Consider the following 105,245-nt stretch of genomic DNA (forward strand, 5'->3'; position numbering starts at 1 on the left):
CATTTAGTTGGAATCTCAATTTCTGTTTAAATCAGAATCAAACTCAGAATCAGAAATAGTTTACTAGTACCCAGGGGTATTAATAAACGTGGGTGTTACAGTTGCTCCAACACACAATGTAGTATAATCAAGAGTAAAAGATAGAAATGTGAAGATGAAATAGGAATAGGAAATGATTTGTTTCAGAACATCTCGAGTCTTGACTGTTTTTAAGTCAAATCTCAATTGGTGAGAAGAGAATGTGGTCAAAAATTGTGAAGACTTTTTAGATGCCCCTGAATCTTTAAAAGCATCAGGGGCGGATCTAAAGGGGTGACATAGGGTGGCAAGTGCCACCCTAAAACACAGCCTTGACACCCCTGTTACCACCCCAGTTGGAAGGATTTAATTCAAAGAAAAGTTAGGCCTCATCTGACACTTATGTGATTTACCGACTGCAGTGAATAAGTGATGGGAAGTTTGGCTCTTTTCAGAGAGCTGGCTCTTTTGACTCGGCTCCAAAAGAACATATCCACAGAATAGAACCAGAACCCGAACCAAACTCAAGCAAAGAGAACCAGAACCAAAACTCAAGCAAACAGAACCAGAACCAGAACCAAACTCAAGCAAACAGAACCAGAACCAAACTCAAGCAAACAGAACCAGAACCAAACTCAAGCAAACAGAACAAGAACCAAACTCAAGCAAACGGAACAAGAACCAACTCAAGCAAACCAAACCAGAACCAAACTCAAGCAAACAGAACCAGAACCAACTCAAGCAAACAGAACCACGGTTAGGGTTATGGTTAGCGTTAGGATTAGGGTTATGATCAGGGTTAGGGTTAGGTTTAAAGTTGGGGTTAGGGTTGGAGAAAAAAACAGCGATGAAGAGATGGAAGAGGAATGTCAGAGAGACAAGAAGGCAACATACATATTCCAGACAGTGAGAGGGAAAAGACAGTGCCAGAGTCATCACAAATGATTTGCAGTTGAGCTGGTCCACAGGGTATAAAAGTTACAACTAAATAAGAACCAAAAATGACATAATTTAACAGTCTGATCTTTAAACACATAGCAAACCAATAACAGCCAGTGTTTCCCCTACCTATACTGCTCATTACATTATATCTGAACATTTAAGGAAAAACAGTTAAAGTCTTGTGTTTTATTTATATATCTTATACTTCAAACAGTTTTTACCCATATCACATATGTTTTGGCATTTCTTAAAACTGAATTGTCTGTTAACTAGATTTTTAGGGAGGGGGGGGGGGGTTGTCCTGTTGAGGGGGTGGGGCGCCCCCCTATCAAAGCAGCAATACACCCTCATTTTATGTGTGGACAAATCAACTCAAAAAGACATCCAGAAAACAGAACAATCATTGTAAAAAAAAATATCAAGCTTTGACCAAAGTATATGTTTTAAAATTAATTCAGCACATAGATGTCTGCCATGTTGCCACCACTCAAAAATGTACTGCCCCCCTCTTGCCACCCCATAAATATTTTTCTAGACCCACCCCTGAAAAGCATCAACCGGCCTAAAAATTACATCAGTGTTTTCCAAAGTAGGTACAGTTCTGGGTATCATTTAGTCCGTCCTTTTTGTTACATGAGCAAACAGACATCAGCAGACAAGTTTCCATTTACAGATTAGAATGACTACAAACTTCAATTTCCATGTAAAACAAAAATAGCTGACATAAAAAAACAGTTCATGGAATCAAAGTTTATTTGTATTCTAATCTGTGATGACGCCTCTGAATAATCCACAAAGGCCGAGAAAAACTGTCAGTGCAGTAGGTCAGCTTATCCTCCAACAGTTACATAATAATTCATGGTGTTGTTTTTATTGTGCACTGTGTTGATTTTGATGAAAATATAAGAAACAGACTATTTTTCTTTACTTGTCATTTCTTCTTATTTTTTGTGTCACGGGCAGTGACCATGACTCAAACATGGTGTTCAATGACGGCACACTGAATAAGTTTGGTAAGATATTACATTTTTACTCCCACTGAACTTCAGCAGCTTAAAGGTTTCAGAGCTGCTTTAAAATACTAAAGATAGAAGAATCTATTCAGGGTCCACCATCTCAGCGCTCTGCATTGTTTGGCTGCATTAGATTTTTAGGAAAACAAGCTGCACTTTGAGTAAATCTGTTACATAATGGTGTTCAGATGACCAGTACGCATCACACACCGGCAGCTTCCGGCAGTTCCCAGAAAGGATGAGAGATAGAGGAAAGCTTTGGCAACACCTATGGGTGGATTAGAAGATTACACTGATTTCAGGGGAGAATATTCTTTCAATACCTGCTTCCTAGCAACTGGGAGAGCAGTTTTCCATGTTGTATTTTTTCTTGAGGTTTAAAGCAGAAACAGGAAACAATGAGGCATGTTTTTTTAAACTGATAAATGATGGACATTCATTATCACCTTAAATAACTGTTAAAGTTAAAAATAAACCTGTTAAAAACTTAACAAAAATGCCTCCCAAAGAGGTTAGAATAATACATGCATTATGTGAATATGATATAGTACATTTTAAAATGATATCATATAATTAGAAGAAAAGCAAGCTTGGAACCTAATGATGTGAGAAGGATTTTAAAAATACAGCCTGCATTGATGTGTGTTCTCATGCTCACTTTTTTTAGTGTGTGCATGTCATACATGTGACAGGTCTACATGCATGATACATTACCTGGGCAGCAGGAGCTGTTGTTGCTCATTAATCATAGAGTTTGTGTTTTATTCCAGCCGACTTCATTCACACGTGTGAGCTGTACGTGGAGAGTTGGACGAAAGTATCCTCCAACTTTCTTTCCTTTTTCCAAAAATAAAACCAGAGATTTGTCATTGATATCATTTTTTGTCTAGAATGCCTCTGAATGGGCCACAAATCATTTTTATGACTCCCAGCCTTGAAACCAGAGTTTCCAAAGAGCACTTGAAGGCAGCACTGCAGTGTCAGTGATTGTCTTATTGATGGCCCGAGCTATAACAAGTTCTCTGAGGAGGAGGCATCTGGTTCATTGTTTGGGCCAGACGGTGCAGCTCGTCAGGGGAATTCTCCTCTACGGCGCGGGCCTGCCCGAGCTACAGATGGCTGATCTCACAGTAAATGATTCAGAAAATGATAATATGGCTTCAAACGAGGACGAGGTCATCTCCTTCTGCTAATGGAATGTCTTTCTTAGTTAGAGTCTGGACAGAGCACTTGTTGGATGTCTTTTTCGCACTGGAGCTTTGTCTCAGGGGAAAGGTGGGGGATTGTTTTAATCCACTGCAACACTCCTGATCCTCTCATTTGAATAGTAAGCAGATCAATTAGAGGTTTCATTTAGATGCAAGCAAAACATAAGCTTTCCCCGACATGAATTTGGGGTGTAAATGTGACTGTTAATTATCTTACATAACCAGAGACTGCCTCACTGCCAGAAGCCGAGCAGGCCGATTCCCTTGTGAAATGACAGTTTTAAGTTGTCAACTCAGGCCCTGAAGCAGACGCTAAAACCTTCTCCTGTTTCCCGATGTCAACACTCTATAAACCAGAAATGTGCAAGTCCAAACCTATAAGTAGCTAAAGGACTGTAAGCCAAGACCTACTGTAATATTCAACAATTATCAGTCTGTCAGCTGAATGCAGAAATGTCAGAGCGACTCAGGAGCTGCTCAATCAAACAGCTGTGAAACAGACATTAATAGACGTGAACGTTTGAGAGTGACTCACACTTTGTCGAGTAGATCGTCATTCAAATAAACCTTATTAAATCAAGTTTGAAATGTTCTTGGCATGAGTGCTCTGTTTACACTCGCACAGTTTCTGACCCATTTCTGAGAGTGAGTGTTTTTCTTTCATTAAAGATCCAATGAATCAAAGATAAAGTCTCTCTCTCTCCTCTGACATGGACATCAGTGCACAAGATCTCAGTCCCCGCCACATCATCTGCTTCGCTCTGTTCCATGCACAAAGATTAAGAACAGTCTGACGGGGCAAAGGAGAAGCAAAGAGACATGGAGTGATGGTGAGAGACAGATTTGTGGAGACATGAATGGCTTGCAGGTGTTTTTCCTCTTTTAAAAGAAGAGATGGATTGAGTGGGAGATGTGGAGCTGTGACTTTCCCCCCACGCTGTCATTATGTTTTATGGCAGAAGAAGTGTTTGTGAAATCGAAGCGAGGCGCTGTAAGGATGGGCCATGTGAGAAAGGGTTTTACACCGTGAGTACAGGCAGCAGGAGAGCTGTCTGAGCACATGTCCGCTCACAACCAACACGTCTAAAAGTGGAGTGTGAGAGGAAGAGGGAGCGCGCTGTTCAAGTAGTGCTCAAGGAAAACAAACAGGAGTGAGTGCAGGGTGAGCAGAGGTGAAGGAGTCAGATGAAGAAAAGGGCATACAGAGGCTGCACTTTTTCTGTGCAAAGACAAGGCTTCATGAACAAATGCACAGAAGTAAATTTGCAAAAAAGATTTTAATCGGCATTGTTTTAATCATTCTTGGATCAATTTACAGTTTTTTTCTTATCATTCTCGTCAAAGGTAAACACTTCTCTTGTGGTTGTCTTCAACATCGGTAAATGCTTTTCGCCCAACGTCCCAAAACCCCGTAACGTAAACTAACATTACAGAAGAGCACATTCTCTCCGACACACTTGCATATTCAGATCCTACAAACGACTCCTTAACGGGTACGAAATTTCTAAATGCCACATACTTGAAAAAGCGCGGACAAACACATTCTTCATACATACGCACGCAAATGTGCACACATGTTTTTATTTTTCCTCTTGCACGCTTCCACACACACACACACACACAAACACACACACACACACACACACACACTCACACACACACTCACTCACACACACGCAAAAAGCAGGCAGATAAAGCCTCACACTCATACCATTTGTGCACAAGCACACACATTCCATAACCGGCATGTATTATAAATGTACATTACAATGCACACTCCTTTGTTTTGCAAGTGCAGCACTGGAGGAATGCTGCCCTTCCTTTTCACATCTCTGTCTGTGCATCACAGTTGGTTTATGACATGCTCCTCAGCAACATAATCTTGTTAGCAGTATCTGTTACATGAGAGTAGGGTTACTGAGTGTACATCCCTACTGATTAGTCATAACCTATAACCCTCTCCTCTTATTGTCAGGCTGAATCACGTCGACCTATTTATCTACACAAGCAAAACGCTGCAGTAAAAATTCCACTGTTTTAAAAAAAACAATAAAAAATTGGCACATAGCTTATAGAGCAAAGGCCTACAAATGCACACTAATAAATTAGGTAGATAAATAATATATTTTAATGTTAAAATAAATACATTTGAAAAGTAAATAAATTAAAAAAGCACAACATTGTAATTTTGATTAATGCCAGCCTACGTTGTCCTTTATAACAATATAAAAAAGTGAACTTGTCTTAAGTTGCACATTCACACGTGTTGTTTTTTTTTTGTCTTTGTTGTGTTTTTTTTTCTTTCATTTTTGTAACAAAATGGCGGCAGCGTTTCATCGAGTCTCAAAGCACAAGTTCTCATCAGGCACCTGCCGCACTCTGGCGACTGTATGGGGTCATTTCCATGGTGATGGTGACTGCAGTAATGGGCATCAGCGCTGATTGGCTGGGCACCTCTGAAGTGGAAAAGGACTTGACAGGGTTGTCTGGGATTAAAAGGGAACTTGCTGCTGTGAGAGTTTTTTTTTTGAAAAATTGCAAATGAGTGGTGTTCTGAATGACTGCTGCAAGGAGAAAGGTTTGACATCCCCGGAAACTTGCGCCAAGTGCTGAAGGTAAATGCATTGGAACAAAAAAACACACATCTACCATGTCTAAGTGCCGTCAAATTACTAGTCCGGGGTCTGTATTTTTTTCAGGTTGTTAAAGAGTGAAGGCAGGAAATGCAGACAAAGGACTAGTTCTAAGAGGGCACTCGCTATCTTCTAAGAAACGCAGGCTTTGCAGCCGTACCTATCACAAAGCCAGGGGTATTTTTGATGTCTGGAGAAAATGGATTCTTAAAAGGCCCGTGGATATCCTCAAAAAAAAGTATCTCCCTTTCTTAAGAAACACCTCAGGCTCTTATTACCAGAAGCTCACTCACACCAGCGTGAAAACATTCCTCAATGTCCGGGGAAACAGCAGCAGTTCTCAGAACTGACTGATTACATAAATATCCTGTATATTCCAGGTAAGATCAGTACAGTCCCACGCTCTACCTTCCTCTTTACTACACCTAAGTTAAGTTTTATCCATCTGTGTTTACTTTGTCTGTGGTCCAAGGCCTTCAAATCCTCTGTAAAGTCCATGTTTTTACCTTCTTTATATTTCCAGAACTCTTAATCTTTCCTCGGTTGCTTTGATATCCATGCTACAATAAGAACAAGCGTACTCTACATCCAACTCATTACAAGTCCACAGGCATGATAGCAGCACAGAAGTCCGATTCTGGGTTGGGGTTCTGCCTGAAATGCTGTGGTTCTCACATGATTATGGTCCAACAACACATGGGAGTGTCAAAATACACTGGTGTGAAGATGACAGCAAAAAGGCCTCTCCTTTTTAATAGTCCAGTTAGAAGTTCAAGGATGGTTTTTTTTCTGTGTTGTCTGGATTTGGGTTCTGCTTCACCCCGGCTAAATCCTCGTCTATGTTTCCGTCCAATTTCACTTTAACAACTTGGTGGATTACAAAGCCCTTTGGACAAGGCGGTCCAGCTATGCATGAAGCGTCACTCCCAGAGACAGTTTGCTAGGACAAAAGCACGGCCGACACGAGCAGCATCCCCACGGTTAGAAGAAGGCGGTCACGTGATGGGCTGCTGCCGCTGACACTTTTCTCCAGTTTGGGAACTTCAGGGTTAAATTCATCTGGAGAGGAAGACACAGACAGAGAGAAAGAGAAAGTGAGAAAAAGAGAGGAGTGTGAAAGAGCGACGGAGATAGCGTGTGTGGCAGACAGAAGGAAATGAACCATTACCACATTATTAATTCATCTATCTAAAAGTAATGTGTGATGCATGCAAATTGTGCTTTAACATATGCAGAGAAAGAGACATGATGCAATTATCAACAAACCACCAATTATCATCAGCACGGCTACATATGGCCGTTCCCCCCACGGGATGGAAAATTAAAAACACTTTTGTTTCTGATCTGTTCTCTCCTCTTTTCACACTAATGATGTTTTTATCCTAGAGGGATTTCAATCAAACCAAATTACTATGGCCTCGCCATTGATTAGACACAACAGAACATTAGCTGGAGGGGACAGAGAGAAAAAGCTGGGAGAACACATTTTGTAATACTCAGTAAAAAGTGGATTACACTGAGTCATTATGCTCTGTCTCCTCGTAATGCTTCCTATTAAATCAAGAGGGTTATTATGTGCCAAAATAAGGCAAAAAAAAAGAACAACAACAGAGTAATCTTGCTTATACAGTCAACACTACTTTGAGAAAAACCTGGGTTAGCTGCATTTAGATGTTGGAAAAACCTATTACATCTATCAAGTAATCTACCTAAGTGCAACAAAGAGCTGCAGCATCAGACATAAAAGAAAGATACGGCTGAAAAGAAGGACAGATAAGAAGCCTTCAGAGGTCACTGTGATGTTGTATCATTAGGAAATTATTTAGGTTTAAGAGCCCCAAATTACACCCAAAAGAAGATAGCTACTTGTTTGGATAAAAGAAGGGATGCATCCGGATGAAAAGCTGCACCAAAAGACTGCAGAAATCTTTGCTTTTTTCCATTACTTTACTTAGTTATGCTGCAAGTGTAAAAAAGTTCTCCTGACATATCGTCTTCCATCAATCAAACTGTCTTTCAACAAAAAAATGCATCATTCCAGTCTTCAAAATGCTGTTTCACTGTCATGTGAGAGCCTTGTCTCGGGTTGGCTGAATATAAAACATGCAGTAATCTGCTACGAGTAAAAACACGGAGGTGATGAGATGATAACACTCGGAGACAACAAGTACATGACAGCTGATATCTGATGAATGTCTGGAATTTTGTTTGTGCTGTCTGAACCATCCGACCACTCTAGTTTGTCCTGGTTGTGGTTTGATGCTTGTCCACGTCAGAGTTGTTCTTTAGGAACAAGCGTCTGTCTGTGACACAACGCACACACGACGCCAACGTTCACACCTGTGTGCACTGAGATGAACCCCAACAGAAGAACAGACAGGAGAAGCAGACGGGTGAATATAAAACAGTGTCGCCTCAGGTATAGGACCTTACGGTTGTAGCCGGGGCCTTCTCACCATCAGGTTTGTCTCTCTAAAAGTGTCTATCAAGAGTTTCCAGATGTAGAAAGTACAATCAGAGAGCAGAAGAAGTGAGCTGTACCTTACTTTTATAAAATAAAGAACAAGCAGTAGAATTTTCACATGTAGACTGGTTTAGTTCACGAGATCTCACTCTTGTTTGTGTGTGCTAGCTGCTTTGACAATCACTAAGCTGCACAATATGCACCTCTTCAAAACCCTTGCTATTTAGAGAGGCCGCCCTTGGAAGATAAATGTGGGGGACGTCTGACGCCTCGGGCCATAACAAGTTATCAAAGGTCCACAGTAGGACACCTAACATCACAGCGCAATTGTGGGATACAGCAATCAATTTCCCAGCACACAATCTGGTTCAGTCTCGTCTGTATGGGGTATAACAACAGACGAGCATGCAGGGCAGCTCTCCTGTCCGCATTATACCCCCCAAGGCATTTACAGTGAGATAAGAAACATTGGCTCTAGACTCTCAATGAGTGGGAAAAGGTTGTCTGCTCTGATAAATCCTCCAGCCGAGTCCACCGCAGCCAAGGCTGACTCGCAGTGATGCGTACAGAACACGAGGCGATGGACCCATCATGTATGGTTACAACTGTATAACTCACTGGAAAGGGGGGGGTTGTTAAAGTGTGGAGGGGAGTCAAATAACATACACTGGTTCTATTAATGCATATAGATCAATACCCTAATTCCAATGCATGCTCCAACATTGATCACCTTCATTACAGAGGGAGAGAGTACAATGACAACGACTGTCCCAAAACTGAAAAATGAGACAAGCAGCTAAAAAGCACTTTTGTGTTTGTGTGCTTGAAGCTAGCCAGTGTAAGGAGTCGGTCTTAGCACAGGGGGGCTACTAGCTCAGTTTGAGACCTCAGCATCACAACCCAAATCTTAGTATGTGTGCCTATTTAGAACGATCTGGTGTCATGCTCATCCATGCCTTATTCTGCTTATCCTGAGCTTACATATCGAGAGACAGAATAACAATAAGGATGACATCTTTTTCCACAGCTGTCTTGCTACATCCATGACAAGGGCAGCAGCAAAAAAAATGTGCAACAAGCCTGGCTGAGATTAATACAGCTTTAATGCACTTTAATTCCTATTAGTCCCCAGCTTTCTTATTGATCTTCTGGCATTGTAAGATGCTTGATTCTGATTGGTCAAAACCCCCTGACAACAGTTATTAACTTTCACTAACATGAGCAACGCCAGAGGCAAACTAGACACACGTCATGTCAAATCAATCCGTGGAAAAGTGTTCTGGCACATTTTGCTTCTGCTTGTTTGACATCATAGTTTGTAAGGTAAGGTAAAACTGTTAGTGTCTGTTAGCATCATATTGGAGACCAATGTGGCTAAAACAATAGTTTCAGTTAGCATGTTAATTTGGCAGACTTAACATGGATATTTACATATTGGTTCCTGTCCAGTCACAGTTTGCGACAAAGAAACTTGAATTATGAGTGGTGGTGATGATAGCAGCAGTGTTAAAAGTTGTGACATTTGCCTCATTTATTTGTAAAGGTGTGTCAACCGCAGAGCTCAGAGAAGAAGGAGAGCTGAAAAAAGGACATTTTAATGTAAAATCGACTGCAACAGGCAGATAGGAATTTATTGACATGGAACCGTGCCCTCTTTGTTTTGCTTCGCGTCACGGTTTTGTCTCACCCTGTTTGGGTCTTATTTCCCCTAACCACCTGCTAACCATATATAATAATAATAATAATAATAATAATAATAATAATAATAATAATAATAATAATAATAATAATAATAATAATAATAATAAATATTAAAAAGAAGAAGAATAAAATATTGTATTGAAAAGTAAATAAATCTCAAAGTGCTAAAAGACACATCATTAAAACAGCAAAGGTTGGTATGTCGTGACATGCCTTACTGTCCCTGGTAACAAAGTATCATGCAAACAGGACCTGTATGAAACATAGACTGTATAAATAAAGGACGTAGTATCTGTGACGTCACCCATCTGTTCCTGAGAGCTGTTTTGAAGCCAATCAACGGCGGCAGCCATATTGGAAAAGAGGTGGAGTTTGAGCCTCCTAGCCAACAGCTATGTGTTCCCGTCCGGGAGTCAAGTCAGTCATGTCCTTATTTGGGCGAAAAACTCGTAATCTTAATATCTTCTGAACTGTCACGTTAGAAAAAAAATCACCCCCCGTTCAGTGTATGCCGATAGAGAAATTAGCAACGTAGACCCAAGCCGTTTTTTGACGCAGCCTGTAAACATGATTATTAATGCTGCAAAGATCATCTTTTTTGAATTGGTGTGTATGTGGTTTCTGGTGTTTTTGCAGCCAGCCTCAAGCGGATTCTCGATGAACTGCAGTTTATAACACTTCCGCATGGGCTTCATAGTTTGAGACCGGAGGTTGATGCTTGGTATGAAACAAAGAAAGCAATGAAACTGGAACTCCTAAAAGTGTAATTGCCTTAACATTAACTTGGGATCACTGAAAATAAGTGAGCAATCAAAATGATCCTTTTTAAAAAACAAAGATAAACACTATATTTCATAGGTCAAGCACTTTGAATCTGTCTCCTATCTCTGAGTCATGGTTTCAGACCACACTGATGTAGCAGTGCATCACTTATTAAAAGTCGAGCTACATGTCTGTGTTAAAGTCACACACAGAACAGTTATCAGTCCCAAGTGTAGGCCCACTCCTTTCTGAACCATAGCTTTTACTATTCTTCTCATCACTGAGACTACAGACAGACATCCTGGATGAATGGGTTTGGTTTGATTGGTGCAACACAAGCATATTTAATATACATATATTATAATCTGCACATAATATGCTAATCAGACCTGTTAAATCAAGGCTGCCAGTGCCAACCGTTGCCTCCGAAAATGATGTGTTTATGATTGTATTTTCTGGTCCAACACCTTATTTATGTCTCAGCCTTTAGCCCCCTACTTCTGCTGCAGATGCTCAATAGAAGAAGAAGGAGTGAGGGGAAGTATGTCACAGATGGAAGAATGCACAGAAGCTTTGCTGCAGGAAGCTATACGGTTATGATTAATTCAAGCAATAAGCAGCAAGACTGATGCTGAATTCTTAAAGCAAGTTTGTGGCAAGAGACCCATTTGCTATAAAACCCTCTGCCATGACGGATCTCTGCTATTCATAATGCATATTAAAGTTGATAGCAGCTACAAGCAGAGCAGAGGTGTGCTTCAAAGGGTTTTAATGTAAAAAAGTCCTTCCTCAAAAAAGGGCAAATCAAGTCAGTGCACACTCAGAGGGTATTTACAGTCTATCATAATCATGTGTTGTACTCCGTTAAGGTCTCTGTCTTTGACTCAGCAGTATTTTTCCTCGGTCTTCTTTCACTCTTGAACAAAGATGCCTCTGGCATTTTATTTTGAAAGGGAACCATCCATTGTCTGATAACATCATTACTGTGATTGCCTCAAAAACATTCTGCATCAAATCCATTCAAACTCAAATTTCAAATCTGTCACAGTTAATGGCTTTCAGTAGTAAGCTACAGTTTGTATTTTAATTTACAGACAGTAGATTGAAGGATGTGGTTATTGCAGTGTTAGCTTAAAGGGAACAGCCATGTGGCGACAAATTGCTCTCTCTGATATACATTTTTGTTTTTCATTTAAATCCCTCTCTGCAATGAGTTCTTTTCTGTAGTACACATATCCTTTCACACATTTTGTATAGCCCACTCTTGTCTGGTACATCTTCTTCTCTGATTAACCACCTGTGTTTCTGTATGTATCCATCCATCCCTCTCTTTCTTCATCTCTTTCTTTAATACTTTTGTACTTTCTACTGCATCTTTATGTAATGTGCCATCCCATTACTTTTGATTTGGTGCAATATGTGAGGGTTAGTGAACAGGTGGTCATGTGAAATAGAATCCTGACAGGTTGAGACAGTGACGCGAAGCAGAGGCTACAAACTAAAGATACAAACAAGTTGTCGTTATTATTTTTGCAGCTAAAATAATTACCCCTCAGCTTTGATGGCTGAATCTAAAGTTTTGCGTTCACTAAGTAAATTGAGATCAATATCAAAATTGTCCCCCCTGTTGACTAATGCAGTTGGAAACTAGCATTTTTATCACAGTGTCAATAGGAAGAGGTGAAATCAAACTATATAAAAGTGTAGGGCTCCTTTCTGTGGATTGATCTGATATATCTTTGACCAATCCGAAGCAAATATTTAACAAGTAGTTCAGGCCAGGTAACAAATAAATAATAATAAGAAAAAATAGGGCTTTTATAGCATTTTTCTAGATACCCTTTTAATTATGTACAGAACAGATAAAGGTATATTATGTAGAAGGACAGATCAGAGGTCGGGAGGAAGTAGAGCTATTGTGTTGTAGGCTTTTTTGAAGAGGTAGGTAAAAGTGAGTCAGAGTTGCGGATGTTTGGAGGGAGAGTTCCAGAGAGTCGGGGCAGCAATGGCAAAGGCTCTTTCCCCCAAGGTGCAGTGCTTGGTCTTAGTGATGGGGGACAGGAGTTTGGCATCTGGCGATCTCAGGGGATGAGTTGGGGAGTGCTGTTTTAGGAGGTCTGTCAGGTATGAGAGGGCTAGGTTATTGAGGGATCTTGAAGTGGATTCAGTGCTGTATGGGGAGCCAGTGAAGGTGCTGAAGGATGGGTTTTATTGATTTCATTATAATTCTAGAATAAATATTCTTTATCAGTCTTCTCTGTGTGTCTTTACGAGAATTTGGATTTTCTATATCAATTTAAGAACTGCCTTTAGTTTCTGTGCTCTACATTTTTCTGTAAGTGCGTCAGGCAGACTTGCATCTGGTCTCATCTTGCTTCTCAATGAGTCTTTGTTTGTCTTGGTGGTACTCTTTGATATAGGTAATGGCCCAGTCTCGGTTCAGATGGTCTTAACTACAGCACAGGTTGCAGCCTGGGTCTTGTCCTTGTTGTTTATATTACATAATGGACTCACCAAGGTAATAAATGAGAGTTAGACACTTCCTAATGGGGCGACACGCTCACACAAGATGACGAGGCAGGTTGTGAACAAGCCTTATTTTCTGCCTTGCAAGGAATGTGGCTGAATTATGGATTTGCATAAAATAAAACCTGAATAAACATCTTACTGCTCATGTTTCTTGCCTTGTCTGTCACCATGGCTCAGTATTTCAGCAATTACCTTGTTGGAAACAGTCTTGCTTTTCCCCATAGAGATGGTTGAAACAGCAGGTTGGAACAGACCAGAATTATCCTTAAGACACCGAGTTAAATAAGGAAAATGTGACGTAGGAGCAGAGCTAATAATAATGGAACAAGGTTGACAGCAAGTCCAAACATATGTGGAGCGAGAGGCAGAGATTTGTTGATGCCGAGCCAGTCTGTGGGCCGGTCTGGTCCTCAGGGTGAGTCAGGGAGTGGGTGTCCAGCGGTCAGATGTGCCATCAGGGCTATGGGTTTGTTTTAAAGTGTGTGCGTGTGTTTGTGTGCATAAATCTGTGTGTCCTGATTTTGTTATCGCTCCAAATGTATTCAGTAAAATGCATCACAACGCTTGAGGCTATGATTTTTTATGATTCCCTGCCAGTTTGTGTTTTTTATATTAAATTGCACGTAAGCTTGAGCCGGAGTTACTGCTGAGCAATTCGCCCACCACTGAGCTTTCCTTTCTTCCTCTGCCCCCTTTTTCTGCCCCCACTCTGGTTTTATCTCTTTCTCTGCCTGCTCTCTCTCTCCCTCTGTCCCTCTTTCTGCTGCTGCATCTCTCTTTCTCTGCCTCCTGTCTGCCTTTATCTCTCTGACTTTCTCTCTCTCTCCAGCCTTCCTCTCTCCATCTCTCTGAAGGTACTCGATGCTGACGGCTGAAGAGCTCTCTTCGCTCTGTCTCTTCTGGTCTCAGTTTCCATCTTGGGCAGGTCACACTCTCTTAGCCCCTCGTCACAGACTGCCCACATCTCCCAGACACACAAGCATGCTAAATGATTCCCCGGAAAGAGGCTTTTTGTTTGAGATGAGGATGGAGAGAAAAAAAGAGAGAGGGTTTATGTAAGCACTCAGCTGCACAATTGAGTCGCTCGCTGACATGCTTTCTCCTTAGGTAAACACGAACCTTTCATTCCTTACAAGACCTCAGCTGACCTTGTGAAATTTTCCACAGAGTGAAAGGGAAGATTTCACCCATTTGTGCGTGTTTGAGTGCCAGTGTGTGTTTAAAGCAGGGGCACATTTAAGGGTAATACGTTTTGATGTAGTTTTGATGTGCAGAGATTGCATGTAGTGCTTCAAAAAGATCAAAATTTTGGTACACATTTTGTCACTGCTTCATTCTCCTAAAAACTGAGTGTTATGAGCCAACACAGACACTAAGACAAACTGTAAAATTATAAACCAATCTTCCAATTGTTCACACTAAGTATAGACCAAAGACTACCTTCTTGTTTGACATCTGGCAAGCTTTTTTTGTGTAGCTTAAAGCTGGGGTTGGTAATCAGATTTAGATACACTTTTTGTTATACTGGTTAAAATGATCTTTATGTCTCGATGGCAATCAATACATAATGTGTTCTTAATAAAGAGCGAAAAAGCTGCTATCTACTGCTGAGTGAGACATGAGTTGACGTAGTGCAAAACACAAACGATGTGCTGAGACAACAGCAGACAAAATCTTGCTATCTCCTCTCATTTACTTCTTTTATGAACTTTACTTCTTACTATGAACTAATGAAGGAGAAAACCCTTTTAAAAAGTGGCATTGATGGCCTAGTCTTCCTCACTATGTCTCAAGCATGCTTTGGGCAGTGAGGCAACCACTTGTTTCTTCGAGTGCCATCTTCTGGGTAAAATAATGCAACACAATGAAACACCTCTCTGCATTTTATTCTGGTGGATTGGTCGCACAAGTGTAAAGGACACAGCTCACTTCTTAGGGGACAAAAAAGGCAATAAATTGCATCTTTAACACCAGATTTTAACACTAAATAACAATCCTGCTGGGAAACACGAGGCCAGGTGCTGCTTGAGTTCCAAAGACTGAGTTAGAGAGCTGTCATGAGTGAATTAATGTCACTAAGGAAACATTTAATTTCATAATGACACAGACAAATGAACTGCATAATGAGGTCAGTATCTGGGCCAATATCATTTCAGCATATTGTCTGTGTGCTTTTATAACTTTGGTGTTTCTAAATGTATCATAACTGATGGATAAGACCGTTAAAACTTTCAAAATAAGACACATGTTGAATGACACTGGAATTATCCTACATAGCTGAATAATAGTTGAGTGAAGAGTATTCATTTTATTAACATCAATCCATTGAAAAGTGTAAATACTCTATATAATGTGTGTCACTGTTCTTGAATTGAGTTGTATTGTTTATGGTCTTCCCCAAATTGCACATTCTGAGCAGCAGGAAATAAAGGTTTTACTCATCAACCAGGTTTAGCCCGGGGATTTCCTTTTGCTAACCATAGTTTAAGAAAAACTAACAAATGGTCGGTTCTATTCCACAAAGATTGGTACACAAATCAAGCTTTGCAGCGGCAGCCAAATATTGACCAACATCTGGCAACTGGCTGCTGTTCTCTGTCAGCAGCAGCTCAGCGTCACTCACCGATGTTGTGTATTTTCAGGTTTGGCCTGACTGTGTAGTCGGGAGGAGTCTGACTGGAGTCATCATCTGCCTGGGAAACTGAGAAACAACACGTAAACACACAAAGAGAGAAGGGCGGAAAGGAGAGGGAGGCATAGAGAGCAGAGGAGAGGAACAAAGAGGGAGAGACAAGGAGAAATAACAGTCCATTAAACAGAGGAGAGGGAGTAAAATGTGCAATTTAGCAACCACAAAATTGTTTATAGATATTGCAAAACATGGGCCGAAAAAATTCCCTAAACATACCCCCAAATTTTGAAACTTTAACTTAATTTTACCGTCTTTATATTTTATTGAAAATCCTAACTGGACCAAGCAGCAACGCCCGACATTGAAGCCAATGCTGAAGTGCAAAAAACTGCAGTTCTTTGAGTGTCCACTTGGGGCTGGTTTCAAAAGAATTGACTGTATAACACAAGGACTGGTCTTAGTGACATTACCCATTGGTTTCTTAAGAGGCATTTTGAAGCCTAATAATAGCGGACGCCATATTGGAAATGCTCAACCTGAAAACAGAGGTGTAGTTGAGGCGGGCTTTCGGCCAAGTGGTAAAAAAGATACATCATGTTCACCTGTCAGTCAACTCAGCACCTTCCCTTACTATGCAAATCTCTTTATCGGAATATTTTCAGTATGAGTGTATATAACATTTACAGTGTGTGAGTAAAATCATAAAACCAGCACTTTGGACCAAAATCATTTAATGAGCCAGTCTGTAAACATGTATCGTTTGCTCTTTAAATGAGCCTTTGAACATGGGACCCGTAGGGACCTTTGCTTTTGCAGCCATCCTCAAGTGGATGCTCAAGAGATGCTGCAGTTTTTTCACACTTCCACATTGGCTTCATTTTTCATCACCAGACGTTGCCACTTGTGCAAAAGCCAAAGAGGCTCCATTAGATCCTATGCTACGATGCCCACAGCAGAAATTAACATGTTAATAGCTTGTTAAAATATCGGCTTTAACCTGTATGGCAAACTTTCCTTTTGTGTTAGCATTAGGGAATACAAATTCTGCATACATTTGCACAATCAGAGGCCTGGCTACGCTGAATGAAAGGTGGGCACATTGTAGCTGTTAGAGCCAGGAGGCTACAGACCCGCCTTAACTCCCTCTCTTTACTCATTTGTAGACTGATCAACGGTTAGGCTGAGCTAGCATTTCAAATATGGTGACTGACATTTTTTAGCTTCATAATGGCTCTGTCTGAATTCAGAGGCTGCACCCACTAAAGGATCTAGCCTCTTTAGTCTGCGCAGACTGCTCAGGCTGAACTGAGACAGTCTGGTCTGCGGTGGATTTCCCTTCCATCAGCTGCACCAGTGTCAAATAGCGCCACCCCTGTCGCCTAGAAAAAGGTAGCTAGCTGGCTAACTAGCAAACAAAGTTAGCATCATGCAACTTAACTACAATCATTCTAAAGATAACTTGAGTTTGAAAGCCTCTGCTTTTGTAATGTTAGTACAGCTCTTGATTGACTTGAAACCAAACATCATCTATCAGTTTAATATGTTGCTGATTGAGATTCTGCTCTCTGGTTTGAATTGGCATGCAAAGAATCACAGGATTTGTTGAGCCAAGCAAATGCAACTGATTCATCCTCAGCACATAGGGATAAGTAGGAGACATTTGTCGGCCACTTCTGAAGGAGCCCTTGAAATGGTACAGCCTTCAACGCACCGCTGTGACGCAATTGGTTTTTCGAAGGATGCAGCCCTTGAATTGGGATTCAGCTATTGCCTCTTCATAAAACCAAGGGTGAAAATACGATTACTACTTCCTGGTTTTATGCTGTCTATAAACTGGAATCATTGAAATGCTGCACAAACTTAGTAAAAATAGTGTTTTGTGCTGAATGTGATGTCTGCATCATTCAAGTTACTTGAATTGGTTTGTTCACCTCCTCTCCGTTCTTTCATGTGTTTTCATTCTCTGTTGTAAATATGTTCAAGCCTGAGCTTCCAGTAACTCGTTACTTCGATAAAATCTGCAGTAGGTCACAATATGAGAATAATGTAAAGAAATAGAAAGGATGGGAGATGCTGGACTCAGGATTCAGACGTTCCTCTGGTGATTAAAGACATTTGGAACCAGTGGACAGAAATCAGTTTTTCATTTTCCCCTCGTCTAGACGTAGAATTACATCCAGCCTGCAGAGCTAAATTACCAACAAATGAGAGACGTGTGGGTTTGTGGATGTGCATTTTTGTCTGCATGTTCTGCTTTTTTTTCCACTCAGTATGTGTCTGTGTAATTTAGTGATTCTGATGTACAGTAGTGAGGATGCAAAGGGAAAGCAAGGAGCAATCAATTTTCAGACGTAAAGCATTCTGCATGAATATTCACATCTCTGTCTTTTCTTCAGGTCTTATAATCTAAGGTGGGCGACACACACAGAGAAGATGAAAACGGTGCGGAGGCGGCGGGAGTCAACAGCTCTCTGATAGCAAGCTGTTAAAATGACCTTGCTGGGTAAAGGTTGAGGATTGTAAACGGACGAAATGCACCAATGCACACATGCCCATTCATCCACACACTCTCAAACACACACACACACACTCGCACATACAGGTTAAAAAGATTTATAGCTGACATACAACCATGTGCGCAAACACACACATGGTCAAACTCCTGCATCTGGGAGCAAACGCTGGCATGGTGGACACATCAATAGATTAGGCGTGACACCGGGACGGGGTGGGGGGGGTGTTAAGGTGATGTGTACACAGGGGCTGACACTGGCCTGAGTGTGGGATGTATTAGTGCTGACAAGGTTAGAGGAGAGAGAGAGAGGGGGGAGGCTTTCAGCACTGGGCTGCCTGATCAAAGGCCTGCAGGGGAGAGAGCAGGGTAAAAATAACACACACACACTACACGAAGCAGCAGGCATCAGAAGAGAGCCAGGGAGAGAGAGAAGAAGAAGAGAGAGAGACAGTGGGGGAGAAAGGGATAGAAAGTGACAGAGAGAGCGAGAGAGGGCTGGATCCTGCAGTTTTTTCTTGTCTCATATCTTTTTGTACAGCTTCACAAGAGCACGTCACTCACACAGAGAGATTGAACATTACTGTAATAGCACTGAGACAGAGAATAACATGAAGGAGCTGCTTCTAGGGAAAAGACGCCATCATCAAAATCTCGCCAAGACGGCACGCTGGCAGAAAAGCCTCTTCTCTGAGACGAGACTGTCAGATCTTAGTGTTTCTGCTTCTCTGTCTGCGTCTCTCTGTCTCTTTACTTGTGTGTTTGGGTGATACAAAGGGATGTGAGCGGGGAGGAAAGTGTAGATGAAGTGACACAGAAAGATAAAGATGAGTGGGAGAGAGTCGTCAGGTCTCACCGGTGGAGCAGCAGACGTAGACTCGCAGTCTCAGGCAGCTGTGGCCGTGGTGGTGGGTGGGCGTGGCTGAAACAGAGAGCAAACACACACACACAATATGTCAACCTTATGCCCTCTGCAGGCCACAACACCCTCAGCAATGTGAGCAACCGCCTGTCCTCGCCTGAACTTCCAGTATCTATTAGCAACACCCACTCGCTGTCAATACGAGTGGGTGACAGCAGCCTTGGAGATATTCAAATATTGGATGTGAAGCTTCCTCGGGCTGTTTACTGGCCATACTCACAGATATAGTAGTACTCCTGGCCCACATTGAACTCGTAGCCCAGCGAGAAGGCGCTGTAACGCTGGAACTTTTCAGAGAACTTGATGGGAGCGTGCGGTGCGTGGGGCCGATTGCACTCCCAGCGTTTGAAGCCCAGCTGAGGGTCGCAGGTGCGGTAGCCACGGTAGCTGACCATGTAGAGGATGTACTGCTCTGCCACGGTGCGCTCTAGTGTTCCCCGCTGGCTGATGTTGTAGTGTGGGCAGTAGATGTCCAGGTAGTCGTTGACGCTGACCTGCACCGTGAAGCCCTCCCTCCGCAACCTGGATTTTAAACACAGACAGAGAGAGACGAGGAGAGAGAATAAAGAAGAAAAGAGAAAGGGATGTTAGTGAGGCTGCAGAACAGATTGTTTTCTTTCTCTGTTAAAAGCAGTAGTTTGACATTTTCAGCGTGAGGTTGCCAAACAACCAGACATCAGAAATTACTTCCTCCAGACAAGAAGCTTCGCATATAGCCTGAAATAAAACAGAAGCTTTCATTTGACGATGTGGCAAACAAACAAACAGGATGTTGCATATTAATGTGTTCCAGAGCAGGATGAAGATGGATTTTTGTATTGTGGACAGAGATCTTCCCATCTGTATCAAGTCTATATATCAGAGTAGGCTGATCATCTTCTGGCTTTGGATTTATATTGAACGAAATATGAAGAGTAGAGACATGCATCCTCTAATGTAACATCTGGAAACAGAACTAATGAGTACCTTTCTGAAAATGAACAAATTCTGTAACCATTAATCTTTGTAAATTACTTTTTTTGGGGTATTTTATGATTTTCAATTACAAATATCATACAAAACCAGAAAAAAAAATATCCTCTGAAAAATATTCTGCCTATTAATGATAACAAATTCAACAAACAGAGAAGCAGCAAAAAATCACATCTGATGAGACAATAAATGTGGAAGCCGTTAAAGCTCCTATGGGGGCTTAGGGATTGAGACAACTTTGGCGCCCTCCTGTGGCCAAAGTAGTACCTCTTATCTCTTTGCTGATTTCATCCAGCAAATGTGTAACAATAAATCCCACCTGGCTTTACTCTGATAGTTATTTTACTCATCAATAATGTTTCCATGGAGAATGTAGGCTGTTTTGTTGTCAGGCAGTTATCTTCATCACCTGACACCTACCCCCTGACAGCGGTTTCAGTAATTAAAGTGGATTAGGTTTGGACCAGCTGCTCTAGGCTTACACAGCCGGGGGAACTGACACGCTGGGATCCTCTCTCTCTGCCTATCACTTACTTTTAGTCTTCCTGTCCCATAAAAGTTCCTAACCATAGACCTTTCTGGAGTCCCTGAGCTCCCTTGTCTCGTAAGTTCCTCTGGATCGCTGCTGTAGACGGCCCGCTGCTGTGGACGTTCTAGACTCCAGCTGCTACAACTACTACTATCCGTCTCACCACTTTCATCTCTCTCTATTCCTCTTTCCTACCCCAACACAGTCTCAGCAGATGTCTGTCTTACATGAGTCTGGTTCTGCTTGAGGTTTCTGCCTGTTAAAGGAAGTTTATCCTTGCTGCTGTAACTTGATAAATGCTGCAAAGTGCTGTGCTCAGACTGAGTCCTGTCTGTGAGAGGGACTGGACCTTATCCTGTCTTGATGTTGGGTCTTTGTTGATAATATAACATAGGGTACGGTCTAGACCTGCTCTGTTTGTGAAGAGTCTTCAGTAACATTTGGTGTGATTTGGCGCTATATAAATACAGATTGATTAAATGATCGATAACTATAAATAGTTCATGTGTATACTGATGACCTTGTTTGCTTTTGTGGATCAAGAAGATGCATTAATATTAATTCCAGTCTGCATCAAAACATGTTAAAAACTCCTTATAGGAGCTTTAAACTAGATACAGGACAGTTCTACAGAAATGTATCTGCTAATTCTAGCATTATAAAAGTAACACAGACAAGGCCAGAGAACACTCCCTCAGTGTGCATTGACACCATCTGTTCTCCAAGAGAGAAACCACTACACCTTCCTCGCCCCTCTGCATAGAAAAAAAAAAGGGCACACACATTTTCTCGCTAAATGCCCCGTGGTGAGTGCTGAGGACGCTGCTGAGAATGATAATCTGCACTCCTGTCTCTCCCCCTGAGCCAGCTATGGGCCGGGTCACTGAGGCGGAAGGAGTTCCTGTCAGGGGCGATGTATTGCTCAGGCCACGAGGGAACCGGCTTCCACGTGGTGCATATGATGGCAACCCACGCTGATGGACGAGGTAGTTAGGAAGGCCACTTTCAAGTTGTGTGTTTTCTGTGTGACATACAGTAACCCTTCAGCTGATGTACTGGACTACTGAGGCACTGATGTGGTTTGATTTCTTCTTCGGCTTTCATGCTGTGATGGTAGCTGTTTATAATACTAAGTATACTTATTATGTTAATGACACAATCTGTAATTAGACAAAGTAGGAGTGATTAGACGGGCTCCTGCAGGTGAGCTGATGAGATGGGAATTGTTCTTGGCTGCAGTGACGTGCAGCCAACCTGAGCTGTAATAACCTGTGTGCACAACTAGGGGGAGCTACTGCACCTTAAAAAACACAAACCTCTCTCTCTCTTTCCTCTGCTTCTGCTCCTTTTTTTCTCCTTGCTGTCTCCTCTTTCTTGCACATTTTCTGCTACACACACTCTCATCCATCCCTCACTGTGTATACATCGTGCATACACACACACACACAGATTTAGACACGCTCACACAAACATGGGCACACATGCATACGTTACTAGGTTAGGCCTCCAGAGAGATTATTATTCAATTACAAAATGTGGATCAGAAATGTCACAGCACCTCTCTCCCTCTCTTCTCTTTCTCTTCCTTTTTCTGTCTCGCCATCTTCTTTCCCTGCTCCTTTTTCTGTATCCTCTCCTCCCTTTTCATCTCCCACCCCCTTCTCCTCGTTTACACACCCACGCTCAGGCAGATGAATATCAATTCTCTTTACCGGTGTTTCTTTTTGGGCCATCAATCTTATCTGTGCTTTTCTCTCCTCGCCGCTCAGATGTGAGATGACAGACTTTTGTCTCGCAGTGTTGCAGAAAGAGACAACACAGCTCTGCTTCAAAGGGACTATATTTAGAGAAGGGGGGGTGAGGCGTAGGAGGTGGAGGGAGGAAGTGAGGGAGGGTAGGGAAGTTTGAGATTTGGGGGAGAGGTACAATGGATGTGGGATGGAGAGAATGGTAAGTAGATAGAGCTAAGATGAAAGGAGGAGGAAGAGGCTGTGCTGAATATGAAAACACGCGATGAGGAGAATCCCGGACGCGAGCGGCGTGTAAAAAGTGGGAGAGTGATGCAGTCATTGAGAAATAGGTGAGAGGATGTCTGCGTGCAAGAGGAGCTGGATGTAAGGAAGCGAGAGCAGGAGGAAGAGACTGTGTGTGTCTGTGTTTGAGCACTCAATAGTATTTTGGGATAAAAGGCTGCTGGGTACTAGTGACACAGTGCTGATAAAAATGAGTGATGCACCTGCTGTTATTGTTTCTGCTGGAGAGACAGAAAATAAAACGTTTGAGGCCGCTGGAATGGACCAGCACAACTTGTTTCTTGTAACAAAGTGGAGGATGAAGCTATAGCTGGAAGGATTCATTCCATTAATAAAAATGTTGGTGGATGAAAGTATTGATCATTGAGTCTTTGCGATGTTAGAAGTAGTAAAATATGAGCATCAAAATATCACAGAGCTGATTGTGAAGATTGCTAGGTTTGTTTTCTCCATTCAAAGCAATACGTGTTGATCTAAAGCTTTTTAATTAAAAGAAGAAGAAGCAAATGCTAAAATTAAAGCAGGACATAAATACCATTAACCACTTATTTAACCCTTTAATGTACCCTAAAGCAGTGTTTTTCAACTGGTGGGTCGCAACTCAAAAGTGGGTCGCGGACCCGTTTTGAGTGGGTCGCGAGCCTTCAGGTGGGAAGCAAATTGTTAATAAAAATTTCTGTGCTTTTATTTTGAAGGTTTGTTTTTTTTGCAGAGTGCCGTCAAGTCACACTTCAGAACAGTAGGTGGCGATAATGCCCTGTAATGCTAAGTGACACTGTTCATTTCACAGTACAGAAAAAGACAATCAAAGTACGTTTTTTTTTAATGGGAAATAAGCATGGCTAAACACAATAACGACAGCGACTACATTAAATATGGGTTTTCTTATATTGATAACTAAGGAGGACAGAAACCTCAGTGTGTTGTGTGCACCGAGGTGTTGGCAAGTGAAAGCCGTCAAAATTAAAGCAGCATTTAGAAACAAAACACTCTTCTCTAAGAGATAAACCTGTCGAGTGTTTTTGAAGACGACTGCAAGATTTGAGGACATCACAAAAATGTCTTACTCCTTTGTGCTCGAAGCAAGAACAGGCACTCCTCGCATCTTTCCAGGTGGCACATTGCATTGCGAAGTAAAAGAAGCCCCACAGCATCGCAGAGGACCTTATCTTACTGGCAGCCATGGACATGGCCAGATAGATGTTGGACCAATCCGCAGTGGATAAAGTGAAAACTATACCTCATTATTTGAAAAGTGTTTCTTGTTTTTGGTCGCGGCCAGACCAGTTGAGAACCACTGCCCTAAAGAGTCCCTGAAGTCATATTGTTGCACCGTAGTGGATGCAGAAGTAATAATGGTTTCACTTGCTATCTATTTCTCATTAAGAATGGTATCGTCAATTTTACAGTATCGCAAGACAAAACGTTTTTATGAAACGAGCTCTTCTGACAGAAAGTGTAGTTTTGTTTCAGGCGCAGTGAAGCAGAGCGGAGGGAAGTGGGAACTACAGAGACCATCCTCCCATGTGCGCCTATCATCCTTTGCGCTCTGTTCACTGTCTCTGATCTAGTACTGTGAAACTGGGCAAGATGATTTGGAAATTGTGGAAGCATTTCGGATTCTCCGTGACAAGAAATGAGACAGAAGAAGAGGTGATGGACAAACAAAAAAACAATATGCAGACACAGCCAGACTACGGAGACATTACGCGCTGAGTCATATGAGAAACCACATGGCAAATTCCCCCCCCCCATGAAGATTCAAGACGATGTGAGGGAAAAAACCCATGACAGGCCAAAAGACTCTGAAGGAAGTGTTTACAGCCTCACTTCCCAATAACAGATCGCTAAATGTATGGCTAAATGTGGCCAAAGACATATGGACCTACGGACAGATTCTCTGGTTGAAAACAAAGAAATCAAAAAGGTTAGTGAACACGCTGGAGCCAGAGTATGAATTCACATCACAATACTTTAGTGAAACACTATTGCAGCTCTATATGAAGAGACAAAGGCTCAAGTTACACAAAGCTTCAAGCTAGCAGAGAGCATCTCACGCAGCACTCGAGAGCATCTCACGTTGCAATCGAGAGCATCTCACGAAAACTGTTAGTAATATAATTTTATGAGCATTACACTGGGATTCAAAGCATAGGCGCCCTTTGCTGGGCAGAGTTGAGGGATATGCCAATTGTTGCGTTGATTTATAATAAGCTCTGCTAGATGAGGCTTCATGTTAATTCCTGCAGGACACGAAAGTGATACACCCCAGCTGTAATCAGCTTACAAGCAGCTGAATGGATCATTGTTTCCAATCACTCACAAACCAATCACAACCAATCCTAACAACAAGGTGCTTCATTTAAACATGTCTTCCCCTCTTACTGATCTTGGCTGCACCACTGCTGCTCACACACTGCTGCCTCCTCCATTCTAGTCTAAAAGCTGTGTTTTTACCCTTGCGGTGGGTTTTGCAATGTGCTCCCTGGAAAGCTATCGCCAGCTGTTTAGCTAACCCAGGAAGCATTTTAAAAAGCCAAGCCACTGGCGGCAAACATAACTGTGTTTCCATTGTGCAATAGAATCTAAGAGAGACTGTTTCTGGCTGAAAACAGGTTAAATTAGTTGTTTTTCTGGTGAAAGAGCTCTTAAGCCATGTGGTGTGTTTGCGAGAAGCTGTGAATTTAATACCAAACACTTTGGAAATGATGTGGATTTGCTGTAGAGTAATTGCAGCTCACCATGTCAAGGTTTAGCTTAATCATACCTACAGCATTAACCTCTGTGGTGTAGAAAGCTATCCCACAGTTAGCTTAATTATTCTTTCAGGTGAATTTCAGAGACCTGACATGCTTGACTGTTATCAGAGTAAAGGTGTCGCCGAAAGCAAATGTTTATGCCTCATTTATCACACTTGGAAAGAGAGAGAGTACACAACTGCTTCCTAAATGACTTACTGTATCTGATGGACACAAGTTTGTAACCTAAGCTCACAAGAAGATTATCATTTGCAAATTATCAATGGTCACCTTTGAGGGACTAGCGATGTGTCCATTGCCCCTGACATGAAATGGCCACCCCACAGTCCTAGACCATGATTGGCTGGTTGCCTTATCAGAGGGGGGGCTTATGTTAAATTAGCTTTTGGGGTTTGTTAAAACAAGCTGCTGCAAGTTGTCTTTGCATTTCAATGCAGAACATTACATTTTGTTTATACTTCAAGATGTTATTATTGACAATTTACTTTTTCTTATAGGTTCTTATATTACTATTTTTGTAATATAATGTATGTTACTTTTTAAGGTAACACACAGGAAAGTAATATCTTGTCCTGACATTCACGTAAGAAGATGAGTTTCATACTTGACCAAGCGGCAACCTCCGGTCTAAAAACATGAATCCAATGTGGAAGTGTTAAAAACTGCAGTTCATCAAGGACCGCTTGAGGCTGGCTCTGGAAGTACCGGAAGTCATATACACATGAATGGGAAAAAGCTGATCTTTACAGCAGAAATAAACATGTTTACAGCCTGGTACAAAAGACGAGTGTAGTCTGGATAGCTCATTTCTTGATCGGCTCCCACTGTGAGGGGGGTGATTTTTTTCTAACATGGCAATTTCGAAGATATTGAGATTACAAGTCTTCCAATGAGAGGCACAGCTGACTGCAGGAACTCTGTAGCTGTTGGCTAGGAGGCTCAAACTCCGCCTCTTCACGTCACACTGGCTCCACAGCAGCAATATGGCCGCCGCCGCCGATTGGCCTCAAAACAACTCTTCAGAAACAGATGGGTGACTCCACAGATACTACGTACATATTCTATACGGTCTAGGTACATGACACATCGTGAGTGACTCAAGTGCCCAAGTTTGGGGGCATGCCCAGATAATAAAAGTCTGGACACACCCCTTTTTGGAGTGCCCTCTATTGCTTCTTCTATATTTGATTCTAATCATAATGATGAATGATAAATACAATCCAGTTTACAAATGTACAAAAAGAAAAAAGAAAAAGTTAATAATCAAAAAACAGGCAGTAAAATAAAATAATAAAAGATATGTAAGGTTAAGACTAGAGATTACCATGGCTTCTTCAAACGATGAGCGAAATAGCCCAAAATATCACCCCTCAATATAACATTAAAATATCCTTTCTTTAACCTAGAAACCAACATTTTCTTCATTTACTATCACAAAAGACAAAATATGCAGCAAATGATTGTGTCAAAAAGCTACAAATGTCTGCAACATTCTGCTTGACAAACATCTGAAGAAGTTAATTGTTAATCAGAATAGTTTACTTTTCTTTTGCCCGACAACATAATTATTTGTTGAAGAAGCCACACAGCAGAAGAACCATTTATTTCTAACTGTAAAGTCAGCAAGAAGACTGAGGAGAAGAAACAAAGAGGAGGAAAATGGTTGTGGAGGAAGATGAGAAGGTGCAGCAGAGGAAGAAAAACAGAGGAGACTAAAAGGGTGGAGTAAGAGGAGGCTGGGTAAGAGCAGTCCCTCTAGGTGCTGGCTGTTATATAAGCAGAATACTTAGTGGCACAAGACAGAAAGGTTGCAGGGCAGAGAAGAAGGGAAAGAGGGGGGAGAGGAGAAACAGAGAAGGAGGAAGAAGAAGGGGGTGAGGGGAGATTTAATAACTTAGGGGGGTGGGAGGAAGGGGGAGGTTTGGAAGGAAATGCACTGAATGATGACAACAAAGAAAAAATGGCACGGAGAGGAGAGGGTCGAGGTCCAGACAGAGACATAGTGCTCCCCGGGGAGGTACATATATGTGGTAAATGTGCATAAAAAAAGACTGATGGATCTCATTCTCTCTTCTTTTTCTGCAGCTCTCTCTCCAACTCTCATCCTCTCTTTCTGCTGTGCATTGTCTCTGAGCTGGTTTTGCTGTCTCATCATCATTTTCCCTATGAGTGGGAGTGCGCGGCTAGTTAGTAAAGGTTGCACAAGCTGGTGAAGACTGCCAGGGGAGAGGGAGAGAGAAAGAGAGAGAAAGAGAGAGAGGGAAAGAACAAGCGAGCAAGACGGAGACAAAGATAGCAGCGCTGCACCTTTCACATCTGCGCTAAAAAGAGTCTTTGGAGAATACTGCCCGTATCAATAAATAAATACAGCGAGCTAGTGCTGGAGCTAACAACACTTAAAAACAGAGTGGACAGAAACAGAGCAACAGAAAATCTATCCTTCATGTAGTGCAGAAATAAGCATCAGAACGAATAATGTGAAAGTACTAAAATAAAGAGAAATATGGAACACAATCCAGATATGTTATTCCACATGAGTAATGTCAATCAGTTTTCCTTTACTTCACAGAGCGTAAAACTCAAACAAATCCACGTTCTCTGTCATTTTTCTGGATAATAATTCTGCCAGGTTGGATCAAAGTGAACGCAGAAGCATGAGCACAGCTGCCTTTCAAGGAAAATAACACCAGTGCAATTGTATTTGTTTTTATATTCTACTGACATGAATGGATATGAAAAGTCTAAACCCACGAGGTGCTCTGAAGTTAGAGTTGTTTGTTCTGGTGCAGGTTCGCCCTACTTTACTGCTACAGGCTTCGAATGTTTTCAAAAATCCTTTAGAAACAGCTGGAAGGGACAAGTTGTTGCTTTTGACAAACGTAGTCCAAATTTTTCTGTAGCAGAAGACAGTAATGGCCTCCAACTGTGGGGAAAAAAATCCTTTTCAGCGGTACAAACACTGATAGGGACTGTGAAGAGTAAAATCACACTTGTATTGGGTGTCTGGGGCTTGCTTTGATGGACTAAAATAATGTAGTAGGTGCACAAGAGTGAAATAAATTGTAACATAAGAGCCAAATGACTGCTTGTAGCAAAGTGTTTTATTACTATCTATACTTACAAAACTTCTAACCTTGCTTTCTTTCACAGTCTCCTTCTGTAATTCAGTTTTCTTGTGAAAAGAGGTTGATTTTCAAACTTGCTTTGTATGCTAAGGCTTCTACAATGTGTCTATGAACAGAGCTTTCCTGTCAAAATCAGCACTATGTAATCTGTTTGACTAAAGTACTAGATATGCTCTACTGGATGTTCATTATCAGGGATACTGGATTATGTAGAGGTAAAACCCATTCTGTTTTCTCCCATTCAGTTCTCCGTTTCTCTTTCTTCTGCTTTCACGGTCACTGAGGTGTATTACCCTCCAAATCAGTCAAAAGAAATGTTCAAGGTGATGCTCACTTTAGATCCAGGCTGATACGGAAACATAGCCAGTGCAACATTTTGAATCATTAACATTAACTAACCGTAACACCAGATTTCCACAATATCTGTGTCCGTCTCTGATCCGCTGATGTTTTCGTGACCCGTCATCTGTCCCCCTGTAATTAAGTAATCACAGTGGGATGGTTGACGGGTCAGAGACAGACCGGACACAAGTCTGGTGGGATTTAGTCATAACCCACTGATTTTTAGCCTGTTTATCAGTTATCTTCTTGAAAGCTGTCCGGGGGGCTGGTTGTTAGCTCTGTGCTGATGATACAGTCTTGTATGATTCAAAGACATCAAACGAGGCAATTGAGAGACTACCAGCACATATGGTTATTGGCTTCATCAAAACGAGGTCACTCTGAACATGAAAAAGACTGTGTGTGTCCATCAACAAAACAATAAAAACAGAAAAAATAATTTCAGGGTAACTTTCCTGTGTATTGGGATGTTAAAGTCAATCAATCAATCAATCAAGCTTTATTAATATAGCACATTTCATACAAATCAAATGCAACCCAAAGTGCTTTACGGTGATTGAAAAACAAGAAAGAAGCAGAAATAAAACAATGGCAAGACATATTAAGGGAAAATAATAATAATGATAATAATAAAAATAGTACTAATAAAAATAAAAATAATAATAGAATAAAATAGAGACCAATGCACACCAACAATAAAATATGTATTATTAAAATAAGTTAAAGCATCAAAATTAATTAAGAATACAAATAGTTAAAATAGTTTTTTAAAAGGGTAAGGATAAGAGTTGAAAATAAAACTAAGGCTAAAAATATCAATAAAAAATAGAATAAGATAACAGTTAAAATTGCTAAAATAATAAAGCCGCATTTAAATCAATATAACAGTAAAAGGTAAGTAATAAAATTGTTAAACCCTACATAAAAGCCAGACTGAATAAATGCATTTTTAGTTTACATTTAAAAGTCTCAATATCTCTATCAGCTCCTCTCAGATCCTCCGGCAGGCTGTTCCATAGTTTTGGAGCGTAGTGGCTCCCAAACTATTTGCACCAAATGTTTTTGTTCTGCTCTTAGGAACTGCTAAAAGAGAGGAGCCGGAGGATCTGAGAGGCATCCCTGGTTTATACACTAAAAACATCTCTGATATGTAGCATGGTGCAAGGCCTTAAAACTAGTAAAATAATTTTAAAATCAATACGAAAAGAAACAAGCAGCCAATGTAAAGATTTTAAAATAGGCGTAATGTGTGCTCTCCTTCTGGTCCTCGTTAAAACTCTTGCTGCATTTTGTATTAATTGCAGTCGGATCCTTTGCAAAATATTCAGCCGCCATATTGTAGAGTTATATATGTGTTTCTAAGTTTTCAGACCAGCAGATATTGTCCTGCATTAATAGGGATTTTCTTTGCTTTTACACTTAATATCTGTCTATGATTCTATAGAAGAATACAGTCATTTGGGTCTATGCTTCAGTTGGGTAAATCAAACTTTAGATTCAGATTTTTAAGTTTATTTGTAGTGCAGTAGGGCACACAGCAGCTCTTCTGCATTGCGGCTAGTGATTTATTTACCCCTCTGCAAGAAACTGAAGGTAGTCACTAAAAGTATGGTCACGTTTTTGGTATTCCACCAAAGCATAGTATACTTTAAGGTTACAAGTTATATGTTATAATGATCTTGTCAAACTATCAAACCTCTTTGTAATCTCTGTCTCATTAGTAGGATAAAGTTGTTATTTTGGTGTCTGGGTTGATGTCATTTTTCAAAGAGGGCTGCCATGACAAATAAATTAATTTACCTTTTTATTAAAGTTATTATTTAACATCTTAGACTTGCTGTGTACCTCTACAGCATCACTGTCTGACTGTGTATCTCCATACTTTTAGAAGCTTCTCTGAACAAAGCTGAGGTCAGCATATTATTGTCACTAATAACCTTAAAAGCACTCTCTCTAGAGTAATCAACATCAGCCTCATCAGGAGGATTAACTACCCATGTGTGAAATGGTGAGACTAGAATGCTATTCACCAATCATCTGTTTACTACCAATGAGACTCCTCTGATCGAGTCCCCTGGCAGGGACACGCTGGGCTCGGCTGTTTTTTCTCCGTACCTCAGCACCAAAACTCATTACTTGTTCACGCAAAAGACACAGACAACAATCAGAAATGCAAGTACCCACACACAAGCACAATATCTCCTGTGAGTCGTTCCTGATTGAGTTAACGCCGCAATTAACGGGCCGCTTTACAGCATTTCGATCCAAAATGGAGGATTGGGGGAGAAACAAGTGCTGAGCAAGTTTGTGGGAAGAGGCGAACGCTGCAACTCCTCTCTGATGCTATTAGACCGCAGGGAGACATCCAGCAGTTTCCTCCATAACCTCTGTCCACTCCCGCTGCAGAGAAAGTGAAGAACATTACCTTTTATATTTACCGTTTCCTCTAGAAACCGCCTCACAGCTGCTTTCTTGGCCTTCAACCTTTGACACACTCGTTGAAAAAAAGCTCTGTCATATTTCTTTCTCTGTCTTAATTCAGGGAAGATTTCCTACATAGCTCCATAATGACATGCAGTATGTATTTCTGTCCTGCTCAAGGACACTTTCAAAGTAATTTCCTCCTGCAGCCACTCTCAATAACAGCAGGTAATCAGTTTGAAATATATGAGAAGATGGACAACATGACAGCTGCACAAAGTGAAACCTAAACAGTTGGAGCTTCCCTACTGACTGGCTTCAGTATGGGGCATACAGCCGATACTGTAGGGATACCTAATCTCCCTAATGTTAACTAAAGACATGGGTGAAAATATACATTCAAAATATATGTCAAACAATGTTGTCAATACACTTCATGTTTCTAAAGTTGGTTCATATCATGCTGATACATGCATGAGTCTTCTCAAAGTACTTTAATTTTAAGACGTTTTTCTACCAGAAGAACTTTACCCCGGATCTAGGGACTTTACCCCGGAACTACGTGCGCTTTGACCGGTGGACCCAGGGTCTAAGTTTAGTTCAGGGGTAGACTTCCTCAACCCACCGTTAATGAATCTCTATCGGTTTTACGGTTTTAAAAGTTTAACTGGAGACCTTCAGCTGAATGTAACAGTGTTTGTGGAGTTTAAACAGCTGTTGAAACACAGAGGGAGTTCCTTGGAATGTAAACTAGTTTTTTTTAAAATTAAGATTCAAAATATCCTCATCAGATTTTTAATGATTGTCTAAAGACATTTATGAGAGATGCATCCGGCTAAAAGTCTCCAGTTAACAGGGTCGCTGTTTAAACCAAAACACTGGCAATCTCTGCCAAGGCTTTTTGAGTTAAAAAGGATTTTAAAAGCGTTGAAACGTCTTTGTTACTCGCGCTTATCTCCTCTCACGTGTTGATTCAGTGAATCCATCTGTGATAAAATATAGCACCATCTAAAACAGCGCTGAAAAGAGCTGAGTCTCTTCATGCTAACAGGCTAACTGTTGTGTTGCTCATAATGATACCTGCCTGTCCGTCTACTTCTATGGTGTCAACTGGGATGAATGGCATTCATCTTTGTCCTACTGCCCTCTACTGGTCTGGTGGTGTAGTGCATTTACCTTTTTTTCCCCTCCATACGTCACTGGCCTGATTTGCACAATCTACCCGGGACTTCAACCCACGGTCGAAACGCAGACAACAATGGGGGGCACAGAACCTTTTAGTTCAGGGTAAAGTAGTTCTGGGGGCTAAAAGTCCCCAGAACTCTTGGTCGAAATGCCCCTATAGTTGCCATGGCTGACAGCTCGGTTGACAAATGCGGCATCACATAAGCAGAGTTGCACTAAACAAGAGTCACTGAACTTTCCATAACCATGACTGTCTGCTTCACCCCATTGACTGTATAGTTCATGAACCTAGCCTCAGTGACATCACTCATTGGTTTCCGAAGTGGAGTTTTGAGGCCTATCATCAGTGGCTGCCATATTGGAAACGCTGACTCAACGACCTAACAACAGGCAAAGAGGTGGAGTTAAGGCAGGCCTTTAGCCTCCTTGCTAACAGTTACAGTGTGCTCTTCTGTCAGTCAAGTCAGCCGTGCCGATAATTTAGCTAAACTAGTATCCCCCCTGTACATTGTACAGGTCCTATCTCATAGTGGTGCCATATTACCCCTCTGCAATACTACGCTCCCAACATGCAGGCCTGCTCATCGTACCTAAAGTCTCTAAAAATAGTATGGGAGGGAGAGCCTTCAGATGTCAGGCACCTCTCCTTTGGAATCATCTACCAGTCAGTGTACGGGAGGCAGACACCCTCTCTACTTGGGTGTTTTTTTAATGGATGTGTGTGTGGTTTCTAAAGAGTCAGGAGTCGGCCTCGATTGGACAGTTTAGGAACTGCAGTTTTTAGCATTTCCTCATTGGTTTCATTTTTCAAGGCTGTAGGTTGCAGCTTGCTTCACAACAACAAAAGAAGCTGTAATTCAAAGCACGCCAACCAACCGATCCCTTATATGAACAGACTTTGGTTTACCAAATGTCAACTGGTGCTATGACATGACAGCACCCATTGCAATGTGTATTTTGGTGTCACTTTTGTAAAATGGAAGAAGGTGGAAACTTTTTGTCCATCTTCACATCCAGTCAATGGTTTGAACCAATCACAGGGAAGCCTTCCGGTGCCCTGACCGTCCTCAGTGTGGATAAAGAAGATCTTCTCAGCAGTAGCTTCACTCTGCTGCTGAGGCACGCAGAAATGCCAAAGCTTTCCGATGAATTAATCACTTCAGTCGTGAACACATTTGTGTTTCACTGCTCTGTTATGACATTTAAACTACCTGCCAACCAGAATGAAGTGAAACAGCTTCATGTGTGGGGCAGTGAGTGCTAAATTGCTGCTGTGGTTGAACATGCAGAAAGTTAAAGATTTCGGCTTTAAAGTGATATTTTATTGATCTCCAATAAGCAGAGAGTCTCAGTGGGCCATCACAGTGCAGCCTCAGCTAAAGAGCAGCATCCTGCAGCTTGTGGGGAGAATTCTTGCCGACACAGGGGCTTAGAAATGGATCTTTCACTTTAAGTATGGTCTCTGCTGTTCAGTTTTCGTGGTGTCTTTTGTATCCCCCAGCCTCGCTCCAGGCGTGCCTCATGTAGCATTTTTTTGGGAGGCTTGAGGGACCCTTTCAGAAATGTAAATTATTAGCTCTCTAAACAGAAGCATTGCACATATACAAGGGCACGCAGTGTCACATTTTAAAGAGCGAGGAATGTGTTACTTGCTGTGTCCCTGGATTTACAGTTGGATAGAGGGGATTATGCAGAGATGAGTCAGGATTCGAGCCTCAGCGGGTAGTTTCACAAAATTGCTCACAAAGACACACAAGCTGGAGGTTTGGGACACTACAAAAAGGTCACAGGGTGATAAACATAAAAGCTATTAAACAGAAAGGGATTAAATATGCATCCTTTTTGTCAAGTAAACTGTTGAGAATCACTAACAGTATTTCTCACAGCACAACTTAACATCTTCAGATAGAAGACCAAAAGCTGAAAACCCAAATCCAAATAAATAAATACAGAAGTTTAAACATATGCTGCGTTCAGCTTCTTAGAAAAAATGATAATGAAATAAACTTGTTGTTTGACTAATGAATTTGAAGCTGGGACCTTGGCTCTTGAAACTTTTTGCAGGCCATTTCTCACAACTTGTTGACATTTAAATACTTCACATTTGGCGATTTGTTGTATAAAATAATTAGCAGATTAATCAGGTACAAAAATGACTGCTTATTGCAGCTCTAATAACATTAAAACCACAAAAAAATACCACATAAACCACATTAAAAAAACATGGAAATCAAGATGCTCACAGCAGTAGATGTTAAGCATAATAAATGTCTATATTGAATAATTGATTATCCTCTTTTCTAACACAGTTATTAGTCAATATTTCACTTCAGGAAACACAAAAATTGTCTTTGTAAAATAGGTATCAAATATGTCCTTCAGCTCTTTCCTTGTTCAGCTTCATCTTTTAGAGCCATAAGAACCTCAAAATAAAAATAGATAACTATAATTCTTAACCTGCTCACAGCTGTGTTACACTGTTAAAAGTCATCACAGGTAAACTTGTTCCATTTTTAGCAGCACTGAGCCTCCTTAAAACAACATTGTGAGCCCCTGGCCTCTCACAAAGGGCACATTGTGTTTGCTGTTTGGCTCACTGGGCCTCTTTATTTGAATTGTGGCAGTGAGAGAAACAAAACTGATCATGATCAACATAATAACGCCATTTCCACAGCTCCAGCCTCTGATTAAATCACTTGCAAAGCATTATGGGTTGCGGCTGCCAGCTCGTTCCTAGGAAATATGAACAGGCATAAATTCCATTGATTAATCTATGTGGCTTAAGCTGCTCTTTACTTTCTAGACATCCACAGAGGAAGTTTAAATATCAAACAGAAATATGGATGACGCAGTTGAATATTAAACTGTGGCTCTGCTCCAACTCGACTCTTTGCATAAAATGAATGAAACAGAAGCCACTATGCTGCTTTTTCCTCCCTTTTATTAGCCTGAAATGTTTCCAAGGACCACTTGGGACAGATTTTTTCTGGCTATAATTGGCCTCTGTGCTTTGAGCTTTGCAATGGTGCAGCTACTCCACAATGACAGCAGCATGATAGAAACTCAAATCCAGCACAAACTCATGATTTTATGATTAAATTCGAGTGCAGCAAGTTTTTGAAATATCTAAAATGTGATGCTGAAATGGTATAGATATTAAAAACCGAAAAGATGACCCAAAAAACAGTGGACAACAAAGTGGTGAATATGTCACACATAATTGGCAACCCTCTTCTCTTAATAACAGGAAACATAAAGTCTTCAGAGGTAGCATGAGGTGATGCCCGGCTGTAGTCACAGCCAGCCTCGAAAAGTCATCCATCCCGCTGACTTGGTGCTGTGATTATATCCTGCGACAAGCAGCGATAACAAGGGTCCATCTCTCTCACGCCGTGGCTCTAATTGTACCCCGTACTAAAGCCTCTATCGCACCCACGCCTGCTCTCCTGCTCACTTCTCATTTACTGTCTCACACCAAACCTCCTGTTACCTCTTTACTATTCACCCGCTCTGCAGAACGATGTCGTCAAATCATGAAAAGCAGAAATCATTCTTCTCTTTCCCTTTACAGTCCTGTCCCCTGCAAAGGTCCAACATTCAGACACGGACAATGGACTGTTCCAACTGTTCCAACCAGAGATGATTAAATTTGTGTGCATGTGTGTGTCTATGTGTGTGTTCAGGGATACAGGTGTGGATTGACACACTAAAATAGATTGGATATGTGGTGTTTCCAGCTGTTGAATGTGGAGCTCAGTAGATATTTGAATATGAATTTGGAAATAGAATTGGAAAGGAGACGGCAATATTAAATAAATATAATGGTGAAATCCAAACTGTGTAGATAAGCTTAGACTTCAACATGAAGTACAGAATGAAGAAACATCACTGACCTGGTACTACTTCTCTTTAAACAGGACATTTCAAACAGGGGGTTTTATGATTGCTAAAATGACAGGATAAAAATACAAAGCAGGTTGTTGTTTTTTGTTTTTTATTCTTTTTGATGAGAAAGTTGAGCTTTTTAAGATTCTATCTATTGCTTATGAAACATCACTCACTCATTTACAAAAAAAAGGATAGTTAACAAGGTACATAAACTGATTGACGGGCGCAGAATGTAGCCAACATGACATTACCCATTTGGTTGTAAAAATCGCTGTACCGCTTTGTATCATATGGTATGGTATCGTGTGGTGTCGTACATAGACTGTATAAAATATGGACGTAGCATCCGGGACGTCACCCATCTGTTCCTGAGCGCTGTTTTGAAGCCAATCGACGGCGGCGGCCATATTGGAAATGCGGAACTCAACCAGGCAGAGTGTGACGTAAAGGGGAGGAGTTTGAGCCTCTGAGCCAACAGCTATGTGTTCCCGAACAGGAGTCAAGTCAGTCATGTCCTTATTTGGGCAAAAACTCATAATCTTAATATCTTCTGAACCATCGCATTAGAACAAAATTCACCCCCCGTACAGTGTGTGCCGATAGAGAGATTAGCTAAGTAGCCGTTTTTTGAACCAGGCTGTAAACATGTTTATTAATGCTGCAAAGATCGTCTTTTTCCCATTCATGTCTATGTGGTTTCTGGTGTTTCTGCAGACAGCCTCAAGCGGATTCTCGATGAATTGCAGTTTATAACACTTCCGCATGGGCTTCATAGCTTGGTGTCGTATCGTATTGTATCGTAGGTATAGTATAGTATAGTATAGTATAGTATAGTATAGTATAGTATAGTAATGTTTATTGAGTTCATTAAGTGACATGAAGGTTTTGTACTGCTATATTTACACCTTTAGAAAGAATACAGGTATAATACAGTTTTGAGAGTTTACCTCTACTACTTCAATATAGTATGTTTGACAGGCTGTTTATTCTGTTAATATTTGTTTGCTATCCTGCTTTTAAACATCTGTAAATCCATTCACGCTACAAGACCTCATATCCGCGGTTCCTGCAGCATAATGGACACACAGTTTAAATTCAAAGAGTGATGAATAATATACCAGGGAATGGAGTTTAGAAGACAAAACTATACATTTAAAATATGTAAAAAACCTTAGTCAAGGAGAGAACCTACTCTGACTCACTCATTTTGTTGTCAATCAGTTGAAAGACATTTTTTGGAACATAAAGCTGCAAGATCATCAATCAATATGCTTGATTCATCTGTGCTACAACTGATCCACCCACTCTAAAGTAGATGCATCAAAGGAAAAGAGGCTGTTGTAAAGTGTAAGTAATGACTTGAGGTAAAAGGAAGCCAAAGCACTACTCACGGTTTGGCTTCACTTTCAGTGTCACAACTCGAATAACAGAAAATTTGGTGTATATTTTCAGGGTCATATGTAACAAACGCTGGCCTGAGAAAGAGAGAGAGAGAGAGAGTCAGACAGACAGAGGGGCGAGATAGCAGGGAGGCTGTGACACACAAAAGCAGCTCTCATCAAGATGAATTCTCCACAGCACACGCCCTCAGTGAGGGTGCCAGGCAGCTCCCGCCAACCCGCCACGGCCGTAGACAAAAACGCTTATCTCGGCTTTCTCCGACTGTCTGCCCCCTGACAGAGCAGAGGACACACTTAGGAAAACAACTCTGAGGGTTCATGTCAGGTTTGAAATCGTAAATCTGAAGGATAACTAAATAAAAACGGCACCTGGACCAGCATGCAGGTAAACCCTGACATCCCAACAGATGAGGAAACATAAGTCAAAATCCAGAGGGGCTCATGAGCCATCAGAGGATTCAGCCACTTCTATTATCTTTACTAAGAGCGGTATGCAAGCTTTGAAGTTCAGCGTGTGAAAAGCTCGCCGCTCTCACAGGAAGTCAACCACAGTAGGGTGTACACTTTCAAGAAAAAAAAACCCTCAGTCTTTAAGCTGCTACTCTCAGCTGGCACACATATCCCTCTCTTTCTCTCTTTCCCTGTGAGAATGAGGGAGAGGAAAAAGAACAAAGAGAGGAGAGAAAGGGAGAAAGAGAGAGAGACAGAGAGAGAGACAGAGAGAGAGAGAGAGAGAGGGTAAGATGTGAAAAAAAGACGAAAGAAAGATGAAGGAAAGTAGTTCTGGGTCAGATTTAGACTGGACGATATTCAGGCTGCGCCAGCCCTAATGGATGCCAAGTAGAATAATCTGCTCTTTTATCTCTGAGCCATGGCAACCGCAGGGTTTCATGTAGGTACGCAGCCCCCCAAAAGGCCACCAAACACATACAAACACACACACACTCATGCACATTTCAAACTAGAAATGAAATGTCAAAGAAAAACACACACACTCCCTGATGAATGAGGCTAAAGACATCAACTTACACGCTTCATTTGGCATATAACAAGCGTCTGATTACGTCATTTCCAGCTTCCTCAAATACACCCAATGTACAGATGCACAAACACAACCGAGCTGGCCTCCATAAATAATTCACCCATTTTTCTTAAAATAACCCATCGCCCTTTTAAAATATATCCTCCTTTTCTTTGTGCAAACAAGCCTGCAGCTTGCACAGCAGAGTGGTCATGGAGTAATTATTTACACGATTCACCAGAGAGCAGCGATAAGAGCACGTACAGGAGGATAGAGACTGAGAGAGAGAGAGAGAAGGACTGGGACGAGGGGCCCAGGTAGGGTGTCAATCTGCGGCCCATTAGCAGGTGATACTAGACAAGCATGTTCAAAAGCAGCTCCCAAGGTATGTCAGACTTTTTCTTTAAATAATTGACCATATTCAGCCCACGTCTTCTGTTCCTTTCTGCGTCACTGGCAGTTCATATGCTCTTATTGTTCTTTCTTGCCCTCTCTACCACCAGTCTCTCCATCTTTTGTGCCTCCTTTCATACCTTCATTTTCCTCTGGCTCTATCTTTCTGCTCCTTTATATCGTCTCCCAAGGCCATGTATGTGAAGGTTGCAGGTACATATAGGTGCTTATACTACAGAGATAATAAAAAGCATTCACTGTGATGCATTGATTAGCATGTTTACAGGACAGTAACTAACAGCACAGCTGCTGTTTGCTGATGAGTGCAGGCGTTCAAGCAGAGCAGGACATAGTGCAGAAAGCTGAAAGTGCAACCGTTTGAGTGAGAGAGATACAACTGATGTGTAATTAAATTTTCTAGATTGACCCATGTTTCATCTGTTATAGTGGAGGAGGCAGGCTTTAAGCCCAATACTGCAGACTGACACTAGAGGAGCTCTAAAACTTCTGGCTGCACTAAACCCTCCCGTTATGTTTGTTTCTCTGGAACAGCAATAATGTTCCTGGGTCAATTTGACCCGGGGAATATCCGATTATCCAAAAGTGTCAGAATCCCAAAAAATCCCAAGACACATTTTTTTTAAATCTCATTTTTAACTCCATTACTAACCATTTAAATCAAGATTTAGTCCATTGGTGTTCTTAATTCTCACAGATCATGGTTCAATGAGGATAACTCACTTGTTTTTCATTTCAATTATTTGGAAAGCCCTAAATATAAATACAATAGTTTTATATGACATAGATTTTATCTTATTTTATTTTACATTTTGAATGTTTTTATTTTTTATGAAGTGTTGTTGATAAATTCACACAACACCTCTTCTGTCACATGCTGCCCAGTTTTTATGCTGCATTTAGCTGGTTTGGAAGGCATATATTGCCTAAAATAGACTTTAAAAAGGGTCAATTTGACACGCAACATAACAGGAGGGTTAAGATAGCTGTTGTTCTGTCTGTTGTTTTATACAGTCTATGACACAAACCTACTGGCTCCTAACGTTACACCTAGAGTTGCACCTCTGCTGGACACTTAATGCATTGAATTTAGGAGTCTCAATCAAACTAGCACTTACAACAGTTTACCTCCACTTTCTTTAAATATTTGATTATAACTTAATGAGGAAGAAAAATCAGCTAATAATGTGCCAACTTAAACACACCTTTGAATATTATATTTAGGGTTGCAAAATTCTGGGAACTTCAAAGTTGGAAACTTTCCATGGGAATAAACGGAAATTAACGGGAATGTATGGCAGTTAACAGGAATAGACCAGGAATTTATTAAATTGAAGGTTGGCTCTTAATAGGGAACTTAAATATAGTTGGGAAAATATATTTTAGTATAATCCTGACTAAAACAACCAGATTTCATGCAAGTACAGTTGAATATATATGCAGAGCCATCCTCAACAAGGCTAGACAGTGACACTGAAGAGGAAGAGTTGGAGTTTGATGTTGAGGAAGTGGACATGGAAGATGTTGATGAGACCCAGGAAGAGCCCATTGCCTGAATGGATTTAGCAAAAATGCAGAGGCTAGGCTTGAGAAGCTTGAGGGAAGGAGCTTTTTTATTTGCATGTTGAATGGGACTTTGTTGAAATTGCATTCTTGCTAATTTTTGAATGGGTTGGGTCGGGGGGATGAGTAATATTTAACTCAACATTCATGTTTTTGTTCTTCAATGAAATAATTGATTGTTCATTAAAATATTTAACACTTGATAAAGTTCTACTTACAAATACATCTGTTTTAATTGTATTATTTTGGATGGATGTCTGCTTATAACAAAACATATTGATGCTTGGATATGATACCGTTCCATTAAATTACCCTCAATTCCCAGTTAACTCCTATAAATTCCCATAAATTCCCATGGAAATTTTCCAATTTGGAATATTTCCAAAATTCCCCAGCTTAACTTCCCATGGAAATTTACCGGAAACTTTACGGAATTTTTTTGCAACCCTAATTAAATTTAATTCCTTCCAAGTCTGTTCTACTAAATCCTGCTAGATATTGCGGTCTGTAACTTTAAATGTGTTTAATATGAGTCATTTTTTAAAAATGTTTACTTCTCCAGGCCGATTTCTAACACCACGACTGCTGCAGGGTGATGAATGAAGACAGTAAAAGGAGAAGGATGCTGGTGCAGGAACCTAAGACGCTACATGGAGTCTCTTTTAACACTTCAAATAGATTGAAGGAGGATTTGAGAGGACAGTTGGGGAGCCTTGAATACTGAGCAGGCTCAGGTGAGGCTTCACAGAGATATAGACCTGGAACAAAAAGCGAGTGCTGGCAGGAGACGGGAGACGGGTTGTTACACCGAACAATGATACTCAAGGATATCCACCTGCTCTCTTTGAAGCCACAATGCCTCCTCTCCTGAATATGGAAACCTCCTTTCTGGAACAACTTTGTGATGAGGCACAATACATTATCTCAAGGAATCAAATCAAATCCTAACGCCCACCGCCTCCCCCCAGCATCTGGCCGGGGCCATTAATGAATGCCGCCTCATGCCATCCCCTAATGGAATTGCCTTGTCTTGGAGTTCACTGCGGCGACACCGGCTCAGCAGTGGCGAAAAAGATTACTCGAAAGATTAAAAGACAGAATAAACCAGAGGCTGCTCGTGACAGGCAGCCAGGCCCCGAGATCACACATTAGATAATTGGTGCCAAAAAAAATCTCCCGTCTCTTTCTCTCCTCTGTTTTATGCTGAGGTTTGGAATTGGTGGGCAGCAGCAGATCCCCTCCTCGCGTGCTGTCACACCTCCGCAGTGGAAGCGGTTTGAAGAGGCTGGAACAAAGCCTGCGTGGTGTATGTTGTGTCTGTGTGAAAATGTTGCCCACTGATGAGCCCAAATCTGATGGCACGGTTACACAGCTGGTTACATTTAAGAAGGATGCATACACACACTCTCACATGCAGGCAAAAATCACACAAAGACAAGCACACACTTTTCCTCCTCACTCCAAAACAAACACTCTTTCACTCCACTACACATGCACACTTTATCTCCCTCGTTTATTGTGCCAGAGCATCTCTCTCTCCTTTCTTTTTTCCACTTTGCTTCACTCTACACTATCTTTCTATCTATCTACAGTGTGCAGTTATCTCTCCCTCCATCCCTCCCCCTCTCAGAGCAGCCCGGCGAAGAGCTTGTGCCCTTTCATAATTCATGGAGTTGTTCTTATGGCTCAGGCAGCCATGTCGGATGTGAATCTGTGCACCTCAAAGGCTCACTCAGCCTGCGCCGCCTCGGCCAGCAGGGTTAGTGCTCCGGCTCCTGTGCTCAGGTACCATACAGCACTAAATCAACACGCTCAATCACACCTGGGTCACACAGCTCATGCAAATGCTCGGCTTTTGTTTAAAGCTCAACGGACCATACCACCTTTTTGAATGTCAATTTGGTGTGCTTTTATGCAGCAAAGAAAAGGGCAGATCTTCAATATCACCATTTCTCAACCTCTAGTGGAACTGCAGTGTGATGGTTTGATTGTGTCGTCTTCATCTCTCAAAATGAAGCTTCTGTTTTGCTATAATTCTAACAAGGTCGACGTAAAGTGTGGATGAAGATTTGGGCCCAAGTTGATTTTTTTATTGGTAAATGGTAATCCAAATTGTTTTTCTCTTACTTGCTATGATTTGACTTACGCGTGACATGCTACAACGCAACCCTGATACATTGTTGTGGCAAATTTGTAAGTTAGCAGGGATAAGGATGTAATGCATACCTATAGAACAGCGTGGTTTGGCAGTGTTTTGTCTTTAAAGTGGAGCTAGAGTTGTACGTAGGTTGTGTCTGGTTAAAGTGGAGCAATGTGCAACCAGCACAGACATGTGGACGTCAACCTGCAAGCAGGACCAAAGGCTGGTGGTGCTACTTCTGCTAGTGTTATATTACCTCTAGACACGTAAGTTGGTCAAATTTAAAATTTCTGTCAAAACGACTGGGAACTTAGTCACTTCCGAATAGGGTTGCAAAGGGGTGGAAAATTCCCGGTTTACTTTTCATGGGAATTATGGGAATTTATGGGAATTGAGGGTAATTTAATGGAAATACATTTGTATGAATACATTTATATGTGATAATTGTAAGTTAAACATTAGTACCATACATCAAATTTGTTAAATATATTACCACATAATATAAGCAAAACTTAGTTCACTTTGTGTAGCCCACAGGCTCAAATGTGTGGCTTCAATAGTCTTGTGCTCTGAGCTCAAAAGGTCCAGGATTCAAGAAATCATCTGTGCATGTGATGTAGGAATGCACAGTGCATGTAGGGGGCGTTGTCTCAATAGCCCTGCAGTAAGCAGTGTGCTATGTGCATGTGATTGAGGAATAGCATAGATATTCCACTGTATTTGCATGAAATCTGGTTGTTTTAGTCAGGAGTATGCTAAAATATATTTTCCCCAACTATATTTAAGTTCCCTATTAAGAGCCAACCTTCAATTTAGTAAATTTCTGGTCTATTCCTGTTAATTGCCATACATTCCTGTTAATTCCCATGGAAAGTTTCCAACTTAGAAAATTCCCAGAATTTTGCAACCCTACTTGCGAACATCTCTTTACTTAGGCTACATGCTTCCTGTTCTACCTCTCTGTGCATCAAACACAGCAGCTTGGTTAATGGCCTCAACCTACCTAAAAAACAGTAAATAGATACTACTGTTGTGTCAGTTTGGCAAGTTCAGGACTACGAAGTCAAGTTAGCAATAATACATATGCAACATCAAGTAAGCTGCTCAAAATTAAGCTGTTAAGTAACTAACAACAACAAAAAGCAATGATTACTCGACCAAAGGGTGCTGAAAAATATTTCACATTAAAATATTTTCAATTAATGACTGTGGAAAACAACGACTTAGTTTTGTAGCAACCCAAAACTACTTGACAAGGTTTTGGAGACAGATTTTGTTTTGGTTGAAGATAAATGCTAACCCATGTTATTAAGGCACTCAACATAAAATCTGTTAGTTATTCTTTGTGACATAAAAAAAAGGAATGGTAAGGTAATAAACAGATAGCTTATCAGTACCATTCACGTTACAAACGGTGCTAATGAGACCGATATCAGCTCCAAGTTCCAAAACAAAAACAGCACGATGAAAGACGCTAAAATGTCCCAGTTAAGCTGAAGGGAACTTCAGAGTTGAAGAGAACCCTTTAAGGGATAGTTTGTTTTTTTGCGAGGTGTCAAAAGTGAGTGCAGCTTCTGCTTTCCGTTTTTTCTCAACAAAGGGGCCAGGCTGGTCGGCATCCCCTGTGGCTAACATACAAACCAATAAGTGCCTCATACCACCCCACATCAAATAATCTGAACTATTCTTTTAACATTAAACTACAAGTTATCTGTTGTGACAAAAATTATAGATAACAGCTTTTAATTTCTCTCTAAAAATACTTTTCTCTCTAAACATCAAATCCATCCACTGCAAATTTTCCACCGCAGACGAGATTAGAAAAAAAAAAACTGACAGTGCCATGGAAAAAAAAAGAAATTACACACATTCAAATATTGAAACACCTTGACACACTTCATTGTTCTTGATAAAAATGAGCCATTTGATTGGTCACTTGATTGGATGAAGCTCCAGGTTGCTCAGCTCTCTTTGTGCAGGTTTGTGTGTTAAATGTTTGTGTGGCAGAAAACCAAGAATGCGAGTCTTTCCTAAACAGGCAGCTTAATTGATGAGTGTGCTCCATGTGCGCTGTATACTATGCTATACCCACAACTACACAAGTACACACACAAACCCACATATTCATCTCTGTACAATGCTGGTAAACACACACACCTTAACTGCTAAGCACTCACAGCTGGGCTTTTCTTTCCTCTCACACCCAACCCAGATGAGTGACAGCTTTATGGACACATTCTGAGCACAAAGGCACACACATACACACATACACAAATAAAAAAACACACACACACACTCTGACAACCACACATGCACACTCACAGCAGCAGAATGAAAAGGAGACTCGTTAGCCACTTTAATCAATGTTAATCACTGCAGACTCGCCTCACTGTCAGGACTGCGACAATGTCTGTCTGAGGAGGAAGAGGAGGGAAAAGGCGGAGCAGACGTAGGGAGGGAGAGAGAGACGTACTCACACTGGTTGGAGAAGGGCGGGGAGGGTGTAAAAATGTGAAATGGTATCCAAAAATATACACACTGCCCACGGAGCGGTGAGCCCCATTGCAGTTTTGATGCACTTTATCTTGTTTTTCAAGGTCTGTTTCTCGGGTCCGTGTGGCAGGCCGGGCTCACGCCGACGGGGGTTTCATTTCAGCCATGGGAGAGGACGGAGAGGGGAAGTGATAAAGGGCACAGAGAGGGAGTGAAGATAGAGAAAAAGGATCGGAAAAAGAAGAAGAGATGAAGGAATATATAGAAGGGAAGATAAGAGTTGAGTCAAATAGAGGGGGAAGTATGTGTGTGTGCGTGTGTGCGTGCGTGTGTGTGTGTGTGTGCGTGTGTGTGCACCCGGGTGCTGAGATAGTGGAGAGGTGAAACGCTTTAAAGGGGGCGGAAGAAAAGGAACGGAGGGAAAATTGAAAGATGAGAGGGAAGATTATTAAGAAAAGATGTTTAATGCTTAAATAAATGGTGGCAAAGGCGACAGATCTGAAAAGAAAAAACATTGTTTTGAAGTTTTAGCCAAGGTGAAAGCAGACAGGCTGGGAGTTCGAGGCGGATTGTGTTTATCAATATGTTACACAAATGTGGGTGTTATGAAATGAGCTTCGGCCTTCACGGTTTAACCAAAACTTTAGTGCAAAGCTTTTCGCTGTTGCGCAAGCAGCCGGCAGGAGCACAGACTGAATAGTAATGTCTGCGAGCGGTGATTAGAATTTCAGATAGAGACAGGCTGGCCGCTTTGCCACGATTCCTCTGGCCCCTAATGCAGCCGGCCTGTGTAGCGAGGCATACAGGAGCTCTGAATGTGACCTTATGTGTGCAGAGATAGGATACACTAAAAGTCTAATGTACTGAGATGTGTGTCTGCGTGTGTGTACTTTTGCATTTCTTTGCACCGGGGCCTGGAAGACAAGGTGATCTGACCGTATTTAACATACACAAATCAAACAGTAAACACGCTCTGTCCCGGGCTGAGAGTCGACCTCGTCCACACGGGTCATGCTAACAGGCTTCACATCGCATTAGGCCCAAACTGACACACACTTCACATGCCGTTTCTGTGAAGCACGTCCATCTGTCGGAAATTGACGGCTGTCAGTTTGCAGGGATCAGCAGGAGGAGACGGAGGAGGGAGGGGAAGGAGGGGGAGGAGGGAGAGAGGAAGAGGTGAGCGATGTCAGGGGTAGAAATGACAGGAGGAGGCAGATGGTTGGGGCAGAGATCAGGAGAGGAGGCGCAAAGATGGAGGGAAAGGAAGAAAGAGAAACAGAAGGAGGGAAAGGAAGGAAGAGAAACAGAGGGAGGGAAAGGGATGCAGAGATGCAAACAGACAAAAAACAAAAGAAGAGGGCAGAAAGAGGGAGAGAGAGAGATAAGAGCATAACCTCCCCTACTCTCCCTCCCTCCTTCACTGTCAGTCTCTATGATCGTCTACTCCTTGTCTTCTTCTCTCTATCAGCGATTCAGTAACCTTCAGCACCAGACCCAAGTGGAGATGATGAATTGAGACGGAGAGCAGAGAAAGGACGGAGATTAGCAAACACGAACCGATGATGAAAAATGACAAACAGGGAGGGAGACAGAAAGAGAGAGGGAGGAGAGAGAAGGAGGAGGAGGTGCTGGAGGAGGAGGAGGAGGAGGAGGAGGAGGAGGAGGAGGAGGAGGAGGAGGAGGAGGAGGAGGAGGAGGAGGAGAAAAGTAGGATGGGGAGAGAGAAAAGGTGACATTGGAGGGAGGAGAGCGCGCCGCCGGCTTCTAGCTGGAGGACGGCCACAGGATGACATTAGGAGGAGCGCTCTTTGGCTGCTCCTGCTGGGAGATTCTGCACACTCTCACACAGACACACAGACACAGACACAGACACAGACACAGACACAGACACACACACACACACACACACACACACACACACACACACACACACACACACACACACACACACACACACACACACACAAACACACATACACACATACACACAAACACACAAACACAAAAGAGACAGGCAGGAAAACAGACACATGGACAGACAGCCACCCAAACACACACACACACAGGTGAAAATAAGAACCAGTGCTGCATACTTATTCCTCCTAACCTGTGGGGAGCCGTGCCGCCTCCCCTCCACCTCTAGTCTAGTTTGTGCACCGGCCTGATAACCTTCATGGCAAACAGGCTAAACACACACACTCAGGGTGACAGGTCTGCCTCCCTGCAAAAACAATGATAACTTTGTCTGAGAGGCTGCAGCCAGTTCACTACAACACTGATGCAATATGAGCACCAAAACTGGACCATTTCACACATTGTCATTTAAACTAAGTGAGCGTTATCACGTTGGAACAGAGCAGATTAGGGAGGGGAGGATATTACTTATTGCTTGGTTTGGAGGAATAAATCAGCCCTCTAATTCATTTGACTAATACAGGCCTTTAATTAAATATCAGATGTCAGACAGTCAGTGTTATAAAGTGAAATGATGGGGTTTCATCCCTCCAGATACTTAAACACAGACCGTAAAAGCAGCTATGACATTTATCCTATTGTCATTTTTTATTCATTTATTGGGTTGTTTAATGTGCTCTTGTGAATAAAAGGTATCCCAGGATTTTCCATGCTTTCACAGGAGCATGTGGAGTCCTGCCAATGCAAAACTAATTTCATTAGCTCGTGATTTTAAGAGGGCAGGGCCGGAATGAGAGTCATTGAGATAACAATCAATACTGCAACAAAGTCACTTTGTGTACATCAATGATTTTATAAAACTATCATTTTACCTGTACTTGTGGAGTATTTTTGGACTTATTCCAACCCTTCAGTAGAGGGGTAGTAAGATGCTCTGAAAAGCAAGACACTGGTGTCATAGACCGTATAAAACATGGACATAGTCTCAGTGACGTCGCCCGTTGAGTCCTGAATGGAGGTATTAAGCCCAATGATAGCGTTTGCCCTGTTGAAAAAGACCTACAGGCCAAGAGGTGTAGCTGGAATTGCCATATTCAACCAGATCTGTGTCAGGTCTGTCTCCAATCTGTCACGGCACCGGATCTGATACATCTTTATTCTATTCTATTCTAGTCAATGTGTTAACTTCCACTGGATCCACTCCGTTGCGTTCTGGCTGCATCACTGAACCAGCAGGTTGGAGCACTCCAGATCAGATACACAAGACTTCTATTTTTGCTGGATGCCTGAGCACGACGCAACAATCTTCACGGAGCAGATCGAGCGGCGCAGGAAGTCAGCCTCCTCGTTCTGAAAATGCAGCCGGTAGGTGTTGACCATAGACTGTATAAATAAAATATCTGAAGCGCTGTTTTGAAGCCAATTGTCATCGAGAGTGTTCCCACCTGTCAATCAAGTCAGCCATGTCCTTAAATGGGCAAAACTGGTAATCTTAATATCTTTTGAGCCGTCGTGTGAGTTAAGAAAAAAAAAAAATATATATAAGTTAATTAATAAGCAACCAAGAGGAGCACTAATAATCTCTCCTAGGTGGCCTAGCGGTCCAAGCGCCCCACATACAGAGGCCACAGTCCTCGTCGCAGAGGTTGCCGGTTCGACTCCCGGCAGCAACCATTTGCTGCACGTCTTCCCCAGCTCTCTACTCCCCACATTTCCTGTCTCTCTTCAGCTGTGCTATCATTAAAGGTACAAAGCCCCCAAAAATACATAACTTTGAAAATATCAATGTTCAACTCAATCAGAAAGATGAAATTTGTGAATACTTTCATCTGTATATATCAGTACAACAATAAGAGTGCAAGGCCATTTATATCATTAAATAAACCTGTAAAGTCCTTCCTCTACAGTAACTCATAGTTTCAGTTTTGGCCTATGAATCGTAGATACAAAAAAAGAAAAGGAAAAAAAAAAAATTTCAAAATAAAGGTCAGTTGCCATGCAAGCAGCATAAGAAGCAGAACTGTCTGACTATTTTTAGACTTGGATCTTATGAAATGTAAAGATAAAATGAGATAAGATAAGATATTACTTTATTGATAAAGATTAGCTTTCATAATCTTAAAGCTGAACATTTGTAGCGTTGTTTTGGGGGGAAAAAGGCATTTAAAGGACTTTTCTTCTGGCTCTTTCTCTCTGGAATTTTTGTATGCATACTTTTTGCTTTCAAAGTACGGGACGAAAAAAAGAAAACTAAAACACACCAAAATATAGTCCTCATAATGCTGCCTGGAGCCAGACCAGTGGTCACTCACATCTCAACGCCTGTCACATTACAACAGCTTATCAAATTGTGTGTACACGTGGAAAAATACAAGACTGAACAGCTACACACCTGAAGAGCTCTACAACCTGCATTTATGAGGGAAGAAGAGGAGAGGGGACGGGGAGAGAGAAAAACAACCTAATAAAAGGAAAGGTGACTCATTCTGCAATGAAAAGAGCATAACATTTCTTTCCAAATCACCCCCATTCTCACATGAAACACACACGCACCCGGACGACTCGGTGCCCTTTACCTCTCTATCCAAGCGAGGCATAAACGAGTGGAGTGACAGACACAGAGAGCCGATGGTCGTCCTCCCCAGAGAGGGGAAACGCACTCATCCGTACTGATCTTAAAACAACAACCTCCTCCCTTTTGCTTGCTCTTTTACTCTCTTTCTCAATCTCCTCACCCCGACTCTCAACCTCCCTCTTCCCCTGTTTCATTTCCACATTCATTTCCCTCTTTTTCATGGAGTCATCGTCGTTTTGTGTTTGTCTGTTTGATTGCTGGGTGTCGTTTTGTTGTTTGCTCTCGTTTCTCTCTCTAATTCTGCAGCCTGACATCAGTTATCAGACCCTCTTCAGTAATCGCCACTCTTTCAAACACTCATCTCTCTCACCGTCTCGTCCATTTGATCACATTTTCATGTCACTCTTCATGTCTCATAAATATCCAAGAAGTTTCCTGACCCTGCTCTAGTTTCAGGCACAATCAGGCTCTCCTATCTCCTCGTTCAGTCGTCGTTTTGGCTGCTGAAGAAAAATGTCTAATTGCAGCTACAGATTTATACTCACAGTCAATGCACAGAAGAAACTAAGATTGTTTTCTGCATGTTAAAAACTCGGCTCAAGGTTGGGGGCCAATGTACAAGAAGAAGGATACTTTTTCATCATGATCACATAACAAAGGCAGTCTGGGTTGTGTAAAATGTGTCTGGATGAGGGTCATGGTTCAGCTCAGCAGTTATAGCGCACACAGAAGGTATAGTCCTCACTGCAGCAGCCAAGGGTCCCCTACTACCCCTCATCTGTCCTGTCAAATAAAGACAATATGCACTCCAAAAAAGAACTTTGAAAGCATTAAATGGATGAAGAAAGAGGTAAATAGACATTCTTTTGTTACAGCGGCTACAAACACAGTCAAGAAGCCACATCCGACAATAAATGTAAAAACATAGCTACCAGCTGGTGGCTGTAGCCAATCTGAAAGCTGTTTTCTACCCGCCATCAAATAACAAAAGAAGAAAGCATTAGTGGCAGGTCCCGCTAAAACAGGTGTGGCGCTGGAACCGGAGAAAACTGCAGAGGCCTCTGCAGACTTTACCTGGAAAACATGATTGTACCAGTGTTATTGAGCGCTGCTATAAATAGAAGTTTCTGTCAAACCAATTTCAGAAATAGAAATGTGGATTTTAGTGTCTTAAAATTGAAAATTCTCAGTAGAAATACATCCAGCATATTCGTTCATGTATAATCCGTGTATCATTCGTTCATTCGATTTTCAAAATAAAACCAAAAATGAAAATAATACAGAATATTGCTTTTAATTACAGTTAATAAAGATAACTGAATATTAAAATAAAATCAATATACCAAAACATCTTTTTACAGGTGCTACATTCACGCTTAAGCCCGTTTCTTCTTCTCTTGACGTCTGAGTAAAGTTCACTTCCGGGTCACTCAAGCTCCGCCAGATTAAAATGTTGAAATCAGATAAAACTCTCATTATCCGTTTTCCCCATTTTTCATTTGAGCACAAAAACGGAAATCAGAAATAGAGTTGTTATCCGTGTTTTTAATTGCGTTTTAGAAACGAATTTTGAGAAAACAAGTCGTTTTCTCATTTTTTCATTCTTGGTTTTATTTTGAAAATCGAATAAACGAATGATACACGGATTATGTATAAATTACGATAATCATTGACATCTATTCATCGATTATTCAAACAATTCCACCCAGCAGCAGGACGAGGTGCTGCTAGTAGCGGGCACTGAGTGTTAGTCTTGATCTTTATGTCGTTGTTTCTTTGACGCTGCGTGGTGTGTGTGTTTACATTTTATAGCCATGCTCAGTCTCCAGAAAAAACGTGTGTAGTACTGTAAAATTCAGAAACGGAGAAAGTCGCCGCAACTGCCGCTAATGTTTTCTTCTTCTTTTGCTATAATGCAGTTAGCATTCTTCTTCTTCTATTACTTAATGTGGTTAGCAAACAGCTTTAAGACGCTCAATAGCCACCGTCTGGTGGGAATACCATATTAAAACCAGACACCGGTAAAAAAGATGAAAAATTGTACTTTTAGAACGAGAAAATATTAGCAGTAACTCTTTGATTTTTACTAAGTTAACGCATATTCGAAAATCATTGCCCATCCCTAGTATAAATTCAACCATATGTTTTCTGCACATGGGTGTACTTATTTTTATTCCTACCCCTTAGACAGTCTGAAAGCAGCTCAGAGGAAGAACTCCCTGCAGGCTGTGACTTCCTGCTGTCAAACTGAATAAAGTCTGATTTGATTGAAAAGTCTACACAGCTTTTATACATTCCTCTATTCCACAGATAAAGTTAAAACCAACTGATAACATTCAGCTTTAATCATGACATGTAAAGTGGTTTTATATCGATAATTACAGCCACAAAGTTGTCACGTTATGAAAATAATGTCTGCTGCTCATGAGTCTGCTGATGCTTTGATACTGTATCCAACTGACAACCCCTAATTGTACTTCTGACAGCTCTGCACTGTCACTGCTTGTGTTACTTTGTGCTTCACACACGTCAGAACTGAATCCTGAAGGTCAGCTTTAAAAGACGAGTGATATGCTTCAACTGTGTCGTGAACAATAACTGGCTTGTTTATGAAACCTCCAAACATAAATGATCTAGATCCAGGCTGCTGCAATAGATTACAACACCTCTCTGGTGTTGTTGAATTGAACAGACAGCAATGTATTTAAAGTTAATTATACTACCTCACTAATATTGAAGTGCAATTTGCTTTATTTACCTCAAACTGGCTGTGTGCATACAAGGCATGTTTCCTGATTACCCTGGAGCTGATTGTACCGGACGTATTAGTTCTTTAAATTGGCTTTTTATATGGCAACGATTTCAGCCTACAGGCATCTCAGCTCTAGAAGACAGGCTCTTCACACACTTATTTGCAAGCTATCAGATCATATTTGTGAATGCAGACATCCCTAACCATTGCATCTGCATGTGGTGCTGTGGTAATGGTGCTAGCATCTACTGATGACGCAATTTTCCAACAAGCAGGCATGAGAAATGGACATCCATTATCTCTGAGCCGAACAATAGTGACGTCACTCTGTTGCACCTGGCAACCTCAGCAGCTACGGAGGCTAAGTCATGTTTCTCTCTGCAACCAAATACATGGACTCTGCTCAGCCACTCTGATTCTCCTTTGTCAATCTAGATTTGACGTTATTGTTGAGCGTCACAGAAGATAGAAAGCTGATTATTTTTGCTAAACCTACAAAATTAGACATTAGATGAATGGCACAACTGCTCCCTGAGAGTGAAGCAAAACAGTCAGAGCTCCCGTCTAGTGACTGACTGCAGGAAAGGTCATAAAGCCCGCCTCCTCTATGTTAACAGATGAGACATGAGCCGAACAATACAAATAAAATTCACGTTAAATCATTCATCGTGCAGATTTCTTGTTTTTAGTGCAATTGTTCATTATTCAGATAAGTTTATTTTTAGTCAGTTATCAATTGCAATTATTTAAATAAGGGCTCCTGCAGTGATCTGTAGAAGATTTGCAGAGTAAAGGAGGAATAGAGTGAGAAAACGTAACTAACACTTGCATAAAAGTCATTGAACTTTCCATAAATGGAGTTGTCTACTTTAAACCAACATCAGCATCTGTTCTGTCATAGACCTGACGGATCCTGGACATTTTATCAATAAGTCAAACTTGTGTGTTTTGGATAGCGAAAGATGCTTGGCATCAAAACCATAGACTGTAAAAAGAAATGGACGTCTGATCGCTCGGTTGGAAGTGAGGCTTCCACAAAAACTGCTCCCTCTGGTGGCTGGCTGCAGTATAGGTCAAAAACTCTGTCTCACCCATTCATTCGAATGGGGCTGCAGTCAAACTTTAAAAAACAAATACACATCGTACAAATGTTTCTCACATCCGTGGTAATATGTAGTTATTATTTGACTGTTTTGTGTTCAAGGCCTCTTTTTTCTGAAAAGTTTCTTTTCCGTTAGTTATTAGAGGTTAAAAAACGGGGTTTTACATCCGGGTTTGCTTTGATTGACAGCTGCCCTAGAGAAAAACTCCATAGGATCTCGTGACGCAGCGCTGTAGGGCAGAGCTCGTTACAGTGGCAACACAGAAATTCTCTACAGCGCAGACTCTGGCAGCAAAATGGCTGCGCATTCGAACAGGATTTTTTGGCTTCAAAACTGTACAACAGGAAAAGGCGGAGCAACATCGTCCTTTTTTTTTTTTACAGTCTATGGTCAAAACCATGACTTAATCAGCTACATTGCCCCTGTGCATGAGTTTGCACCAAAATATCTATATACAGTCAAAACTTCCAAATGAAGACTCATCTGTATAGATGTAACTGGAATCACATTTCACACCAGCTCTACATTTTTCTTGGAATTAATTTGCATTTCATGCAGTTACCCAAGTTATCCTTGACAAAGTTGAAGTTATAGGTATATTTTTCTGGGGTCTGTGGCATTCTTGAGGATTCAGAAGGCAACTGCACCATCGACCAACTAAAACCTGGTCCAAAGTCAACTGTGCAGTTTCCTGCTATTAAGAGGGTGCATTGGTCAGGCAGTGTGCAGAAACAAACAGGTTTGTATGTGCTGATACATTCGAACTGATTTTTATATGGGACAGGGGCCTTGGAGATGTTATCGCTTTCAGTTCAAGGAAAATCCAGGGATGCCAAAACACAAGGACACCCTCACCTCTGTCTCCTGCTTCACCTCAGCCCTGCACGAGACAAAAGCTCCGGTCCTGTACCGCCCTGAGACTGACACCAGGCATGCACTCACTCTAGTACACACAGAAACAGACACTCAGACTCAAACACAATCATTTAAGCAGAAAAAAGAAAGTAAAACACTTTTAAGTTAAGCACATGGGACATAAGCTAACATAAGATCTTGGCCAATACTCTCAGCATGTCCAGATATAACAGTAGGCTAATTAATGAAGTCACAATGTCTCAAGTGCTTGGCCAGCTCATAAAATTAAAACTTTTAGCTAGTTATGACTCACAATTAGCTCACTGTTGCCATCAACATTTTTCATTGAGTTAACAAATCCATCATCTGTAGCTTAAGACACTTTTATTGGACAATTTGTAAGCTTATTCAAAAATTGCAATTCAGATATAACTAAAAGTGTTTATTCTATGTCACTGTATTCAGTATATCACCACCTCTCTTTTCCCCTCATTTCTTTCTTTGCCTCCCTCTTGCCTTGTCGCTCACGCTGCCCTGTTCCACTTAAGAATCAATTTGAGACAAAGGTTACGCTGCTCGTGCCCTCAGTTTTCATTGTTTTGCAGTCCACATTTAACATGGTACACAGGCAATCTCCAGCAGCCTGAATCCCATCTACACTGCCGCTGAGTGAGAGAGCTTTTCTCCGCTCCATGAGACCGGCTGAGATGCCACTGACGCAGTCCAGCATTTGACAAATGAGCCAACAAATTGACTTCTCCGAGCGTTCCCAGCAACAAAGGCAAAAACAAAACAAATCTCGCTTAACTAAATGCTGGATGAAATGGCGCAATAGAGCGCGCAAGCTATTACAAATGATTCAACTCCTGCGGCTCCATCTCATCGCTCCCACCCTCTTTTCTCTTAATCTCTTCTTCTCTCCCCCTCAATTCCCCTATCCTCTTCTTCCCTCCCTTTTTTTCCTGTTTCTGGCTGTTTGTGCCCCAGACACACATTGACCCACACGCTCTGGACCCAGTAGGGGGCCTTGTTCCTCTGCGTCGCTCCACTGCACATGACTGACATCCTCCTTACGGGAGCAGGAGGAGGTAGAGGAGGTGGAGGAGGAGGTAGAGGAGGTGGAGGAGGAGGAGGAGGAGGAGGAGGAGGAGGAGGAGGAGGAGGGGGAGGAGGAGGAGGAGGAGGAGGAGGAGGAGAGGAGGTATGCAGGAGGGAGAGAAAGAGTCAGAGTCAGTGAGTGGAAAAAGGAGCAGCCCTGAGTTCAGGGAGGAGGGAGATGGAGCTGAATGTGATTCATGATCAATGGTGCTTCTCCAATTACATTCCAATTAAAGGCGAGTTTCAAGCACGGCTCTAGTACACCGCGCCGCAGAAGAGCTTCTGACAGGATACGCTATCCCCATAGCAATGACCATCTTTCTCCTCCTGCCCTCACACTCTCCAGATATCTATCCACAAATATTTATATATATATATACATATACATATATACTGTATGTGTGTGTGTGTGTGTGTTTATATGTGTGGAAGAAGAAGAGCCTCTGCCACCAGAATAAATGTGGGTTTATTACAGTCAGATTAAGGGCAGTTCAAAGGGCTAATGCCCACTATTACATCGATGCTGGTTTAACACCGCCTTACACTCAACAGTCAATAAAGAGCAGGGGAGATGGAGGGGGAGCAGCGGACCAGAACCACCGGGGATGGAAAAGGAGAGCGAGAGAAAGAGAGACAGAGAGAGAGAGAGAGGATAAAAAAAAGATCAGTGTTCGAGGGGGACTGAAGCATGGCTAACATGGATTGGAGCATAAAGCTTCAAGTGATTCCAATTACACTTAAGTGATCAATTAGATTGTTACATTGGTTAGATTAGAGCTGGCAGAATGAAAATAACAATCAGAATCAGTGTGTTTGTAATGTGCAGCCAATGTGACCTGGACTTTAGTGGAGATTTCTTTTCCGTCATCAAGAAAACAACAGCAGAGGAGACATAAAGTATACACATAGACAATGTGTGTAAACAATAGAGTAGGACCATTCATGGTCTAAATGTAGTGCTGTGTATTCTACCTTAAAGGTGACATATTACGCTCTTTTTCATCAAAATATATTGGTCTAAGAGGTCCCCAAAACATGTCTTTGAAGTTTATTGTTCAAAGAAACACTTTGAAATCAGATTTTGGCATGCCTGTAAACCCCTCTTTTTCAGCCCTGCTCAGAACAGGCTGTTTTCTGTGTCTGTGCCTCTAAATAAGAATGAGCTCTCTGACCACGACCCCTCAGGAAGTGGATGTGGCCTCGGCTGTCATGCATGATGATCTAATGTTTACATGTTGGCTGAATATACACGGCTGCTCACAGACCTGCGTTACTTCAACCCTCTGAATTTAATCCAGAATCTGATCCTGACCGAGAGGCGCCTGCAGCAGGACCTTTCTGAACGATTGGTCACAGATTTAGTGTTTCTTGTTGTTTTATTTGTCAGTATGTCGATGTGTGTCTTGGTACACAGCTACGAACATGTAGCTATGTGTCTATGCTAAATAGCGCTAGCACTTATCCATGAAAAATAAAAATTATCCACTAGATCTTCAAACCTGCAGACGTGGGGAGTAAAACTGACCTTTGTGTTTATTAAGACAGCCTACAACTAGCATCCCTCCCTCCTAAGCTCCTTGTTAGCACACGTGTGCAGGGAATGAAAAACGGAGGAGGAAATGAGTTGTATTTTATGCAGTCTTTGGGCTGAACAAGCTCCGAGCTCTGACTTCTGTTACAGACTGGATGTCGTTGTGACGTATGAAAAACACTGAAAACTGAAACGGCTCTTTTCAGCACACATTTACAGAAAGGTGAAGAAATCAGAACAGGGGCAGAATGGATATTTTTCATTTTCGGGGGGTTTGTCAACATGCCAGGGACACATATTTCAGGTAGAGAACCATTAAAAAGTCGATTTTGCATGATATGTCACCTTTAATACTTCATTAGTATGAGCAGAATTTTTTTCTTAGAGTCTGTATCAAGTCATGAAATTAGCACTAGGGTGGGAATCGCCGGGTGACTCACGATCCGCGATACTTGCCCTCAATAACGATAATATCACAATACAGCGATACAGTATTAATCCATAAAACACACATCTGTTTTAATGTTAACCTTTGTGACTGTACCTGTATCCATATTCGGTCCCCTCATATCTATAATTGTATCACACAGGTCTTGACAACGATATCTATATCTATTTCATTAAATTTTTTTATTATTTTAAGGATCAAAGAATCAATTTTTTTATCAGATGTCAAAAATACTCAAATATTTCATCAGGTTATGACAGAAGCCATTAGGTTACCTTCTCCCAGAACAAACAGTCCAAAGCTTGAATCATGCCTCTTTGTCGTGTTCAAAACAATTCTCATTTCTGTCATCAGTGCTGAACCTCAGGTGTCACACTGACACCAGCACAGCTCCATGAAGAGAAGTTATTGTATTAGCACACAAACACGATCATTTGGACGGTATAGAGAAAGTTCTGCCTGGCTTAATATCTCTCTAATTCAACCCCTTCTTGTAGACGTAGTGAATAACTTAATGCAAGGCAAACAAATAAAGAAAACAAGTGTAAAGCCTATAATCATTCACAACAAAGATGGCGGGCTTAGTCATCATCCTTCTCTCTTCCTCTCACTCTCTGCAAACAGCATCCTGACAGAACGGCACTCTGGACCGAGCTCGTATTTAGCAGCAGAGTTAATTATTCTGTGTTACATGCTATAATGCATTATTAATGTGTGCGAACAACATGAGTCAGTGTTCTCCGGCCCACTGGGGCATTTGGCTTGTTTCAAACTGCTCAGTCATTACTGATGAGAAATGTGGACACAGGCTGAGTTTTAGAGGAGATTGCAGCCAGTTTCAGCCGGTTGGCTGCAGTTTAAGGCCCCGTATTGATTTGTGAGGAAGTTAGGAGACCTCTGACAACCCCAACGTAAAAAACAGTTCGATCAGTCTCCTCTCTTGCTGCCCCTGGGCATCGCTACGTGCTGGGCAAAGGGCTTTGAACCACCCAACTCCACAGCTGAGGGTGAGCTGGACACGTTCCAGTCTGTAGAACATCACGCTTCACGAAACAGGTACCGATCTCTGCTGAAGCGGACAAACAGCAGGAGATAACCTGTACTGTTCTCCAAACCTGCTCTGAACTGTTTAATTAAAAGTCGGTTTTGTGATACATGCTTCAAACATTAATTCTTTTATCACTACAGCTGCAGTCAAGATGCATTTTATGCTTTCCATATCTCCTGCAGATGTACATCCTTTTTGTCCCCAATGTAACATATCAAGTCATTAAATGTTTTTGGCCTACAAACTCAGTAATGTGTCTCTTGTTTGGAGCCAGAAATAGTCTAATCTTTACCGTAGTAGCTTTAGAATAAGAGATCCTATCAAGGATTACTGGACTCAGAGGCTTAATCTCTATAGATACGTGTATATAGCATTGACCTGGGATTATCAAACACATCTCCAAAGGAATAAACATGGCCGGCCAGAAATGATAGTGCTGCTTTGTCCTTACAGTTTCGTATCTCCAGATGGATCTAATTCATGCATTATAAAACAGGCCTACTTAATATGGTAATTGTGTCCTTTTAAATGAGTAATCCATCATTTTCTGGCAGGGATGTTGCTTAAAAAAGTATCCGACGCCTGAAAGAAATAGTCAAGCTAAGGGGAATAGTTACTAAAAGGCTTCATTTTGCATGTCTTCATTTCCTCTACCTGTGTCTCATGTTTGCAGGTGCATCTTAATTTCCCCATCCCTTCCTCCCTGCTCCAGTTCTTCTTGTATTCTCTCCTTAAATTAAATTAAATGCAATTGCCTTGAACACAAATCGCTTGGTTGGCATGACAAAAGAACGTGTGTGTTGCCAAAGTGTGAACACAAACAAACAAATTGAGCAAGGAAACAATAAGCGGGAACAATAAGCAGTGATTATAAAGCAGAATTACACTAGTAATCCTACAAATTCGTGCTGAACAATTAGAAAGAGAAAAGAGTGTTTGACAGGCAGGTGCAGGGTTTTTTCCCTGCCCTACCTGCTGTTTTGAGGGTTATGACAGGTGGCGACAGGCTCTCTGCGCGCTCTCAGGAGGGGCTCAGAATTATTGCTAAACTTGTGTTCCCATTTAGCAGCAGGTTTGTGCACAGCAGCAAGGGGGCAAATCATCCTCTCTGACAGAGACAAACAAATACACTCACGTCCTGAGAGGTGCATGTAAATACAGTGACACTGCCCCCTGCAATTCACCGTGGAGAACAATGGATGAGGTACGCATAAAAATGGCAACCACTTCAATTGACATTTCACTGTCCCACAGGGCAGACCCACAATGCAATTTGCACCCCACGCACTTGCTCCATTCTTTTGCAAATAATTACCTGTTGTACCACTGCTTCACGGAAGTGTGTGTGTGTGTGTGTGTGTTTAAGTACCTCTACGTGCATGTTCACATGAAAAAAGTCCTAGAATTACAGAGGGAGTGAGCACACTTTACATAATGCTGAAAACAGCAAAAAACTGCACATATAATAGGGACAGATGGACATTTTGAGTCATATGCAACACTCCAATCTGTTCTCCTTGCTTGTAGTCAGCACAGCAGTGACTCTCCACACACAAAGCTGCTAAGTACTTTATTGCATTGTAGTGACTTCCTGCTAACAAGGAGCAGATCTTTTCTTTTTTGCTCACACTTTAGGGGCCTCAGAAACTACAGTGAGCTGCACAGAGTTGGGGATTTTATTCAAGTAACTGTTTCAGTCTATCGATTTCTTTTCTTGTCCATGTGGTGTTTCCCTGTGTGTCTCCAGCTTAGCAGAGAGGAGATAAAGTGGAGGCACTACTTTTCTTTTGGTACTCCACTCCATCACTCATGTTTGCAACCCTTATTTCTCTGCAGCTTGAGCATATATCTTCATATCTAACCATTTACACAACCTACATACCATCTCTTTCAACTGTCGATCAATAAGGATACATGTCACAGCTGGTGCATTTCTCTCTGCGATGTTGTTTCATTTAACCTCGCTGCCAAACACAACATTAATCATGGGACCACTCTACAAAACGGCAGGTTACTGTATATTCACTGTCAAATAATGAAATTATTGATTTCTTCGCATCCTTCCGAGATGTTTTAATCAAAAAGTGTAGTCCTTTTTTTGTTCAGACATTTGAGGCAATTTTGGGGTTCAGTGTCCTGCTCAAGGACACTTCAACATATAGACGAGGGGAGCTGAGGACCGAGCCGCCAACCCTTATGATTAATGGCCGGCCATGTCTTCCATCTAATGTAGAGAGTGTGTGTGTGTGTGTGTGTGTGTGTGTGTGTGTGTGTGTGTGTGTGTGTGTGTGTGTCTGTGTGTGTGTGTGTGTGTGTGTGTGGTGACTACAGTGTGGTTACAGAAACACTGCACCATTTTTACTTGTGAAAAACAGTCTGCTCTTCATTGTTGGTGTACAGTTTTATTAGCTTGTGAAAATATGTGTGTTACATCCTCTGCAGCGACACAGGATGTTTGTAAAGTTTTAGAGAATGCTTCTGATGATGTCATCGGGATATCAAGGTTACCTAGAAAACTTGGAGACCTCAAATCCATAACAGAAATATGTTTTTGTCGAAGGGCATGAGCATGACTTATTGAGCAATGTGGATGTTTACCACAGACAGTATAAATCATGGACGTAGTCTCAGTCATGTCATGCAGTGGTTTCTGAACAGAGTTTTGAAGTCCAACAACGGCGATCGCCATGCTGGAAATGCTCAACCTAGTTCTTGGTCAACCTAGCAAGAGGCAAAGAGGTGGTGGGCCTTTGGCCTCCTAGCTAACAGCTACAATGTGCTTATCTGTCAATCAAGTCCACCATGCCCCCAGCCTTATTACACAAAATTGCTAATCTTAGGCTGCGACAAGTTTCTGTCTGCTCTAAAGATGGACATCCTAACTTTGGCGTTAATGGAACTTCCTTGGCTTTTAGAGCCAGCCTCAAGTGGACACTCAATGGACTGCAGATTTTAGCACTTCCTCATTAGCTTCATATTTCTGAGGTTGCCATTTGATGTTTACACAGTTAGTAACAAGGCATTAAAATTGCATCATGGGACATGTAGGATCCAATAGTGTTGGAGATTTAAAGCTGGAAATCCTACTGAATCCTCAGAGGAACCAGTTGGTAAATTTAACTCTTGCCTAAGCGGGATGGAAGAAGAGCAAAAATATATTTTCTGCTGAGAAAAGCTTCAATGCATTTCTTCTTTTAAAAACTGCATCCACACTAATCTTTTCATGGGCTGCCATTGTTTACAGATTTGCAGATTTAGCTACTGCCTCTTTCTCCTCAAATGACACTGATTGATCTGGTCATATACGTATATCTGATTGAAGCTTTGCAACATAGATACGCCCGATGACAGGAATCTGGCCAATCTACCGGCTTTGCAAGGTTAGTCAGCATTGGTACTCAATGTATATATTTCATACCAGAGGCCGCCATCTTGCCTTTTTACTGAAATGCCTCAAAAAAGTTGAAGTCCGTCCAACATTAACTCCCCAGTTGTGATTGGCCGGCAAAGGACCAGGTTGGCTGGAAATCTGTCTGAACAGGAAGGGGACAAGACACATCTGCCAGAGCAAATAAAATATAAGCAAGCAGAATCTCATGTGTCAAGCACCACAGATCATAACCTCTTCTTAAGTACTTAACCACTTGGGGCGACATTGGCCTAGCGGTTTAAGTGTGCGCTCCATATAAAGAGGCTATAGTCCTTGTCGCAGTGGTTGCTGGTTTGATTCCCAGCCTCTACCATTTGCTGCATATCTTCCCTCACTCTCTACTCCCCACATTTATTGTCTCTCTCCAGCTGTCCTGTCCAATAAAGGCAAAAATGCCCCCAAATAACTTTAAATCTTTAGTTCTGTTCATTTATCAGAATTTTGTCAAAGAGCTTTCAAAACATGTGCATCAGAGACGCTGCATTCAGTGGTGTTTGAATCTGCGTTTATGCCCGTGCAGTTTTGAATGTTTCTTTTTTAATCTCTCCGTCACACATCCCTCGACTTCTATATCGCTGAAATACCCTTTAAAGGTTATGGAAAGATTACGAGCATCAATTGTTGTTCTGTGACAGAATGTAAACTCCAATCTGTAGTATGAAAGATGCACTGTAACCTTACGTCTGTCTCTTATCCATCCTCCCTGCACTGGCACTGAATTCTGGCAGTAGATTTAAGTTGTGGGCTTCAGAATCTTCCAATGTAGGGATAATTCCCAAGAAAACTGGGCTGTTTCATTTTCTTCTCTTTGCTGTTTGCATTCATGCCAACAGGCAAGCCAGAGCCTCTTCTAGCATGAAAAATTAACCAAAAATCCAGACCGTTTATCATAATTTACACCATCAGACAGCTGCAGTGAATACAGATGTTGTATTTGAACATCTTCATTAGCTGGATGCAGTTCTGTCGTTTGTGTGGTGGCATGCAAAAGAATTTTTCAAATCATTGTATAGTGATTTGTTGTTTTTCCATCGAGCAGGCTCACAGACATGCAGATGATCACACATGTCCATACGGCAGGTTGTATATGGTGTACAGCTTGTATCCATGTATAGTACAGATCGGCCTATAAGCTGTCAACTTTGTGGCAGAGCGCCGTGTGAGGCCGACAACATGTTCTGTTGCTTTTTCCCCAGCCACCTTCAACTTCCTGAGGCACAGAACATTTTTGAAGGCAGGGGCTGAAAGAGGGCAGAGAAATGCAATTACTGGTAAATAGAGACTCCCTGCAACTGCAAATTTATCCAGGGTCCAGAAATCATTCCTCACAAGGCTGCTAGAGGTGTGTGTGTGCGTGTGTGCGTGTGTGTGCGTGTGTGTGCGTGTGTGTGCGTGTGTGTGCGTGTGTGTGCATGTGTGTGCGTGCGTGTGTGAGCGTGCGTGTGTGTGTGTGTGTGTCTCACATGGTGTGAATCATTGTGGCGGTGCCATTAAAGCTTATCAGACTCCAGTGGAGCTGCCAAGCTGTGGTCTGCTCTCTCCTCTCCCCCCCTCCAGGGTGTCTCTGAGTGGCTCTGACTGCCGCTTGTTGCCCACTCACGCGCTCCCGCTGACCCTCGCTGACTCCTGGGGCAGAAAGGCAGAAAGCCTTTGGCAGCCAGATTCTAGGGGCTTTTTTAAGACGTGTCAGTCTAATTCTATCCTCCCAATTCTGCGCTAATAACAGGTAGACAGGGTGTCCTAGTTGGGGGCTGCTACATTTGTGCCACAATTTTCTGCTGCCTCCTCTATCCTTGAGTCTTCTTTTCCCAAATATTTTCCTTCAGGTTTCCTTGAGGCCAAGTCACCTCTTCTCTAACACACATGCACAACAAATGGCTTGTAATGACTGGCAGCAATTGCGACAACCTTTTCCATTTTAAGAAATGTACCCTGCTGACAATATTGTGCTCAGTGACAGTTTACTCAAGGACAGAACAATGCTAAAAGGAACTGAAACAGCAGAGAGGCAAACAAGCAGTCAAAAGACTCCATACATACCAAAGGGTTCTGAGGCAAAGTTAAGTTTTATCCTGTGACTTACATTAATCAGCTGTCACTTGCTCTGCCTTGTGATTAATCAAAGCTGCCTCTTATTTGATGCACACGCTTGCATTAATGTGTGTCACTGCTGAAACCAAGGACACAAGGTAGATTTATTCTGCAATCAAAAGTATGTTTTCCCTTTTTTAAAGCTCCTGTGAGGAACTTTCAATTTGTGTTGATTTTGGCGTCCCCTCTGGACAAAGCAGTGCCTCGTATTCCTTTACCGATTTTGTCCTGTACATGTGCAAGTCATGTTTTTTGGGAAAAGTGTCGCCCTGCTCACTCATTGAAACTGGTGGCTGTGGGAAATATTAATAAAGACTATCTCAGCAGCGTGCTGACACTTCCCCCAAAAAAGTTTCAGCCATTAAATATCTCATAAAACAATGTATTAATAAAAAAAGTCTAATTTTATGTTGATGGTCTCACTTGCATTTGCAGTTCTAGAGTCGCGAAACACCAATGGGGGGTCACAAGATGTCTTCCAAATGTTTACGTTTTTTTAATTAATATAAATCTCCTTATTTTACCCATTATTGTAAAAATATAAACACACAGTGGTTACATTTCAAATAACACCCTGCAAATAAGTACATTTCATTCATTTTCTTACTTTCTTTGTTGCCAGATGTCTCCTAAAGTTAGAGTTAGCTAATTGTTCATTAACAAAAGGATCAGTAGCAGCAGGTTCATTCACAGCAGCACTGCGAAACACTTACTCGTTCATGTAGGTAAACTCATTTTGAAGTATGAAGTAAATGAAGGATGAAGCAACATTTAACCACTTTAAAGGACACTGGTGGTCACAAATCTTTGGCACCTATATTTTGGGGGTTGCGGGCTGAAAAGTTTGGGAACCCCTGTTCTAGAGGATACACCAGTATTACTTTCAGTCTGTTTCATCATAACTAACTAGAATGTACTCCCAGGAGCTTTAAATTAGAGTTAACAGTGTAAATATCTCTGTTGATATCAGCACTGATATCAGGATAAGGTCTGATATCAGCATTTGTACCTGGTATCAGCATAGATGATCCTTGAAGGAAGATGAGAATGTATTTTAAAAATGGTAACCTTTACTATTAGAATTATCATTTCTATAAAACATGGTTTGGTTTTCTAGTTCTTTTGTGTCGATTGTTGATTTTTTTGGGGGCTTTTATTTTGAAGGCAAGTTTTGGCATGTACCTGCCACAAGATTCACTGCTTGTATAATCCAGACCTACAACTGTAACTAAAACGTCCACTAACTCAACGTTTATCAAAATGCATAGAAATGTTTAAAAAGTGTTTTCAGAAAGAGCAGCGACTTCACATAGTTCATATTTAGATTAGACACTCGTCATCTTTCACACATACAGCATTCAGAAGGTTGTCTGACATGACAACAAGCAGCGTTGAGAGATTTTGCGCCTTTTTTTGCTCTCGGAGTGATGGGAGCTGAGAGGGGAGCAAGGTTGCCAGTTCTGCAATGAAAACCCACAGTGTACAGGTACAACATTATCTTAATTCTGCCTGTTTTTTAAACATTGCACATCAATATTTGAAGTAACACATAATAATTAAGCGCAGTGAAACTGATTTTTATTATTCAGACAAAGCACTGTCAAAATAACTACTCTTATTAGCAGCATCACAAAATCACTACAAGAAGACTGGATGAGATCTGAAAGTGTATCTGGTCTAATTCATTATGCTGTTCATTTCTTTACATGAAGACAGTTATTTTTTATGGAGACAAAGAAATGCATGCATTCTTTTTTTTTATTCAATTTAATTTCTAGGAAGCAACATTTTGAAATAAATACTCTTACAATAGTGTTCAGTATTATGGCAATCATATTGTCTGTACTCTGACATTCCAGATGAGACAAAAGTGATAAAAGAAAAATACACCGAGGACTACATTTAAGAAAAAGGAGATAAAATGTGTCAATCCAGTAACACTGCTTGAGTTTCTTAGGCCTAATGCTCTACGCCTTAACGTTTTTTTTTTTCTAGCAAACAGGCCTATTCCCCTTTGAGCTGCCATCGCTGATTGTAAGTCTGTCTCGTTGTCAAAGTCACTTCCTCAGCCTGTCAGGCATCAGCTCTCTCCAGGTTAGATGCTGTGCCACCTCCAAAGAACACAACCCGTTTATAAAGTCTTTGAAGAGACACAAAGCCAAATTCCCCCTTTCATTAGCGAAACCTGGCAACCGAGCACTCAGCCACCATCAGTCTGCGAGTGGAGAGTCAGAAATGATGTGTCCCCCTTGGCTCATCACACAGACACATCAGATGCCTGCCAACAGTCTGCATGTGTACAAGATGTGCTCCATGCATTATTAATTCTAGCACTGAGTGTGTGTGTGTGTGTGTGTGTGTGTGTGTGTGTGTGTGTGTGTGTCACTTTCCTCCGTGAGCACAAAAATTCATCTCTTTTACACATTCATAGATGTTGATGTTCATCCAGCAGCTGCAGTACCTCTGTGAAAATCAGGTTTGATTTGTATTCTTTGAACTTGTCATGCAAATATTTTTCGATGTGTTTAGAGTAGAGCAACAACCGATGAACAAGTACAAGCTGAAAAGTACAAGACTTGAACTGTTTGTGGACAAGTCATAATAAATGATTAATAAAAACAGCAGTAAGACTAAAGAACACCAGAACAAAAGAACAGAGGCACAGTGACAGCAGGCTCTCACTTTATACTGTAACAAAAGCTCGCTAATAATGGGGCTGTATCGCTTTGTTGTTGTATTTCCATATGTCTACGCTGAAACAATGAAAACCTGATAAATTGCTAGAACACTGTTACATTGTTTGCATTTTTTCTTATAGTGTTAGACAGAGTGAAAAGAGGGCGGCTAGAGAGAGAATAAATGAGATCAGAACATCACATATTAAGCACTGTGAGCTGCTTCTGCTTCTCCTAACTAAAATATTTTTACCCCTGTATTCAATAAACACGTTTCAAAGAGGCATTGATCTACTGTACCAAATAATAAAGATCAATCAATATGATCAATACTGCAAACAGCTGCATTAATACAAAGACAAGGCCCTTTGTGCAAAGTGCCAAAGCATAGCTGCTTATTTTTCATATTACCTTGACTGTCAGCATCAGGCCATACATGCCACACGTCACTGATGGGGTCATGCATTTTTCATAAGGTTGTACATGTATTTTAATGAGCGGGGCTGATGAGCTGTGCTACATCGGCACGCTGGACGGCCTTCGCCACTCCCTCTCATTCGCTATGTTCCTCACAACCTGTCAGTCAAGCACTCCAAGGCCTCCTCACGTCTGTCTCTGATAGTATCCTCGAATATCAATCACGCCAAAAACTATGCATATTTTCCTGGGATAATTAAGAGGAGATTGCAACGTGGTGCAGACGATCAATCTGCAAATCATTGGACCAGATTAAATCCAAATTCTGACTCTGTTTCGCAGATGGCAAACTAAACAGCTTAAACTGACAGAGACGCGTTTGGATGGCAAGTTGGATACCCCCCTGCCGGGCGGAGGAGCCCATGTCAGTGCCTGTGTGTAATTTGGAATTAATGGGACGGTAAAACTTTTAATTCAAAATCCCAGCCTTGGGGACAAACACATTTGCATACAAATGAACACAATTTCCTGTTTGTTCGGTATGCAAATACAAAAGCAGAAACTTACAGGGGAGCTGCCAGAGTTAAACAAGCACCACAGCTCGAGCCCGCGTGCAGAAAAAGCGGATGCACCCAACCGAGCACTTCAAACACAGCTATGTTTGAGATATCTGACTACGGCAGGGGTGAGCCGAGACCACCCCGAAGGACTGCTCGATCTTGTGGGATTCTGGGTAACCTTTCTCTCTTCATCTCATTTACACCTGGAAATAACAAGTGAGGTAAGTCTTCCTCCAAACAAGAGAGGCAATTAAAGAATACAGATCGGTGGCGAAAGAAGAAAGACGGATAGATATCCCAGGGGGAAAATGTGGCGGAAATGCTCTCAGTGGCAATTGGAATCATTTCCCAGTGAAAATAGCAAATTACACATCTTAAGACCTTTGTTTGGTAAACACTATGACATTTCCTAAAAATAAGTTTTGTATCATCGCTGGTTCCTCCTTACAATAGACTTAAATTAGCTTCTCTGAATAATGCAAAAAATCAAGGCATCTTTCCTGTGCGGTTTTCAAGAAAGGTTGCAGGAATGGCAAGGAATATTAATGACACTCCCTGGATATGCAGGGGCATGTCTCGGGGATGGTGTTGGGTGGCATGGGCCCCCCTCTAAAGCCGGATTTGGCCACCTGAAATGTCAATATGTGATCTTACGCTATGTTTCCTCCTCTGCTCAGTCAGAGGCGGGACTTGTGTTCAAAGTAGCACATTAGTTTGTTGTTGCTTCGTTCTGTGACTGCTGGAGAAAAATCTTACTTGAGTCGTTAATAAATTTGGCATGGAAAATTTAAATGTTGCCACTTTGTCGTATTGTTTTTCACATTACAAACTTACCACAAGAATGTTGCTAATATGTGATGCCATCACCAATTGTGAGGGACTTTTATTCTGTGTTTATTCTGGCAACCAATAAAGACAAAGGGATATGTCTTACTCTAATGATTCCTAAGAAGCTTTCTTGTAGATAACAAAATCGTGTATAATGAATGGACGTAGTATTCATGACAACACCCATCTGTTTCTGAACCTCTGTTTTCAAGCCTATCCTTGGCGGGTGCCATATTGGAAATGCGGAACAGAGCCTAACTGTCAAGCTAGTGTGAGGTATAGAGGCAGGTCTTAAGCCTTTTCACTAAGAGCTGCAGTGTTCCCACCTGTCAATCAAGTCAGCCATGCCCTTATTTAAGCAAAACTTGCAAGTTTTATATCTTAAAAATATCAAGTAATTAAAAAATCCGACCCCTGTACAGTGTGTATAAATATTCCTTATGTCCGAACATCTTGTTTGCAATTTAAGGGCATATTAAGGCATCAGTATGAACTTTTGTCTGTTTCCAAATCAGTTGAAAAATGCTCTTGGTTTAGTTTCAATGTAAGTGGGATAAGTAATTATTTTTAGAAGGGACAGAAGTGACATTTGGACTTGAAGCTAGCCCTCCGTGAGTCAGTGCCGTTGTTAGGCTGTTAACCCAGTCAAACATGTTTGGACGTTGCTCTGAGAATTAAAGGCTTCCATCTGATGGTACATAATTCATCAGTGTAAACATTACATAGACAGAATATGATGAAACTTGTCTGCATTAACCTGAATGACTGCCATGTTGGATGAGGGACAAACTTCCAGCTTGTACATTGAGTCAGCCAAGGCTCTGGGCTTGCCAGGTTGGATTGGGTTCAGACTCTAAACAGCAGACTTAGTGACATGGTGTGTTATGTTTGCATTATGTGGGGGTATGGCTAACAGAAGCAGCCATTACAACAGTTTTACATTATATAGTGAGATCCAAAAAATACTGTTCACAACAGCATCTAGTGTCAAACTGGCAGCCACACAAACACAGCAGTACACTAAACAGCAGGACCTGTAATTAAGTCTCAGGTCGTGACTGAAATGACCCTGCACATTGGGGCTATGTTAAAAAGCAACCCATTTCCCAATGACTTCTCATTAGTAGGCTCTGCAGCAGCTCCCCATGTACGATCCTCCCTTGGAAACTCTGAAGGTGACACAGCAGTTACAGTGGACTTTGATGGGGCACTGGGGAGCTGTACTTCATATCACAGACCTGCTTCCTCTGCAGAGTAAAAGGTTTCAACAATCAGCAGCTGCAGCCATTTGGGAGGAAGGAGGCAAAAATCATCCTTTCCTTGCAGTCGTTTTCTCTCTACTTTCTACCCGATCTGCGTGTAGACAGAAAGATTAACCTCCTCCAGATCGTTTCTGCCTGCCATAGATATAATCCAGTCCCTAAATCAGTAATTAATGGAGTGTTTGCATCAACAGTAAATCTTGCAGATCTTCCACAGGAGCCGCTGTCGTCTCGCAGACTCAACAACACTAAATCAGTGTGTTTAGGGGTCATTTAAGCAAAGATATGTGTGTGTGTGTGTGTGTGTGTGTGTGTGTGCGTGTGGAAGGGGCAGAGAGGTAGGGAACAGCTTTAAAATGCCTTTGGATTATTAAAGCTGGAAATCAAAGCTGTCAGCAGTTAATGTGGATGTGCTCAATTGACAGGTCAGATAGGATCGAGGTGTCTCTTTCCGCACCCACTAAGCTGATCCCCCAGCCCAGGGATGGGAACCAGCGCCCACCGCTGCCAGGGCCCCCAGTTACCAGCGGCCTGATCAGATTGTGTATTCACTCTCCGACTGCGGGGCTGATTAAATCTGTATTTAATTGGATCAGATCTAGTCGTGATGGAGCACTCCCCCCGGCGTTTAACCCACGGTCCTCTGTCAAGTGAGAGGGAAAAAAAATACTGTGGAGGAATTAGGAGCGGGAAATGAATACCAATGATCGGCTGTGCTAATAGCCAGCGCAGGAGGAGCGGACCACACCTGCAGAGCTTTACAGAGCAGAATCAGAGTTAGTGGCTTTTCTTCGTGCGTGTGTGTGTATATGCGTGTGTGTGTGTGTGTGTGTTTGTGTAGCCCCTTTTGCCTGATTAGTCACTCATTATGTTATTCAGGTTGTACAAAGACTTTTTTGGTTGATTAGCCGTTCTATAAAAGCCCATCTCTGATAACTCTACAGTGTTCAAAACTCTTCCCCAATCAAAACTTTAATCAGTTAGTCATGATTACTCTACGTGTGTTTGGAGAAAAAAAGGGTGTAAAAAGTACATTTGCATAATTCCTCACTAGTAAATACAATTTGACAATTATTCCTCGATTAAGGAGAGTCGAACCCCACTGTGTGCGTGCGTGTGTGTGCCGTTACGTGCACGGAAGATGTAAAGAATCTCTGAGCAGATTTACTGTGTATCTTTGTATAAAACGCAGGGCTTAAGGGGGGGAAAGCACAAGGTGTGGCAATGTGCAGAAAGGTGGAAGATGTCAGTACACAAAGACTTGTATTAAAGAACACGGTGGCTAATACTTGTGGGTGAGTTTGTCGGTGTATTCAGGTTGAATTTCTCCGTCAGTTTCAAACCCACCATATAAATATACGGCTGCCTGAAACACTTTAGATTGTTCCTCTTTGAATTCCTACCCCTTTGGTATCAACACTTCTCGACACAGCCCATTCTCAGCTTTACAGCGTAGGTCTAAAGTCACAAGGGAGAAGGGTTACACACACACAGTAAAACCAGTCCTATACCACCGGCCATTAAACAGCCTTACTCCTGTGATTAAAAGTTTATTGCGTCGCTCAAAGGCACCTTGAGTTTTAGTCTTGTAAAAGGGTGAAATGTCTCTCTTTCAGAGGCTCACATAAAACATTTCAACCTGATCGCAATACCAGAATGTCAGTGTTGAACTCGTCTGCAAAATTATGCACTAGAGCAATCCAATGCTGACATATCCTACATGTTTCACTTTCTGCAATATGTGTGCACAGCAGCATAAGGGATGAGATCAGGGGAAGATTGTGGATGTGGCAATTACCAACGTTTGAGTATTTATTGGAGTGGATTTAGTTATGGAATACACAAACTTTCAATATCTTTATCATTGTAAGCCCAAAATGTCAGTCATATGTTATGTCTAAGCTATCCTCCTGTCATGAGTTGCTTTTGTTAAGGTTTATTCATTGTTCTTCCTGAGTTATTTGAAGTCTCTTTTTCCCTGTTTCGTGTCTTTCATGTTCTTTATTCCTTGTTTATGTATTTTCTCTTGTGTTTCTTAATTCAGTCTCCTGTTTCCTGTTTTATTTTGGATTATTCGTTCCTTCAGTGTCTGGTTTAGTGTTACTTCCTGCCTTTGTGTTTCCCTCCAGTTTTGATTGCACTCATTTGTTTCACCTGTGTCGTGTCACACCTGCGTTGATTGTTGTATCTAGTTCCACGAGTTGTTCATTGTTGTGTCTTACCTGCGAGTCTTCCCTGTGTCCTTCGTGTTTATCATATATTTAGATTTCTTTTTTTTTTATGTTTTGGGGCATTTTTGCCTTTAATGATAGGACAGCTGAAGAGAGACAGGAAATGTGGGGAGTAGAGAGTGGGGGAAGACTTGCAGCGAATGGTCGACTGGCCAGGAGTTGAACTGGTGACCTCTGCGACGAGAACTGTAGCCTCTGTACGTGGGGTGCTTAGACCGCTAGGCCACCAGCGCCCCGTGTTTAGTTTTTTAAAGTAAGTTTTGTTTTATATCTTGGCTTTTGTTAATGAAACCTTTGTTTTATTCTGCATTTTAGGTCCTCCTCTTTTGTGTTCTGCAAGGTGTGACTCCTTCACTGCCCAGGGCTGTAGCTCAATAGCTACTGCCTTAATGCTACAATGCTCTACTACCGGATGTAATCAAGCACAGAAGACAGAAGGCATCTAGTCATAAAGTTGTATGTTGGCCGTGTTCTAGTTAAACTGGAAAATGACCACTCAACCTGAGCAATGCGTAACCAGCACAGGCAAGGGGATGTTAACCTGCAAGGAGGACTGAAGACTGGTAGTGCTAGCTCTGCTAACTTAAGCTACTCTCAGTAAACCAATTTGACATCACAGAGCATTTCTGCAAGCGTCATATTACTTTCACAATGCCCCAAATTTAAATCTCTGTTTAAACAACTGGGAAAGTCATCGCTTCAGGACATCCCTGGTCCAGGTGTTAAAACAAATCAACATCTGGTAAGACCTTTAAACATGACATTTAATGGATTTAGGTTGTGCAATAGTTGCTAAATCATCGTTCATGAAACAGTTGGGTTATTGTTTAGGACTTGGATGACATGATTGGGTTGGGGGGGAGCCAAAACATACAGTATTTGATGTGACCAACATCTGTACGTTAGAAGGGGGAATTCTTGAAATCACAGGGGGCATGATCAACCTGTCATATTTGATTTTGGGGGATGGAAATAGCATTCACTGCCTGAAGTGGATTTTGGCACAAGGGAAATTACAGTTAGGGGAACGGTCAATTGTGCACTTAACTTCTCCAATACTGGGAGGTGTCCCAAAAACTCATACAAACACAACCGTAAGTTTGTCTAAGTAAAAGGGTTAGGGAGGTTTGTTCTAGGATATTTTTGCTCCTGGACCTATTTTATTACCTTGAATTCATTAACTTTGTTTGTCTGTCTGTTTTAGCTAACAAAGAATAATTGCTGTTAGTTATTATAATTGGTTTTAAGGGTTCAAGTCAGAAAACAATATAAAACTCAGTTTGAATTTTCTTTTTTTTTTCAAAATAGGAGGTAGCAGATGTTATTATCATGCTAAATTAGCTTGGGCACTTCACTACCCAGCATTTAGTGGTGTAAACATGACTCAGCAGGTGCCATTACAACTAGAAGTACCGTCTCTGAATATGAGCTCTCAGTCAGTTTACATTCAGTGACCTTGTCGTCTCTTGGTGAACATTGAAAGCTGAGCGAAGGTTAGTGATTAAAGATGTCATTCGACCAGGTGACCTCAGAGGTCAAAAGAATTCTGGGTAAATTACCTTACAGAAAACCAGGGCTATATTGAATGCCTCACAATGAACCACAAGGTTGATTGAAAAATGGCTATTTGCATACAAGTCACTGAGTGGGAGCTGGCAGAGCAGTAAACCTTGGCTTTCGGTTGGGGCGGAGGTGGGAACGCTGGGAGGTATCGTGTCCTCATTAAGCAGAAAAGCATCATTTCCTGAAGCTCGGCAAGCTCTACTCCTCTCTATGTATTCACAAAGGGGCAAACACAACTGAAACCTAAATAACTAAAGAAAGCTGTGCCGTGTGTTTAGAATGAATGTGGCTGTACTCATAAATAATACATATGACGATAGATTGCTGATGAACTGTCTAATGAAGAGGAGGCTGAGGGGGAGGGGGCAGGGGAAGCAGGGTTTTTGCTGACGAACATCAATTTATTTTTTTTATAGATTTAAAAACTGAGACCTCGCACACACAGCACGACATCGGGAATGCTAATGTCCCTGGCATTTTTGAAACTGCTGTTATCTCCCTGGCACCGCACATTAGCTAGAGATATGGTTTCCTTGGCACTAATTTACTCCTATACAGCCGACGCTGGAGGTTAGAATCAAAACTTAATGGAACCTCTAATATGACCAAAAGTTCATCCCCGTTAGGGAAATTAAAGCCTGCTAATTAGGGATTACAACCTGCTTTCTGAATTGCAAATGCCAAGGCAGAACTTATTAGAGATATAAGGTAGCCGTGACAATGCTACAAGTAAACTTTCTCTCAGCGGACAGGATTTATGTTGACAGAATCCAGAGCTGGAGAGCTTGACGTTCCAATTTACATTACTCCAGATCAAATAAAAAAATAACCACCAGAGATGAGAATTTGATTATCTACAGTCTCTGTCTTTTTTTTCAATCACGACCCACATTGTTTTTAACAGCAGTCAGGGTTCCCAGGGAATAAACCTCCTGGTATTAGACCAATTTCCACACGAGAAATCCATCTTCTGCAGTTGCCGTGTGTCACACTTGCTTTTCTCATCATAAACAACGACCCTAGGCTGTATATGTTATTCTCTACACTACATCATTTAGCTCTTAACACCGTGCTCAGCTGTTGTTCTTCCTGCCACCACACTGTAACACTTATACTCCCTTTGCATCTCTCTGTCATTTGCTAGATGAGGAATAGCATATTCATTTCCCCGGCTTCTTCCACTCTGTGGCTCCTGCCTCTCTGACAGCTCTGCTCTTGGCCCTGTCACTGACTGTCACCTGTGACACAGGCTTCCACCAAAGACAGCGTGTTTCTTCTTTGCATCATGTGGCAAATGAGTGTCACATCACTTTTCTTTCTCTCTCTTTCCTTCTCTCTCTCCTACCCTCAATTTCTTTACTAACACACACCTGCAGCTCTGTCTCAGCTCCCTCTTGCTGTAGATTCACCACTGACAGGTGCTGGGAGGGATTTCAGAGTCCTGACACAGCTGCAACTCTAAAATCGGTGAGTGGATTTTCATAATACGTGCAGAGTACTGAAAGATGATTCACCACTTTCAGAAGAAACTGATAAAGTAATCTAAGAAAAGACAGAGATATTAAAAGAGAGATCTATAAAACAAATTATATAAAAACACTTGAATAAATAATCATGGGAATTATATAGTTCTATATCACAATAGAGATACTATATATATATATATATATATATATATATATATATATATATATATATATATATATATATAAGTATCTCTATTGTGATATAGAACTGTATATATATACATGTATATATACAAATATATACAAAAATATATATACATTGGGGCGCTGGCGGGCTAACGGTCTAAGGGTCCCACATACAGAGGCTATAGTCCTCATCACAGAGGTTACCGGTTCGATTCCCAACCGCAACCATTTACTGCATGTCATCCCCCACTCCCTACTCCCACATTTCCTGTATATCTGCAGCTGTCCTATCAAATAAAGGCAGAAAGCCCAAAAATATAACTTAAAAAAAATATATATATATATATATATATATATATATTTATATACATACATTCATACATACATACACATTTATATATATATATATATATATATATATATATATATATATATACACACACACACCTATATATAGATATAGATATATTTATATGCGTGTATGCATATAGATAAATAGATAAATAGATAGATAGAGAGAGAGAGAGAGAGAGAGAGAGAGAGAGAGAGAGAGAGAGAGAGAGAGAGAGAGAGAGAGAGAGAGAGAGAGAGAGAGAGAGAGAGATAGATAGATAGATAGATAGATAGATAGATAGATAGATAGATAGATAGATAGATAGATAGATAGATAGATAGATAGATAGATAGAATGATAGATGGATGTCTGCTCTATCTGAGTCAGTGATCGGAGCAGGTGTTCCAGGTCAGATCTATTCCTTGAGGCACTGATTCTGATAATGAAAGACAAACAAAGAGGTCAGCTCTAACAAACATGTTTTAGGCCTAACAACTGTCCTGAAATAGTAAACAACAATCAGCCCAATGTGAGCTTTTACTGTGAGAACACCATTCTAGCTGTGGTGTTGGGTACGATGTTTCCTCTACAAACAACTCCTCATAATGTACGTATGTAAGTGGGTAAAATTCTGCCACTGATGCAGTTCTCCAGTGTGGTGTTGCAGCAGTGCATCCAAGCTACTAGTTTTGCACGCAGTACGCATGAGCACCAGAGGAAAGGTTGAGGTCTTTAAAGATACTCCACTTCCTGACACCACCATTAATATTCTCCATACAGACTCTTCCTCCCCGCTACATACAACAACCCCCTCCTCCTTATCCCCTATATCCCCACTACCATTTACTCCCAGCCTTTACATCTCTGCACTGCCTTACATCTCCCTCCTCCATCTCCTTTTTCTTTTTTTTTTTTTTTTTTTTAAAACATCCCTCCCCCAACCCGACTTTCTTCCTCTCCTTATAGTTATTTTTTGTCAAAACTTTTTCTACTGCTTTCTCTTCCTCTTTCTCCTGGGAAGTGGCACAGAATCCCTTTAAGTGCTGCAAAAGCAAATCTATTTATCATAACCATCTATCTCTTACTGTACATGCATGCTACACTGGAAGACACACATTCTCAGTCACACACACACACACAGAGAGAGAGAGAGAGAGAGAGAGAGAGAGAGAGAGAGAGAGAGAGAAGAGACTGCAGAGAAAACAGTGTTGTTAAGACGAGTGCATGTGAAGCAGGCCAAAGGATTTATAAATAATGACACAATGCATTTGATTCAGTCTCTCAATGGCAATAGAGCAATAAATTAAAGGGAGGGATATGGGCGGTAGTGCCCACTCTCCTCCCACGCACAGCAATGCGGTTGAGCGAAGCACTCTTTTGGGACTTCCCATTGACTCCACACAAGGTGAGAACGGAGCAGAAACAGAAGGACTGAGCAAAAAAAAACACTTCAAACGGCACGGCAGGAAGACGAAGAGGGATCCTGCTCTTCGAGGCAAATGAGAGGAAACACATGCGCAGGCCTAGACAGTCATTACTCTGCTTTCAACCATCAAACAAGCATGTATGCAAACACACATGCACAAGTAGCGAACAGATGAACAATCAGACATGGAAACATGTTAAATGCAACCTGATAGCAACCACACACACAATTAGTGAGAGGGCCCAGCAGGACATTGATATTCTATACGCCCACACACAGCATGGTGGGGAGCTGGGATGTGTGCCTCCCAGTTTTACACACTACACTGGTCTAGGAACAGTCCTACGCAGTATTACACAGGTTACTACTATGAGGAAGAAAAACACTCATTCTCACAAAAACTGAACAAAGTGCATGTAAGAAATGTGGCTTTCACACTACTACAGTGATGGGAACCACACACACAGATGCCTGCTCTACATAGCAAAAAGCTTACAAAAAGCAGCTGAACAAACTAAATAAATACCTTGACAAACACGGCATAGCAGAAGCCAAGAGGAGATTTTGCACAGTTTTAACAAGGGAGTTGAACAGGTACATTACTGGCTCAGCTTTACTGTTCCACTATAATCTATCCATTAATACTCAAGTGTTAAAAATTTTGCGATAACAAGCAGGACCTCACAACGCCAGCTGTTACAAATGCAAATAACAGACCGCACAGGGGAGAGGAGGGGGAGGGAACCCCCACACCCATTGATGGAGCATGCCAGTAGTGCGAGATGAGTCACGTATTGTCCGTGTTAATCAATGGATGAGAACACCAGGAAGGAAAAAAAAGTGCACGTGTGTGAGTGTAGAGACATGATTATGCGTAGCTCATGTATTAACCATAACTGAATTTACACATCAAGGCAGCAAATTAATTCCAAATAGATTTTTGATGCAGACCTACACGAGACCTGATTAAATGATGAGGTTGAAGATAAAGAAACAAAGAAGAAAAGAAAAGAGTGTGATGCCACTGACAGAGTTGTACTCTGATCTGCTGACTTTGTACTAAATATTCAGTGTTCTAGCCAGAGTGAGCCAGTGCAGCAGTGTCTCCTATAAAAACAGAAAATGTTGCATCATTAAAACTTTACTGGTCCCAATTGTCCCAGATGAAATCAGAAGAAAAATTAAAGCTGAATCAAAGCAGGCTGCTTTTTGTGGATTTCACAAGCTTCAGCATTTACTCTGAAAGTTGGTCAAACAGTAAAACAAACCTGTTCACTGTTAACCTGGTAAATATGCTTCACATGCCAGTGTTAGGAGTGCAATTCCAGGATGTTCTTTGATATTTAAAGCACTGTGTTGTGCGTGTTTGCTGTTCACTAGGACTAACAGAGTGATAAATATATCTGTCAATACACCACCATTAACTGTCAGCCCACGTCCTTTTCCAGCGTTAAAATACAAACAGCAGTCCAGCACTGACCAACACCTAATTCTAGTGTATTCTAAAACAACAGTCAAAATCCCTCCGTTATTTAAAGGTGCAGTGTGCAGAAGTTAGGAGCATTTAGTAGAACAGATTTGGTGGAAATGGGATATAATATTTATAAGTATGTTAAGATGAGTGTATAATCAACTATGAAAAAAAACACTGTTTTCTTTGTTTAAACTTAGAATAAGTACTAGGGCTGTTCACAATTAATCGACTATTGATTAATTGATTGTTAAGAACGTACTCGAACACATTTTTTTGTTTTGATTTTCAACCTCGTGAAACAAACATCATGTGGTCTCATATTACATTCAGCTATCAGGGAGGTGTTTTAAGTTTAAAGCATGTTTCGATGTGAATCAGCTGACTGAAGGTGTTGCTCACAGAGGAGACGCTCCGCTGGGGGCTGCGGCTGAGTGACTGGTCTCTACGAGCGCTTTTTTCTCTGCTGCCGGACTGATTATGACCCGGTTGCGCTCCCGGCTGACACCTGACCACGTTCACATGCTTATTTTTCTCAGTAAGAACGAGTAGACAGAAAACTGGACACTGCAAGTCTAAAATATGTTTCTGTTCTGTTCCCTTGTTGAAGTCTGAGCCTTCACTTTTATGACTGTATGTCCGTGGAGATCATGAGCCTGCTCCTCACGTTGATATTCAACGTGTTTGACGTTTTGAACACCTCAATATGATCCGTATCTATTCAATACTGTCAGTTACATTGTGTCGTGAAGGAAAATATGATTCAGGGGGAAAAATGCATTTAGCATTGTTTTTGACATGGAAAACATTTAAGTTTTTTTTAAATGATTAATCGATAATTGATTGTTAACATTTCCAAAGATCAATCAGGTAAAATACTTGAAATGTACATCCCTAATAAGTACGTTTTTTAACACAAGGAGCGGGTCTCCTCTCAGCGGCTGCCATCTTGATCCCCTACCATCAAGAAGAGAGGACGGTTAATGTTGAAGGAAAAGAAGAGATTTTTAGCTGCTCTTTCAGATGTGTCTGGTCTCCCCCTGATCAGATACATTTTTATGCAACCTAATTCTGGTCAGACCAATAACAACCTGTAGCTGTGAGCTGTGGAGGCATTTGCATGAACAACCAAGTTTGCTGCAACTGATAGGGTGCTATCTGATTGATATTGCATCCCTGTAATGCAACATCAACAGTTGTTCATATTATGTAAGAATGGTAAGTGTTGGCTACTAAGCTGTGACATGCAAAACCATAGGCTTTATAAAGCATGGACATAGTTGCTGTGACGCCACCTATTGGTGACTGGCTCTATGTTAGAATTCTGACTCAACCTAGCTTTAGATCAACCCAAACGCTGGCAAATGGGTGGAGTTCAAGCAGGTTTTTAGCCTCCTGGCAATCAGCTACAAAGTGCCCACTTGTCCACTTGTAACTTGCATTTTCAAACTGGCCAAAAGATGGCAGGCTAATTTGTTCTGTCAGTCTTGAAAAATAAGCTATTAGCTATAGCTAATTTAGGCTAACATTAGGTTAGTTTAGCATTAATGGGGGAAATTGAGAGCAGGATAAATGTCTTATCAGTGCAGCTGTTAAGCCCTAGAAAACAAATATACTCTATTTTTTAAACCATAGGTATATTTCTTTATAAAGATATGTAGTATTAAACAAATGTGTGATATATGTAAGATATTTAGTAAAATCCGGAATACCGTGTTACTTTATGAGTTATATATAGGAACATTCTCCCACATATACATTTTTTAGCACTCACAGTACTGTTAGTTGTCCTGCTTAAATGGAGCCTTGACTCCCTGGAAAACTACTAAGGGGCCATTTGACCTCTTCCCAGACCATTCTGGCTCAAACACTGTGTAATAGCTTGTGTGCACGGGTCATATTGTAAAGTTAACAACAGCTACGGGCTCTCTCCAGTGACTCTGTGTATCTACCTCACCAGGAACAGTATCTAAATATCTGCAAAAGAAAACTTTATGCCGCACAGCCCTCCAGCTTCCTCACAAGAATGTAACTTTAATTCTTTTGCCAGAAGGTAGCTTCCCGTCCAATCCACTCATATCACACCTTCAAGCTCTAAAGAGTCTGCTATCATATTTGTAATAGAGCAGTTTCGCTTGAAGATGCACTGATTTAAATGTTCCCTCTAACAATATAAAAGGGATACATCAAGCCACTGGAGGTGGCGGCTGCTGCAGCTGAAGGGTCAAATTACTTTTTGTCATTCTGGATGCACAGAGCACTAGAGAGAGATTTCAATTTTCTTCAAATATTCTCATTACAGAGATGACTGCTGCCAAAGGGTCTCAGACCTTGGTATAATTACATCTTCAAAAAGGAAAAATCTCAATTATAACAGAATACCTAATTATTACGTCGCCCATATTTGAAATTGCCCTCACATGAAAGAAAAACTCAAGCCGTATCATCCACTAAGCTGTGAGGACAGTTTCCACTTCCCGTAAAACTGCTGTTGTTAAGCACCCGAGAGCATTAGAGGGAAGACCTGTCACGGCTCAAGACCTGAAGGGAATGAACAGAGAACAAGATATGACAGAGCACAAACCTGTGTCCTCACTCGCTGCCTTTTTATGAAGGGACACTGATAACTCTGAGGGCGCTGGTCGGTGAGAAATACTGCCTCAATTGCCATACCTCAGATGAGGCCTTCTGCTTCAATAACAAAACAAATTATTTTGACCAACTGCTGCGGATGCCATATCGTTTTCCAGGCAATGTAGCGTAACAAGGCCCATTTCCCAAATAATCAAACTCCAGCCAGTGACCATCCAACTATCAACAGCTTTGATCATTTTCCTACATGGCAGCCATTTCCGTCATAGCAGCAGTGTAATTTCCCAGTGGGTAACGGGCACTGCGGTACAGACTCCCAGTGTAATGTACTGTGGAGCTGCCATTCGGAAGTAGGAAAGCCCTCTTTGTAGAGAGCATTTGCATTCAAATCATTGAGTCTGAAATTGGTTCTACCTGTCTGGGATCAGGACTATCTCCTGTGAGTTCCCACTGCCAGTTAAGTGCACTTTTTATAACCTTGTAGCGCAAGGAATGCTAATGGCTTTGATGGTGTATGAGGTCCCTAACTATGTTTCTTTTTTTGAAACCCCTTCACCTGGGGAAGCTCTGAACGGGTCCTAAGGTGCCTTCTCATCAGTGCCCATGAACTGAATATAATGGCCCACCAAACCTGCCAATTCCTCCAAATAATGAAGCTGAGCAGGCTTTGCGGGCCTAAGACCTCTAGAGGACCACGAGAGGTAAAATAAGAAAAGAAAGTAAAAAATTGGGAGACTTTATTTTGAAAGACGAGTGAGGAGTTTTTCTTTTTTTGTCCTTCAGGTTGATTAAGTGTCTCCGCCTGAGGTTTTATTTGCTTCCCCTCCCACCTTTTAATTTAACTTGTGTGCACTGCACTGTAAAGTCAAATTACTGTTTACCTAGAGCTGTAACCATGAATAACACATTTGTGCTCTTTTCTATGTTCCTTTCTATTTTCTCAGTTTAAGATGTTCCTATTATAAAAAATAACATTTTTTTTAACTTAACAGGTATGATCACTCACTCAATAAATTGCCAAAACACATCACAAGTTATCACAACACAAAGCATGTAGAGCTGTTCTCTACCATACTCTAATACTATTTACGAACTGATAGTCTGCCAAGAGTGAGCACTTAGCAAGGGAAACCTTCAACAGGCAGAACCCTCACGCAGACTTGTTGATGGACAGCCATCTGCCTTGACCAGCTTATCTGAAGTGCGAAGAAGAAAAGCAGTGAGACATCTGACAGAACATATACTGCATACTGATTTCCTCATGCAACCTTGAAACATTTTAAGCGAGTAGACTCTATAATCAATGCCCTGATGAAATATTTTATCCTCTGGAGGAATAAGTCACAGTTTGTTTATGCCTCACAGACTTGCTCTAATGCGTCTTTTTCTTCTATCTTTGCACAGCCTCTTGCTTTTTCAACCTTTGTCTACTCTGAAGCCGGCACTGCTGCCACACCAAGGCCTTGTAGTTCAGGCCTCCATGGAGCATGAACCCCGGAGCAGTGAGTGACAAGCCTGTAATAATCAATTCTCCAGCACACTGTTCCAAGGCATCACTTGATCTGAGCTTCCCGAGCTGAGCCCTCAATACTTCATGGCGATTTATTGACACTGTGAAATCCAATTAAAAATGCATTTGAACATTGATCACCTGATGCACCCTGATTGATTGCCGCTCAGAAAGCAACCTTGTTGTGTTTTTGTCCGGCCAGGGTCCATTCACCTTCCCATACCATATAAATGTATTGATCCGAACACCCACTCTGGGATCCATATGAAGCATTAAACATTCTTTCAGTGGATCTCCTTCCATGTATGTGACTCATAGTAGGTTCTACTCATCTAAAATTGGCCAGCACACTGCTTAGCAAACCAATAAGCTTTGAGACACTTCTGCACATTTACAGCATAATGAAGCCAGGTGTTGTCAAGTCAGCTGTTCATTTGAAAGCGCTGTTCATCAAACTAATCTCCAGGACGTCTAAGAGAGAGATAAGAAACAGCATAAAGCAATCAAATGTTCACAAACAACTTGAATGGTTTAAAAGGTACACCTAATAAGATGTGTTTAATATGAAAAATAAAAGGTCAATCTGTTTTTTTAATCAGTGTAATTCACTCTGCAACCAAGAAAAACTGTACACTCTCAAGCAGTACTTCAGGCACTTCTATGGTACACTGAATGAGAAAAGATAAATTGAAAGCCAGTGAATAAGATGCATTTGTATGCAAAATTGGTGAGACAGCCCCGAGATGGAGCTGCAGGCAGAGGGACGTGCATGTAATCAGGTATCGAATCCACTTGTCTCCTCTATGCACCGTGTTGCGCAGGTGAATAGCGGGCGCTTTTGTCTCTGAGCATCGGTCCACATCAATAACCCAGCCTCTGTCCACATTAGCACGGATCAACACCCATGGGTATCATCTCCTCAGAAAACAGCGGCTACAACACCTTCAGCCAAATAACCTCACTTCCATATCCGGTAAAACCCGCACTCTCTTTCACCTGTTCTGACTTATGGCCAACTCAATCAATCTTTCCCTCCCTTTCCTCTTCTGAAATAGGGCCCCACTTTCTTTCCTCTGACATGTTCTTCCATTGCACGACCTACCTCTTATCTTCAGTCTTTGCATCCTCTTTCCCTCCATCTATTTCCTGATTTACCCTTATCCATCACTTCATACATCCTCCCTTTTCTTCATTTCTCAGTTACAATTCCATTTACTGCAACTAAATATATCCTCAGCTTCCCTATGTAGGGTGTGAGGGATCTCCACTGCCCCGCAGGGACCCACCTCCAACTCTATCTTGCTCTGCTCCCACCCCCTCAGACCGACCTGGCGGTTAATGAGCCTGTTGAGTAAGACGACACCTCGCCTCTACACTGATCACTAGGCCTCTGTACCTCGAAGTCTCAGGGAAGCTATTTGTCAAGGTGATAATTTATGTTGTAGCACCGGATATGTTGTGCCGGTGATTGTGTTGTTTTTTTCTCAATGGGGTCTGGGTGCCTGACGGATACCGTATCAGGTCCAAATCAGGGTTGTAATGAGTAGCACAGAACACGCAGAGCTGTAACTCAACTACAAACAGCAGAAGAAGACTTTCATCCTGCTGAGCAGGCAAGGGAATGGCGATTTAGCAAAGAGATTTGTGGCACATTTTCAAAACCGATTCCCTGCTATTTCTTCCCACGCCTGTGCGAAGACTTCTTGCTTTGGTGTCCTGCTAAGTTATTAGCATTAGGAGAAATGCAGTGTCTCTTTGGGTAGGAGTGGGAGAGTAGATGGAAGCTGCGGCGTTGTTTTGATCATGCTGACATGGGGTGCCCAATTACAAAGACGTGGCCTGTGGAACCGCTGAGGCCAAACACCTGATGGGAAGAGGTGGCGGGAGCACGGGACGCCGCTTGTGGGTAGGCGAGGCTACCGCAGTGCACCGCTGCTCCCGGGTGCTCTCAAGATGTTCCACATCTCCCCCCTCTAATTGGCAGATGGCCTCAGATGCGAGATGATTTAATGGCCTGCGTGTGTGTTTTTTCTTGCCTCAGTCAGCCATTAGCAGGGACATCTGTAACGAGTTGGCCAGGCGCGCTGCTGAGAGCGGAAGCTGAGAGCAACACTTTCTAATGGGGGGGTAGTGCGATCGTGACGGACTTGGGCGGTAATCAAAGCACTCTGAGCTATTTCTTTGGGTTATGATAATCGAGACATCTCGGTTCAAATTGTCCGTGGCAGAGATAGAAGCTATAATAAATCGCCTAATGTTGTTTAGCTCAGAAAACCTGCAAAGAAAGAATCAAACAGCACAGTGTTACTGGATATCATCTGTGTGACAGTGCCCTTTTGCCTCCCAATACACCAGAGCAAGACGTCTCTAACTGAGCCTTATCATAAATTTTCATGGCTGTGGGACAAACAGCTTGGCTTCCGAGTGATCCCATTTCTTGCAGCTGTGCCGTAACCATCTGTGCTGAATGCTCTGCTCAAGGGTAAAACATTAAGGCTTCAACCAGAGTTTTTGCCCCTAAAGGCCTCCAGTTTATGGCAGTCCATCGCTGACTTCCTTTTTCTCCAGAGCTCTGAATCTCCAGAGCCGGAGCTGGAAGGGCTGGAAGAGGGAAGGAGCTGCATTGTTGCACAAATGAGGCCTTCTGCAGGTTCTCTATGCATGGAGACAGGGTAGCGGTAGAAGTGGCCCCCTAGCCTGAGGCCTTTTTTAAAGCTTGATGGCCATCAGTATTCTTACCCTAGCCTCTGAGGATTTGTCTGCTACCTGCAAACTGGGTCAATTTTTGCATTATTTTAGAGATTTGTATCTTGCTGTGGAGAAGGGAGAGGGTTTTCGCACACGCAGGCATGAAGACTCACACCTGCACTCTCTCTTTCTCTCTTTCTCTCTCTCTCTCTCTCTCGCTCTCTCTCTCTCTCCCCTCCTTGTTTCCTCACAGTATTCTGAATTCATTAAAATGAGCACATATTTGTCATTTTAACTCACAGATGCCAGTTTAAAGCCACAAAATGTGCTAACGAATGACTGCCTTAACCGTGCTGTGAAATCATTTCACAGGTAGCACACTAAAAGACTAATTAAAATTGATATATAGGACTATTACTCAGAACAACACATAAAAACCTGAGCATTTTATAGAGCTTAAATGCAAGTTACTCTCAGTGAATATACCCTTCACTATTCATGTCAAGATGATGGGATTAAGTGCAGTCATAAATTTTAAATAGTTATGAATGTGACTCTGTCATTCACACATTAACATTAATGGGGAAGTGACAGTGCTGCAGCTCCAGCTTGACTGTTTCCATCCAGTTTTAAAGCAGTTTTAAAGCAGTTTTTTTTGCCGCTTGCCAAAGGGAAACCTTCAAATATTTGACACACACATACAATCGAATAACTTTCATACAATTTCTAATTCTTATCATCTACTGTGTGTGTACTGAGAGCCTTGGAGGTGAGTGAGGGACCAGGAGCAGATGGGGGGGCGGTAATGAGATGCAGAAAACAGGGAATTGAGGGGGACAGGCCGGCTGGTGGCAGAAAAAATAAGAGAGGGAAGAAAATAACCAAGTATGAGATAGAGTGAAGCGATAGGAGAGGAACCTGTGTCTGAGGTGAATACAAATGGACAGAGGAGGAAGAACACAGATAGAGAGAGAGGGGGGGGGGGGGGGGGGGGGGGTTGTGTGAGGAGAGGAGATAAAAAGAATGTGAGAAAGATGGATTCACTGTTGGCTAATGAGAAGACAAAGGAAGGAGAATCCACATCGATCTCTGCCCCACAGCAAGCCGGCTTTATAGCTCAGGTAGAGAGACAGAGAGAGAGAGTGGGGAGAGCCTGGGAAAGCTTACCTGAGCTAAGCAACCTTCCTGTTGTAGGAAGACTCCAAGGATAGGCTCAGATATGAGTGTGAATACATTAATACGTGTGCAAGTGTGTGGCTAGTGGAAAGGAATGTACACGGTAAAGCAGATTTAGGGAACTTTGAGCTGTGTGTGTGATGTGTGTGTGCTGCATTAGAGCAGAATAGGATGATGGACACCAGAAAAACTGAAGAACGGGGTAAATGAAAAGACGACTGCTTAAATGAGTCATAAGTGTGAAGCAGCAGATGGACAAAATGTGGAATAGAAATCAAATATTTATACTGTAAGCACTCTGCATGCAGGGTGGAAAAGGGGGGAACATTGTAGAAACAGTCTCCCAGTGGAGATGCATTACTGTTACTCTAACTGAATAAAGAGTGAGGGGGAAACACATTTTAGGATTTATTTAGGGGATGAAGAGAAGTTTTAATGAGACAGTTATTGGAACAGATGTCCATCTGTCGTTTTTTCTTAAAGGCTGGGGAAATAATAGTCTTGTTTCAGGTTATTTTATGTGTTTCAGCGGTGCTTCAATGGCTGAGTGCTGTGAACAAAAGAAACGCGTCGTTGCAGAGGATGACCACTGTCTTCCGAAGCAAGTTACCAACACAGGTGCGCATTCACAAACACAAAACAAGTTAATTTGCAGTAACCACAAGCACGGCTGCCAAAAAGAAGCCACTTACTGGAGGTTTGAGCTGTTCCAGTACACCGCATGCCGGTCGCTGGCTCGCGACAGGTGCAAGTTTGAAAGCGCGAGCGTGATGAGGCTGAGAGAAAACGTTGCGAAAGCCATAATCCCTCCGGTGCTCGTCCACCAGCCCTGGGTCCCCTCTCTTCCTTACTTCCTTCAGTCCCAGGCGGCGTGTCGTTCACAACATCCCAGCGGTCAAAAAAACAAACTCCTTTTTAACTTCCTTGTTGCCTAAAAACGAGGTGAATAAAGCTGCAAGACTTTAAACAGGTTACGTGTTCTTCATCTCAAATCCCATCGTGACATCAAGACCCATTTGGACATCATTAGTTCTCTACTTCTTTCTTGTAACCGCTGCAGACTTTCAAGTCACTCCTTCATTTGTTTGGCTTTGACTGAAGAAGAAGAAGAAGAAGAACAAAGGAGAGGATAATAAGGCAAGAAAGGCTCCACATTCACTGACTGGCTAAGCAGAGGTCGGTATTTGTTGTTCTTCACACAGCTTTAAAGCCACTGGGTCTCAGTTGAAAGGTTTTGTGTACCTGCCGCTCCTCTCATCATCTTCATCAAGCAGCAGCAGCAGCGGCGGCCACACGCTGCGCTCGCGCACAACGCTACAAGCCCGCCCTCTGATGGAGGAGATGCGCCCACGAGTCCGTCTCCTCTGCGGCCCCGCCCCCTCTGAACATGCAGCGTGTGTGGGTGTGTGGCTATGTTTGTGTTGTGGGGTGTGTGTATTTTAGTGATTGCGTGGAGGAAAGGTTTGCCTACTAATTATAAAGTAGTCTTCAAATACCAATTTATTTTAAGGGTCAGGGTTTACGTTTAAGATTTAGATAATTACATAAATTATTTTAAAGTGTTTGCACAGGATATAGTGTAAGATTTACAATCAAAGTTGGTTTCAGTGTGAAACTTAATGGACATATAAGCAGGGGCGTCACCAGGAATTCTGGGACCCCTGAAAAGATATCTCATTGGGCCCCATCACCACAGCCAATCCTACAAAGTACAACATTGCTGCTATAACACTGTTTTATTTGCATTAAATATATGCTTAAAACTATCCTGGTTAACTGATTCAAATCTAAGCTACATATCAATATTTTATTTTATTACAATTCTCCAAATGTAACTGCACAATATTAACCTTCAGACTGTCCACCTCTTTAAACAAGAATATTGGAAGCCAAGTGACTTGCTGAATAATAATAAAACTCTAAAAACCTGCAGTTAACTTTCAATCAGATTCACCCACACTTGATACAAGGAAAATATGACAATTCCCGAACTTTAGGCATGAGACGCGCATCTCACGGAGCCGGAAAGAAATTCCAGAAAGATATTCTGAATGTTTGTTTATTTATTCAGACAATTTTAGTTATTTTATTGTAGTTATAAAAAAGAAAAAGAAAAGTGTAGTAGAAAACACATTTTATTTCAGGCTCATTAAGGGCCCCCCTCCCCACTTGGACCCAAGGTAGTCAGTCCCACTTTTCGCCCCACTTTGATGCCCCTGCACATAAGTATAATAAACTATTGACAGTATTAGAGCTACAGTGCTAGTTCTGTTTTATCTGTGAGTAGACTGCAGGCTTATGTTGGATGAGAATTGTAGCACACTAAAAGGCTTAAAACATCCCTACCAGCTGTGATATTACTAATTATCACCAACCAAATCATTATCATAAAGTTAATTACTAGCACACTGTTAACATTTTTAGTTGGAAATGTAAAAAAGGAAGCTGTTTGATATACAAATGAACATCAACTTAAAGGACCAACCACTGTGATGATGGTGCAGAGCAATGACAATCCCCTGCAGAGGCCATATTATGCCTCTATCATCAGACATTTTTGTCTGATGAAAAGGTCAATGCACAACCACAAAAGTCATGCTGGCTGTCAAGAACTCACAGTTCACCAAGGACAAGCTCCAAGTGAAGTTTGGAGAGTCTTTTTTTTATTATTTGTTACACAATTAAATGAAATACGAGGTAAAGATTGCATAAGCATGATCGTGCTGTAAACTTCCATTAAACTCACTAAAGGGGAAACCATTTATTTTCTGAACTTGGGTCCTATTTCTGAATGTTTTGTTGTGTACATGACTCAAAGGACTGAATCATGTTTAATTTTTCAAGTAGAAGCTTCAGTCAGCAGCCTTGACACAGCAGTATCAGCTGCTATGTAATCCTTTGGGGCAATTACAGACAGGCAAATTAAGCTCATAAAAGAGCTTGTTTTTGCCACCGACAGGCCCCGACTGTTGTTTGAAGTGTCTAACAATATCAAGGAAAGGATCCTACAGTATTTGAGCAGAATGTAAACTCTCACTCATGGGATTGTCTCAATCTAAGAGCGCTTTCACACCTATAGCTTGTTTGCTTTGTTCCGATTCAGATGATAAAATTATTTATTGTTGCATCTTTCCCTTGGGTTGTTTTGTGTTCACACTGCAATGTTGTTAAGCGGGCCAAAGCATACACTACTGCAGGGCTGTCCTTACATTTTTGCATCACAGTCTCTCTTTCCCACTGCGTTAAATAAATGCCGTGCATACTGGTCGCACCTTGTACTGTGGGAAGCCAGCTTGCTAACGTTAGCTGGTTAACCTGACATTAAAATAAGCGGTGGGCTGACTTGGAGGGAATAAAGAAGTTTACAGACTTGCGAGTCAGCAGCTGACTAAGACAGGTTTTCATTGCTCTGGCGGTGTTGCATGAAGTCCAAAAAATGTCAGCAGCAATATGTAAAGCTACGAGACCAGCTCCAGTTTGACAAACTGGACAAGATTCTATGAACTAAACCAGTTGTTAAACCGGTGTTTTCAAGTCTTGAAATATTGCTACGCCTAGCTCCTACTCTTCTGCTAATGTTGAATTGGATAAAGACGATGAGCAACTTTAGCTTATCTCTATTCTTATGCTAACTATCAGTTGTAACCGAAATTGCCTAGTAGCTTTATTACTAAGATAAGATAGGATATAAGATAAGATAAGATATAATTACTTCTAGCCTACTACTGCTAGTGTGATGAGTCAAGCAGCTTTTGTTCTGGTTGCTGGGTTGACTGGGTTCTCTCTCTAAACTAACCACTCCAGGGTTCGATTGGAAGCAAATCAAGAAAACAACTTATGGGCGATCTTGGCTCACTTGTTTTGTTCAACATCCGAATGCGAGTGCTGTGTCACCATACATCCAGATGAACCAGGCAGAGGTAGGAAACCGCCCCTGTTTCGTAACTACTTCTCCAAACGATCCAGGTTTGAAAATGTCCTTATGTGAGGTTCGCACCAAATGCAAATAAAATCATTTGCACGAGGGAATTACTTGAAAAGTTGATGTGAAGACGTGAGTAGAAGTGAGTTCTTCTTGGGCGTAATGAATAACGTGAAAAATGTATGATAAATAAATAGGAACTCACTTGAAATGAGTGAGGAGGTTCTGTTAAGTTGTGAAACCTTTGTCACTTGATTCCAGTTATCTACTGTACTAAGAAGTTAGTGCTGCCTCCTTTAACATAGCCGCCTTTTTTAAGAACGTACTTTCGTAATCCCCAGGGGGAAATTCAATCTTTTTCACTCGTGTTATTTTTCTGTCATGCTACACGCACAGTTTTTGGTATATACATACAATGCACACACATGCAGTGGCTAGCACTTAGGGAGAGATGTCAGAGTGATGGATGCTGCCATAAACCAGCGCATCCCAAGCAGTTAGGGTGTTGGTGCCTTGCTCAAGGGCACCTCGGCAGTGTCCAGGCAAGTGAACCAGCCCCTCTCAAGCCACCAGTCCACTTCCAAACCTCGTCCATACTGGGACTCAAACCGGCAACCCTTCGGTTCCCAAGTCAAGTCCCTATGGACTGAGCTACTGCCGCCCCATCTTCCCCATTCAATGTAGTTGAGCTCAACCTTGTTTCATGAAAACAGACTGGTGTGGAGTTTGAAGGGAAGCACAAGGTGTACAAGCATTTTTGACGCATGAATTGAGCGAGTAAGCATCAAACATTCTGGTGTTCGTATCTGCATGAAAAACACGATTGTTCGTGTATGGTGTGAACATGACATTACAGTTCATGTTGAGGAGACTTTTCATATGAAGAGGATGGGGACCCAGGTTCACGTATACGAAATTCTCCTTTAAGATTGTCAGGCTGTGATTGGTCAACAGCAGTGGCCCAACCTGCAGTGCATCTTGTTTCTTGGTCAGGCTACAGTTCAACAAATCAGTTCATCTGACATAGACGGAGATCCCTGTTGAAATGTCTGTGCACACAAAATAGACATTTGTTTATACGCAGCTGTGATCTGGATTTAGAATAAAAACACCTTGTGTTCTGATCAGTGAAAGATTTCAGCTTTGCTCCAAACAATCAGGACTTAAGCCTCATGAGCCCACCCTTGGCACCATGCCTGTATGATCTGAGGCTCAATCTGGATGCCAGATACTATAATGTTCTATACATGCATGTCTGTATGTCTGTATGTCTGTATGTCTGTATGTCTGTATGTCTGTATGTCTGTCTGTATGTCTGTATGTCTGTATGTTTGTATGTCTGTTTGTATGTCTGTATGTCTGAATGTCTGTATGTCTGTCTGTATGTCTGTATGTCTGAATGTCTGTATGTCTGTCTGTATGTCTGTATGTCTGTATGTCTGTATGTCTGTATGTATGTTTGTATGTATGTATGTTTGTATGTCTGTATGTTTGTATGTTATTTTAGCATCTTGTTTTGAAAGAGATGCTTTAGGTGTTTGGCATGAAGGACTTTGGAATTAGGCTATTTTAGTTTCACCTTTCATCAGGTGTTCAGGGTTAAGTTTAGAAATACGGTTCAGATTAAAAATTTAATAGAGCCAGAGAACGGCCATCAGAAGTGTAGTAATAACACACATGTTTGAGTAATTACGTGAGTGTGTGTGTGTGTGTGTGTGTGTGTGTGTGTGTGTGTGTGTGTGTGTGTGTGTGTGTGTCTTTAACAGTGAAATACAGACAGTGGGGAAGTGTAAAATTTTTAAGACTTTAATTAACCTGTTTAATTTCGCCGGTGGTGGTTTAACCACTCTATCTAGCCTAACAGCAGCACGCAGTATTAATGGCTCAGTTAATTCCAAATATTAAGCATTAGCCTCGGTTTGATTAACTCTTCCAATTTCATATCTCATAATAGCGTCCTTTTTTTGGAGGGGATATCAGTGATATTCACAGCCATAAACGTGCTCGTAGACACTGTTGCTGAAACTTTAGCCGAGCGGTCCAAACATTAATCTGAATGACCTCCAGTGATGAATGAACATTCATTACACTTCTTAGCACAGTCCCTGAAGGTCAGAGTCACACTTCTCTGAGAGCAGAAGAAGAAGCAGCAGTGGTGGTTGTAGATCTGCTGCCTACTCTTGGCTCTCATTCATACACACTGTCTCGTTTGCTCTCGTTTGCTCTCACTCACTCCCTGCTTCTCTGTTGTTTTTGTCAGAGATGACGCCTCTCTTAGGTGCCCTCCAGGCATGTTGCCGTGGCGACCAGAGTAAAGGGGAGGATGAAAGCGCAAGTAACATCACTTTTTTTTTTTTACCCCTCCCAACTCTGTCCCACCACCTATCTGTGTGGCTCCACTGGCTCACTTGCCTCTATCGGCTCCACATGACATTTGTCATCCTTTTGTCGCCTCTTGTGCACTCAGGAGGAAAGTGCCGCACATCAGGAGCATATTCTGCCATTTCTTCATAAACTGATGATCTCTCGCTTCCTGTTGCGCACACCAACCATGCAGTGCCAATAAAAGTGAGATGGAAATATAGAGAGTGACATTTAATATGTCTCCTGGACTACTCTCATTCGGCAGAGCCACAGATGCATATTTATGACGTGCTTTGTGTGTATGAGTGTGTATTCTGAACATGTGACTGAGTGAGTGAGGCTTGCCGTGTCATAAGTTATTGAACACATTTGTTCTTCCGACTTTGCACCGTGAGATACACTGTTTATGAATGCTTATTGCCTCCTGCAGCCTCTGCAGCTGCACATATTTTGCTACAGGCTCTGGTATAGTAACAGTAACTATGGTTGTTACCTTGACTCTGACTCTGTTTGTGATTAATTCATGAACAGCAGCTATGGGCATATTGATTATTCAGATAATTTGTTATCATCAATCAGACTCAACACTTTCATATATCCTTGTAGAGTTGCTATTGATTCTCTACCAACTTCATTCCCGGTGTAAGCAATATTCCAGCAGCTAATGTGTGGGTTTCTTCCTCAGCGGGATTTCTCTATTCTCACTCTCCTGACTCCTATCTGTGGTTTCTCTAATTTCCTACATATGGTCCTCTTTTCACTATGTCTCATTTTGGAGTAGCTTTAATTTTGATGGATTAAAACAAGATTGCCTTGATTGAGTTTAATGTCCAGTGGCGGTGTCAGTAAACAAAGATTTATTTGATTAATCAGTTAATCAAGTGAAATGTCAACCTTTGAATATAAAGCAACTCTGTCAGTGTCTCCATGTTAAAAAGGCTCCTGTTTGTTGCCAAAAAACAATGAATAAGAGTGTGTAAAAGTTACAGTTCTTCCAATGTCAACACTAGTATTGGTACCAATACCTAATACAGGTATTGGTATCTGCCTTAGATATTTAATGTAATACTGAACGTGATCTAAAATGCAGTATCAGATTTTCACCTTACAGTTATCGTGGAGAGATATCCATGATAACGGTATTATTGTTCCGAAGGTCAGGACTGAACTTGGGAAAAAGGCCTTCAGGTATGCTGCTCCTTCGACCTGGAACTCTTTAGAAAAGGATCTAAAACTGTCTGATATGATATCTTTGAATGCTTTTAAGCGGTCCTTAAACGACTTGGAGGCTGAAGCATCTGTCTGTATATGTTTTGTTTAAATGTGACATGCTGTTTTTCTGGAGGTGCCTGTTGTGTAGCTTTGTGCAGTTTTGTGAACTTGCATCTTTCAAAAATATAAAATATAAGGTGAGTGGAGCTGTCAATAGACTGGTCTGATACCACAGCTGAAATCAGCTGGTCTCCAGTAAATTATCCTGTAACAGGAAAACAACTAGAGTGTGGTGCTAGCAGAAAGTGTTATGATAATCAAAGCTAGCAAAATGTCAAGTCTGTGTTGTTCTGCCAATATTATGTGCATTTATTTAGTTGCACTGTGGTGACACTCTCTCCTCCTTATCATTGTGTAAATCTGCATTTTGTTGTCCCCTGACTGCCCACTGAAGTGAGAGATGGTTTAAAGAGAGAGTTGGACAAAAAGCATTATAGAAATAGGAAGAAAAACAAGAAATCTGTGGTCAGGGATGGATCGAGGTGGACGAAAGGAATAACATTGCAGGGATCAAGGGAGAGGTAAAATTTTTAAAGGTGACTAAAGTACAAACATGGGGAAGATGGAGTGGGAGACATGGAGGCATTAGCTAAGTGGAGGAAAGGCCAACAGTCTTTTTGTAATGGCCTGGTGCTGAGGAGAGTCCTGCCCTGAGCTCCAGGTGGGCCTCCATCGTTTTGTCCCCTCGAGTGTGGTGCTTAACCTGACTCGCTTCAGTAAGTACCCAGCTGTGCAAATGGCTAATGTGATTGTGAAGATATAAGCCCAGGATAATGGCATCTGCCAAGCAATCAAGGACAATGTTCCTCGGCATCAGGCAGTGATGAAAAGGGAGCACCGGGAAATGGATGCTCGGATGAGGGCTGAGCCTTTGGGGAAGGGGAGTGATGTGTTGGTAAATGGTCGTAAAAGGACACAGGGTTGGAAGAGCAAGGAGATGAAGTGCGAGGACAATCAGTTTAGAGGGATAGATATAAATTAAATGAAAAAATAATGTTAGAATCAAATTGGTATGGATTAAGAGCATGGCACTTCATAATAAATCAAAATATGGTCTTCAAATGAGGGCGCAGAAAACAGGCTCAGAAAAAAAAGCAGCAGGGTTTTTTTTATTGTTTTCTTGGACAGCTTGAGCTGGTGTTGTAACAATTGGAGTGTTATTCATGTAATACTGTTGCATCAACTAGGTTAAACAAAAATTACACTAACTTAGCTTTTAAGCCAAGAATGGATGATATTCAATATGCTCCATAACATCAATACCATCTATTCTGCCTATCCTTTGAAGGACACAATCACACCCATGGGCAAATAAAGAGTAACAAATTAACCCAGCAAGCATGCTGTGAGAAGAGGCAGGAGTACCCCGGTACCAGTGAAAACCCATGCAGGCACTAGGTCATTATGCCAACTCTCCATAGAGCGGCTCCTGTCAGCTTGGGAATTTAAACCAGGAAACATCTTCCTGTGAGACACCCTATTTCATTTGGGATGTTTAAAAACAAATTTTGGGAAACTGCTAAGCCTCTTACTAACATGTTAAGGTAAAAGACAGCTCCGACTACAAGTCCAATCACGTCTAAATCTAAGATAGGAACTGTTCTAACCTCAACAATGATTGTCTGTAAGCATGCTATTGATTTATGGGTGAGGTTGTGCAAGGTGTACAGTGTCACACTGTTCTGCAATTTAATTCACTTCAACCAATCTGTGGTCTGCAGTATTTTTAGCCTGTTGTCATTGAGAAGTGTCAAACACTTAAGCTTTGTCACTTCTAAAGACGTGTAAGCACCCGTTGCTATCTGCATGAGATTAAAAGAGCTTTCTACCCAATGTAATCAGCCTCATCAGACACCCGGAGAAACTGCTCTTTTTATGCCGTGTTAGAAAGAACTAAAATTTCCACTGAAGCTCATGGTCGGGGGCAATGGGTGAGTCAAACAACTAGGACTTTCACTCAAGGGACGAGGGTTGTAGTCTTGTGCAAATCCAGAACAAAAGCTTTCATAAATACCCACTCCATTGAGTTTTCCTAACTATTATCATTTCCATTTGATATCTTTGCCTAACCAAACAAAGGTTTATCATGTGTTCCACTAGAAAAAAGTGGGTGCATCTGAATGGGTCACCAGAGGGCTGTGGAAAGTATCTGTACCGAAGACCTGTGGCCTGTTGCTCCGGCTCTGTTGTTCATCTTAGCTTCATCTTCGAGCACAACATCGTAGGCAACCCAGAATGAGGTTTTCAGCATGATTAGACAATTAGTGAAAAGCTCTTTCCTTTATGGGATGCTTGATTAAGTGCTGACTCTCATGTCTGATTGGATTTTAACAGGCTAACAACTGAAAATAACTGCTAATCAACTAACAGCATTGTAAAGGTATGTGAAACATAAAGAATGACAATAAGGTGATTATTAATCTACAGCTTGAGTAATATGACAATTGTGATGTGAGGGGTGAAATCATACTGGGTTACTGGGTAGAAAAGTGATCTCAGCCTGTGGAAAATGAAAGCAGGAGTACAGATCAAAGTCATACATTTTTAATTGATGCAGTCTATGGCAAAGAACATGTTGTCAACACATATTCAACCTAGCCTGTGATTGAGCTTACACATAGCTGCTGCAACACAGTGCTGGGATGAGAGCACTTTGAAATTTAAACGTCAACCTTTAAGAACTGCTCAGCTCACTTTGATCCCTGGCTGAGGTGAAGCATCCGAGAACCTTGAACACCCACACATTTTACCAATACAAAAAAGAATAGGTTCCAAGAAGAAATCCGATTTTGAATTATTGAAGAACCATATTCTGTTGACCAAGGTAACGAGAAAAGTTATGTGAAATGTTTCTGTTATGATTAGTTTGACACTGTATTAAAGCATCACTCAGTATAAGTCATATCAAATGCCTAAGTGGGACAATACTGCAAAAATGTGCTCTGATTTTCCAGAAGCTGATTTTATAACCTGATAGGTCACTCATACTTTGCAGTGAATGAGCTACCCAAAAAATGACATGAGTCACAGGAGGCCCTTGACCGAGTTTATCAAATCTCAATTTCATTCCATTTGCAAAATTAGACTTTTTGGCCTTAACTTTGCGGGGTGAGTTTTACAGGATCACTCAAAACTCTTCAAAAATCAAACACACCACTATTTAAGATGTTTTGAAAAGTCTTGTTTCTTTGTTCGGCTCAGGGATCCACTTCAAACCTAAACCTCTTAACTACACCCAAAGTGGCTCGGAAGGTAGGGAGAAGCTCATTCAGTACACGTCAGGTCAGCCTAATGCATATGATGGCCTCTACTTGGAGAAGCGAGAGGCACTCAGAGGGTTAGGAAGGTGGAGGGGTGTCGAATGATAGAAAATTATGTTTTGACAGTCGGTAGGTGGTAGGGCAAGGGGAACGCCAAGAATAGATGCACTTTCAATGGCATGAAATATTGAGGAGAGGAGAGAGAAAACATGAGCGGAGCAGCATGTGTCTGATGAGCAAACAAAACGGGGAGAAAATTATTAGCATGACTGTTAGAGGAGAGAACATTTTTCCAGGGCACAGAAGCGTCAGAAAGCAGACACAGAACAATGCAGAACATTTGTGTTTTCAAAGCAACTAACACGAAGGCTCAAAAATTATTCTGTACTGTAGAAGTTGTAGCAGTGGTGGAGATGTTGACCTAGAAAAATACAATCTTAAAGCTTTCGTAAGACAAAGACTGTTGAAGCTACTATCTTTATGTTTTTAAGTATAGGTCAATGTCTGGTGAGATTAAAATTGATGAAAACAAAAGAGGGAAGAGAGGCTTAAATCAAAGAAACTCCATCAAAAGAGATCTCTAATTTGACATTTCATATCCTCAATAGAAACAGATTCAGTTTGAAAAGTTCAAGTTTATTCAACATCTATTTGAAGACGATGATTAAACGTCTCAAGAACACATTTTTATTGGAAAATCTGCTTCTTTCACATGATTCATCTCACATTCACACCTACATACTAGCGGGGATTTTCAGGTTGTAGCTCAAATACAGTTCATTGCTGCTAAAATGATTGGATTATGCTGCTTCACAGTCACTAAAAAAACACTTGGAAGAAGGCAACATCATGCAAACCAACAACCCACCACATGACAGCGCTGTAGTTGGTGCTGCACCTTTCTACTTATGTATGTGTACAGAAGCAAGTCAACCAGAAGTCCATTTATTCCTTTGGGAAACTATGTATATCATATGTACGATTTCCATCCAGCATTTGATTCGTGTACGATACAAAATTGAAACTTCGTAGCAACCGTTTGACAGTATGCAAGCTTAGCTACCAGGCTGCTAACTAGCTAATATATCCTTAATTTCAGTTGCCAATGCTAATTATCAAGTGAATTTATGTGATTTAGAACACATTTTTAATCTAGTTTTACCACCCAGTGAATTTCAGTAATTTTATTCTACTAAAATATAGTTAGACATTCTACTCTGTCAGGTTGTCTTTATCAGTTTGATGGGAAATGTGGATTTATCACTTAGACAAATTAGCTTGTTCCCACAGCTATAGGTAGTTTCTATAAGGGACCTATCCATCTGTAAAGAAATGCACTTTCTAGCATTGAACACTAGCATTATCATCCGTTTATTCAAGGATCTATGTACAGCAGTCATATGCATAAAGAGAACCTGGTGTAATGCATGACAAAATCTCCTCCCTGGATGGGTCGGAGATTGAGTTTGTTGACAGTTACAAATACCTAGGGATCTGGCTTGACAGCAAACTTTCTTTTATTATTGTTCTGTATCTAGGTTTCTATGTATGTCCTCTCTGTTTTTTGTTTTGTCTTTTATTTATTGTCATGCCACCTGTGTTGCCTTCTCGCCCAGGTCGTTATTGCAAATGAGAATTGGTTCTCAATTAACGCACCTGGTTAAATAAAGGTTAAATAAATAAATGGTCAAAAATGTATCTTTTTACAATGTTTAAACCCTCTTCAAAACATTACACAGCCCCTAAAATTATATATTTATGATTTTGTATGAAAAATCAGAAACTGTATGAAAAAGAAAAACTGAAATTATATGTTTGCATAGACAGGATTTAAACTACCACTCGATCATTTTAATTATTTGGCAGCTTCTCTTCCGCACTCTAGGTGGATACATCCCAGGCCAGGTATCGTCGGGCAGATTGGCACGGTATGTTTCTACTGGTCTTTCGATTATGTTCTTTGCTCGTGATAATGCTTTAAAATAGACGTGCGTGCTTAATGTATATTGTTAGTCAACTTCAGAGTGTGATGTTTGGCACAGGTCTCCAGGCACATGATGAAAGTTTGCACCCTTGGTAAGCGGGGTGATGCAGTGATGTGGTTTCTCGGAAAAGGGACATTGCAATATTAAAAGTCCACAAGTCTATTGGTGTATTTGTAAATGAGATCTTTATATTAAAGTAGCATTAAACTGTTATTGTTGTTTTTTATACCGAAAGAAAATTCCCTATAAATATGAAATATTAATAAAATGTACTAATGTGGAGATGAATTTAATGCTTATGTTGTGCTTGTTTGTATTTTAGCTTCCAGTGCATAATGACAATAAAGAGGACAACAAGACAAAAATCTGCTTATGAGGCATCAGTTGTAATCACAAGTTAGTCTGTTGAACACTGGTGGAAACTAGATCTCAGACGTTCAGATCTGATTACACTCTGTTTTCATCCAAATTGCAACACTTAAATCCTGGTTGATGCTCCCTGGGTGCATGATTGACTATAGATCAATGCAAGTAATAAAAAAAACTTGTAAAGAGTGTTTTCATTGAAGCTGAGTCTTGGATATTACAGTTTTTATGGCGCACTGAGCATTAAAAAATGCCTACATAAGCTTTATCTAATAACATTTGACAAGTACCAGTATTGACAAACTGAGAGTTACAAGAGTCACAAAACATGCTGAGAAAATCAGAAAGACAGGAGGTGATATTTATCGTACACTGCTTTCTGTTTGGTTAGAGGGTTTTTTCCCTTGCCTGGGTCTGCTCTTAGGGACGCTCTGAGGATTGGTTTCGTACGAAAAAGCAAACAACAGCTGAGTCAATAACCAGGCTTGAATCAGCAGCCTCCACTGACCACAGGACGAGCATCGATTGAGGAAGCAATTAAGTAAGCATCTGAATGTGTTCAAACAGGATTGTTTCTCTCCTCATCCTCTCTTTCTTTCTCTCTATTTGTCCGTGTTGGTGTTTAAAAGGTAGCATCCCTGAAGTCCTTTAAGTAACAGATAATGTACAGTGAGCGGGTTGCAGTTAGAGGGATTACACATCTACTGAGATATTTCAATGATTCGATGCACTTTCCTGACCTGATTTTGATTTGAAATCAGTCTATTTAAATATCATCTTTAGACATAATAGTTGGAGCTGCCTCCATGGTAGCATTGAACTCTGGAACCTCCTTGAAAACTTGTTATATCTTACGTAGGACTTCCACCAGACCCAAGTCCTGTTCATCTCCGATCTGCTGTGGTCCGGCTCTGTGCTCTCTCGTCTGTCAACACCCACCATCTGCGCTTTCAGAACACAGCATGGAGCAGGACGGCCGGACAGCTGGAGTCACGAGACCGAGGTCTGGCTCCGCTCATTATGACAGTTTGTTGTTGTAGTTCAGTAAAATAGGATCTGGTAATAACACAGAGTGTTTTATTGAGAAAAACAACTAGATGTTTTAATTTTGTTTCAGTGTTTGACTTTCTGTCCTGCTCGATCTATGTGCATCTGTGCAAAATTAGAAGTCTTGCATATCTGATCCGGATAGCCGTCGATGCAGCCAGAACGCAATGGAGCAGATCCAGTGGAAGATAACACATTGACTAGATTAGAAACCTACAGTATCAACTCTGGTGCCGTAACAAATCGGAGACAGACCACACATGGATCCAGTGGAATTTGACCATCACTCTCAACTGAATAATTCCAGTGATGATAAAGTGAGACAAGGTAAACAGGTCTGTGTCATACTTTGTGTCTACCTTATACCCCCTCTTTAACTTGGTTGATTTCTTTGGTGTGTGAAATCAATATGGGACCAATGAAGGGAAAGCAACCCTAGTCAGCAAACGGATCAAGAACCTGCTCGGCTGGCATGCGGCACTTCAGGGTGACTTCTTAAAAAAAATGAATTGTTTGTTGTTGTTTTGTTTTGTTTTGACAAATAATTGACAATTAATGATGAAAATCTATAAAGATCGATTGAGGAAAATACTTAGAATTTGCATCCCTAATCCAAGCACTTCTCACGTATACAAAATTGCATACTATAAATCTTGCATGCACAGGTTTGTGAAGTTCGAAAGCCACTTCTGTCCTTTGTATTTAAAAAATCCATCGAGTAGCTTCTTGTGTCATACAACCTCTTCTTCGTTGTGCAGATTATTTTGATAAGAGCTAGTCCCCCTGAGTCTGGGAACAGAAACATGTTCTTCATAGCAACTGTAACCGGCTGATTAGCGCTCATGCCCCACAGCTGGGTGGGAACCAATCACCTGCGGTTACCTGGTTGTTTGCGGGGATAAAATTGAGTGACGGAGCTCCCTTCAGTCTCTGCAGAGCTCCGGGTTGAGAGCAGGACGGTGTTCCTTTCGGGTCGGCGGATCGTTGTGTGCCGGCAACGCATATAGTACGCGGTACGAGCGTGAGGTAGTGTCGTGAAAGGTTTGCGGACGTCCGAGATTGCCACTTTTGCCGTGACTTTTTGTCTCTTTTTGCTTGTCTTTTTGTCTCTTTTGTTGTCTTTTTGCTTGTCTTTTTGTCTTGAGTTACAGACTCTGCTCAGTAACAGTGTGATTTAAAGACTCTACTCCGTAACAGTGTTAAAGTATCCCCATCCAGGCTGTGTAAGCAGCCGTGGCTGTAGCTACAGTTTATTGTGCCAGGCTTTTTCATGTTCTTTGCATCGTCTAATTTATTAAGTAGATGTGTGTTATTGTAGTGAGTGTGCCATGTTTTATAGGCCTGATTCAGATAACCTGGCTGCAGTTAGCGGTGTCCTAACACTGATTTCTAGTATGTCTGTTCATGGTTGAAGTAATAATAGTTATTGTGTTTTAAAACTATTTGTCTGCCAATTAAATAAAGATTGTGTATATATTTTTCTAAACCATGCCTTTGTAATCATTTGTGGACTAACTTGTGTATTGTTAAAGGGGCGGTAACTAAAAAATAAGTATATTGTTAAAACTCTTTGGGTGAAAGTCCCAAGGTGGCGTTGTTATTTATCTTCTAAATCCAGAAATCCCTTTCCAGCCCTAGCTTGGTTACACAACATTCTGCTCTAAAGAAATAACAGACCCCAGAATGCCTTAATCGACCAATCAGGATCATGTGCTCCCACAGCTGTGTAATAATTACCAGTAATTGACAAGAAGGTTGATCTCGCCTGTAAACACAGCTTCTCTTTCACTGACTCTTCTCTAACTTAATGACACATCCTGAATGGCGAAATTTTCACTAAGCATCTCATCTCTGTGCCTCCCTGCAGCTTTAATGAGAAGCAGTGGAGGTAGAAGTGCAGACTGGCAGAGAGGACTGACTGGCAGTGTGAATCAGAGTCAAAAGGCAGCGTTAGTCATTGCCATCACAGCCTTGGGGGTTGGCTGTATCCTGCATGTACAGACTCCATAATATGTGAGGAGAACAGTTATTATTAGCGTGGAAATGACTTGCAATATGCCGTAATGGGTTGTACAGTACATGCAGCTTGAACACTTCGATCAATGTGTGACCACTTAGCCCTCTCAGCCTTGTTATCCCTTGTCTCTAAATAGAGACTTGGCTCCATGTTGTCAAACAATGATAATCCTTACATGCTGCCTCCACTCACCTATCAGTCCATCCTTCATCCAAAAATATACAGCAACGCTAAACCTGCTACGTCCTCGACTTGACAGCTATTTTTTGCCTCCTCTGTAAATGTTAGGTCGAAAGTTCACTTTGAAATAATGGAGCATGTGACCTTTTTCTCCGCCAGCAGAAGATATTGCTCCCGAGGAATTGGAGCATTTTGGATGAGAGGGTGCACGGAGGAGGGGCGGGTGCAGCAAAAAGCCCTCAGGGAGAAGGAGAAATGTCACAATCACTACCAGAGCAAGGCCTGCCATGGACATCAACCTTTGCCTGTGTGCTTTCTGCAGAGGGAAAAAAAAACCACAGCTGCCTGATTATTTCTTTACATAAGGGAATAAGGACACAGATTTTTAATACGATAAGGAGAAGGACAAACTGATTATTGTGGATGATGAGGTTCTACATTCATCACAAATTATGTTTTTTTATTTTTCCGTAGAGAGCAGAAAATTACATTTACAGCAGCCTGTTATGAACATGTATATTCTATAGAGTACTGTTATCACAAGATGATTCCCATCCAGCAAGTCAGTGTGACTCAGCTTCATTCCACACAATTAGAATGACCTCCAGTCACACTGCAACATACTTATCTTGTGCCCACTGTGGACAAAATAGATGTAATGTGCACATTTTGGCTCAGATGGTCTCATTTTTAAAATGAGTATGTTTTTTAACAATTAAGGGGACATGTTAATACACATTTGTGAAATAAGTTTATGCCTACAAATTTATTTCAGTTCAAAAGAAATGAAGAACATGGCACTGAGTCTGAATGAATGGAAGCACTCAAATAAGCCTAATTAATTTTTACAGCTAAAACATGTAGCCATTTGATGAGAAACCAACCACAAAAGTTGCAGTAGTCTTTATCAACAGCTTTAATAATTGGAATAGTGTGGGTTAACAAAGTGCTGGCCCATCAGTTAGTTAACATTGCTTAGCATTGGAGTGTTTTGACCCAGTGTTGGTGTTGTGGTGTGAATATAAACCACCGATGGGTCAAAAAAACATCTAATGAAAGGGTTGCTTTCTTCCAGTTATTTGATGTTACGTACAAATAACACCAACACTGGGTCAAAACACCCCAGTGGTGCTGGGTCAGGTTGACCCAGTATTACCTCTTACAGACTGATCCCAGTATTACCTCTTATAGACTGATCCTCCCTATGAGAATCCGCTTGAGGCTGGCTGCAGAAACACCACAAATCACATGAATCACATGAATGGGGAAAAGGTGATCTTTGCAGCATTAATAAACATGTTTACAACCTGGTTCAAAAACCGGCTTGGCTCTACGTAGCTAATCTCTCTATCGGCACACACTGTACGTGGGGTGAATTTTTTTCTAACGTGAAGGTTCCGAAGATATTAGATTACGAGTTTTTGCCCAAATAAGGATATGACTGACTTGACTCCTGGTCGGGAACACATAGCTGTTGGCTAGGAGGCTCACACTACGTCACACTATGCCTGGTTGAGTTCCCCATTTCCAATATGGCTGCCGCTGTCGATTGGCTTCAAAACAGCGCTCAGGAACAGATGGGTGACGTCACGGATACTACGTCCATATTTTATACAGTCTATGCTGTCAATTCACAAAAAAAAAAACTCAAATAGCCACTACAAAAGTTTTAAAAAAACCCTAAGAAGTAGAAGTTTTTGTTGAGGGAAGCTTGGACTGTACCGGAAATGGATTGTCGGATAATCACACAGAAAGCAGCGTTGGAACCTGCAGAGTCAGCGGCCTACAAGCCGAATCCAGATTTACCCTCTCATCAATATTGGTATGTGAAATTAATACTCTTATTAATACTCTTATGTCTGTATTGACAAATCGCATCACTATTGGAGTGTTGGAGTCCCTGTTACACTGCATATTGGTTAGTATTGGAACAAAATCTTCAAAAGATGTATTGTACCTTGGATGATGCTTTGCAACTGTG

At 41.5% G+C, this 105,245-nt stretch overlaps 1 protein-coding gene across 1 annotated transcript; it reads right to left on the reverse strand.

The window, feature by feature from the left end:
* Positions 1-4,439: 4,439 nt before the first annotated feature.
* efna3a (ephrin-A3a) lies at positions 4,440-88,214 on the reverse strand. Its single transcript, XM_034705767.1, has 6 exons — positions 88,094-88,214; positions 87,544-87,946; positions 19,557-19,858; positions 19,271-19,336; positions 15,894-15,971; positions 4,440-6,873 (listed from the first exon to the last, which is right to left on the reverse strand). The coding sequence occupies exons 2-6, from the start codon at positions 87,651-87,653 to the stop codon at positions 6,755-6,757; spliced, it is 675 nt and encodes a 224-aa protein (XP_034561658.1). The 5' UTR covers positions 87,654-87,946; positions 88,094-88,214; the 3' UTR covers positions 4,440-6,754.
* Positions 88,215-105,245: the final 17,031 nt, after the last annotated feature.

This window comes from Notolabrus celidotus, chromosome 16 (assembly GCF_009762535.1).
Source record: "Notolabrus celidotus isolate fNotCel1 chromosome 16, fNotCel1.pri, whole genome shotgun sequence".
Classification (NCBI taxonomy): domain Eukaryota; kingdom Metazoa; phylum Chordata; class Actinopteri; order Labriformes; family Labridae; genus Notolabrus; species Notolabrus celidotus.

Bases quoted from the DNA above. Each gene is read 5' to 3' on its own strand.
- efna3a (XM_034705767.1), bottom strand. From the start codon at position 87,653: ATGGCTTTCGCAACGTTTTCTCTCAGCCTCATCACGCTCGCGCTTTCA. The intron at 15,972-19,270 runs GTGAGACCTGAC...GTTGTTTCTCAG, and splicing joins CTACGTCTGCTGCTCCACCG to TTTCCCAGGCAGATGATGAC. The intron at 6,874-15,893 runs GTGAGTGACGCT...CTTCCTCTCCAG, and splicing joins CCTGAAAATACACAACATCG to ATGAATTTAACCCTGAAGTT.